The sequence below is a fragment of the Manis pentadactyla genome, chromosome 1, assembly GCF_030020395.1.
Source record: "Manis pentadactyla isolate mManPen7 chromosome 1, mManPen7.hap1, whole genome shotgun sequence".
NCBI classification, from domain to species: Eukaryota; Metazoa; Chordata; class Mammalia; order Pholidota; family Manidae; genus Manis; species Manis pentadactyla.
The window spans coordinates 70306465-70450643 of record NC_080019.1 but is presented as its reverse complement, the minus strand read 5'-3'; the positions used below and the strand labels follow the sequence as shown (position 1 = coordinate 70450643).

The following is a 144179-nucleotide window of genomic DNA, read 5'->3' as shown; positions in this document are numbered from 1 at the left end:
GATTTATGAATGGAAACATGTGAAGGCTACTCTGGCCAGCTCTGAAGCCCACACTTTCTTCCTGGACTATTTATAGAAAGTGTATGGCCATTGGAAAAGATCACGTTTATTTTTATTAGCCAGTCATGACATGACCAAAGAACTCACTTCCTTTCTCTGGAAGGTCATCCTCTTCACCTGAGGGTGTAGCTGAAGGACAGGGAAGAAAGGGCTTTTAGCCAACGAAATCAGCCTTACTCAACCTCAGAGACCAACCCACTGGGTGACAGACACTGAAGTTGTTTAAACACCCTGCTTTTCCAGGCATGACTCTATGATGCTGCTCCTTGAGATGTCATCTAGATCATGACTAACAAGTAAAAATAAACTGCATTACATAATATGCTTAAAAATTATACTGCCAAAATAGGTTTTATGGAGATAATGGAGTGCATTCTTGCTTGTCATTTGTTCTACGTTTCAAACAGCTGTAGAAACTGAATTGTAATGGATGTGGCAAATGGAGTGTGAAAAAATATTCCTAAAGATATTTTATTGTGATTGCCGTATTACCCTTGAAATATGTAATACACCTGGATAGTTCCATGCGAATGGAAACTCGGTAAATATTTCCTGATTCTTAAATTTGTCATCATTTATCTTGACAGAAATCTGATATAAATTAGCAAATAACATAGAGAGTCTAACAAATCATCCCTGGTCATAGTGTATATGGTACCCATTTGCAAGCATGGAGTGAAACCAAGCCATTGTTGTCAACTAGAATGCCCTTTTGTCAATGTTATATGTGGCATATAAAATCTCAGATGCAATGGGGAAGGGAAAGTGGAGGAAGGGAAAGGCAGGGGAAGGAAAGTGAGTCATTCTCTCTGGCACATACTGGGTGCTGAAACCTTTTAAGGGAAAAGTGTGTCATCTTATGGGGCTCATGCATCATAATCACTTGAAAATGATATGGGTATAATTTTATCCTTAAGTGGCCTCTGCTTAAGGACAAAGACAGGGCAAAAGAGAAGTCTGTTTGTAGACCCTGAAGATTGCCAACAAAAAATTGAAAATGAAAAATATGAGGCTTATTTCTTGTCCTTAAACTCATCAACTCTTTTCAGAAGTCTGTCTCTTGAAAGTTCCTTCTGAAAGGGGAGGCCCCATTTTACAAGAAAGGGACAAAATACTCCTTGTCTTGTTTCTCTAGCTTCTAAATCAACATTCTTTGGGGCTCTAAAAGAGACAACAATGACATGCAAATAAGTTTGCAGGTGGAAATACCCTGGTTTCCACAGTCATCCTTGAATACATGTACTGAATTAAGTTACAGTGAGAAATAACATCTGTGGTCAGCCTCTGTAACCGAACAGGGATCTCCTCACACATTGCAAAAGATGAGACACTGACACTCATCAGCAAATATGCCAAGCGTATTTACAATCCCACTAAGAGGTTCTAAATCAAATACGGACATATATAAAGTTAACTTCTGTGTGCAGGTTAACACACAAGCATACTGGCTCCTCTAGGGAATCCTGCAGAGACTCTGTTTACAAATACAGTAGTGATTAAAAGCATATACAAAAACAGCAATATTTTTAAGAGCTTCAGCCTACCAGTGCTGAGGTAAGTGTTCATCTACCTTATGTGCTTGATATAAATTGTACCATGAAGTCAAGACTCCCCATTCAATGGCTTATTTGGCTCTCAACCAAAAGGACTTGTCAGGAAGTGTGATACATATTTAAATAAGCCACATCAGTGGTTTGTGTTCATCTAGGGTGGCCATCTCAAATACAGGTTAGCATTTTTAAGAAATGTCTTAAATAACACTGGCTAATCAATGTGGTTGTTAGAAAGGATCTCATGAGCATGTTCACTAATTTTTGGACAATTTAGGGTGACTGCCACTCATTTCCATAGGCAAAGGGAATATTACTTAACTCAAAACTTTCAGTTTCAACTCAAGGAATATGCTCCTGACTTTCAAAACTGCCTCATTCATTACTGAATTTTGTGTTTTAAACTTTAAGCAAGGACAGATAGCATCAGCCTAGAAACTGTCCTCTCACCTTCCCTAACGGCTGCATTAGGAAGCACAGCTACATCATTGGTTGGCTCCTTCTCTTTGTAGAGAAGCCAGAGGCTCTGCATGGCCTGGTGAGTTACAGTGCTACCAAAAACTTACAACCAACACCCTCCTCCTTCTGTCCTGGTGCAATCTTAAGCCTTGATTTGCAGCTTACTCTTCCTGCTGTCCCCATCCAATAAACTATGTTTGAGGACCAGTCATTTGGGCGTTGATTCAAAAGGCACATTTATTCCAGTGGCAACTTAAAAAGTAGAAAGGAAAGAATCCAGATTAAAAACAAAACAAACAAAAAATAGGCTGGGTTTGGTGGAATACATTAAAGTAAATAGGAATCTGGGATCTTTACAAAGCACTGAGCTTCTCACCAGTAGTTTTACCTAGAGTTCCTAAGGTAGAATAATTCACAGTTGTATCGTGACATACATAGGCCTTCAGAAAACACTGTATAAAAAAGTAGTTGAGAACTTTCAAGCAGCTTGCCCTGATGTCCAGTTCAAGTGTATGCAATACAGAAGGGCTGCAAAATTCAAAACTACTTGACAAAATTCAGAGCATATCGCAGGCTTTGATAAATTATGAAAAACCATTGTATATATTATTATTTAAATAACATCTGAGAAACATTTTGAAGTAATTAACTTGTGTTCACATTCCATGCATTTTCTAGCAGATTAAGCCCTGGGTTTGTGTCTTTGTGCCCGTTTCCTACAAAGCTCGATTCTTTTGACAAATACAAGCATTCCTCTGACTGAAATGGAAGTACCCAGGCATTTTGTCTACTTACCCTCTTTACTGCATACCTGACCTCACAAGGGCTACTTTTGTTACCGCTGGCACCGAAGATGATTGGAAAATAGAACTGTTCGGGGTTTTATTTGGGATTTTATTCTCCGCCTTTGAAAAAATCCCCGGATGTCACAGACACCACCGAAATATTTCCCAGGGGCGAAAACCAGTGGCCCTCTCCCTCCTGCCTGGCCCACCTCCCTCTTCCGGAGCCCCAGGTGCACTGAGACCCCCACACCCCATTGCACTTTTTCTCTGTGGTTTTGCAGCACCTTCCTCGAGGAAACACAGCAAAACTTGAAGACAAACCAACAGCAGCAACAGAAACCCAGTAGACAGGTGGGCGAACCAACAGCCACGGCTAAGGTGAGGCTCACTTCTTACTACACAATTCGGAGCTGCTCAGAAACCTCTTGATGACCAGCGCCAGGCAGACCATCAGCAGCAGCATGTAGCCCACGGTGCCTGAGATGGTGGGCGCGGCCGGCGGCGCCTCGAGGAACTGGCGCAGGCCCTCTTCCACGTAGTACACCTGGTCATAGATGCTGAGGAATGTGAAGATGTGGAAGAGCTGGTGGCTGTGGCCGATGATGTCGAAGAGGCCTGGCTGGATGCGCTCGGGGATCTTGCTCACATTGAAGAAGGCGGCCACCACCAGCCAGAAATAGCGGCGGTAGAAGTGGACGAAGAGCGTGGGGTTCTCCCCGCGCAGGTCGAAGAGCCAGCTCTCGAGCATGATGGGGCAGGCCATGCTGAGAGGCATGACGAACACAAAGGTGCGCAGCGCGAACGGGTAAGAGCACCAGTCAGTGCGGCTCTTGCAGCAGGCCACAGTGCAGGCCACGGCCAGCACGAAGGCCACGGGCAGCACCAGCGCCCGGTAGGCGGCAATGAGGCGTGTGCAGTCCACTTGCCAGCCCAGGCGCTGCTGCACGTACGGGGTCATCACTCTGGCGTCCAACAAACTCAGGCCCGGCAGCAGGTAGTAATAGTAGGCCACCGTGCTGCCGAAGCCGTAGTAGCTGATGGAGGCGTAGTCCAGGTAAAAGAAGGCGGCCCGCAGGCGCAGCGATAGGCAGCTGAACACGTGCGCCGTGCAGCTCATGGCGAAGGTCAGCAGCACGCCCGACGCATAGCACCACAGCGGCAGCAGCCACGGGTGGTGGAAGGGCACGTCGTGGCCGCTCATGAAGAACAGGCGGCCGAACTTGCTCAGGAACAGCAGCAGCGGGATGAAGTGGGTCCAGAAGTTGAGCGTCTCGTTCGTAGGCTTCAGCACCGAGGCTAGGCACTCCTGCGCGGTGCAGGGCAGCCGCCGGTAGCCCGACAGGATGAAGCACTCCACGAAGTCGTCGGGCACCTCGTCCCAGCGCAGCAGCGGCTTGACCGACACTGGTGGGTCCCCGGAGGCGGGCGGGTGGGAGCGCAAGGCGACATCCGAAGCCGCCGCGGTCGTGGCAGGCGGGCCCTTTGTGCCCGCGCCCCGAGGCTGCAGGCGCCGCGGCATAGTTCCTGGGGCTTGGCTAGGGCGCGCACCGGCGACCTCTGGCGCCGGCTCCCGCGCACTCGGCAGTCCCCGCCGGCCGCCGTCGGAGCCTTTGTACACGCACCGGGGGCGTCGCTGCAGATTCAAGAGAAGACCCGGGCCTCTGAGCAGCCGGTCCTGAAACAAAATTAAATAATTAGATAAAAAATAATTTAAAGCCCTGCAGCGACTGGCAGGGGCGTGCGGGGCTTGGCGGCCCCTTCCAGGCGCCTGCTACCGGCTCGCGGCCGCCCGCGCTGCGGCAGCGGCGGTAGCGCGGCGGACTGCGGCGGCGGCGCTGCTGCGGTGACTGGGCATCGCGCGGTGCGGGCGCCGCCGCCGCCGCCCCCGGCGCGGGAGGCGGGGATGTGAGAGCGGAGGCGCAGCGAGGCGGGAGGGACGAGCGCACCGGAGAAGGGCGGGGGCCTCCCGGCTAGTGTTTCGCGGCCGCCTCGGCGGGTAGAGTTGTGCCCTGTCTCCAGTTCCGTACCATCCCCCTCCCTCCGGCCGCAGCAACCGTAAATGATTGATGCGGGGGCCAAAGGCTGCGCCAGTGAGTCGGCCGCGCGGCCGAGGGCGAGGGTCGGCCCCGGGGTTCGAACCCGACAGCCACGTGGGCGTTCGATAAGAACTGGAAAAGCGTTCGTGGGGGGCGGGGAGCCGCGGCGGCCGGGGGAGGAGAGGACGCCTGGCTCGGCGGAGCCCGCAGGGCCCAGAGGTGCGCTCCTTGCAATCTTCTGAGGAGGTGGGGAAGAGCACGCTCCGGCAATCTGGGGGCTTTGAGACAGTGTCTGGGTCAGGACAGTGTCATTGTCAGATACCTGGGACTGCTGCCGTGTGTGTGCGGGTTCGCGCCCGCGTGCGCCCGCGCAGGCGGTTCTCTCTGTGGCCACCATATCATTTATCTCCTGTAGTCTAGCGACTTACTCAGGTGCGTCACTAACCTTCCTTCTCCCTCGTCCAAGTCCTGCCTAAAGGAACCGTCCCTAAATTGGCCTCCAGTCGTGCGCACCAGCCCTTGCAAGCCGCAGCTCACCCATCCTGCTCTTGGGTCTTATTTGGAGCCCAAAGTCCAACAACTCAGGGCGGGCTACTTAAAGCCCACGTCTTAATGAAAAATTTCAGATGAAAATCAGGTGACTCAGAAAGCCTCTAGTGTTCTAAGGAATTTATTAAGGAGTTCCCAGGCAGAGCTGTGCCCGAATCAAGGGCTGATCAAAGTGAAGGGTAGTGTTGAGGGAGGACTTCAGCGAGGAGGCGCATTCTAGCTCAAACTGGAAAGAGGATGAAGAAGAGTTCGTAACGACTGGGCGGGGCTGGTTTGGAGAAAGTCTTTTCATAGTTAACCAGGAGTACCTGGCAGTCTATGTTGGGTTGCCGGAAGCCAGAAGAAAGGAAAACGGGAGAATCGAAAACGGTTGTGATGCACTGCCACAGGAAAATATGCCCTTGAACCTTGTAAAAGAGGGGCTAAAAAACTTGTCTGCTCTCAAGTGTTACCGTTTCACGGAAGTTTATTTCAGTGATGCCCCGCGGTCAGACTTTTATTCGTGACCTGCAGTACCGTGCCTTGGCAACAAGAGCTAACTTTTAAGGGAGCAAGCATTGTTCTAGGGGCATTACAATTTTAAGATCCTTCAGGTATTATTTTTTACATTTTGCAGACGACCATAAATAACATGCCTAATTGGTGGGAGGGGGATTTGAACCCAGGCAAGCTGCTTCTAGGTCTCATTGTACTTAAACCAAAACATCCAACGATCTGCTTTGCTCAAAGGAAGCTAGTGGGGAAGGCCAGTCTAACTTGAGGAAAGGCTTTCATTTTGAAAGGCTACCTTCATCAGTACAGTAAATCCTGTAAGTAGGTCAAGGAAGATTTACTTAGTAGTGGCTGAAGGAGACTTAAGTCAGAGATAAGAATTATTTATAACTAAGAAATCATTCAGTGTTGTAAATGTCTACAATTACTTGCAGGTATTAGAAACTGTCTCTCTAGGGTTTTCGGCCTTCTCTCCAAAAAATGTTTTCCACTGGGAAGTGACTTAGCAAACAATTACACAATTAGGCCAAAGGTACACTTTGGTCTTGTGCTATTGTGAACTATCACAAATTCCTGATTAATGAATTTTAAATTAAATAAATAAGATTTTGCTGTAGTTCTTTGAATAGTATTTTGTCTTAGTATTTTCTGTTTTTCCTCTGTCTATAGCCTTGTTGTTTTAAAGCAAAATCTAATATCCTTTAACATCTTGACTAAGGACTCTTGTTAATTTGTAAAAGAGATTAAGATTCAGGCATTTATAAATCAATTGTAGGAAAGATAAGTCTGAATCCAGGGAAGACAAGAAAAAAGATGTTCATATTCTCTTTGTTGCTCCATAAACAACCTGGGCATTAGCCTGTAAAAAATGTTGATTCTATAACAAGTCCCATATTTACCAACCTCTTAGTTGCATAATCAGCTCACTTATTCAGGGAAAATAAAAGTTCACGTAAAGTAAAACAATGGAATTGACTATAAGTGAACTTGGGCGAAAACTCTTGGTAGAGAAAAAAACATTTATCTTTATGACTAAGAATGGTGAGATTGGCCATAATAAAATATGGTGTCCTTTGAAACATTCAATATTTTATAAAGTAAAAAACATCTGTTGTAACATTCTTATAAGTCAGAATGTCTTTGTGATTTCTGCTTTTCTCCTTTCTCATCCATTTTCCACCCAACATGAGGCACAACTGAAGCCGTAGGGTGGTATTCATGAAAGCTCTCTGGCGCCAGGTTGGATAGCTGTCCTTGCTGTATCTCGATAACCCCCCCAAAAAAGAGCTAAGGAAACCGCAGTACTGACCAACTTACTAAAAAAACAAACCCAGAAATATGACTTTTCCTTAGTTATTACCAATCTATAGAATTAATTTTTCTTAAGTTTTCTGAGATATAAAAATGTGTTTTCCAAACCCTTCACAGGCTGGATTTGTAGTTTGTTCTAACTCCAGGAAATTAACTGCCTCTTGTTAGTAAGAAGCATGCTCACATCCCCTGGGCTTGGCTAAACAGATGGAAGCAGTGGGCTGGCTGCTGTTGAAGGCGCACAGGGAGATAGAGCATCTCTAAGGTGACCAGGACTCAAGCAGCAGAATCACCAGGTGTTACACTGGAGAGCCAGTGCTGGCATTTAGAGGCAGAAACCAGCTCATTTTCCCTTGTCAAACCAAGACCACAAATGTGGGTTTTGCAGTTCTGTGGGGGCTCTGCCCATTTATTTGGGTGCTGAGGGGTCTTGGCTGCAAAATGTAGTCACATGTAGGAACAGTAGTGAGCTGGACAAATGCTTTTCCCCATAGAGTTTGCTTTGGTAATGCTCTTACAGACCAACCATAGGTTTATTTGTGTTTCTCTCTCCATTAATAAGGTGAAGCATAAAAATTCTGCAGCATTTGATACTCTTTAATAGGGACAGTGAGCTATTTGTAAAGTCTGTAGAAAAAATGATGTGCTATGATATTTGCTAAAAATACACGTTTTCAAAGGAAATAAGTTTTTTTCCTAATCTCATTTTTTAGCCAAAACCAGCCAACCAGCCAAACAAATGAAACCTGCTGTGGACCCTGTGTTTAACTGCACCTAACACTGTATAAAAAGAAGTCTGTAAGATTCAGTCTGTGTCCTCAGAATATACAGTGTAAACACAAAGTGCTTCCCTTCCCCCTAATTGAAAACAGCCATAATGTTATCATCCAGACTCTTCCAGGTCAGATAAGGCTACTATCCAGATTATAAGGTCTGAGCTTCCACCTAATGGTGGAAACTTCTGGCAGTGGCATCTTCAGGGAAAAGTATAATCCAAAGGCCAGGTGGAGGGCTGAAATCTGGAGAGAGAGTACTGGGAGACTGAGTTCTTGGCTGGCACTATTCCTGCTCACTGACTGACGTGGGGAAAGAGTTCTCTTTTGAAGAAAAGCTCGGGGAGACTTGTTGAGGCTGGTTTTGCCTTTGAGGTTCTATGCAGGGAGGGACAAACTCCATACCTTCCTCTCTCCACAAGTGTACCTATTTTCTACCTGTGGTCTCCAAAGTGGAATGCACAAGAAGACCGATTCAGGTGAAGAATAAAATGTTACAACAACTTCTGTCTCCATAGATCTCATCCTTTTAAATGTCCATACTCTATGAAGGTTTTATAATACACTTAATGTGTAATACATGAGATAATATATAAGTAATATGTTGGAGCCTGCGAGAGGGTCAAAACACTTGGACTAATAAGGGTGCACCATCAGAACTGTGTGTTGACCTCTGCTCTACAGTCCATTCCTCTTGTTGGTCCAGCTATTTCCATCCCCTTTCCCAGGTCCAGGGTGGACTCCCCTTTCCTGCCTCTCAGGTTACTGGAAAGGGTGTTAGGAGGTCTCCATCTGCCATCCAACAGTCCTTAAGCTTTAACCAGACCTTCTTAACCCTTCAGCCCTTCTTGTAGCTTCCTTGAGCTAGGATGGCAATCACCATTCTGGGGTTATTTCTCTCTGATCTGCCCTTTCTGTTTCCTGCCTAGAACCTTATAGTGTCTTCCTACAAAGGCATTATGTTTACATGTTATATTCATTCTAATTCAGAATTACCATTTGGGAGGAGACTGTCATCAACTGTTGCTTGCTTTTAGTAGGAACTTTTAAGTAGCTTTCATTGATATAAATTTAGAAACAGTTATACAAGTGTGTATGGTAGATTATTGAATACCTGTTCCTCATTATTTATTGATAGTTTTCCTTGAAACAGTGCTTTGCACATGGTAAGTACTCAACGCTTTTTTGGGTTGTAAATTCTTTTCAGTACTGTTAGCCTTTAAAAGTAGAACTTAGAATTCTAGACTCTGAGAACAGGGATGTCACTTAATCCTTTAAGTCATCTAGACCAACTGTCTTCCAGTTTATGATAGTAGTTTCAATTTATTGATCATATACTGTTTTTAGATACTGTGATAGACACTTTACATGTGTTATCTCTAATTTGTGGAAAACTCTTTGCAAAGTAAATTCACTATCCCTGTTTTCAGACAAAACTGAGGCTCAGAGATGTTAAGCAGCTGGGTGGCAGTGCCAGAGCCAAACTTTATTAATTTCAAACTCCCCACTCTTTCCTTTTCAGGTCACCTACTCCTGAGACGTTATCATGTAGCCAGCTTGAAGTTCTCCTATAAAGGTACTTATCGCCTCACCTGGCCTCCCCTTCCATTAAAAATTTTTTCAATTGTTGGAAAATCTGGTAAATAATTAAATGAGCATAACTAATGAGAAAAAAAATATTGTTTAGTCTTGGCCCAAAGTTCAAATGTGTTATTGAATGTGGTCATCAATTGGATCTGGTTAGAAAGTCCCCAAAAAGAATGATTTAAAGTAAGGCCTGTGTGCCTGCACTATGGCAGCTGGATATTGATTAAGGATGGCTGGAAGGTACATTTCATATAAAAGCATTTTCCTCTAAACAGATAACATCTGCTGTTACCAGGGTATGCTTGTCATACCTTAGATCTTTTCAAAAAGGCAAATAGCAGATTCCATGATCTCATAGATGACACTTGCATTTAGCACAATCGTACTGGTTACGGTGGTTGATTAATACAGGAAGGGGAATATTCTGCAATTATATCATTGCATTCTTAACATCAAGGGGAAGGTATCTCAGTTACTGGGCTCTGTTTGGGCCTCAATTAAGCTCATTTGCCATTGGGTTCCTTTAAGTTTATTTTTCCTCTTTAAAAAGTTTTTTTAAAGATTTAGTTGAGGTGTAATTGACATACAACATAATATCAGTTTTAGGTGCACACAATTATTTGATATTTGTACATATTGAAAAATGACCACCACAATAATTCTGGTTAACATCCATCACCATACACACTCAGAAACATTTTTTTCTCTTGTGATGAGGCATTTTAAAATTTACTCTCTTAGCAACTTTCAAGTATGCAATAAGTGCTATTAACTATAGTCACCACTGTATGTTCCATCCCCTGACTTATTTATTTCGTAACTGGAGGTTTGTAACTTTTGACTCCCTTCACTCATTTTGCCCACCTCCACTGCTTGCTTCTGGCAACTGCCAATCTGTTCTCTGTATCTTGAACTTGTTTTTTTTTTTTAATTTAACAAATAAGTGAGATCAACAGTATTTGTCTTTGATTTACTTCACTTAGCACAATGCCCTCCAGGTCCATCGTTGTCAAAATGGCAAGATTTCATTTTTAGTTATGGCTGAATAATATTCAATTATATGTGTGTCTATACATATATATGTGTGTGTATATATATATATATATATATATATATATATATATATACCACATCTTCTTCATCTGTTCATCCATTGATGAACTCTTAGGTTGTTTCCATGTCTTAGCTATTGTAAATAATACTGTAATGAACATGGGTGTGCATATATCTTTTCGAGTTAGTGTTTTCATTTTCTTCAGGTAAATACCCAGAAGTGGAATTGCTGGATCACATGGTAGTTCTATTTTTAATATTTTGAGGAACCTCCATTTTGTTTTTCCATAGAGGCTGCATCAATTTACATTCTCATCAACAGTGCACAAGTGTTTCGTATTCTCTACATCTCCACCAACACTTTTATCTTGCCTTTCTGATAACAGCCATTCTAAGAGTTATGAGGTGACAACTCATTATGGTTCTGATTTGCATTTCCCTGATGGTTAGTGATGTTGAACATCTTTTCATGTATGCGTACATTTAGTTTTTTAATGTAATGATTTTGTTGCGATACAATACCTATTTGTTGAAAATATCTGTCAACATAATTACTGAGGTGCCACTCACTAAAATAATGGAAGGGCATCATACCTTACAGATACTGCTTTTTTAAAAGAGTGTGCTTTAGTGATCTTAGGTTCATCTTGTGCCCCTTTCACGTGAAAACCACAAGACTTTGGGGTTTACCAGTAAATCTTTTCAGCACACTTAATTCATTTCTACAAAGTGGACAGGAGCATTTTTTTCTAGGAAGTGTATTTATTCTCATGGTCAGCCATTGGCACATTTCCTTTGAGCCTGTGTTTTGAGAATTCTATGGTCAAAATGCATTAGGTTTGTTTTATTCTTGATCCCTACCCGCTCCTCCCATCAGTGGCAACTCTGGATACACCATTCTCATATGCACTTCACTCACTGTCTAGGGACACTCCCAGGACTGGGTGGAATTGTTGGAGTAACCTGCAGTCAGCATTCAGCAGGTGGGCGCCAGTTGTTTGTTTAACAAGCAGTAATAAATACCCCCTGTGTGCAAAGCTGGTACTAGACAGTGCATGGAAGAGCAGAGGAGCAAGTCGGAGCACAGGAAGAAGAAGTCAGAATCCTCTCTGTTCTCAGTTGAATGGGAAACAGAACCCGATGTTTTAATGCAACCATTTTGTGATTGCTTATTTAACATAGCCATTTTGAAACAAAGAGCATTTCAATGCTGTTTCAAACACCATTAAACTTTCAATGTTTTTACATCTAAGTAATGTGCTAAACAGATACCTGCACTCCACCCCTAACTTCCCAACCCGTGGAGATCAGGGCTGGACACCATCTGGCAAGCAAACCATGTAAAACTAAGAGTCGTGAGTCAGCCACAGTTGTTCATCTCAAATAGAATTGTCAGTCCAGGATTATTTGTTTGACCCTTGGTTTGCATCTCACATTCTCTGATTTTTTCTTTGCCATAACAATGTCCATGCTTACATACTTCTAATTGATAAATAGATTTGAATGCTGGAGAATGGAACTTATTTTGTTGTCCACTTTAAATTGCATCAACAGCCACTCCTGTCTTTTGGAGGCTTCCTGATTATACTAGCCTTATTTAATTGGGTCTGTGCTTAGAGGGAAGAGGAGTGGGAATGGAATGACTCTGCCAGCTATAATTCTGTCCCATACTCCCAGCTCCAGACTGCACTGGAAATCTTCAGTTAGCATTCTACCTCCTGTCATCAGACCCCTTTATAATAACCGCTTAAGAGAGAAAGCATAACCTGGTTCTCATAGGTGTCAACACAATACAACACAACAGTTTGTTTTCTCAAATTATTTTTAAAAATTAAAATGATACAGAGTAATCAGATGTGGGTTTGTCAAAGCAAGAGATTTGTAAAACATTTTAAACAATTCAGAAATAAAGTAAGAAATGAACATCTCCCATAAAGACGGGAATTAGAGATTGAAGAAGAATGAGGAAAGTCTATTATACTTGGGTTTGTAATTTTATTAGTGATTTTACACTTTTGCCAAGGCACTTTTGACTTGCTGTGCTTAATGTCTTATTTCAGGAGAGATAAACATGGTACAAATACAACAAAGGAAGGGATAAAAGAGGGAGGGAGGAGAGAATTTCTCTGCACAAGATGGGCATGGAAATAGCCAGCCTTAAGTTTCCAAATTGGAATGGTATTGTCATTAGTGCTGATGTGGTTCTTAAATTCTACTTCTGCCTCATGGTTGATGGTGGAAACTCATCGTCCCAGTGGGGGATGGAGGAGCCAGCAAAGAAGCTGCTCCTAAATCCTACCCCATGTGGCTGGTGGTGAGTTCACATAAGGAAATAATTTTTATTCTAAATCACTAGTGTTTTAGGACTGAGGTTGCTGGCTACCAGTCTCTCTCTTTTTATCTTCTCTCCACTCCAGCTGCTGCAGCCTTCCTGCTGTTCCTCTAAGTCCCAAGCATGTTTCACTAGGACAGGTTTAATGTGGCTCTGCACAGGCTGTCCTCTGCACAGTGGCCTGGCTGAGGGGCCAGAGAGGTCTGATACGCAGCCTGTAATCTGCCAGCCACCTTCTGAGCAGGCATCTGCCCAGAAGAAGCAGTGCCTTTTCCTGATCCACCGATGGGCAGACAGCTGCCCCTGGGCTTTTGCACTCACCACTTCTCACTGCCTCCCTCTGCCTCAAGTGCTTTCTACCTGACATCCTCCCTCCGTTGAATACTTGCTCAACATCACCACCTCTCAGAAAACCGTCACCCATCATATCTCAAAAGATGGCCCTGTCCCTCCTGTCACTCTCTGCCTCCTCATTCTGCTGTATTCGCTTCATGTTTCACTCTCTGACATTACATAATATACGGCATGGTTTACATGTATCCATTCTTTCTCTCCTACTGAAACACAGGCTCTGTGAGGGCAGGGGCTTTGCTGGCTGCACTAGCCCCAGAACCTGCTGGCACACAGTAGGCACTTAATAAAACATTTGTGGAGTATTTAAAAAAACATCCTGCCCACAAGGCTTTCTAGCCCAGAGTCAGGCTCATCTCAGAATATCTGTATTGACCCTGATCAGGCAGAATCTCTAATTAACTGACCTCTACAACTCAGAAAAGCTAAACCAAAAATAGAAAACACAAAGCTGTTGGCTGTGAACCTCAGTGACTAGGCAGTGATTTCTGCACTTCAGAATCAATCAGTTGGAGATCTGAACAGTAAAACAAAAATGAAAAATGATATGTGTCACCCCACCCCCACCCCATCCCCACTTGGCTAAGCCTTGGGCAACAGGCCTGTTGACTTGGTGGACTAGTAATTTATCTGATGTTATCATGTTACATGAAACAACATGTAACATGGGCTATTATGATGAGAGAGACTTAACCATGCTTTGATTTGAATTTTAAAGGTCAATTCTAACAAAGTAGTTGCTATCAAACAGAATTCCTCAAATCGCTTCTATTAATAGCATCATTTAGCACCCTTGCAGTTTAGCAGACTGTTTAGATTCTGTCTCACCATGGTTTCACCTTAACTCAGATACGGAGAAGCAAATGTTAATGCTGATATAGTGCCATAAAGGTATAAAAAATTTACACCTTCTTTGCCTATGGCCTGAGCTTTTAGAACTTAACAGATCCTCTTCCTGAAAGTCTGGTTTAAAAATACCGGGAACTTTGCACATAAATGTCATAAGAGCTTTTAAGCCGGCTGCACACTAATTTTTGGCCCTGTGAGAGCCAAACATGCAGCTGCAGAGAGAAACTCTGGTTTACACAGAGGCCGCATCCCAGGTCCCAGCACTAATATTTGGGGTGGCCCGTCTCACCGGCTTACACGCGGCCCCGAGGCCAACCCCACTGGAGAAAAATGGAGTGGCCCAGGCCCCCAGCAGCTTGGTTGAGGGCCATCTCTCCGTGTCCTCTCCTGACCTGGCAGTTAGTTCCTGTGGGTGCTGAGGGACCTGACAGCTTCCCATGGAGAGTGAGCCTGAAGGCAGAGTCCAGCCAGCACTGGCTGCAGAGACTCAGGAGGAAAACCATCCTGGGAAACATGGGTTCGTGAGAGGTGGAGGACAGCTTGAATTTGGCATCAGTAACTGATGGGTTGAAGCTGCACTCTAAATGCCTTCCAGTTTGTCTAAGGTTGGATTCAATTTCATCTAATTGCTTAAGAAACTCAGGATACTGAGAAAAGTATAGTCTTGTATTTTCAAGCGGAGTGATTGTCTGTGCATGATGACACAGGAAGGTCGCACCTAGTGGTAGTTTCTGGGAAAAGAACAATTTGTGCCATATTTCCTGATCTTTCTGGGGGCGCTGTGGGTGTTGTTCCAACTGTAATGCTTTCTCTTGTTTGCATTCTGCATGTCATCTTTGGTGACCGAGCCTGTGATGAGTCCTGCTTAGTCCTGCATGCAAAAACTGCATCTGGAAGTCTTTTCTCCCTCCAGCCCTTTCTGCAACCTCAGAGCCTGTCCCAAGAGGACCTCCTCACTGCTAATCCTGCACTCAGGGTGATGCCAGTCACATTTCCACCAGGCCTTTCTCCATGTCATCTGGAAGGGTATTTATATTCTTGGCTTAAATTGCTGGCTGAGAGCTCTCAATCAGAAAGGATTCTCTTTCCAAACGTGTCAGGAGTCCTGGGCTTGTTCTGCATGTGATAAGGAGGCCTTTCTCCTTTTCTCCCTAGTGAATAGAACCTGCCTGGAATCATGCCTCTGTGATGGCCTATCAGTGGTTCCTAGGGTGAAATGGGAAAGGACAGCCTTTCGAGACCCTTTGGTCATTTTCCTAGCCTCTTCTATTCCTTCCTAGTGGGCAGCTTTTTAAGTTCAGTTTCCTCATTTCACAGATGAGGAAACCAGAGCCCAGAGAAGTGACATCTTGTGCAAGGCCACACACAGCTGGGTTTCTGAGTCCCAGCCCTGTGTTTTCTCTGACACTACACACATGGGGTACACTGTGTGAGGTGGTTGAAAGGGCCCTGGCTCTTGAGTCGGATAGGCCTGGGCTTGAAGTCTGCCTTTGTTACATACCAACTGTGTGAGCTTGGGCAAGTCGTTTAACCTCTCTGTTTTGCAAAGGGAAACCATAATGCTTTCCTGGAGGGTTGTTGTGGGGATGGATGTATAAAAAGTGCTAGGCATAGACTAGGTATCAGTGAAAGGTAGCTGTTACTGTTATTTCTATGTCCCCCTTCCCCTTTACTCAAAGAACAGACCCAGCCATGATATTACAAAACCCTGGCTTAATATGGTACAACTTTCAAGGATGGTTATCTTTAGGTAGAGATCCTTAAAAATGAAAAGCCATTGGGGTATGAAATGATGCACTTTGGTAATGGAGAGACATCTGGGCCCAATCCAGCTCCGTGTAGTGGGATGGGTTAGGTGTTAGAGGGCTGGGAGGAAGCCTGTGTGAACAGAACATGAAGGGCGAGGACAGGTGGTGGCACTGCGGGCAGGCGGGCCATCTGAGGGAGGGAGCTGTATCCAGGTGATGCTAGCCAGCTGGACTGATGAGGGACAGAGCACAACACCCAGAAACCTGGAGGATTTGAGATGCATGCTTGGAGGCCCAAGTAGCTGACCTCAGGGTGACCTGTTCAGAGGTAGTGGGGCCTCAGAACCTGGTCTCATGGTCAGGACCTGGAATGGTTGGACTTGGGGCAGGCCGATGAACCTGACATGAAGACAACCGCTTCTGCTTCTCGGTTTTAGGTCTCACCTGAATAGCTTGTGTATGTTGGTATGTCAGTAGCCATTTATTCTTACGTGCATAAAAAGGTGGGTTTTTAAAAAGTAGAGAATTCTAGTGAAAAACTGATTAAATTTAAATCATGAGCAATATTCTAAATTCTCTTCTAATCTTTCTCAATATACCTGCAGATGTTTCACATAATTATAATCCATGTGTGAATTACATGTTCTGTTTTGTCCTAAATGTAGATATTTCTGTGAATTAACTTAGTACACATCCTTACATAATTATAATCCATGTGTGAATTCCATGTTCTGTTTTGTCCTAAATGTAGATATTTCTGTGAATTAACTTAGTACACATCCTTTCCATTTTTAATATTTCTGTAATGTTAAGTCCAGATTATATTATCGCTCTCCATTGGAAGTATTTGGGCTTCTAAGAATTGATCATGAATACTGATTGCACTATAACAAGAATATCTTTGGACATTCTTTTTCCTTTTGGGCTGTTTCCTTGTCATAAATTCCCCAGAATGGAATTATGAGACCAAAGATTTGAACAGTTTGGTGGCTCCTGTTACGATTCACAAATTTCTCCTGGAAAAAAACCCTGAGATGTTTCTTCTCCTCACTGTCCTGTCCACCCAAATCCCACACAGGTCTCACACCCCGTATTCCGCAGGGAGAGTCGTGGTGGATAAGCTGACTCATGCTGGCCTCAGCCCGAGGCTGCCCTTAGTCCCAGACAGAAGGCAGAGAGGAAACACCGCTGCTCTTCCTGCTTGAAAAGCATAGGCCTGCTGCTGTAGAGGGCAGCAGGATACAGAACTGAACTGGAGAAGGACTTCACAATGTGTAGTATTAGAATTTAGTATTTTAGTCTGTTACCAGTCTTTTCAGGGTAAAAGACCCTTTTGTTCAGATAGGTGTGGAGCTCTTCAATTCTTCATTCACCAGTTGCTCTCCATTTTCTCCTTCCAAAGGAAAATGATGAGTCAGTCGCAATTTCTGCTTAGCACCAACTAGTCCATAAGCTCCATGAGGGCGGGGGACCTGTCTGGCTGTTCTTCCTACACTCTATCCCCAACACCTGGTACACCTCCTAGCATGCAGTATTTGTATATTCATAAATGAATGAATATATTTCTAGAAATAGGAAAATTCCAATAAAAGAGACAGACAACCCAGTTCTTTTACTCAGGGGACTTTCTATCCAATCAATATCAAGAGTTTTTTTTTTAATGGTTAACAGTGACAACACAACTTTTAGCAGATTTAAAGTGGACGTCAGCCACGCTGACATAAAGAAAAATAAATTAATTCCATAAATTCTCTTGTGAAACTCAGTTTAATCAGTCATTTTCAGGGTTACTACAGGATTATTTCGAATTCGACTGGTGCCCTTGTCTGGTTAAGGGCATGAAGATGGATGAGTTAGTGATGTATCCAGGGCTCTATCTCCAAATGGTATTGCATGAATTAATCATTAGACAACACACAGGGCCCCACCCATACTTTCTTTCCATTTCCCAAATTATGTTTCACAAATCCCCTAATAATTTCTCTTCCAAAAATTCTATTAAAAGACATAACACTATGATATGAATAGGATTTTTTTTTTCCATTTTCAATTCTAACTGGTTGTTGTTAGTGTAAAGGAAAGCTGTTGATTTTCAATATTATTGATTTTTGACATCTAGCCATTTTTTCTTTTTTTACTGAAGTATAGTTGATGTACAATATTATATTGGTTTCAAGTATACAACACAGTGGTTTAACAGTTACCTGTATTATTAAATGCTTACCCTTAGTTCAGTTACTACCTGTCAACATAGGAAGATGTTATGGAATCATTGACTATATTCTCTATGCTGTACTTTTACCCCCATGAGCAACTTATATTATGATGGAGATTTTGCGCCTCTTTATCCCCTTCACCTATTTCACCCAATAGCCCCAACCCCTCCCCCACCGGAGCCACCAGTCACTTCCCAGTGTCTGTGAGTCTACTGCTGTTCTGCTTGTTTTTAGAGTTCACATATAAATGAAATCGTATGGTATTTGTCTTTTTCTACCTTCTAGCCATTTTTTCAAATTCTTTTACTCTAGTATCTTTTTGTTGTTGAATCTCTTAAGTCTTCTAATTATACTCTATCATTTGCTATCATTCTTTTAATGCACTGCTAGATTTACTTTGCTAGTGTTTTACTTAGACTTCTTCATAAGGGAAATTGTTCTACTTTTTGTGTTGTGTATTTTGTAATAGGTTTTGGTATTAAAGATATGGTAAAACATGCAGTGAACTGAAGTACTTTCTGTCTTTCTCCATGGTCTGGAGTGCTTTGAGAAGCATGAGAATATCATATAGTACTTATTCCAGAAATGTTAATATTTTAAGACATTAGGAAATATGTCAACATAATCTAGAATATTACCATATTAAAGGTTGAAAGGAAATACAAAGAATTATTAGAGAATACTATGAAAACCTATATGCTAACAAGCTGGGAAACCTAGGAGAAATGGACAACTTCCTAGAAAAATACAACCTTCCAAGATTGACCCAGGAAGAAACAGAAAATCTAAACAGACCAATTACCAGCAACGAAATTGAAGCGGTAATCAAAAAACTACCAAAGAACAAAACCCCCGGGCCAGATGGATTTACCTCGGAATTTTATCAGACATACAGGGAAGACATAATACCCATTCTCCTTAAAGTTTTCCAAAAAATAGAGGAGGAGGGGATACTCCCAAACTCATTCTATGAAGCTAACATCACCCTAATACCAAAACCAGGCAAAGACCCCACCAAAAAAGAAAACTACAGACCAATATCCCTGATGAACGTAGATGCAAAAATACTCAACAAAATATTAGCAAACTGAATTCAAAAATACATCAAAAGGATCATACACCATGACCAAGTGGGATTCATCCCAGGGATGCAAGGATGGTACATCATTCGAAAGTCCATCAACATCATCCACCACATCAACAAAAAGAAAGACAAAAACCACATGATCATCTCCATAGATGCTGAAAAAGCATTTGACAAAGTTCAACATCCATTCATGTTAAAAACTCTCAGCAAAATGGGAATAGAGGGCAAGTACCTCAACATAATAAAGGCCATCTATGATAAACCCACAGCCAACATCATATTGAACAGCGAGAAGCTGAAAGCATTTCCTCTGAGATCGGGAACTAGACAGGGATGCCCACTCTCTCCACTGTTATTTAACATAGTACTGGAGGTCTTAGCCACGGCAATCAGACAAAACAAAGAAATACAAGGAATCCAGATTGGTAAAGAAGAAGTTAAACAGTCACTATTTGCAGATGACATGACACCGTACATAAAAAACCCTAAAGACTCCACCCCAAAACTACTAGAACTGATATCGGAATACAGCAAAGTTGCAGGATACAAAATCAACACACAGAAATCTGTGGCTTTCCTATATACTAACAATGAACCAACAGAAAGAGAAATCAGGAAAACAACTCCATTCACAATTGCATCAAAAAAAATAAAATACCTAGGAATAAATCTAACCAAAGAAGTGAAAGACTTATACTCTGAAAACTACAAGTCACTCTTAAGAGAAATTAAAGAGGTCACTAACAGATGGAAACTCATCCCATGCTCGTGGCTAGGAAGAATTAATATCATCAAAATGGCCATCCTGCCCAAAGCAATATACAGATTTGATGCAATCCCTATGAAACTACCAGCAACATTCTTCAATGAACTGGAACAAATAATTCAAAAATTCATATGGAAACACCAAAGACCCCGAATAGCCAAAGCAATCCTGAGAAAGAAGAATAAAGTAGAGGGAATCTCACTCCCCAACTTCAAGCTCTACTATAAAGCCATAGTAATCAAGACAATTTGGTACTGGCACAAGAGCAGAGCCACAGACCAATGGAACAGACTAGAGAATCCAGACATTAACCCAGACATATATGGTCAATTAATATTTGATAAAGGAGCCATGGACATACAATGGCGAAATGACAGTCTCTTCAACAGGTGGTGCTGGCAAAACTGGACAGCTACATGTAGGAGAATGAAACTGGACCATTGTCTAACCTCATATACAAAAGTAAACTCAAAATGGATCAAAGACCTGAATGTAAGTCATGAAACCATTAAACTCTTGGAAGAAAACATAGGCAAAAACCTCTTAGACATAAACATGAGTGACCTCTTCTTGAACATATCTCCCCGGGCAAGGAAAAACAACAGCAAAAATGAGTAAGTGGGACTATATTAAGCTGAAAAGCTTCTGTACAGCAAAAGACACCATCAGTAGAACAAAAAGGATCCCTACAGTATGGGAGAATATATTTGAAAATGACACATCCGATAAAGGCTTGATGTCCAGAATATATAAAGAGCTCACATGCCTCAACAAACAAAAAACAAATAACCCAATTAAAAAATGGGCAGAGGAACTGAACAGACAGTTCTCCAAAAAAGAAATACAGAAGGGCCAACAGACACATGAAAAGATGCTCCATATCGCTAATTATCAGAGAAATGCAAATTAAAAGTACAATGAGGTATCACCTCACACCAGTAAGGATGGCTGCCATCCAAAAGACAAACAACAACAAATGTTGGCGAGGCTGTGGAGAAAGGGGAACCCTCCTACACTGCTGGTGGGAATGTAAGTTAGTTCAACCATTGTGGAAAGCAGTATGGAGGTACATCAAAATGCTCAAAACAGACTTAACCATTTGACCCAGGAATTCCACTCCAAGGAATTTACCCTAAGAATGCAGCAATCAAGTATGAGAAAGATCAGTGCACCCCTATGTTTATTGCAGCACTATTTACAATAGCCAAGAATTGGAAGCAACCTAAATGTCCATCGATAGATGAATGGATAAAGAAGATGTGGTACATATACACAATGGAATACTACTCAGCCATAAGAAAAGGGCAAATCCAATCATTTGCAGCAACATGGATGGAGCTGGAGGGTATTATGCTCAGTGAAACAAGCCAAGCGGAGAAAGAGAAATACCAAATGATTTCACTTATCTGTGGAATATAAGAACAAAGGAAAAACTGAAGGAACAAAACAGCACCAGAATCACAGAACTCAAGAATGGACTAACAGGTACCAAAGGGAAAGGGACTGGGGAGGATGGGTGGGTAGGGAGGGATAAGGGGTGGGGGAGAAGTAGGGGGTATTAAGATTAACATGCATGGGGGGGTAGGAGAAAAGGGAGGGCTGTACAACACAGAGAAGGCAAGTAGTGATTCTACAACATTTTGCTATGCTGATGGACAGTGACTGTAAAGGGGTTTATAGGGGAGACCTGGTATAGGGGAGAGCCTAGTAAACATAATATTCGTCATGTAAGTGTAGATTAGTGATACCAAAAACAAAAAAAAAAAGGGCAGTTCCTGTGTGGTAACCTCCAATGATTTCTACACAAGGGTATAAAGGGCATATAAAAGTGTAGGCAAAGGGTCTGTTTGCGTTTATGCAGAAGATCAAAGCCTAATTGGGCTACCCCGAAAATGAACTAAGATACGATATGAAAGAGAACTTCCAACATCAGCACTCTCTGGAAGACTCATGCCAGAAGATGATCATCAAAAAACCCCAACAAAGATCCACGCACTGCTACAGCTGTAGATGCACTCATCCCACCAGCTCCTGGACTTGCCATGGGAATGAAGGAGATACCTAAGCTGGCCTGTGCATACAGTAAAACAACAACTTTGGCTGGATCTATACTGTTGGGACTCAACCAAGAATTAGGAGAAGTGCAAATTGTAGCGCTCCAAAATCTTACAACTACAGACTATTTACTGTTAAAAGAACATAGGGATGTGAACATTCCCCAGGAATGGGTTGTTTTAATTTGTCTGATTTCTCTCAGACTGTTCAAGTTCAGTTGGACAATATCCACCATATCATAGATAAGTTTTCACAAATGCCTAAGGTGCCTAACTGGTTTTCTTGGTTTCACTGGAGATGGCTGGTAATTACAGGTATGCTTTGGTTATGTAACTATACTCCTATTATGTTAATGTGTGTGCGCAATTTAAGTAGTAGCTTAAAACCTATACATGCTGAAGTTACTGTACAAGAAGATATGTCAAAGAAATAATCAATCTTCCCAGGTTTTCTTCCGCCTGCTACTTCTATAGCTTTTCTTCTTCCTTCCTAATTACAACCCTTAAATAGAATTCGTGCCTCATATCAAATTTACCGAGTATCATAATTCTTCCAAGTGGTAAAGATACCTCAAGACAAATGCTGGGCATAGAAGCTACAGGGCATAAATATGCAAAGTAATAAAAAGCTAACCATTTCAAACAATAAGGCTTCTCTCTCACTTACCAACTTTACATTCCCCTGTATAGCCCCGGAAGATGACTGGTTAGCCAGAGATGGGTAAGATTCCTCAAGGGAGGAACAACCTAAGACAGGCACAGTCGCAGGGGGGTCATCAGGTGAGAAACTGGGGATCAACAGAGGTGAGGCTTAGAACCTCATCCCCCCGTTCTGAGAGAAATCTTCTGCATACGTGGATGTTTTATTGCCCTTGTCTAGCTTGGATTAACACATAGTCTACAGGCACACACCTGATCATCTACATTTGCTCTCTTACAACACTAAACTATGTTTTCTACCTTTATCTTGTATCTACCTACCACTTCAGCATTTTATTAAAAATAATAATAATAAAGAGAGAAATATGGTATCCACATATAAATCAAGTATAAAAACCAAATGAGTATTCATATTTGAACTGTTTATAGTTCATAATGCATGAGCAAAACCGAAAGTTTCTGTGATGACTGCTCTTGTACTGTTCTCTATGTAACTTATTCATTATGTAAGAATTTGTTCTCCATATAAGAACTTGTTTGTTATGCCTCAGAAGATTGGAGACTGACGAAAATTAGGCTTGGGGTGGATTAATGATTGTGCATTGAGCATTGAATCCCCTATACAGAATTTTATTGTCGTTAACAACCATTTGATCAATAAATATGAGAGATGCCCTCACAAAAAAAAAAAAAAAAAAGGACAGACTTCCAATGGTAAAATAAATAAGTAACCGGGATGTAAGTATAGCATAAGGAATATAGTCAAGATATTGTAGCAGCTTGGTAGGGTGATAGCTGGAACCTAGAATTATGTATATAAATGTTTTATCACTGTGTTGTACACTTGAAACCAATGTAATGTAATACTGTGCGTCAACTACCCTTCAATAAAAAATAATTATCTTAAAAAAAAAAAGGTTGAAAGGTATGTGATTATGGCAATTGATTTTTAAAAATTGATAAAGCAGGTTTTCTAATAAAAATTCCAAATATAATAGGAACAGAAGGAAACTACCTAAACCAGCTAAAGACTGTGAATTACAGTTGGCAACATCATATTATTGAGCAAAAAATGAAAGCTATCACTACTAAAATCAGGGACAATGCTGAGATGTCCACATTTGCTACTATTCAGTGTTTTTTTTTGGTATATTTTTTATTAAAGTATAGTTGATATACACACTATTCAATATTTTTTAAAAGTTTTAACTAATAAGATTCTTTCTCCATAAATTTAACAGGTAATATAATTAATGAAAAAGAGGATAAACTTTTTTACAGCCATGTGACTGTATACCTAGAAAATGTAAGACAATTAGAAAGCAATTCGAATGATTAGGGATTTTTAACTCAATTGCTGACTATCAGATAAATAAGCCCAAATCATTAATTTCTTCTGTATTAGCAATTGCCTGTTAGGTGTGGGGAAAAAATATCCCATTCACAATAGTAACAAAAATTATAAAATAACTTAGAACAGATTCAATGATAAAGGTACAAGAATTACATTTTTAAAAACTCAAATCCCAATTTTGTATTTTAGTAGCTGTGTAAACTTGGCTGTCTCTTTAAATTTGCTAATCCTTGATTTTCTTATCTATGTAAGTGTATAAAGTGCTTACAGAGTACCTGGCATATAAAAATATCTCAGTAAATGCTACCTCTTGTTACTCCTAGTATAATTGTTTCTCACATTATGTCATAATAAATCGCTGATTAAAGAGCTAAAATTAAAACATAAAACAATAAAAAACAGAAGGAAATACAAGAATATTTGTATAATCTCAGTTTGGGGGAGACAGCCTGGAGCAGAACAGGAAACCTAGCAGCTGTAAAGTAAAAATCTGATGAGTTCAACAACATAAAAATTAGAAACTTTTGCCTAGCAAATGATCGTAATCAAAGCCAATATAGGATAGACAAGAAATTAATATCTTTAAAATACAAAGAAGTACAATTTGATAAAATAGAAAAAGAAAAATGGGCAAAGGCTATGAATAACCAGTTCACAAATAAAGACCTTCATATAGCTGACAAGTGTATCCAAGGATGTGCTACTATACTAGGTTAGGAAATGCAAGTTACAATAGTAGCTGTCTTTTTAAAAATCCACTGGACTGACAATTTATAAAGTTATTGATTTATAAGACTGAATAACATCCAGCTCTGGCTGGACAGTAGAGTAATAGGTGATTCTTAGAATTGCTAAGCAAAACGCATCTGCTACAGTTCTTGAAAAAGTTCAATCAGTTGGTTAATCAATTAAAATTAAATGGACAGACCTTTGGCCCAGCAATCCCACTTTTCAAAGTCTGGCCTAAAGAAATACAAGTGCCCAATAATTAAAGGACAGGTGTATAAGGAAATTTGTTCACCGTTTTTTTTGTAGACCAACCCTGCAAAAAAACCAAAAAACCAAAAACAAACCCTGAAGATAATCTAAAGATTTCTTAAATAATAAAACTGACCTGCAGTAACAAAAGCAAGTTCCTGAATAATGACATAATAACTTACATTTATTGAGTACTTATGATATGCTAAGCCATTTAAATACCTTATCTTGATTAAACATTGTTGCCAGGGTTCTGTCTCCTTATAAGCTTACTACTATTGTAATTTGCATTTCCTGTCCTAGTATAGTTGAGCATCTTTTTATACATTTACCAGCTATATGAAGGCCCTCATGTGTGAACTGAGCATTCATATCCTTTGCCCATTTTTCTTTTTCTTATCAGTTCTCCCTCACCCTCCTTCCTGGTGTTTGGTGCATTTTGACTTTCCTCACTCTTTTTTATCAGACTTGTCTTCCAGAAATGATTGTCCATTGCTGATTTCCAACCCTGTTATCTTTGCCGTTTTAATTTTATTTCCCCTTGCCTCCTTAAAAATTATCTATAAAGTGATGGCTGTTAGGCTGGAGAAAGGAAAAACAAGGACATGATAACAGAACAGAGAGATGCCATAGGGGGAGAACAGACCAGACCCCAAAGTCCGTGCGGTATATGGAAAGGGGACAGCTCTCCCTGAATTCCATCCTGATGTGCCAACTAAGACCCGGATGTCAGCCTCCTCCCTCTTGGAAGGAAAAAAGTTTCTAGTTGTCTATTATGTCACCTTTAGTCAATCATACCACTCCACACCTCCTAGGATAGCTTGCTCACTCCCCCTCCTAATCCCTTATAAGCACCCCACCTCCCTAATTGGGTGTGAGTTCTCTGGCTTGTAGTACCCAGGCCGGAGAACATCACCTGGGAGTGGCATTCAAATAAATTACCTGGCCCTTTGTTGCCTCCTTTGCCTGCTTATTTCGGCTAAAATTTATCTTACTATGGCCTTTAGAACAACAGGAGGAAAATGTGAATGTTTGGTCTACTCTCTTGAAACAGAAGCCTTTAATTTCATGTTATTAAAGAAGAAATAGAGGAAAAATTGCCATACATGCGTGTACTGATATATGTAGACTTGTATGAGTCCAAAGGAAAGTATAAAGGGTACACATGAGAGTTAACATTTATTTTATTTGACACCTAAACAATCTATTTTCCTTGAGTGGAAGGCTCTAATAATTTTTTAAATAATATTATTTCACTTTAAAACTGTGGATATGACCTGAGTCAAGGTACCGTCTCTGTTACCATCATATTATTTGTCACTGTTAAATTATTTACTCACAAGGAAGGCAAAATCCTATAACAGCCTAAACAAATAATCTTAATTAAGGCCCCCAAGTCAAAGAAAGACTTTTAAAAGCCCAATAGCTGGGATTAACTCACATTGTTTCAGAATTTAAGGGCACCATTCCACAGATTTGTATTTTAAATTCAAAGGACATTTATAGACGAATAGTTATAGGTAAAAGGAAATTACATTTAAGAACACCTTGTGACATGTTCTGAGATTGTAAGGGGATTTTTTTAAAACTACCTCAGACTTCTTAACACATATACATTCGTAAAATTATTTTCTTTGCTTTTCCGCTAGTCAGAGTGGAGTACGCCTCATTAAAAGCAGATGGGCGGGTGGGGAAGGATCGCCGGCGAGATCCGCAGGCGAGAGAGAGCCGCAGGGGAAAGGGAGCCTCAGGCGAGATCCCAGGCGAGGCTCGCGGGCCCGCCCCCGCGCTGGCCCCCAGCGCCCCCCACGTTGTCCCGGCTCAGTACTACCAGCCGTGCAGTGGAAGATACACAACAGCAAATCATCAGGGAGACATTCCGTTTGGTATCTAAGAGAGATGAATATGTAATTTCCTAGAAGGAGGATTATTAATAGGAGGATCTGACAACAAACTGATACATAAACATTATGCAACACTGTATTTTGTCTTATGTGTGGATTCTTCAGAAAGTGAACTTGGCATTTTAGATCTAATTCAAGTATTTATGGGAACATAGGCAAGTGTTTTGAAAATGTCTGTGAACTGGATTTAATTTTTCGTGTAGACAAGGTTCATAATATTCTTGCAGAAATGGTGATGGGGGGAATGGTGTTGGAGAACAACATGAATGAGATTGTTACACAAATTGACGCACAAAATAAACTGGAGAAATCTGAGGCTGGCTTAGTGGGAGCTCCAGCCCGTGCTGTATCAGCTGTAAAGAATATGCATCTTCGTGAGATCCCAAGAAATATTAACATTGGTGACATCAGTATAAAAGTGCCAAACCTGCCCTCTTTTAAAAAAGGCCATTCCCAGATAAAATCCAGGGGGAATAGTCATTTAAGTTTACCATGCAGTTGTTTACCAAAAATAGAGGAAAAGAGTCTTAACTTTTGCTCTTGGGTTTAAGTCAAAGTACTATCAGAAGTTGTGTAAAATTAATGTGGAAGTTCAGTGTTGCTTTTCTTGCTCAGTGATTTTAAAGAAATAGTGTGATTTTCTTTCTTTTTTAAACTGCATTCCTGTGCTCACCTAAGGCATGCCTCTCTGTATTGGCTACTAAAGTGTTTCAAAAAGTGTTTGAGACATTTCTTTAAATTATTTACAACCCAAAATGTTGGTGTTTTGTATGGATCCACAAGTACAGCATTCCTTAATTCTTTGTTATTTGTCAGAATTGTTATTTAAGGAACCAAGTATGTATTGCATGAAAACATGACATTTTTCTTTTAGTTTAAACTCCAAGATAACTGGACTTCTAAAACACCTGTTTGCCTGATATCTACTTTAGCAATAATTTTTTTACAACGCTCTGACTCAACAAAGTAAATAAAAGTATATTTTATCACTGTCAAAAAAAGAAAAAGTCAGTGGAACAGCATGCTCCATTATCAGTGCACTAAACCACAGGATTAACGAATATTCTAGCAAAAGCAATCACATTTATTAATGTCCCTGCGGAGCTGTGGTCTAAAACAATAAACTTAACCATAATGATTTAGTATCCATTAATCAAATAACTTAACTCCCCCATCTACTGTTTCTAATATATTTAAAATTCCCTTGTAATAAAAAGGAGGAAAAGGGGGAAATATTTTATTTAAACCAGATAAGTTTGGAAAAAGAATAAACCCAGAGGAATGTAAACAATTTGCATTACTTGGCAACTCATGATTCTGGCAAAATCACATGCAGAGTTAATCAGCTGGATTGACTCTACTGGTTACCACATTCTGTAGTTGGAGGGGATAGCAGGGATTTAGAACCAAAATGATTGCCTGGAAAGACCATCAGGGGCAGGAGACAAATGGCAGAGAGGGGAATTTTTTTTCCATTCATTCACCAAACATAATTAAGTACCTCCTTTTTACCACTGTTAGGTGCTTTTCAAAAATGATCTCATTTAATCCTCTCACTAAGCTTTACAAATGAAGAACTCAGAAGAGAAGGAGACAGGAACTGGAACCAAGTAACTCAGCCAGTAAATGGGAGGGCAGTTTCCCAGAGTGATCAGACAAAGCCAGGACTCTTCTTTTCTATCGCACTGTGTGTGGACTATTGTCTACACCTGAAAGTATTTGTTTACTCTCCATACTCCTCCCTAGAGAGTAAGCTCCTTGAGGGCAGAAGCTGTATCACCCTTCTGGATCCTTCGTTGGATCCATATTTTAGGGATTCCTCTGTTGGAATCAGGGCACTTCCTGTTCTGTTTACTTCCCATTTGGTGCAACCTACTAAGAATTTATTCCTTTCACTTCAGCCAGGCCTCTGGTGCCTTTTCTTGCATTCTTTGATGCCTTTCCCTCAAAACCATTTTCCATGCAGTAGCCAAAGTGATCTTTTATAGTAGGTCAGATCATTCTGATCTTAGAATAAAATCCAAAACCTCACCAGTGGCCTCTGTGGCCCTGTTATGAGCTCTACCCACATCCGTCCTGAGCTCTCCAGCCTCACTCCTGCGCTCTGCTACTCCAAACTCTTCTCCCCTTTTCCTGTTACTCTAAGCTTGGCTCCACTTTGGAGCCTTTGCATAGTTGCTTCCTTTGCTGTTTTCTTAAATTCTTCTTGAGAAATATATGCACGAGGCAGTACCTATAAGGATGTTTGTTTCAGCATCGGTTTGTAATATAACAATTGAAAACAAGCTAACACCCCACATGTCTTGCCAATGGGTTTCAGCCCCGGGCAAGTTTGCTATGGATTCAATGTGACCAAAGAAATTGACAGCAAAACGTTCTTGGAGTGAAAGGGTTATACCCAACTTTATTTCTAGGTGGCAGGTCAGTCACTAAAATCCCATTTACTCAGAATGAGTCTGCATGCAGCAAGCCGGTCCCTGCCTCTGGGCCTCTCTGTCCACACAGCCGTCCCACACAGCCATCCCACACAGCCGTCCTCTGGGCCTCTGTCCTCGGTACTACCACCACTCCAGCCTCTGCTCTGCTCTCCTGCAGCCTTGCAGCCGTGCCACTGTGTCACCCAGAGCACTGGGCAGAGCTCTTTATATAGAGTCAACAGCTGTATATTGCCCACAGGTGTGCAGTGAGCTAGTCAAAGAGGGCCAGGTGAGAATCCTGGCCACAGGAACTCTCATTTTATCCACACCACATTAGTAGGAGGGGCCTATACACTATGGTGCATATCCTCTGTGCGTCAGAATATTGCGCAACAGTTAAAAACATTGAGATTTCACTGATGGGAGAATGAATTAGCACAGCACCCATGGGAGACAATTCAGCAATATCTATCAAAATTAGCAATTCATGTACTGTTCAGTATGCAATTTCCCTTTTGGGAATTCATCCTTCAGGCGTACTTCCACACATGGAAAGAGACAGGTAGACAGTTCTTTATTGTAGCCCTGATTTAAACAGGAAACACTGAAAATAACCTAAGACTCCACAAACAGGAGCCCGGTTAAGTTTGGTATAGCCATTCAAAGGAATAATACCACGGCTCGGAAAAAAAATGAAGATGGTTTTTATGTACTGATATCTCCAGATAGGGAGAGGCATTTCAGGGTGTAGAACCGTCTGTAAGATATACATAAAATGTGGATAAAATGAGAGGGAAATAACCTATATTCATATTTGCTTGAAACGCACAAAGAAAAACTAGCTGTAATAACTTATGAAACTGGTATGGGTGTAGTGTAGATGAGAGAAGAATGGGGAGGCAAACTTGTGACTGTACATCTTGTACTTTTTGGACTTTATGTGAATATACTCCCCTCCCCCAGCCCCATATACACACAGGAGGAAGAGGTGGAGCTACATATTCTGACATGAAAAGGTCTGCAAGACATTTTATCAAGAAAAACAAGCACTTTGCAGGACAACATGCACACACACATCCGGGTTTAGAAACACAAGGGAGGGGAGGTTGAGAAGAGGGTCCAGAGGGGCCTAAGATTAGGGGATGGGCTGGCCCTGGAGTACTTCTGCTTTAGCTGTATGGTTCAGTTTTTTTTTTCAAGAAAAATGTAGTATGTATTACTTGTTAATTAATTATAAATAAAGGAAAGAAAATGATTTCTGGGGTGGAGTAGTGCTGGGTGATGACAAGATGAAGGGCAGGTTCTGGAAGTAGGTGACTAAGATGTAGTCTAGGTGAGGTTGGAGTTGAGAAAGTACCAGAAATGTTCAGCCAGCTGTTAGAAAGCCTGTGTGAGGCTGGTAACTGGAGTGAGGAACCACGGGGCAGCTGCGAAGGCTCTGAAGAAGGAGGAAGAACCTCTAAAAGTCTTCATCGGGAGAGGCAGCTCCATGACTTCCAGGAGGCCATGGCTGGAGTTTCTAGAGCTGCATGACAGAGGAATCTAGGGAGAGAGGGTTTTATCTGATGGTGGGCAGGTCTAGGCCTGTGCTGACTAGTAGAGTAGCCACTAGCCACGTGTGGCTGCAGAGCACTTGAAACGTGGCTGGTGCCATGGAGGAAATGATTCTTTCATTTTGTTTTAATCAATTTAAATTTAAGTTGCCACATGTGTATCATATTGAACAGCACAGAAGTAGACTGAAGCTTGTGTGAGGAACTGGTTTTGAAGGTTTGTGGTGTCAAATGATAAGTGGTCTACACTAGAAATGGCCAAGGGTGGTGCAGCGACCTTAAGAGAGGGCCTGGACCCCACTGATGCAGAAGAAGAAAAAAATGCTCTGGGGAAAGACTGAGTATATAAAAAGGCAAAGAGTATTAATGTGAACAGAGATCTAACATTTTCATCATTGCAGCAAGTTCTGTTGGGCAATGAGAAAAGCCCTCTCTCTAGCCACATGCTGCTCTTGAGCCCCTAACATGTGGCTAATCCGAAATAAGATGTGCTGTGGGTATAAATACACACTGGATTGCAGACTAAGTCAAAAAGAAGAATGTAAGATATTAATGATTTCTAATATTGATTACATGTTGAAATGATAATAGTTTGGATATACTATGTTAAATAAAAATATTTAAAGTAATTACAACTGCTTCTACTTTTTAAAACAATGTAGCTCATAGACAGCTTTAAATTACTAGAGCTAAATATTTAGCTTTCATTATATTTCTATTGGACATAGTCGACCTAAAATATGCAGCAAAAAGGTTGAGAGTAGGATGAGGGTAGAGCAGGACTGAGGATTATGGGGATGAGAGGCATTTTGGAAGTAATGGCTTCACTCGGTTACATTTTGGTCCTGGATGGTGTCTGATCTTATCTCAGTTTGATGGGGAGGGCTGGGGTCCCAGGATGGTGTGAGCCTGAGTAGATGGGGTGAGGGGCGGTATCAAGGGCCTTGTTTATGGGGACAGTTCAGGACTTACCCAGATTCTCTTCCCCATTAAAATGTCTTCCCATCTGGTCTTAAGGTGGCTGATCATACCTCAATATTTGATCCCTTAATATAGTACAGTTTGCCCTGATTAAGACCAGTCCTACTCTTAAATATGTGAAAAGAGGCTCAATTCACTCATATTAAGGGAAACACAAAGCAAAACACAAGGATATACTATTTTTTCACCTAGCAGATTGGCCAGGATAATAAATAATTAAGTACAAACTGTATGAACAAGGTACAGAAAACAGGGTGGTGGGAATTTAATTAGTACACCTCCATAAAAGACAAATTGACAGTGTCTATCAGAACTTTAATGTGGATATCCTCTGACTTAATCCTAGTGTTTAGCTGACAGATATACACAGTGAAAAATGATGTATGTAAAAGAGTATTCATTGCAATAGTGTTTTATAAAAGAAAAAAATTGGAAATAACCTAAATGTCCATTAATAGAGAATGAATAAATGATGGCTATAATTTCAATAGAGTCATAAAATAGTGATGTAACTTCAATAGCAGACAGCCACTAAAAATACTAAGGCAGATCTATATATACAGAGAAGGATCTCCAAGATAATTGTTAAGCTACAAAAAAGAAAAGCATGGGGCTGTAATGTATAACATGGTGAACTCTTGTAAATAGACCATACTGCATATCTGGAAATAGCTGGGAGAGTAGATCTTCAAAATTCTCATCTTAAGAAAAAAAATGTGTAACTGTGTATGGTGAGGGGTGTTAACTGGACTTACTGCAGTGATCATTTTGCAATACATATAAAAATCAAAGCATTACATTGCACACCTGAAACTAATACAAATATTATGTCAATTGTACCTTAAAAACTGAAACAATAAATAATTTTTAGAAAGCAAAGTGATAACAGTTTTTTTTAGCACACTGCTATTTCTGTGGTGGAAAAACTCAATATATTTGCTCAGTTATTGTTTAGAAATGTACAGATACTTTTTGAGGGCTGTATAAGAAATTAGTAACAGTTGAGGCCTGCAAAGAAAGGAACTGAATTGTAGGGAGAAGGGAGACCTTACCTTTCACAGTACACTATTTTGTACCTTTAGAATTTTTATGATATAGCTATATTACCACTGAATAAAACTAAATGGAATATCTAACAGCTTCTATTTAAGTGTGGAATTTCTTCTGACCACAACGCCACAGAGCTGCTTCTGCCTACACTTCATAGTATAGCTCTCTCCTGGTGCTGTGACTCTCTTTTTGCTCCCTAGAGAGTCACAGTTACCCTCTTTCCACTTAAAAATGGAAGAGAAAATTTTATATGTTTGTTTATTTGATTAAGTACACAATCTGGATTTTCCAATTTTTACGTTTCAAGGATTTTGATTTTATTCCCAAGATTTTGTCCCGTTTTCATTTCAGTTTCTTAAAAAAGCATTTACACTGAAAAAGCAGAAGTCTCCTATTCTTTCTCTAATTTTTTTTGACATTTTCTTGAACTGTCCATTTAAGTTCAGAATTAGAAGAAAAAAAAATCAAAACATCTGATGCAATGTGCCCTCTATTGGTTAAAGAAAACACTCACACTATTCTTTCACCAGCCCATTTTCTTTTCTTTCTTGTTTTATTTTGATGTCTGATCTTACTTATTTGTTACTCAAAAAATATCTTGTTTTTGACCATATTTAGACTTAGATATAGAAGCTTTTAGAGATGACACCTCCGCCTCTTGGCAATCTGTTCCTGGCATTTTTCTTTGGCCTCCTTCATTCTCTTGGCCAAAAGTTTTGCATATCCTGCAGCCTCTTCCTTATTTTTCTGTCTGCTGCTTCTTCAGAGCAATACACCGAGGTCTGTGTTGCAGGACAGATGGAGTAACAGGATGCTGAATCTTAGGTTTTGGTCCTAGGTTTCTTACCTTCTTTGTTTAGGGACTTTCTCCCAACCTACTGGCAGAAATGATCTTCTTTAGAGAGACTGAAAAGTTGGTGAGTTCTGCTAGCTCTTTTGGGTCCCAGGAGATGAGGCACAGTAGTGTCAGTGAGTCCAGGAATATCCTTCTCCCCTTTATTCACAATGACCAAGTTGAGAACACTCAGACTGGCATCCACAATGCAATCCCAAACAGATCTGAGCTTGCTTTCTTCAGTCCTCCTTGGTCTGTAACAGAAATGCCCTTTCCTCAATAGAAGGTGGACACGGCCATAGGTCAAGACACCTTACTGCATGGGGAAACCTTGTTTGTCATTCTCACTACTGATTTGCGCCACATAACCCTCCCACTCTATCCAGAGCGTCAGCAGCGACCTCTGTGGCCACACTGCTTGTAAAAGGTATGAAGTTTGCATTCATCATCCACTGCAGTGAGTTCCTGACAACCAGCAGCTGGGAAAGAGATGTTCAGCTTCATCCTCAAGTCACCTACTGCCTCTGAGGCACCAAGAAAAAGAGCAGCCCTTCATTTTCTTAAAAATCAAGAACTCCTGTATTTAAAAAATCTGAGTGAGAACTCTTAAGTTTTAAAGTGAAAAACAGAAAGCCATGGGAAACATAAACATAGTAGGTGTCTGAGTCCATTCTGGCTGCTATCACAGAAAACACCACAGACAGGGTGGCTTAAACAAGAAGCTTTTCTTTCTTTCAGTTCTGGAGGTTGGGAAAGTCCGAGTTCAAGGAGCCAAAAGATTTGGTGTCTGGTGAACACTCACTTCCTAGTTCGTAAGTGGTTGTCTATTTGCTTGCTGTGTCCTCATATTGCAGAAAGAGTGAAGGAGGTCTCTCAGGTCTCTTTCTTTAAGGCCGCTAATCCCATTCATGAGGGCTCCATCCTTATGACCTAATCACCTCCCAAAGGCCCCACCTCCTGATAGCATCACACTGAGCATTAGGATTTCAACATACAAATTTTAGGGGGACACAAACATTCAGCCCATTAGAGCAGGTACATTTCTTAAATCAGAAACAAATGGTAACTAAAGAGGACAATGATCAAAAATGTATTTAATTTTCTTTGCTATCCAAGTTTCTGGAGCCAAATAGACTGATCAAATTCGACTTTCCAATGTCTAGATTTAATTATATGGATAACTTAATTGAATTGGAAGTGGAAAACTAAACTATAATTTTAATTTGCCCATGAAAGAAACAAAGCATGCATCATAAAGTAAACAGACATTGGGATTAGTTAATGAAAGAATGTTTGGTTTTAGTAAATGATATAAGAATAAAATTCATAGCAATTTTTCAAAATGTGTCACAGAATGTGATGGTCAAGATCTTTCATTTACAAAGTGTCCTTGGGCCTGGTCACAGTGAACTGGGGTCTCTCTGAAGAGGTCTGGAAGCCTCTGGTGAACTGGAATTTGGTCTTCTGAGAAGATCACTTTTTCCATCAGGACTGAAACTCTAGCTCAATGTAGGATGAGTTATGGCCATCTTGATAAAGTGACTGACAATTCCACCCAGGTCAGTGGTGAGAAAACAGAATAGGTGTGGACTGCTTTTCAGGGAATAACATCAAGTTCCCATGCCTGTTGCCTTTGGACTCTGGCAAAAAAGCACAGGATATTAACATGCCACATTTTCTTGGATTTACCACCTGTGAAAGAGGCCCTTACACAGAGATGTGACCCTTAAATATGACTTTGTCCCTGAGCTAGCCCTTTCCTTTCTTTGGCTCTAATTTTTTCTGAAGTTGACAGTTCTTTAATGTTTTATGATGCAAAGGAACTCTGGTGCAGGAAGAGATGGAAGAGATGAAGGAGCTAGCATATCTAACTTTTCCTTCCTGGACTCCAGATACAGAGGTTTCAAATAATAGCACTTTTCATTTCAGTGTACACTGTCAGTGTTGGTGGGCAAAGGGCTTCTTTCATCATTGATTTATTCATGAAATAATTTATTATCTCCTCTTCCCTTATCTGCTTCCCTTTAAGACTTCCCCCACAGGCAACGATTATAATGTGTTTAATGTGTATCTGTTTGTATGCTTCTTACAAAATGTATATTACTGTTTTGAGTGTACTTTTTAATTGAATGGGCTATATTATATAGCTTATTCTATCCCTTTTCTTCAGCATATGCCTTTGAGATCTCTTTATATTGTTATGTGTACTTTGAATCCATTGCTGTTAACTGTTGCATAATACTCCATGGTGTTTATCTATTACTTTAACAACTACTTGCAACTGATGGATATCCCTCCAATTGTCTCAGACTCCCTGCTACCACAAATAATGCTATCTCCTAATGAGAAAATATATTTGGGATATATATATTCAGGGACAGAATTGCTGCATCATAGAATATGAATGTATTTGACAATAGTACCAGTACCAGATGGTCCTCTAGAATGGATGAACTAATCTATACCTCCCATAGCAGATGGCAAAAAAAGTTCACAAATTCTTTGTAGCAATTCCCATCAAAAGGTAGGACCTATTTCCCTTCCCCTTGAATCTGATTTGACCTTGTGAATTGCTTTGTGGAACGTGGCAGAAAATACGATATTTGAATTCTGAGCCTGGACCTCAAGAGATCTTGCAACTCCTATAGTTGAGCTGGGAGCCCTTCCACCATCATGTCAACAAGGCCAGGCTAGCCTGCTGGTGGATGAAAACCATGTGGAGAGAGAACTCAGGTGCCTCAGCCACCTTAGCTGAGGCCCCAGATATGTAAGTGAGTAGAGAGCAGTCAGACCAGAAGATTGGGCTGCTCAGCACAGCCCAGTCCAAATTGCTAACCCACAGTATTGTAATTTAAATTAAATGGTTGGTATTTTAAGCCACTAAGTATTGGGTGTTTTAGTTAGACAGCAATAGATAAATGATCAGTAGTGCATGATATATCTTATATTCCCACCAACAGTTGGCATTATCCAGTTTTCTAATTTTTACCCATCTTCTAGATATAAAGTGTTATCTTATTTAATTTGAGTTTCTTTAGGGTTACAAGTGAAACTACTTTATATGCTTGGTGGACGTTAGGCTTCCTCTTTTTAAATTGCCTGTTCATATCCTTTGCCCATTTTTCCTGTGAATTTGTTGTATTTTTCTTGATGATGCGTAGTTCATGTATATTCTAGATATCAATACTTTTTCATTTTTAGACACTACAAATATCTTCTACTGTTGTGTAATCTATTACTTTTATCCCTGATGGCCTTTGTTGAATAAAACATCTTAATTTTTTATGGAATTAAATGTATCAACTTTTTGCCTTATGGTCTGTGCTTGAGAAATTTTAAGAAATGCTTCCCAATTCCTAGGGTCACAAAGATACCCTCTAACGATTTCTTCCATTAACTTTAGAGCTTTCCCTTAGACAATCAGATCCTTCATCTTGAAACCATCCCACTATTTTTGAAAGTGAAAAGGGATTTTTGTACCACAGACACATGACCCTGATCTGGTGCGTGGTGTGTTGGTAGAGACCAGCTTTTCTTTTTCCTCAGTGAGTCAGTTTTTCCAGTACCACCTATTGAGCAAAGTCATGCTTTCCACCATTGACCCATGGTGAAACCTTTGTTGTATATTAAGGTCCCTGGGCAAATGGGTCTATGTTGGAGATCTCTCATCTATTCCATTCACTAGTCTGTTCATTCTTATGCTTTAACACTGTTTTTGTTTGTTTGTTGTTTTGTTTATACTATGATAGGTTTGATATTTTACTCTCATGTTCTAGGTGTTTTGCTATGCACTTTTCCATTCCAGGTTTTCGCTGAATCCCCTTAGAAAACTGCAAGGTCTGTATTTTGATCTTTGTTGTACACATAAGAAAACAGGCCCAGAAAATGTAATGTCATTGCCTAAAATTAATGTGCTATTAAATGGTGGATCTAGGTGGTAAACAAAGTCAGTCTGGCCAGAGAGCCTGTGTTTCCTGTTCTACAACATGCCCAGCTGTTACTTCTCTGTCTTGTTTTCCTTAAGCTTGCTAAAGAGTCCTGACCAGTTGGGAAAAGGAAAAAGTCGTCAGACCTTATCACTACTTTCTCAAATAACAGGACTAGTGCTACCAATGTTTGAAAACCCATGTTCTGAGCTGTATTTAGGTCAGATGTGTTACAATTTTAAAAATACATCTCTAGGTGCTGGGAGTGATGTAGTGTTTTCTAATTATAGTATAAGCACTTTAATTCAACAGTAAAAAAAAAGGTCAGTGAGCCTAGGTCCTCACAGTATAGGAGACATTATTGTTGTTACCCACCTTCTTCCTTCTTTTTAGCAGAGCCCAAGTGATGTGCACCCTAGTCAGCCAGGTGCTCCATGTAGGCCAGCCATGCTCCTTTACTTCCCTTGCCGTCAGTGGGATGGGCATCAACCCATTTCTGGTCAATGAGACATGAAGGGAAAGTCCACTTGGGTGGCTTCTAGGGAATTTTTTTCTCAGTCTTTAGGAAGAAAGGAACACTTCTTCCTCTGGTGTGATGTTGGGAGCCGTCGTAGCTATTTTGTGAAAATAAGGGGGAATTAGCCCGTGGGGCAGACTGACCCACTGAACATGGTAGAGCAGAGATGGAAAGAACCTGAATCTTGATGAGACTGAGCTGCTAAATCACAAAATTCTGCAGCAGTCTTACCTATGAACTTCTTGATTGGTGAAATCATAAATTTCCTTATAGTTTAAACCATACAAGTGAGGACGCTTCTATCAATTGCAACTAAAGATATACTACATGTGCATTCTATGATGACGTGTTTATAAATCCTCAAATGTCTCTATGTAGAGAATGTAAGCAACCTCTATGTGGGCTAAATATATCTTCTCCCTGCCCTGGTTCAGAACATGCATGGGACATGTGGAAAAGAAAAGTGGATGTATACCACGGTTTCCATATTCCTATCTTCTGTCCTTCCCTTCTCATCTCCATGGAGCTTACTGTCTACTAGGGAAGATAGAAAAACAGCAGTATCATGAAGACTTACCTGGGACTGAGTATAAAAAGAGTGAGGGACCAACTTATCTGGGATGCAGAGTGAAGACAGAATTGCAGGATCAGGGGTACAGGGATGAAGGGGGTTGGGGCATTGGTAGTGGGCTGAGCATGTCAGAGGAAGCGCGGGGTTGGGTCTTATCTTGCATAGTCATGGGGGGAGGAGGGGTTCTGGGAGGAAACATGCACCAACTTGCCTGGAGGTGTGAGTTGGGGAGGGAGACTGGAATGGACAGGGCCCAGTTGGGGGAATGGGAACCTTGGTGTACCTGGAGCACAGGAAGTCAGAGCAGGAGAGGCAGACAGTGAGGCCAAAAGGGGGATACATTTCCTGTTCCCCCAAAAAGGTAAAAGGAAAGAGGGCATCTTTTTATTTGTGAACTGATGTGATGTAGTCCCAAGTTAAAGAAAGTATGATAAAACTCCTTTGTGACACATCAACAAAAAGAGGACAAAAACCACATGATCATCTCCCTGGATGCTAAAAAAGCATTCGACAAAATTCAACATCCATTCATGATAAAAACTCTCAACAAAATAGTTATAGAGGGCAAGTACCTCAACATAATAAAGGCCATATATGACAAACCCACAGCCAACATCATATTTAACAGCGAGAAGCTGAAAGCTTTTCCTCTAAGATCAGGAACAAGACAGCGATGCCCACTCTCCCCACTGTTATACAACATAGTACTGGAGGTCCTGGCCATGGCAATCAGACAAAACAAAGAAACACAAGGAATCCAGATTGGTAAAGAAGAAGTCAAACTGTCACTATTTGCAGATGACATGATATTGTACATAAAAAACCCTAAAGACTCCACTCCAAATCTACTAGAACTAATGCTGAAATTCAGCAAAGTTGCAGGATACAAAATTAATACACAGAAATCTGTGGCTTTCCTATACACTAACGATGAACTAGCAGAAAGAGAAATCAGGAAAACAATTCCATTCACAATTGCATCAAAAACAATAAAATACCTAGGAATAAACCTAACCAAGGAAGTGAAAGACCTATACCTTGAAAACTACAAGACACTCTTAAGAGAAATTAAAGAGGACACTAACAAAAAGGAAACTCATCCCATGCTCTTGGCTAGGAAGAATTAATATTGTCAAAATGGCCATCCTGCTTAAAGCAATCTACAGATTCGATGCAATCCCTATCAAAATACCAACAGCATGCTGATGGACAGTGACTGTAATTGGGTTTGTGGGGGGGACTTGGTGAAGGGGTGAGCCTAGTAAACATGATGTTCTTTATGTAATTGTAGATTAATGATAACAACAAAAAAATACCAACAGCATTCTTCAACAAACTGGAACAAATAGTTCTAAAATTCATATGGAACCACAAAAGATCCCAAATAGCCAAAGCAGTCCTGAGAAGGAAGAATAAAGCAGGGGGAATCTAGCTTCCCAACTTCAAGCTCTACTACAAAGCCTCAGTAATCCAGACAATTTGGTACTGGCACAAGAATAGACCCACAGACCAGTGAAACAGAATAGAGTCTCCAGACATTAACCCAAACATATATGGTCAATTAATATATGATAAAGGAGCCATGAACATACAATGGGGAAATGACAGCCTTTTCAACAGCTGGTGTTGGCAAAACTGGACAGTTACATGTAAGAGAATGAACCTGGATCATTGTCTAACCCCATACACAAAAGTAAATTCGAAATGGATCAAAGACCTGAATGTAAGTCATGAAACCATAAAACTCTTAGAAAAAAACATAGGCAAAAATCTCTTGGACATAAACATGGGTGACTTCTTCATGAACATATCCCCCAGGCAAGGGAAACAAAAGCTAAAATGAACAAGTGGGACTATGTCAAGATGAAAAGCTTCTGTACAGCAAAGGACACCATCAATAGAACAAAAAGGCATCCTACAGTATGGGAGAATATATTCATAAATGACAGATCCGATAAAGGTTGACATCCAAAATATATAAAGAGCTCAACTGACCCAGGAAATCCACTTCTAGGAATTGAACCTAAGAATGCAGCAGCCCAGTTTGAAAAAGACATATGTACCCCTATGTTTATCGCAGCATTGTTTACAATAACCAAGAAATGGAAACAACCTAAGTGTCCATTAGTAGGTGAATGGATAAAGATGTGGTACATATACACAATGGAATATTATGCAGCCATAAGAAGAAAACAAATCCTACCATTTGCAACAACATGGATGGAGCTAGAGGGTATTATGCTCAGTGTAATTAGCCAAGCGGAAAAAGACAAGTATCAAATGATTTCACTCATCTGTGGAGTATAAGAACAAAGAAAAAAACTGAAGGAACAAAACAACAGCAGACTCACAGAAACCAAAAATGGACTAACAGTTACCAAAGGGAAAGGGACTCGGGAGGATGGGTGGGAAGGAAAGGATAAGGGGATAAAAAGGGGCATTACGATTAGTACGCATAATGTAAGGGGGGGGCACAGGGAAGGCAGTACAACACAGAGAAGACAAGTAATGATTCTATAGCATCTTACTACACTGATGGACAGTGACTGTAATGGGGTAAGTGGGGGGGACTTGGTGATGGGGGGAGTCTAGTAAACAGAATGTTGCTCATGTAATTGTAGATTAATGTTACCAAAATGAAAATAAATAATAAAACAAAAAAACTCCTTTGTGAGTGAGTAGCTAAATGTACGTAGATATACAAAAAATTTTATATGAGAACTTAAGAAATGGGCCTTAGGGGATATTGTTTCCTGGAGGATATTAAAAATGTTATTGTCTCTTTATTCACTTGTTAAGTAAGTAATATATTCAAACAGAACAAAAGACGTAGAGTAAAAAGTAAGTGTGCTCTGATCCCAGAATCTTGTTTCCTTCCCGAGTGGCAAGCACAGTGGCCAGTTTTTAAATAAATGTATTGTGTATATGCATAAACAAACACCCCACCTGTTACTACTGCTGTATTGACACCAAACTTAGTGGCTTAAAATGACAAACATGTATTCATCTCACTTTTTCTGTGGTCCAAATCCAGAGGCCAGGTCGGAGCCATACCAAACTTAGTGGCTTAAAATGACAAACATGTATTCATCTCACTTTTTCTGTGGTCCAAATCCAGAGGCCAGGTCGGAGCCATCTGGCCCAGGGTCTTTCCCAAAGTTGCTGCTGAGCCATCAGCTGGGGCTGTGGTCATCTCAAGGCCCCCTTGGGAAGACCTGCTTTCAAGCGCACTCAGGGGACTGCTGGTGGGATTGGGCCCCTCACAGGCTGTGCGGCTGGTGGCCTCTCTTCTTCACTGGCTTCCCGTTGAGGCTCCCCTCAGTTTCCTGCCACACGGGCTCCGGCGTAGGGTGCATTCCGGCTCGGCGGCTGGCTTCCTCCAGCAAACAGGCAAGGAGAGCTAGAGACGTCGAGGAAGACAAGAAGCCAATTTTAACCAGGTCTCAGAGGGGACATCCTCTCGTGTTTGCTGTATTCGGTTCATTAGAAGCCCGTCACCAGGGTGAACCCACACTTGAGGGAGGGCCTTACATGGGCATGGTTGCCAAGGGTTGGAGATCAGTGGTGGTCATCTTAGAAGCTTCATACCATCTTTCTAGCTATAGATGCCTTTTTTTTAAGCACAAAGTTTCCTTCCTTGCTTTTGTCATGCCTCAGCGTATCTTGGAGCAACTTTCAAGTTAGTGCATACAGACCTCCCTGGTTCCTCCAGCAGTGCGTAGCATTTCTGTCCCGCCTCCACGCTGAGCAGTGTTTGGACTACATCACACAGTCCCTTATTGATGGGCAGTCAGGCTATCTTTTGCTGCACATATACTTTACTGGTGTAAGGATGCTTCTGGAAAGTAAATGCCTACAAGTCGAATTGCTGGGTTAAAGGGTATGTGCACGTCATATTTTGATAACTATGGCCAAATTGCCTTCCAAGGGAGGTTGTACCAATTTATTGTCCAAGCCCAAAGTATAAGAATTGTCTACTTTTCCACAGGTTCTTGAGGCATTTTTTTCACAAGTTTTATGAAAAAGGAAAAGAGAAATAACAGGAGAAAAACTAAAATCGAAGTGTAATAAATGGGACAAATTGGAGTCATTAATTTTTATTAACTAAATATGGAACAAGGCTCTGCTATTTGTTGGCTTCGATATGGATTTACTGGGGCATTTTCCTAGTGTAATATACAAACAAAACTCCTGGTTTGGGCCCCAGTGTCCCTGACTGATCAGTTTTGGCTCCTGTCAGTATAAACTTAGACAATGTCTCCCCCTGAGATTGTGTGGCTCTCTAAAAGCGCTCAGCAGTTAGTTTACAGGATTCCAACTTCATCTGGAGGACATAACACTGATAAATATCAAACCAAATGTATACTGAATAATTATTTACTTTGGAAACTTTCCAGTTTGGGTCATTTTTGTCTTTCCTACTGCTGTTTTAAGCATTGGAAAGACAGAGTGTTTCAGGAAAGGAAGTCTTAGAGACCAGACATAGCTCTCATCCACACAAACACCCCTCCAAATTCTGGAATCTTTTCAATAATCAGTCAGCTTTTGTCTGAATATTTTCACAGAGAAACACTTGTTTCATTAGGGTAGATAGTTCCATTGTTAAACAGTTCTAGAGGTTAGAAATTATACTGCACATTGAGTTGAGATCAGAAATCTGTTTCTCTATACCTCCATCCAATGAATGCTTCCTTATCTGCCTTGGGGAGCAACAAGGGAAAGGCTTTGTTCCTTGTAAACAGCTCCCGTAGCTTCCTCTTCTCTAGGCTGATGGGTTTCTTTTGCATCACTCCTTTTTCCCAGGAATTGATTTACCAACCCACTGATTCTACTCCCTTGAACATATTCCTGTTTTAAGATTCAAAAAGATGTCAAGCATGAGGACACTCAGCCCGTTTCTCTGCTGATCCCCACATGGTAGTAGCATACTTTTAGGATCATTGACTGAGGATATGCATGACAAAGAACTGGTGTGAATTCAGGTATGTTTTGACAATGTTCATGGCAGCCTAATTCCTAATAGTCAAAAGCTTGAAGCCATCCTAATGTCCATCGATGAATGAATGGATGAACAAACTGTGGTAGACACACACAATGAAAATAATTCAGCCTTAAGAGGGAAGGCTCTTCTGATGCATACCACATTACAGATTAACCTTGAAGATATTATGCTAGGTGAAATTAGCCAGACACAAAAGGCCCAATATTGTATGATTTCACTTACATGAAATATATAGAGCAGTCAAATTTATAGAGACATGAAGCAGAATGGTGTTTTCCAGAGGCTGAGGGGAAGGGAGGAATGGTAAGTTATTATTTAATGGGTATAGGGTTTCTGCTTGGGAAAATGAAAAATTTCTGGAGGTGGATGATGATGATGGTCATATAATAATGTGAATGTCCTTCATGCCGCTAACCTGCACACTTAAAAATGGTTAAAATGGCACATTTCATATTATGTATATTTTACTACGATAAAACAAATCATAATCTATCAATCACATCAGCATCTCTAAACATTTGAAAAATAATTGTATACGTATCTGAGACCTATTATCATACACTTTACAGTTAGTTTCGGCTCCCTGAAATCTTATCCCCCGGTAAGCCTCTGGGCACCATGTGTACTATGTGCCATTTGTACTGTTTCCAAGTTGATTAGATCGAGAATGAGCAGCTAACCTGAGCCGAACTCTTCAGACGCTCACGGCTGCAATGTTGGGATTTGGTTTCAGGAACTTCGTGTTAGCCTCTGTGTAGGGCTAAAACTGAGAGGCTATATGGTTGGACTCTCTGAGGCAGCCATCTTCCATGTTCATTCATTAATTTTTAAAATAATTTCTATATAATTTTCATGTAACACTGTTTACCTGTGTGCCAGGCACTGTTAAAGGTGCTGGGATTCCACCTGTCCCTGCCCCCTGGAGAAGCAGAGCAAGCCTGACTACAAAGATATTATTTCTAAAGTTGTCTCTAATATTTTTGTTACCTCTAGTATTTTGTGGACTCTTCTCTCCTAAATGCACTACACAGGATACCATGGTTTTAGTACATTTAACTTTCCCTTCTGAAACATTTTTTTTTAGTGCATTTTTCAGCACCCGCACCAGCACAATTGCTCATTGAGAGCTTGGTTGACTATGACAGGATATTAGAAAGATTTTACTTGTAACAATGACTGTGACAAGAGCACTGAGCTCGCTCACTCTCAGAAGTTCCGGGTTGTGTTCACCCACAAAGGATGGTGGGGTTTTGGTTTACCATCTGCAGGAGCACCGCCATGTGGCAAAATAGCAAATAATGTTTACAGTCCACTAAGTTGACCTGTGTAGAAAATACACTATTCTTAAAAAAGTATTTTTTTAATTGGGGATGAGAGGAGACTCACATTATTTCAAAATCTGTACATGAAGGGAGACTCTTAAGTCTGTTCAAAATTGGGAAAAATCCGCATTTTCTTAAAGTGAAACAACACTCTGCTAAGGTCTCCATCCTGCTCTCCGAGCAGCTTCAAGTAACTCCTGGGAATTAGCTCCGGAGGAGACTTGAAGGACAGACCACATCCTTCATGAGGTCTTCCCTGATTCCTCTCATGCAGTGCCAATTTTCTTTGTTCTCAAAAAACTACCTCTGATGTGGATTTCACAACATTAACAAATAAGCCTGCATGGTGCCTACTCTGTTCTAGGCACTGGAGATACAGATTGGACTAAAATTTTGGGCTTCACTTTTGCCCTCTTCTTGTGATACATCTGTCTCCTTTACTCACTGTCGGTCCTCTGATAATAGGGACCCTCTCATCCCAACTTTCCTGGAACCTCATTTTCCACCCATGGAATTCCCCAGTAATAATTTCAAAACTCACTTGATTCAAGATGACTGCATTTATTAGGACCACTGCTGTGTCAGTTTCCTGGTCAGATCAAAGCTGTGCCTGCCAACTGTGGACAAAATGACAGAAGTGGAAATTTCATTTTGCATCTGTGGTAGGCTGAGTAATAGCCCTCCAAAGATGTCCACATGCTATTCCCCAGAATCTTTGAATATATTAATTTACATGCAAATGGTTTGTGGATGTGATTAAGTTAAGGGTCTAGTGATGGTGAGATTATCTGGATTGTCATGGTGGGCCCAACATTATCGCAAAAGTCCTTATAAAAGGGAGGTAGTAGAGTTAGAGTTAGAAGATATAGGAACGGAAGCAGCAGTCAGAGAGGGGAGAAGCTGTTATGTGGCTGGCTTTGAAGATGGAGAAAGGGGCCATGAGCCAGGGAATGTAGCTGAACTCTAGAAGCTGGAAAAGGTGAGGAAGTGGAGTCACCTCTAGAGCCTCCCAAACAAATACAGGCCTGCAAGCACATTTTAGATTTCTGACCTGCAGAATTATTAGATAATACATTTGTGTTGCCATAAGCCACTACCTTCGTGGTAGTTTGTTACAGAAGCAACAGGAAACGAATATGGATTTCTGTTTTCCCTTTAATCCACCCTCCCCACTGCCTATTCTTCCTGGTGTACAGAGCAGGACATCTCTACTTTGTTCCCTTATTTTTCCAAGTCATTGAGATGTCCTGTTTTTTGTTAACACAAGCCTGCTAACAGTGTTTCTCTAACAATCTTGTCTGACCGTTGGCATTCTTTGGCGTATGCTCAGAGTCCCTGAGTTTTCTATGAGGATTTAAAATTACATATTTTCAGTTCCATGGTTAGGTAAAAAATTAATGCATATCAACTTATGACCCCAAAGTCAGCCTCATCCTCATAAGAACACTAAAAGCATTCTCATTAAAGTCAGGAACAAGACAAGGATATCCATTAGTGCCACTTTCAATGTTATTCTGGAAGTACTGGCTAATGTTATTTTACAAGAGAAAAACAAAAGGGGAAAAAGAGTGGGACCAGTGGAGGTAAACTTGTGATTATTTGCAAATGATATGAGTGTATACTTGAAAGCCCAAGAGAAAACAATGAAAAACTATACAAATAATAAAGCAATTCAGTTAAGTGGCTGGGCACAACATTAATGTATAGTCATCAGTTATAAACAATTATTTAGGACATATATAAATAATGGAAAAACATTCTATTTGCAGTAACAACAGAAATGATTAAGAATTAAGGTAACAAGAAATATGCAAAGCCGATGTGAAGGAAACAGACAAAACTTGAAAAAGAAGAAGGTATATTGTGTTCTTTGATAGAAAGATTTACCAAGACAGCAATGTCAAAATAAAGCCTTATGTGCTTAAGACCAATGCAGTGGGACTTCTGTTACTGGCAACCAAATGAGATTGATTAGTCTTGTTTCATTTTCTCTTCTCTTCCTAAGTTCATTCTCCATCCAGCGTCTATGTTGCCTTGTAGTGTCTCAAGAATTTCAGTCCTCATGGGGATTTGTCGACTCCTTACTGGTGGAAGGCAGGTCACAGGTTAAGTGAGGCCTGATCTCTGGGTAGAGAAGCCAAGCCCACCTTTGGGATGCCAAGGCATGGCAAGTGAGGACTCCCTGGGAGAAGTTGCCCTGTGCTACTTGTCCTGACTGGCCATGGCAACTTCAGTCCTCCTTTGTCTCTATCTCCCTCTCTTTCTCTCTCTCTCCCCACCCCCACCCCACACCCCAACACACACACACTCACTCACTAAGGAACACCCATTTCCACAATTCTCCATTTGGACCATCCTAGGTTTTATTATTTTGTTGATACAATGATTGCTACATAGTAAGGGTGATCTTCGCACCAGGATTATAGCTAAAATAGCAATTTTTATTATCTTTAACAGGTCATGAGCTTATTCTGGGGTTTGACACCTTGTTTATTTTTTTATTTTAGTATCATTAATCTACAATTACATAAGGAACATTATGTTTACTAGACTGCCCCCATCACCAAGTACCCCCAACAAACCCAATTAAAGACACTGTCCATCAGCATAGCAAGATGCTGTAGAATCACTACTTCTCTTCTCTGTGTTGCACAGCCCTCCCTGTGCTCCCCCTCCACATTATACATGCTAATCGTTATGTGCGCTTTCTTTTTCCCCACCCTTATCCCTCCCTTCCCACCCATCCTCCCCAGTCCCTTTCCCTTTGGTAACTGTTAGTCCATTCTTGGGTTCTGTGTTTCTGCTGCTGTTTTGTTCCTTCAGTTTTTTCTTTGTTCTTATACTCCACATACGAGAGAAATCATTTGGTACTTGTCTTTCTCTGCCTGGCTGATTTCACTGAGCATAATACCCTCTAGCTCCATCCATATTGCTGCAAATGGTAGGATTTGTTTTCTTCTTATGGCTGAATAATATTCCATTATGTATATATACCACATCTTCTTTATCCATTCATCTACTGATGAACACTTAGGTTGCTTCCATTTCTTGGCTATTGTAAATAGGGCTGTGATAAACATAGGGGTGCATCTGTCTTTTTCAAATGGGGTTGCTGCATTCTTAGGGTAAATTCCTAGGAGTAGAATTCCTGGGTCAAATGGTATTTCTATTTTGAGCTTTTTGAGGAACCTCCATACTACTTTCTACAATGGTTGAACAAATTTACGTTCCCACCAGCAGTGTAGGAGGGTTCCCCTTTCTCCACAACCTTGCCAACATTTGTTGTTGTTTGTCTTTTGCATGGTGGCGATCCTTACTGGGGTGAGGTGATATCTCATTGTGGTTTTAATTTGCATTTCTCTGATGACAAGCGATGTGGAGCATCTTTTCATGTGTCTGTTGGACATTTGAATTTCTTCTTTGGAGAACTGTCTGTTCAGCTCCTCTGCCCATTTTTTAATTGGATTATTTGCTTTTTGTTTGTTGAGGTGCATGAGCTCTTTATATATTTTGGATGTGAACCCTTTATCGGATCTGTCATTTATGAATGTGTTCTCCCATACTGTAGGGTGCCTTTTGTTCTGTTGATGGTGTCCTTTGCTGTACAGAAGCTTTTCAGCTTGATATAGTCCCACTTGTTCATTTTTGCTTTTGTTTCCCTTGCCCAGGGAGATATGTTCATGAAGAAGTTGCTTGTGTTTATGTCGAAGAGATTTTTGCCTATATTTTTTTCTAAGAGTTTTATGGTTTCATGACTTACATTCAGATCTTTGATCCATTTCTAATTTACTTTTGTGTATGGGGTTAGACAATGATCCTGTTTCATTCTCTTACATGTAGCTGTCCAATTTTGCCAACACCAGCTGTTGAAGAGGCTGTCATTTCCCCATTGTATGTCCATATATTAATTGACCATGTATGTTTGGGTTAATGTCTGGAGACTCTATTCTGTTCTCTGTGGCTCTATTTTTGTGCCAGTACCAAATTGTCTTGATTACTGAGGCTTTGTAGTAGAGCTTGAAATTGGGGAGCGAGATCCCCCTGCTTTTTTCTTTCTTCTCAGGATTGCTTTGGCTATTTGTGGTCTTTTGTGGTTCCATGTGAATTTTAGAACTATTTGTGCCAGTTCGTTGAAGATTGCTGTTGGTATTTTGATAGAGATTGCATTGAATCTGTACATTGCTTTAAGCAGGATGGCCATTTTGACAATATTAATTCTTCCTAGCCAAGAGCATGGGATGAGTTTCCTTTTGTTAGTGTCCTCTTTAATTTCTCTTAAGAGTGTTTTGTAGTTTTCAGGATATAGGTCTTTCACTTCCTTGGTTAGGTTTATTCCTAGGTATTTTATTGTTTTTGATGCAATTGTGAATGGAATTGTTTTCCCGATTTCTCTTTCTATTAGTTCATTGTTAGTGTATAGGAAAGCTACAGATTTCTGTGTGTTAATTTTGTATCCTGCAACTTTGCTGAATTCCAATATTAGTTCTAGTAGTTTTGGAGTGGAGTCTTTAGGGTTTTTTATGTACAATATCATGTCATCTGCAAATAGTGACAGTTTAACTTTTTCTTTACCAATTTGGATTCCTTGTATTTCTTTGTTTTGTCTAATTGCCGTGGCTAGGACCTCCAGTACTATGTTGAATAGAAGTGGAGAGGGTGGGCATCCCTGTTTTGTTCCTGATCTTAGAGGAAAAGCTTTCAGCTTCTTGCTGTTAAATATGATGTTGGCTGCGGGTTTGTCATATATGGCCTTTATTATGCTGAGGTACTTGCCCTCTATACCCATTTTGTTGAGAGTTTTTATCATGAATGGATGTTGAATTTTGTTGAATGCTTTTTCAGCGTCTATGGGGATGATTATGTGGTTTCTGTCCTTTTTCATGATGTGGTGGATGATGTTGATGGATTTTCGAATGTTGTACCATCTTTGCATCTCTGAGATGAATCCCACTTGGTCATGATGTATGATCCTTTTGATATATTTTTGAATTCAGCTTGCTAATATTTTGTTGAGTATTTTTGCATCTGTATTCATCAGGGATATTGGTCTGTAATTTTGTTTTTTGGTGGGGTCTTTGACTGGTTTTGGTATTAGGGTGATGCTGGTGTCATAGAATGAGTTTGGGAGTATTCCCTCCTCTTCTATTTTTTGGAAACTTTAAGGAGAATGGGTATTATGTCTTCTCTGTATTTCTGATAAAATTCTGAGGTAAATCCATCTGCCCCAGGGGTTTTGCTCTTGGGTAGTTTTTGATTAACGCTTCAATTTCGTTGGTGGTAATTGGTCTGTTCAGATTTTCTGTTTCTTCCTTGGTTAGTCTTGGAAGGTTGTATTTTTCTAGGAAGTTGTCCGTTTCTTCTAGGTTTTTCAGCTTGTTAGCATATAGGTTTTCATAGTATTCTCTAATAATTGTTTGTATTTCTGTGGGGTCCGTCATGATTTTTCCTTTCTTGTTTCTGATTTTGTTGATGTGTGTTGATTCTCTTTTTCACTTAATAAGTCTGGCTAGGGGCTTATCTATGTTGTTTATTTTCTCAAAGAACCAGCTCTTGGTTTCATTGTTTTTTTTCTATTGTTTTATTCTTCTCAATTTTATTTATTTCTTCTCTGATCTTTATTATGTCCCTCCTTCTACTGACTTTAGGCCTCATTTGTTCTTCTTTTTCCAATTTCAATAATTGTGATTTTAGACTATTCATTTGGCATTGTTCTTCCTTCTTTAAATATGCCTGGATTGCTATATACTTTCCTCTTAGTACTGCTTTTGCTGCATGCCACCAAAGTTGGGGCTTTGTGTTGGTCTTGTCATTTGTCTCCATATATTGCTGGATCTCCATTTTAATTTGGTTGTTAATCCATTGATTATTTAGGAGGATGTTGTTAAGCCTCCATGTGTTTGTGAGCCCTTTTGCTTTCTTTAAACAATTTATTTCTAGTTTTATCCCTTTGTGGTCTGAGAAGTTGGTTGGTAGAATTTCAATCTTTTTGAATTTACTGAGGCTCTTTTTGTGGCCTCGTATGTGGTCTATTCTGGAAAATGTTCCATGTGCACTTAAGAAGACTGTGTAAGCTGCTGTTTTTGGGTGTAGAGTTCTGTAGATGTCTATTAGGTCCATCCGTTCTAGTGTGTTGTTCAGTGCCTTTGGGTCCTTACTTATTTTCTGTCTGGTGGATCTGTCCTTTGTTGTGAGTGGTGTGTTGAAGTCTCCTAAAATGAATGCATTGCCTTCTATTTCCTCCTTTACTGCTGTTACTATTTGTTTCACATATGTTGGTGCACCTGTATTGGGTACATATATATTAATAATGATTATATCCTCTTGTTGGACTGACCCCTTTATCATTACGTCATGTCCTTCTTTATCTCTTGTAACTTTCTTTGTTTTGAAGTCTGTTTTGTGTGATACTAGTACTGCAACACCTGCTTTTTTCTCCCTGTTGTTTGCATGAAATATCTTTTTCCATCCCTTGACTTTTACTCTGTGTATGTATTTGGGTTTGAGGTGTGTCTCTTGTAAGGAGCTTATAGATGGGTCTTACTTTTTTTTTTATCCATTCTATTACTCTGTGTCTTTTAATTGGTGCATTCAGTCCATTTACATTTAGGCTGATTATTGAAAGATATGTAGTTATTGCCATTTCAGGCTTTAGATTCATGGTTACCAAAGGTTCAAGGTTAGCTTCTTTACTGTCTGTCTAACTTAACTCGCTTATTGAGCTATTATAAACACAGTCTGATGATTCTTTGTTTCTCTCCCTTCTTATTCCTCCTCCTCCATTCTTTATGTTAGGTGTTTTATTCTGTGCTCTTTTGTTTCCTTTGGCTGCTTTTGTGAGTCATTGATTTTATTTTTTGCCTTTAGTTAGTATTTGGTTGGTCTGCTTTCTTTGTTGTGATTTTATTTTCTCTGGTGACATCTATTTTGCCTTAGGAGTGCTTCCATCTAGAGCAGTCCCTTTAAAATATCCTGTAGAGGTGGTTTGTGGGAGGCAAATTCCCTCAACTTTTACTTGTCTTGGAATTGTTTAATCCCTCCTTCATATTTAAATGATAATCGTGCTGGATACAGTATTCTTGGTTCAAGGCCCTTCTGTTTCATTGCGTTAAATATATCATGCCATTCTCTTCTGGCCTGTAAGGTTTCTGTTGAGAAGTCTTATGTTAGCCTGATGGGTTTTCCTTTGTAGGTGACCTTTTTTCTCTCTCTGGCTGCCTTTAATACTCTGTCCTTTTTCTTGATCTTTGCCATTTTAATTACTATGTGTCTTGGTGTTGTCCTCCTTGGGTCCCTTGTGTTGGGAGTTCTGTGTGCTTCCATGTCTGAGAGAGTATTTCCTCCCCAGTTTGGGGAAGTTTTCAGCAATTATTTCTTCACATACACTTTCTATCCCATTTTCTCTCTCTTCTTCTTCTGGTACCCCTACAATGCGAATATTGTTCTGTTTGAATTGGTCACATGGTTCTCTTAGTGTTCTTTCATTCCTGGAGATCCTTTTATCTCTCTGTGCCTCAGTTTCTCTGTATTCTTGTTCTCTGATTTCTATTCCATTAATGGCCTCTTGCAGCTCATCCAGTCTGCTCTTATGTCTTTCCAGAGATTGTTTTATTTCTGTATTCTCCCTCCTAATTTGATCCTTTAGCTCTTGTATATTTCTCTGTAGGTCCATCAGCATGGTTATGACCTTTATTTTGAATTATTTTTCAGGAAGATTGGTTAACTCTATCTCCCCAGGCTCCCTCTCAGGGGTTGTCTGTGTGATTCTGGTCTGGATCAAATTCTTCTGCCTTTCACAGCGATGGAGGTAGTTGTGGGCAGTTGGCGCATGTGTTAGCTGGGAGAACAAAGTCCCTTCCTGCGTGCTGGTCACCTTGCAGGTCCTTGTAGCAGCGTCCAGTTTTATTTCCTGAGGTGCTGCGGGCGGGTCACCCGTCGGGTCTGCCCAGAGCCCTGCGGGGAGGGCCAGGTGCGCCGGGTGTGCTCTTCTGTGAGAACGGCGACCCTTGGAGCCCTGTCCCAGATTCCTCTGTCTTGACACCATTTTTAATATCCCTTACCTCATGGGCATTTGTATTTTAAAAAGATGCCACTACTGATTACTATTATCTGAGGAATTCTAGGTAACAACTGACAAATTGGGTGGAGTTATTTTTTCTTTGGTGGGGGAGGGGAGAAAAGGAAAAACTGCTCCTGCCACTGAAATATTACTTAAAAGGCCAGCATTGTAGGGTGGTGTGGGGCAAGTAATCAAATTCATCAGAAAGAATATTCCATTTCACACAAACCGTACCCTCCCTGAAGTTTGTTCCTTGACTATTCCTATAAGCGGCTAGGATATCTCTTAGCAGAAGAAGTAAGTCTGATTTTTAGCTGTCCCTTCCTCCCTCTTTATTTTTCTTCAGAGCCTGACATGTGCCAGAAATTCAGTAACTGCCAAATGAACAAATGGGTCAGATTGTGTTTTAATCAGCCTATGCCTTGAAGCCTAGAGAGCAGGGAGAAGCTGCTTTCAAATTCTCAAGAGTGGAAGTGCCAACAAGTACGAGCAGTCCATTGGCATAATAGGGGAGATTTTAGCTTTAGGGTTATCATGTTTAAGGCCTTGATCTCATTGTATATGTTGTTAAATGTGGCTTTTGTTTCAGCCTTTCCACTCCACCTTTCTCCCTCTTATTTTAAAAGAAATTAAAACATTTTGGGAAATCTCTGTAAGTACTGTGGGCCCTAGGCAGAGCCTCCTGTGCTTAATGGAAAAGTCATTTCTCCTTTGTGCCTGGGAGACTGAACGTTAAATGTCTTGATCATCACCCTTGATAGATGATGAAGAGAAAAGTCAAACGCCTACCAGCAGACCAAGTTGGGGGCTTATTTCCACTGTGTGTGTGGTGTAGGCCTGGTGAACTAGAGTGCATAGCTCCCTTCCTCAGAGGTCACTGTGGCTCACCTCCGTTTGATTTTTCCAGATCCTCTCATTTTTCAAGAAAAGCTGGAAATCCTGAAAAAAAAAAAAAAGTAAAATCTCCCAATTTAAAATGCTAGCTCAAATTTCCCAGACAAAACAATCTTCCTGCCTGAGCACATAGAACACCTCTTCAGATGGCATCTGGCACTACTTTGTAATCTCCGCTGAACACAGTAGCAGGGAGAAAGCTTAAGATCAGATGTCAGAGCAATCTACAGATTCAGTGCAATCCCTATCAAAATATCAACAGCATTCTTCAATGAACTGGAACAAATAGTTCTAAAATTCATATGGAACCACAAAAGACCCTGAATAGCCAAAGCAATCCTGAGAAGGAAGAATAAAGCAGGGGTGATCTCGCTCCTCAACTTCAAGCTCTACTATAAAGCCACAGTAATCAAGACAATTTTGTACTGGCACAAGAACAGAGCCATAGACCAATGGAACAGACTAGAGAGTCCAGACATAAACCCAAACATATATGGTCATTTAATATACAATAAAGGAGCCATGGACATACAATGGGGAAATGACAGCCTCTTCAACAGTTGGTGCTGTCAAAACTGGACAGCTACATGTAAAAGAATGAAACTGGATCACTGTCTAACCCCATACACAAAAGTAAATTCGAAATGGATCAAAGACGTGAATGTAAGTCATGAAACCATAAAACTCTTAGAAAAAAACATAGGCAAAAATCTCTTGGACATAAACATGAGCAACTTCTTCATGAACATATCTCCCTGGGCAAGGGAAACAAAAGCAAAAATGAACAAGTGGGACTATATCAAGCTGAAAAGCTTCTGTACAGCAAAGGACACCACCAATACAACAAAAAGGCACCCTACAGTATGGGAGAACATATTCAGAAATGACAGATCCGATAAAGGGTTGACATCTAAAATATATAAAGAGCTTATGCACCTCAACAAACAAAAAGCAAATAATCCAATAAAAAAATGGGCAGAGGAGCTGAACAGACAGTTCTCCAAAGAAGAAATTCAGATGGCCAACAGGCACATAAAAAATGCTCTACATCACTAATCATCAATGAAATGCAAATTAAAACCACTATGAGATATCACCTCACACCAATAAGGATCGCCACCATCCAAAAAACAAACCACAGCAAATGTTCGTGAGGATGTGGAGAAAGGGGAACCCTCCTACACTGCTGGTGGGAATGTAAACTAGTTCAACCATTGTGGAAAGTAGTATGGAGGTTCCTCAAAAAACTCAAAATAGAAATACCATTTGACCCAGGAATTCCACTCCTAGGAATTTACCCTAAGAATAGAGCAGCCCAGTTTGAAAAAGACATATGCACCCATATGTTTATCGCAGAACTATTTACAAAAGCCAAGAAATGGAAGCAACCTAAGTGTTCACCAGTAGATTAATGGATAAAGAAGGTGTGGTACATATACACAGTGGAATATTATTCAGCCATAAGAGGAAAACAAATCCTACCATTTGCAACAACGTGGATGGAGCTAGAGGGTATTATGCTCAGTGAAATAAACCAGGCGGAAAAAGACAAGTACCAAATGATTTCACTCATCTGTGGAGCATAAGAACAAAGAAAAAAACTGAAGGAACAAAACAGCAGCAGACTCACCAGAACCCAAGAATGGACTAACAGTTACCAAAGGGAAAGGGACTGGGGAGGATGGGTGGGAAGGGAGGGATAAGGGGAAAAGGGGCATTATGATTTGCACACATAATGTAGGAGGGGCCCGGGGAGGGCTGTACAACACAGAGAAGACAAGTAATGATTCTATAGCATCTTACTACACTGATGGACAGTCACTGTAATGGAGTATGTGGTGGGACTTGGTGATGGGGGGAGTCTAGTAAACATAATGTTCCTCATGTAATTGTAGTTTTATGATACCAAAAAAGAAAAGAAAAACCACACTGTATTTTGCCTATTTGGGGCAGTATTTACAAAAGGTTTAATGGAACATCACTCTAACACATGCTCCGAAATACCAAGGACTGCTGTTTCAAAAAAGCTTCAAACTTAATTGTCACAGCATCATCACAAAATAAAGGATCACCATTGAAAAAACAGAACAAAACTAAACAGATGACAGGTGTGGGACTACTAGAGGGAACTATCAGAGGAGAAAAATGGCATGGTTTCAGTAATGATGGTCAAAAAGTAGTACTAATTGCAGTAAATCATAATAATTTCCTTCATATTTATGTGTAGTCCCTTGGCAATAGTAATTGTGAATCTAATTAAAAATTTCAGATTCTGTAAAATTGCACTTATATGATATTCATGCTATCTTATCTTCCTTCTTAATTTGCTGTTTGAGTAATAGCCAAGATTTCATGACTTACAGGTATCACAGAGAATTCTGCTCATAATCGTGGTTGTGAGTTTTTTTTTAACAGCTTTATTGAAGTGTAACTGACATACAAAGAATTGCACATATTTAATGTGTATACAATTTAATGAGTATGGACATAAACATCACTTTTTTTAAATCAAGCTTCCTTTATTTAACATGTTTTTTAAATGTGTTGAGAGTACTTTATCCTTTTAAATTTTTGTATTGAAATATAGCTGATATATATTGGTTTCAAGAAGACAACATAGTGATTTTTCTTAAATTATATAGAAAACAAAAGTGGAGTTACACATCATTGTAATACTGACTTTTATATCAGTATTTTATGAGGCTTTTATTTCTTCCTGCAACTTTAAGTTACTATCTAGTATGTTTTCCTTTCAACCTGCAGGCCTCCCTTCAGCATTTCTTGGAGGGGAGATATAGTGGTAATGACGTTCCTCAGCTTCTCTTTACCAGAAAATGTCTTAATTTCTGTCTTGAAGGACAGCTTTGCTGAAGATAGTTTTCTTGATTGGTGGTTTTTCTTTTAGCACCTTAAACATATCACAATACCCTTGAGTGTTCAAAGTTTCTAATGAGAAATCTGTTGATTATTTAATTGAGCAACCCTTGTTAAGTGATGAATTGCTTTTGTCTTGTTATTTGCAAAAGAATTCTCTTTTTTCTGTGTCTTTCAATTGTGAATGTTTAAATTCCTTTCTCATTTTTCTTATGTATATTTTTCAGCTATTTTTTGTGATTACCATGAGAAGTACATAATATTCTAACTTGAATTTTGTGTACAATTTGATTATAGTATGTCTTGGTGTGAGTATGAGTTCATCCTACTTGGAGGCATTGAGTGTTTGGGATGTTTATTTTCATGTCTTTCATCAAATCTGGTAAGTTTTCAGCCATTATTTCTTCAAATATTCTTTCTACCTTTTCTCTCTCTCTTCTGGGACTCTCACAATGGTTATGTTGGTCGATTTGATGACATCTCACAAGTCCTCTTGGCTGTGTCCACTTTTACTCAGTCTTTTTTCTGTCTGTTTCTCAGACTTGTTCATTTCCTTGTTTTTTTTTTATACCATTAATGTACAGTTACTTGAACATTATAGTTACTAGACTCCCCCTATTATCAAGTCCCCCCCACATACCTCATTACAGTCACTATCCATTAGCATAGTAAGATGCTGTAGAATCACTACTTGTCTTCTCTGCTTTGTACTGCCTTCCCCATGCCGCCCCCTACATTATGTGTACTATTCATAATGCCCCTTTTTCCCCCTTATACCTCCCTTCCCACCCATCCTTCCTAGTCCCTTTCCCTTTGGTAACTGTTAGTCCATTCTTGGGTTCTGTGAGTCTGCTGCTGTTTTGTTCCTTCAGTTTGATTGTGAGTTTTTGAAGTGTATTTAATTAGGCCTTAATAAAAGGCAATCTGTTACTTCTTGCCAGGCAGGTCATAGGTGTCTGACTTCCTTTGGGGCTTTGCTGTATGATAAAGGAAAAAGGGAAGAAGTCTACTTTCCTTTATTTTTAACTCTTTAGGGGTAAACATTTAGTGCAAATTATTTTTATGAAAAGTAGGACTTTAGGATTTGAATGAAAACCATATATTGCCTTTCTAGTGACAAAGTCAACCCACAGCATTGTCAGAACATAAGTGGGCACAGCCAATCGCACGTTCGTCCTCTCAGCTGATGGTTTCACTTTCTAATCCTAGATTGTAAACAGACCATTAAGATCTAGTGTGATGAGCATCTTGAGTGGGAAAGTATAGGTTCCTGTGGAAACAGAAGGAGAGTCTCTTTCCATCAGGCTTGTTACGGGGTGGGTGAGGGGTCTATAAGTTTTTGTGGAAGAAGTGACATTTTCAGTAAAAGTAGAAATTGATTAGTCTTCAGTTAGAGACCAGGGCCAGAATGGGAGAAGCAGCCCAGAACTGAAAAAGTGTGCAGCCCAGAACTGAGAAAGTGCGGCAGGATCTGAGATTTTAAATAAACTCTTTGGTCTGCAGGTTGCAAAATATCATTCCATTTTGATTTCAATGTACAGCTCTTGTTACTTTCTGATTATTTATTATTTGCTTATTTATTGTCTGTTTTCCTACCCCCAGCCCCTCACTCCGAACAGGAGCATTAGCCTGTTTCCTCAGCACCTGGCACATATGACTGTCGTCCTGTCCTGAGGGTCTGCCATGTGTCAGATCCTGTTCTCTTCCTTCACCACCACCCCTTCACCACCCAACCTCCCCACTCTCTTCCCCCAACACCATCCAAAACACACAAGATTCAGCTTCTTTTTTAATGGAGGCTCAAATGCTTCCTCCTCTGTGAAACCTCCCCGGCCTCCTTACCCCACCCCTACCCTCAGAGTTAATTACTTCTTTGAGAGTTCTCAGAACTATTGATCCACCCTTTAAGCATCAAGTTAATTCTGCATAGTTAGTTTCTTGTTCCCTTGTTTCTCTCCCCCACTTCTCATTGTTTTAAATCATATTAAGTATTTTTGTCTCTGGAAGCCTCTCAACACTTTGGGCAGAGTTTTATAAATATATCAGGGCTCAAAAATAATTTGAATAAATGAAATAGGGAGAGAAGGTCATGAACTCTTCTTCCTCTCTCCCCCAGTCCTCAGAGCAGTCTTTGAAAATCTGACTATATCACAGCCCTACTTACCCTGTTGAAGGCCACTCTTCTTTTTCAGAAAGAATTCTAACTACTATGTCCACTGGCTATGTCAGGACCCTGTGTGAATTTGCTTCCATCTATCTTTGCAGCCATGTCCCTCCCTACACCCGATCTAGTAAAACTTGGCTGCTTATGGTGACGGTACAACGAAAAACGCCCTGTAGTTAATACTACCAGGCTTCAGCTACTCCGTCTGTCTGGAATGTCCTTTCCATTTTCCTTGCCTGGCTCAGGTTCTGGCTTGACCTTCTCAAGCAGGCTTTCCTTCTTTGAATACAGGTCGTATTAAGAACTTAAAAAAATACTAAGTCCAGAAAAGTTTATGGTGCTCACCTCCATTTATGTGATTAAAAATGAAAACATGCTAAACTGTAAAATATAATTCTTAAATGACACACAGCTCCTATGTATGCTAGATTCAGAATACCGTCAATTTATGATTTTCTCTCATTCATATTCTCTGCATGTACCCAATTGTGGACGCCCTAAGCAGTCGGTTGGTTCAAACTCTCTTTCTCGGTAACTTGAACAGATTGCCAGGTCTGCCTTTTGCACTTGGGTGTGAACCCCCAAGGTGGCGCGAACTCCATCTTTGCCCGTGGAGCGCCGGACACACAATCGGCTCCAGACTTATTTTCTGAGTTGCAGTAAAATCTCCTCCCTTGCTGACCAGTAATTTCTTCTTTAAGGAGCCTTTCCTTCCTTGCCCAGGAAATACAACTGGCTCGCACCTATCAAGGGCTGGGAAAAGAGTGAAATAACCTTTGGCCGTGAAAGTTAGGACAAGTAGAGTCTAAATTATCTGGCTGAATGATACGATCAGCAGCTGAGACATCTCCCAAAAACCAGTGCGGTAGGCGGGGCCGGGGAGATTACTGACGCCGGAAGTCCTGTGGAGCACCTCCTCTTTAAGCCCCTCCCTCGGCAGTCGTCTAACTCAGCCTTGCAAGCTTCCCTGGCGGGCTCGGCTGAGATCTGCTCTTTCGGCGCTCGACTCGCTCGTGCTGCAACCGCCCTCGAAGGAGGGGCAAGGCTCAAGATGGCGGACAAAACGCCAGGCGGATCTCAGAAGACCAGTTCAAAGGTAATTTCTTACAGGACTTCGTAAGTCAGTGAGTCTATTACTGTTGTCTGGGACCTGCAGACGCTTCTGGCCAGTAGGAGGAGGTTTGGGTGGGAGTCCGCGTTCCGGTGGCGATGTAGGCCGGGGCGCCGACGCACCGTGGTGCGCAGGTTGAGAGGCCTGCAGTCTTCCCTTAGTCCCGGTCTGGATTGGGCTCGAGACTGGCGGGACCTGGGGTGGTGGCGCGAGTAGTTTGGCTCGCGCTTGGCACTGGAGTGAAATCAGGGAATTTTGGTTGAGGTCCCAAGCCGAAAGAACGCGCCTCGTACACCTGGCTTGTTGCGCTCTGAAGCCGCCGGACAGCCCCTTGGAGAGGCGGGAATCGTTTCCCCGTACTTCAGTGTCTGCCTCTTTCCGTGGTTTTTGTATCTCACGCGCTTCCGCCCTTCTATAGTTTCCCTCGTGCCCTCCAGGGAATAAATAACCTTTAGGGCCGCAAGTTGTGAGAGGCGGACCAGTAGTGGAGGACACAGGGTGCGAAGTGCAGAGGCGGGAGCGGCTCTGCTTTACGGGGCTCCATATCCAAGGTTAATGCTACGCTCTCCCTACACGTGGTCTTACCTCACTTAAGAGGAAGTGCAAAATCGCGTCTTTTGAGGGTTCATTTTCCAGGACTCGGTGTCTCCTGTATCTCCATGTTGCGTGTGCCACTGAAAAGAGAACTTCCGTAGACTTGGAAGCCACGTAAGATTAGTATATATCTTTGGAGTGAATTATAGGGAGCCGTGTGTACCTATTGTGAAACCACTGAACTGTAGAAGTAGGTTTAGCACTAGGTAGGTTGTGGTTAGCATCAGTTCTTCATTGCCATCTTGGGTGAGGTTTTTTCTTTGAATTTCTCATCTCGAACACGATATGACAAATAATAGGTACTACCCAAAGTAATTGTTAAGTTTTTGTTGCTGATGCAAGAAGTGTAAAAATTAAAGGTTCTAGGGACTGTTGTGTCTTAAGGAATATATAAGATTGTAAGTCGGATATTAGGAAATGAAGTTTACGGTAGACGGGGCGAGCTTTGCGTTTACAGTTCTGAGAAGCAACCCATTTTATACTGGTTTTCTCAACTTACAATAAATCTTAATCTTATGCCTTTTGGTGAGTGGTGCTCACAATTTTAGTTCGCTTTTAGGAATGGCTTTCCCAGACATCCTTTAGTTATATGGAAACTATGGTACAGGGCCAATTTTAGCTGGATGTACAGCATGTTTGCTGCTTCACTCCTTGATAATTTCTCTCCCCTGTACATTTCCCCTTGGCGAGGAGGGGAATAGTTGGATACATCCTTCTGCCCAGTTTCTCAGTAGACTTATAATAAAAACAGCTCTGTTTACTATTAGTAGTTTTTACTAAAGCTAGCTATATTCATAAACAATTCATGCATAAGCTTCACAATTTTTGTTTCTTATCAAAGTAATATTTTAAGTATCTCCTATATGAGGCCTTGGATACATTGAAAACATTTTGAGGTATATGCTCAGGCTTCCTTCTGTGATAGCACTTCTCATGGCTTGTGAGTGTGTAGTTGGGTGTTCCCTAGAAGTAAATTGTTGAATCTTCCAGTAAACTTTTTCTTTTCTGTTTGAAATATATATATATATATATATATATATATATATATATATATATATATATATTTTTAAAGGTATGATTGATATACACTCTTATGAAGGTTTCACATGAAAAAACAATGTGGTTACTACATTTACCCGTATTTTCAAGTCCCCACCCATACCCCAATGCAGTCACTGTCCATCAGTGTAGTAAGATGCCATAGATCCTCTATGTGCCTTCTCTGTGCTGCACATCTTCCAGTAATCTTTAAAGTTTATTTTGCTTTAGATTACCATTCGTTGATTCTGTTAAGCGATTTCCTTCTGATGTCTGTAAAAGGAATCAGAGTATCTCAGGACTCGTGATATTGACCTGATTTTCTCCACTAATATGGAGGCTGCATGATCTAGTGGGAAGATTACAGATTTTGATAAAAGAGATTTATATTCAGATCCTGACTTGGTATTTAATTATATTTGCGATGTTAGGGTGAATTGCTTAAACTCTCAGGCATCAATTTTTTTGTTTGAAATATGGATATAATCCCTTTTTCAAAGGGTTGATGTAAGGATTAAATGAGTTACTAAGGACATAATCAAACTAAGTTCCTTTCCCTCCTACTTTTTGTTCTTCAAGGAAATAAAAAGATCTTACTTTAAAAAATGTCAGGATAAATTCTAATCCTGAGATTAAGAATCCAAGTAATCACCTGTCATGATAATTGCCTAGATTGCTGTTTTTATTTCTAACGCAACTCCAGAATTTATTGAAGGGAGTATAAGATTTTAGCTAATACTACAGAATTTGGAATCTAGTCTTTGATATTTGTGGTTTGATTTCCCTTCCTCTGGGGGAGAGCGGATGAGTGACATTCTACAATACAGATGGAGTTGACAGATTGTTCTCTTTCATGCTCATTCTCTTCCTCTTTCGTAGTTAAATTCCTATTGATAGGAGTAGGGATGCTTGTTAGTCATGTTTCTAGATATTAAGGAAAATGTACAAGAGGTTGTAATGTACAGCATGGTGATTATAGTTAACTAGTACTGCATTGCATATTTGAAAGTTGCTAAGAGATCTTAAAAGTTCTCATCACAAGAAAAAAATTCTGTAATTCTGTAACTATGGTGATGGATGTTAACTAGATTCATTTTGGTGCTCATTTCATAATATACAAATATTGAATCATGTTGTTATAATCTGAAAGTAATATACTGTTGTATGTCAATTATACCTAAGTAATAATAAATTTAAAAATACACAATACACAGGATTTCTGCTATGGACAATGGCAGAATTAACTGATGTATTTTAATATGCAACAAATTAAATTAATCAACATCTATAGTCTTCTAGCTTTAAAAATTACATTGTATAGTCAAATGACTTAACCTTCATGTGTAGTTGTCCCCTATTGAAGAGACCCCATGTCCTGTGACTTTCTTTGTAATCTTGCTGTAATTTTCATTTTAAAGACTGGCAAGTGTAGAAATAAGTAAACGTTTTAGGAATGAACTAAATTTTCCAGTGCATTTATTCCTATTTATCACCAGACTAAAATATTGCTCTGAGAAAGGGATGTTGGGGCCATGTGGTAGCTTTGATTTTGGGAGGAGATCCAGTAATTGTTTGCTAAACATATTTCCTTAGAAGTTAATTTATAAAAAGTTACTGTTTTGATTTTTAAGAGTTGTTTTGTTTGCTTGTTCAGCAAAGTGAGGATATGAAAAGAATGTGGTATTTTCTTTCCTTCTGCATCTCCTGGTGGTGATGCTGCTCATGTAATGGAATTGTGTGCCATTATTTCACTCTGTGACAGTGCTTATTTTTGCCATGTTGTCAAAAACTGGGTTAGAGAGGTAAATTAACAAGATAGAAAATAGTGCTGGCTTCCTTGGACGTCCATTGTGTTAAATTGGTTTGGGAAGTATTTTGATTGCTGATTAATGTAAGTATTTCACTTGTAAGAAATGACGTAAATGAGGATCCAGTCAAGGCTTGTGATCCTTAGGCATGTACTGCCTATATACACTTTTCTAGTGGTACCTGAAGATATGCAAGATTTAAATACATTAAAAAACTCCAAACGAAACAGACCTTGAAAACTAGGTTCTTCATGGTTTGCCGGTTTTATTTCAAACTGAATATTTATTATGATGTGGTTTTAGCCTTAGAGTACAAGGCGGTTAGTTTTATTGGGTGGAAGGTTTTGGTTTTGGTGGAGAGTGGAGTTAAGAACTTAAGTTTTGATTGGTGCTGTTTGGAAACGAGTATTTGCAGCACTGGTGCTTGAATAGACTGTTGATACGGTTTTAAAAAATTCTTACCATATTGGAGTGAATTGATCTCTGAAAAAAATCCAGTTTTTATTTTCTTTTGGTTTTTATTCCGGAAGCTTTGTTTCTCCTGGAACGTAAACCTATGAAAGATACCTGTTTGCCTTACTGGCAGATGAGAGGAGGGCTCATTTGGCATGTGTGTTGAAGACTCCTGCCTCTCTACCCCCTTAAGAGCACCATTTTTGAAATAAAAATAAAACTTGCTACAGGACACTAAAGTTGAAAGCATCAGTATTACAAATAATTTGCCTCTTACACCATTATTAAATAGCTTTTAACATTTTATTTCAGACCAGACATATGCTGAAACAAATTTTTTAAAAGCAAGATGCATTTGCCAGTAGCACTTGAGGCTATTTGGTACTGTTAGATAACTCTTCCTTGAAGAGTTAGAGATTTCATTAGGCCCTTCCCCAGTTTAGAGAAACTAACTACAGGACATTAAAAATGTATTTAAAACTCTTTATAGGTAGTCTTTTGGATGTACTTTTAAAGATTTTCAGGTTTGTTATTTTATTATACATAGTACATGTCTCAGTGATCTTAAATTTTTATTTTGAGAGGTCAACTTTGGCTTTTCTTGGAAAGTGGTGTTAAGCTAGGTAGCAGCTACTTGTTAGTGAGTAGACAGCATGGTATATTAACAATGTGGAGTGCTTATTATTTTGGGTAGGTACTTGTTTCAGTAGGTTCAGTCAACAAGTATATTGAGACTGTTACTTGCCAGATCTTGTGCTTGACTTTGAAGAAGAAAACATTAAAATAAGACCATACTCACTTTTGGAGAGCATGCTATCTAGTGGAAGAAGAGAGTCAACATGTAACAGTACAAAGGCAGAGTTAATCAGAAATATCTAATATCTCTATAGAGAAAGAAATGACAGTTGATTGGAGCGTGGGAAGGGGAGGCTTCAAGAACAGAGGATTTGAATCCTTTCGAACAATGAGCAGTTTTGAAGGGTAGTGAAAGGGATATAAAAAAGAGATAGGTGCAGTATAGCACAGCGAAGACAAGTAGTGATTCTATAGCATCTTGTTACACTGATGGACAGTGACTGTAATGGGGTATGTGGTGGGCACTTGATAATGGGGGAATCTAGTAACCACAATGTTGCTCATGTAATTGTATATTAATGATACCAAAAAAAAAGAGGTGGGTGAATTAAAGAAAAATGAATTGCTGGAAGTGGATTGATAAATGTCCTGGTTTAGCTAGTGCATTGGATGCTTGCATAGGGAGTAAAAGGAGCTGAGATGGAAAGATAAGTTTGGGCTAAATTGTGTAGTAAATGAATGCTATAGAATAAAATTAGAGAGCCATGAAAATTTGAGGCAGGGAAGTCCTTTAGGAAACTACAGATGAAGGAACTAGGCCCAAGGTTAAAAGCCTGCGAAGTGCTAAAACCAGGAAATCTGCTACCAGAACCTGTGCTCTTAACGGTTCACTACCTACAGATTATGAGTGATTGAGTTAGGATCTAGGGTCAGAAATAAGGTCAAGAGAAGAAGCTAGTTTGGGAGGAATTGTTAGATATATTAGATTTGAGGCGCTTGCAGACATTCAGGTGACGATGTCCTGGGGGTAGTTTGAGAACATTGGAAACCAGGAGAAGGGACCAAGGTTGAATATAAAGAATTGGGAGTCATAACAAAAGTGTTAGGCTTCCTGTGGGAATTTGAAGAGTCAGGTGTGGGGTCTTTGAAATAAAGTAGGGACAGCCAGGAAAAAAAAGTTTTTAGTCTCAGCCACCAAGGGCCATACGGTATAGTGTTGGCTTTACCTGTATCTCAGCAGCCATCAGAATGATCCTTTTTCCTTTTGCATTTCCTTACTGTCCTTCCACACATCTGTACTATCTGCTTTTTTCTACCTTGAGATAAATTTTTCTGTTTCTGCAGCTTTATTGCCTCAAACCTTCCATATTCTGCCCTTTCATTTTTTTCTTTTGGGTCTTCTCATTTGGATGAGGGATTATGGTGTAGACTTCAGAAGATCTTTTGGCATCATTAGTTTGTTCTTCAGTTGAAAAGCAAAATGCCCAAACCCAAGTCAGGTAGTATGGTTAAGTTCCAGATTAAGAAGCAGTAGAGGCTCAGCTTCTGAAGTAGTGTTATAGTCACTATTTACTTGTACCACTAGCGTTAGAAGTTGGTTATTCTGAAATTTTATTTACTATTTGCATTTTTCTAACTGTTCTTAAGCCTAATAAAGTTCCATTCTGAAGACTGTATAGCCTCATAGCTGTGTATCAATGTAAACTGTCTCGTTTCCCATCTTAGGTTAATTGAAGTCAGCTGATACATCTTCCTAGCCATGCTGTTATTTTTAATTCCTGGAGATGATGATTGGGATGTGGTGGCATCGAAGATTAAAAAACGATAGGCTAGCACTTGCTTAGCTGCTCTTGTATGCTTATTCTTCTTGGTGAACTTTAGATTTTTTGGCAGTCTCCTTTCCCCACTTGCAAAGATTTCTCTTTGGGATTTTTACCTGTTGAATGAAACTGCATTAAGCATGTAAATAAATTTGAGTATAGTTGACATTGTCTTAAAAAATGATTTTTCCTATCCAAGAACATGATGAGTCTTTTCAAAAGGCAACATGACTAACTAAATACATCTATAAAATTTGTGTTTTTCTTCACACAGGTTGTGTACATTTCTTTAGTTTCTAGATGTCTTATTATATATTTTTGTTGCAATTATGATTAGGATATTAGGTTTGTTAACCTAGCTGATTAATAGTGGTATATTGGAAGGCATTTGAGTTTTTTTCCCAGTCCATTCAGCCTCTTGACTGAACTTAGCTTTATTTTCTAAGAAGATTTATTTATTCTCTTTGGACTTTCTAATTTCTGTTTGCAAATGGTCATATTTCAAATTATGTTTCAAAGTCTGTTTCAGAGTTAAATTTAAGGACTAAAAAATTTCTTGCAAACCACCTTATCTTTTAAGAAAGGTTAGCTGGGACAAGAAAGTGATTGAGGAGGGACACAGTAAAAGTTGGGGACAGAAAAAGATGGATAGAAAGAATGGAGGTAAGAGATATCTCAGTGCTTGTTTGTCCTGGGGTAATTTTGCCTAGTGCCCAGTATAGTGGAGTTGAGAGGAATAAATTGATTCCGTTTAAAAATCAGATCAGCTAGTCTTTTAGCCTTATGTTTAGATAAGATGAGTAAAGAATACCTTGTGGACCCATGTGAATCAATCTTAACTATATTTCTTTTCTGTATCATTTAATTCTTCAATTTTCTCTTAAAAATATAGCATCTTCTGCATTTTATTTGAAATCTAGAACTGGGAACAAGAGTTGGTGAGATATTTGATCTCAGGATTCTTAATTTCACTTTTAACACTTAAATATAAGTAAAAATAAGGAAAATCTCATAATACCTTGAAAAGTGAAAACGACCCAGTGACAGTTAAATTTGGGGGCTCCAACTAGATATTTCAGAAAGATATCACATATTATTTAATTAATAGCCTTGCAAATTGACTTGTCTTTAGATGCATAGTGGAAAACCAAATATATTGTTGTCTGTGTAAGTTGACATTGTTGAAATGTACCATTATTTGAAGACTGAACTCTTCTTTGTGCAACAGTCACAGCAGTTAGCATGCTGAAGTAGAAGCAGCCTTCTTAAAACAAGTGGCAAATGGTGGCCAACTGGGGAGTTGATAATAGGATTTTCTTGAACTATTTCTGCAGTAGAGTTTGTACCTTTTAGTAGACATCAAGGCTTTATATAGATTTTCTTGCTGTTAGAATCTGCTTCCTATATGACTGGGTTAGGTTAGGAGAAAGGAGGGGAAGTTTTCTTTGCTGTGTAGCAAGAGATTGCTGCTGTGTCAGTGTTGTGGTAGTAAACAATGTATCATTTCACAAGAAGTCTTATAAAAATAGTGGTTAGGTTTCCAGTCTACAGTATAAAAAGATAACTATGCCTCAGATATATCCCACTGTTATTTGTGTCATATTTAGAGACTATGCATTCTGACTTTGTGAGAATTGATTTGCACATTTGTTTTGGATCACGTTTTTGTAAGTCAGAGATTGCCTGTGTTTGGTTTTATTAGCTAAAAAGAAACTGCTACAAGTTTGGAAAGATTAAGCCTATGTAACAGGAGAAACACTTGTTAGAGTAGTAAATTTTCTGATCTTTTATATTGAGTTTTATTTTTAATACTTGCAGACCAGATCATCAGATGTTCATTCATCTGGATCATCAGATGCACATGTGAGTAAAAAGGCAGTCTTTGTCTTTTTTCCTTAAAATTTAATTTATCTTTGTATATATCCCTAGACTTAGGATTTTGCTTGATAAAATAATATAATTATATTGTATTATATTGTATGTACTTATTTTCTTTCATCTTTTTTGCCAGGTGCCTTCCCCCCCCTTTTTTTTTTCTCTTTGTATAAATTGGTTCCCTCAGACCATGTTAGAAACCTAGTATGTATAGTCCTTATTTTTTTATTGTGCTTATAAAGTTATGTACATACATAGATTGTGCATTGACTGGTTTCTCACTGCACACTACACCCATTGGAAATCCCTGCAAATCAACAGACACAGCTCTAGTCTAGTCTTTTTAATGGCATCATAATGTTCCATAGGGGGGAGGTTCATTTATTTATTGAGCTGTTTCTCTTTGATGGGCATATATCTTCTGTTTAAAGCTTTTTGACATTGTGAATGGTATTGCTTTACATATGTTATTATAGCAGTGCTCAAAGTGTGATCCTCAGACCCTTGAGGATTTCTAGAATCTTTCAGGGATCTGTGAGTTCAGAACTACTTTGTAATAATACCAGGACATCATTTGCCTTTTTCACTGTGTTGACATTTGTACTAATGGTGCAGAAACAATTGATAGGTAAACTGTTAGCACCTTAGCATGAATCAAGACCAAAGTGCTCTGGTCCTTGTATTCCTCCCTATTAGACACAATGAAAATATGCTATTTTCCCTTAGGAATGTTCCTGATGAAGCAGTAAAAATTATTTGTATTAAATCTTGTCCTGTGGATAGGTCTTTTTATTATTCTACGGAATGAAATGGGAAATATAAATCACTTAGTGCTTACCTAAGTGTAATGTTTGTCTTAAGGAAAAGGACTTGTGGGATTATTTAAATTGAGAAATGAAACTGGTCTTTTTTTCATGGAAAATCATTTTTACTTGGAACAACTGCAGACAAATATGTTTAATCAGACTTGGGTGTTTGGCAGATATTTTCTTGAAAATGAAGGAAATGAACTTGTTACATCAAGGAAAACAACTATTTGTTTACCCACATAAAAATTGAGCTGAATTCAAGTGCAAGTTAGAATTTTTGTAATGTTTCTCTGTACTTAAGGACTTTTCTGATGAAATCAGTGATGATATTAAGGGATGAGAGTTTTGATAGTGTATAGTGGAATTTGTCAGTATTTGCACATTTGGGTTATTCAGTACTACATATGTGATTTTTAAAAACTTGTTTTACTTCTCCTGAAGATGGATGCATCTGGACCCTCAGATAGTGATATACCAAGTCGGACACGACCTAAGAGCCCAAGAAAACATAATTATAGGAATGAGAGTGCCCGGGAAAGCCTTTGTGATTCTCCTCATCAGAATCTCTCAAGAGTAAGTACTGATAAAGATAAGTAAGGGTAGTTAATGATTTTAGTCTGTCCTTCATTGAATTTGGTGGTTGAATATCTTGGTTTTGTATTTGTTTCATCTTGTACTAGTTGAAAATAACATTTAAAAAATTATATTTAGGTTAATGATAAACTCAAATGCATCAAGAAAATGTTTTTTAGCTCATATGTAAGATATACTTCAGCACAAATTTTTAATTTTACAAAAACAAGCAGTGTTTTGAATGTAAAATAGTTAATGGTCAGATTTATCATTCCTCACTTACGCCAAGTTTTTACTGAACTGAGTACCAAATGCTAGTCACTGGAAATACACAGATGAGTAAAATACAGTTCTTGCTCTCAGCACTCAGTCTTGACCTCGGAGGCAAACGAGCAGGTGCTGTTCATTCTGGTTAGTGCAGTGCCCAGGGCAGTGTGAGAACCCAGCGAAGGAACTGCTTTACTGCATGTGTCTGCAAAGTGTTCTTATGTCTTTTAGTCTTTTATCTCAAATAATGTTTTCTTTTGATTAAATTTGGAAAATGTAACAGTTATCACCAGCCAGTATTAACGTTGATAATACTATTTTTTATGTTTAATATTTTCAAGCATAAGTACATTTTTACTTTGCTGAGATCCATTTTATAGGAACACAAAAATACTGTTTTCAGTTCTAATTTTTCTATTTTTGGCAAAAAATTCTATAAACTTTTTAATGGGTGATTGTATTTTTTTGAGTTAGCATTTCATAAGTTTCTTAATCATTTCTCTCATGTGTCTAAGTTTACCTCTTAGGGTATAAATAAAATTTGAGCAGAAAAGTTTTATGAAATTATGTTTTTCATTGAACTTATATGTAATTTTACCATTTACTTAAATTTTTGAAGTTTAAACCAAAGATGCTGAGTGATACAAAATACAATTTTCTTTCTATTTTGGGAAAAAAAAATTTACTTGGACTGCATTCCTGAAATCCAGTGTTGACTTCTGGGTTATAAACTGCTTTACTTTTTCAAAGGAAATTTAATGTAACTTTAAAAGAGTTCACATCAATATTACTTTTCCATCCTGCATCTCTCAAGGGCAAATAACCAGGGGGTTGATAAAGTCTGATTTTGTAATTGGTTAACTTCTTATTTTGGTAGGCAAGAGAGAAACCTTCAGATTTCAATTGCAGAGTAATATTTGAGGATGTATTTAATAAACATTAGTCTTTTAAGTTTATGAATCAAAATCTAATATTCAAATGCAACAACTACAGGTCTACAGATGATTTATTCAAGCCGTATTTCACCCAGAAATTGCTTCTAAGATACATAAATGAAAACTTCTTTAAAATACTATTTTCTCATATATAAAATTGACTTTTGTATTTTACTTCTGCTGAAACCTAAAATACTGTATTCCCAGCAAAGAAAATAAGATTATTATTTTCATAGACATCAGCATTGTTTATGAAGAAAGAGGTAAATAGAAAGTGATGAGATTTGTGGTACCTGGAATGGGAGATCTAGATGCTATTTAAATCCCTGCTATTGAACCGTGGAAATGGATGTTTTCTTCTTCTGGTTTGAATGTTTTCTATAACTGCTTTTGCTCAGAACCGTCTGTACTTTCTCTCTTCAAGGGCTTTTATTCTTGCTGCCAACAAGTAGGTTGAAAGAGTTTTAAGCCTTCACATCTCTTTATTTTCACCCTTTGTAAAAAAAAAAAAAAAAAGGCTTTTGTTATGTTATTGTCCTTGAGCTAGCAAATGGTGACATTCTTTAAGGAGTATTTCAGAATCAAGCCCAGGGTAAGCCACCCGATGCTTAATGTAGCCTCAGCTTTTCTTTACAGTGAAATTAAAAAAATATATCATCTGTTGTGAAGACTTGTTTACTAGTTGAGTGTATCAGTTGAGTTGTAGACAGCATAAGAATATGTATGTTAAGGTGTGCTTTTCTTTCTTTTCATAGCCTTTTCTAGAAAACAAACTTAAAGCATTCAGTATTGGAAAAATGAGTACAGCTAAGCGAACTTTAAGTAAGAAAGAGCAAGAAGAATTAAAGAAAAAGGTAATGTTAAAAATGTATTTTGAGTAATCTTTGAAAATTAATGTGTCTAAGAGGGCAGTTAAGTGTATGGGTAGAAGAGAAATGTTTTTCCAAGGTTTTGACCTCCAGGGTATTCTCAGTTCTCACCCCCACAATCAAGTCTATAACACAGGTATCTTCAGAGGAGTTCAGTTTTTATCTCTGTCCCTTCCACCATTTTGTCTCTTCTGTGTAGCAACTTTGGTTATTTTCTGGTCTGTTCTTTTGTATATGTAGATATGTGCAAATATATATTGTACCCATTCCGTTACGGTAGATAAACAATAACATGCTACATAGTACACTTTCTCTCTACCTTGCCTTTTTTCACTTAAGGTTATATCTCAGAGATTACTGCTAATACACACCTTGTTTTTCTTCAAAAATTTTTTTTTCAGTCCTGCATAGATACACAATAATTTATTTACTAAAATCCTATTGAGGGCATTTGTGATTTGGTCTTTTGCCCATTACAAATAATTCTGTTATGGATAGTATTTTGCATATAGTTTTTTTAGTGTACCTTTGAGGTATAGTCCTATAAGTGAGATTACTGGGTTGAATGGTAAATGCGTAAATGAAGCTCTGCCAGATACAAATTGCTCTCTCTTAAGGGCAGAGCCATTTTGCATCCCTCTCAGCAATGTGTGAAAATTTGTTTTCCCAATAGCCTTGCCAACAGAGAATGTTGCCCAAATTTCGCCAGTCTGCTAGGGGAAAATGGTATCTCAGTGTAAATTTGCATTTCTCTTACTTACAAGATTGAACAGCTTTTCTTGTGTTTGTTTCTGTGAGCTGTCTGCTCATATTGAAACCAACCTTTGTATAAATTAGTAGGTTATCTCTTATTTTTAGAAACTTTATATATTAAGTATGTTAATACTTTGTGACACAAGGTGCAGTGTTTTCTCCCAGTTCTCCAATTGTCTTTAGAATGCTTCTGGTGTTTTTTCCCATGCAGAAACTATTTATTGTTATGTAATCAGATTTATCAGTTTTTGATTTCTGGTTTTTCAGTCAAGTTTTTCCCACTTACAGCTTATAAAAGAAACTCCTCATGTTTTCTCTAATCCTTACATAGTTTCAATTTTTTTTTAATTAAATGAATCATTTATAATTTTTCCTGGTATATGATGTAAAGAATTGGTTCATTTTTATCTTTTTTTCCAAATAGCTACCAAGTTATCTCAATATCACTCATTGAAAAGTCCATCTGTTCAGTGTTTGAGATGCTCCTTTTATTGAACACTAAATTTTCACATATAAATGGATTTTTTTCTGTTCCATTGGCATTTCTATCCGTAAGTGTTTTGGAGACATTTAGAATCATTATAATTGAAATTATCAAGGTTCTTCTGAGCTTTTTTCCTGTAAAGCCATCTGTCTGGAGACAATGCTCCTTCAACATCTAATACTGATGTCTTTGGTGATTTGTAAGGGAAATCTTTTTTATTTTTTCTAATTTTTTATTAAGGTATTATATACACTCTTATGAAGGTTTCACTAAGGGAAATCTTTATATCCACTGAATTAAATCATTATGCCCTGGAAATATCATAAAATAGACTAATGTATTTTTTATACAGTTGTCATACAGCTTGACCCTTGCATTTTTGACCCTAAACAAATTTACTTAGTGGGTCCTTTTCTGTTTCCACAAATTGCCAGTAGAGCAGAGTTCCTAGTTAGGATTACATATTACTACCTATTCAAGCTACTTAACCTGTTTTCCTCAGTGAAGGGAGATGTTTCATTTATATTATTCCTTGGTGAGTTTCACCCTATGTACAACAACTTTTATATTAAGTGATATTAACATTTTCATGTGTATTTAGGAGGATGAAAAGGCAGCTGCTGAGATTTATGAGGAATTTCTTGCTGCTTTTGAAGGAAGTGATGGTAATAAAGTGAAAACATTTGTGCGTGGAGGTGTTGTTAATGCAGCTAAGGGTAAGTGTGAATATTATAGTCCTTGAACAAGTCTTGGTTAAGTGACTGCAGATAATTATCAAAGAAATTTGGTTACTGTTGAATTTCATGTTTTCTTTCTATCAGCACCCTCTAGTGGTGATATCAATTAGCAAAATAAATGGCCATGTGAATTAATGAAAAATTGGAGGCAGATAAGTTTGAAAAATATTTAATTCAAGTTTTTAAGACAGCAGAGCATTTTGCAAAAATTTTAATATATTGCATAGTTCTATAAATGATTAAATTCATGTTTTTGAAAGAAGGGCATTAATACTTTGAATTTAACCCCATATTTTGTCAGTAGTGATAAATCTTAGTACCAAAACCATTTTACTAATTTTTGTTTGTTTTTAAGTAAAAATAATGAGTAAAGAAAACCCAAGTAATGTAAAATTAGTTTTAAAATTGAGTATTTTAAATTTCAGAAGAACACGAAACAGATGAAAAAAGAGGTAAAATCTATAAGCCATCTTCAAGATTTGCGGATCAAAAAAATCCTCCAAATCAGTCATCCAATGAAAGACCACCATCTCTTCTTGTGATAGAAACCAAAAAACCAGTAAGTCATACTTAAATTAGTGACCATTTATGTTCAGAGATGATGCTGCCAATGATACTTAGAGTAGTTAATCAGGGATAAGTAAAGTAATTTTAAGAGTAGACGTTGAGTTTTGATGCTTCATCTTAAATGAGAGATATTAAATTAGGTGAGACTTGTAGATGATACTCCTTTTGTGTTCTTTGAGCAGTGAACATACACTTGTTGCTATACTCATAACATCGCAAGTAAAAAGTTGACTATTTAAGATGTAAATGTAAAGTAATGAATTCTCTTTTAAACAATTCCGAACTGAGGTATTTAAATTGTACCAGCAACTATAGTCTTGTTACCTTGAAAGACTGTATGTACTCAGCAAAGTGTCTGTGAACTACAACATTTTTCGAATTTATTTGGAGTTGCCATTCAGAATTAGTGAAACTTTTAAATACTCTCTATGTTAGAAAATTTTTATTTTTGGAATGTTGGGGTTTAAATGGGAGGTGGTAAATGTGGTTCATGTCATTTGGAGCCAGATTTGGTGGAGAAACATGACTGCATTGAATGAAACTGACATTTCTTGTGTGACTTTAAAAATAGCTCAGAAAGCAATTAAAAAAGTTTTATTGAGATACACTGTAACATTCACCCTTTGAAAGGTTACAATTAAGTGGTGTTTTTGGGGGCTGGGGGTGAGGGGGTGTCTATTACAATTGTGCAACAATCACTAATCTCTAATTTCAGAACATTTTTATTACCCTGAAAGAAACTTATACCTGTTATTGGTCATCCACCAACCCGTGACAACCTCTTATCTACTTTCTATTTCTTTGGATTTGCCTGCTCTGGACATTGTGTGCATATGAAATCATACATGTGTCCTTTGTATCTGGCTTTTTACTGTTTCAGAGTTCATCTGTGCTGTGGCACATACCAGTACCACATTCCTTTTTATGGTTGAATAATAATCCATTTTCTCGGTATACCACTTTACTGTTTACCCATTTGTGTCTTGATGGACATTTGGGTTTTTTCCACCTTTTGGCTGTTACACAAGTAATGCTGCTGTAAACATTCTTTTTTTTCTTTTGGTATCGTTAATGTACAATTACTTGAACAACATTATGGTTACTAGACTCCCCCTATTATCAAGTCCCCACCACATAGCCCATTACAGTCACTGTCCATCGGTGTAGTAAGATGGTATAGAGTCACTACTTGTCTTCTCTGTGCTATACTGCCTTCCCCGTGTCCCTCAGTGGTACATTGTGTGTACTAATCATAATGCCCCCTTTTCCCCCTTCTCCCTCCCTTCCCACCCATCATCCTAGTCCCTTTCCCTTTGGTAACTCTTAGTCCATTCTTGGGTTCTATGAGTCTGCTGCTGTTTTGTTCCTTCAGTTTTTTCTTTGTTACCACAAATGAGTGAAATCATTTGGTACTTGTCTTTCTCCACCTGGCTTATTTCAATGACATCCCCTCTGGCTCCATCCATGTTGTTACAAGTGGTAGAATTTGTTTTCTGCTTATGGCTGAATAATATTCCATTGTGTATATGTACCACATCTTTATCCATTCGTCTACTGATGGACACTTAGGTTGCTTCCATTTCTTGGCTGTTGTATATAGTGCTGCGATAAGCATAGGGGTACATATGTCTTTTTCAAACTGGATTTCTGCATTCTTAGGGTAAATTTCTAGGAGTGGAATTCCTGGGTCAAATGGTATTTCTATTTTGAGTTCCTTGAGGAACCTCCATACTGCTTTCCACAGTGGTTGAACTAATTTACATTCCCACCAGCAGTGTAGGAGGGTTCCCCTTTCTCCACATCCTTGCCACCATTTGTTGTTGTTTGTCTTTTGGATAGTGGTGATCCTTACTGGTGTGAGGTGATAGATATCTCATTGTGGTTTTAATTTGCATTTCTTTGATGATTAGCCATGTGGAGCATCTTTTCATATGCCTGTTGGCCATCTAAATTTCTTTGGAGAAGTGGCTGTTTAGATCGTCTGCCCATTTTTTAATTGGCTTATTTGCTTTTTGTTTGTTGAGGTGTGTGAGCTCTTTATATATTTTGGATGTCAACTGTTTATCGGATATGTCATTTATGAGTATATTCTCCCATACAGTAGGATGTCTTTTTGTTCTGCTGATGTTGTCCTTTGCTGTACAGAAGCTTTTTAGTTTGATATAGTTACACTTGTTCATTTTTGCTTTTGTTTCCTTTGCCTGGGGAGATATGTTCTTGAAGAAGTTGCTAATGTTTATGTCCAGGAGATTTTTGGCTATGTTTTTTTCTAAGAGTTTTATGGTTTCATGACTTACATTCAGGTCTTTGATCCATTTTGAATTTACTTTTGTGTATGGGGTTAGACAATAATCCAGTTTTATTCTTACTTGTGGCTGTCCAGTTTTGCCAGCACCAGCTGTTGAAGAGGCTGTCATTTCCCCATTGTATATCCATGGCTCCTTTTTCATATAATAATTCACCATGTGTTCTTGGGTTTATATCTGGGCTCTCTGTTCTGTTCCACTGGTCTGTGGGTCTGTTCTTGTGCCAGTACCAATTGTCTTGATTACTATGGCTTTGTAGTAGAGCTTGAAATCAGGGAGTGTAATTCCACCTGCTTTATTTTTCGTTCTCAGGACTGCTTTGGCTATTCGGGGTCTTTTGTGGTTCCATATGAATTTTGGAACTATTTACTCTAGTTCATTGAAGAATACTGTTGGTATTTTGATAGGGATTGCATTGAGTCTGTAGATTGCTTTAGGCAGGATGGCCATTTTGACAATATTAATTCTACCTATCCATGAGCACAGGATGTGTTTCCATTTATTGGTTTCTTCTTTAATTCCTCTCATGAGTGTCTTGTAGTTTTCAGAGTATAGGTCTTTCACCTCCTTGGTTAGGTTTATTCCTAGATATTTTATTCTTTTTGATGCAACTGTGAATGGAATTGTTTTCCTGATTTCTCTTTCTGCTAGTTCAGTGTTAGTATATAGGAATTCCACAGATTTCTGCGTATTGATTTTGAATCCTGCAACTTTGCTGAATTCAGATATTAGATCTAGTATTTTTGGAGTGGATTCTTTAGGGTTTTTTTTTTTTTTTTTTTTTTTTTTAGTGTGTCTATTTAGGGTTTTTTATGTACACTTATCATGTCATCTGCAAACAAGGACAGTTCGACTTCTTCCTTGCGAATCTGGATGCCTTTTATTTCTTTGTGTTGTCTGGTTGCTGTGGCTACGACCTCCAGAACTATGTTGAATAAAAGTGGGGAGTATGGGCATCCTTGTTTTGTTCCCAATCTTAAAGGAAAAGCTTTCAGCTTTTTGCTGTTAAGTATAATGTTGGCTGTGGGTTTGTCATATATGGCCTTTATTATGTTGAGGTACGTGCCCTCTATACCCATTTTGTTGGGAGTTTTTAATCATGAATTGGATGCTGAATTTTTTTGAATGCTTTTTCACCATCTATGGAGATGATCATGTGGTTTTTGTCCTTCTTTTGTTGATGTGGTGGATGATGTTGATGGATTTTCAAATGTTGTTCCCTCCTTGCATCCCTGGCATGAATTCCACTTGACCATAATGGATGATCTTTTTGATGTATTTTTTAATTTGGTTTGCTAATATTTTGTTGAGTGTGTTTGCATCTATGTTCATCAGAGATACGGGTCTGTAATTTTCTTTTTTTGTGGTGTCTTTGCCTGGTTTTTGTATTAGAGTGATGCTGGCCTCATAGAATGAGTTTGGAAGTATTCCCTCCTCTTTTCCATTTTGGAAAACTTTGAGGAGGATGGGTATTTGGTCTTCACTAAATGTTTGATAAAATTCAGCAGTGAAAGCCATCTGGTGCAAGGGTTTTATTCTTAGGTAGTTTTTTGATTACCAATTCAATTTCTTTGGTCTATTCATATTTTCTGCCTTTTCTGAGTCAGCCTTGGAAGGTTATATTTTTCTAGAAAGTTGTCCATTTCTTCTAGATTATCCAGATTGTTACCATATAATTTTTCATAGTGTTCTCTCATAATTCTTTGTATTTCTGTGATGTCCGTAGTGATTTTTCCTTTCTCATTTCTGATTCTGTTTATGTGTGTAGACTCTCTTTTTTTCTTGATAAATCTGGCTAGGGGTTTATCTATTTTGTTTATTTTCTTGAAGACTCATCTCCTGCTTTCATTGATTCTTTCTATTGTTTTATTCTTCTCAATTTTATTTATTTCTGCTTTAATCTTTATTATGTTCCTCCTTCTACTGACTTTGGGTCCCATTTGTTCTTCCTTTCCTAGTTTCGTTAATTGTGAGTTGAAACTGTTCATGTGGGATTGTTCTTCTTTCCTGAGGTAGGCGTGTATTGCAGTATATTTCCCTCTTAGCTCGGCCTTTGCTGCTTCCCACAGATTTTGTCGTATTGAATTATTGTTGTCCATATATTGTTTGATCTCTGTTTTTATTTGGTTATTGATCCATTGATTATATAGGAGCATGTCATTAAGCCTCCATGTGTTTGGGGTTTTTTTGTTTTCTTTGTGTAATTTATTTCTAGTTTCATACCTTTGTGATCTCAGAAGCTGGTTGGTACAATTTCAGTCTTTTTGAATTTACTGGGGCTGTTTTTGTGGCCTAACATATGATATATTCTTGAAAGTGTTTCATGTGTACTTGAGAAGAATGTATATCCTTTTGCGTTTGGATGGAATGTTCTGTAGATGTCCGTTAGGTCCGTCTGTTCTAATAAGTTGTTCAGTGCCTCTGTCTCTTTACTTATTTTCTGTCTGGTTAATCTGTCCTTTGGAGTGAGTGGTGTTTTGAAGTCTCCTAAAATGAATGCATTGCATTCTATTTCCCCTTTTAATTCTGTTAGTATTTGTTTCACATATGTAGGTGATCCTGTATTGGGTACATAGATATTTATAATAGTTATATCCTCTTGTTGGACTGACCCTTTTATCATTATGTAATGTCCTTCTTTGTCTCTTGTTACTTTCTTTGTTTAGAAGTCTATTTTGTCTGATAACAAGTACTACAACTCCTGCTTTTTTTCCCTATTAGTTACATGAAATAAGTTTTTCCATCCTTTTACTTTCAGTCTGTGTATGTCTTTGGGTTTGAAGTGAGTTTCTTGTAGGCAGCATATAGATGCGTCCTGTTTTTTTATCCATTCAGTGACTGTATCTTTTGATTGGTATATTCAGACCATTTCCATTTGGGGTGATTACCGATAGGTATGTACTTATTGCCATTGGAGGCTTTAGATTCATCGTTACCAAAGTTTCAGGGGTAATTCCCTTACTATCTAACAGTCTAATTTAACTCACTTCGTATGCTATTAAAACACAACCTAAAGGTTATTATTTTTTTCTTCCTCCTCCTTTCTTTATATGTTAGGTATCATTTTCTGTATGCTTTATATATCCCCTTATTGACTTCGGGAGTAGTTGATTTGATACTGCATTTGCTTAGAAATTAATTGTTCTACTTTGTTGTGGTTTTATTTACCCTGGTGACATCTATTTAGCCTTACAAATACTTCTATCTATAGCAGTCCCTCCAAAATGCACTGTAGAGGTGGTTTGTGGGAGGTAAATTCTCTCAGATTTTGCTTATCTGAAAATTGTTTAATTCTTCCTTCAAATTTAAATGATAACCTTGCCAGGTAGAGTATTCTTGGTTCAAGGCCCCTCTGCTTCATTGCATTAAATACATCATGCCACTCCTTTCTGGCCTGTAAGGTTTCTGTTGAGAAGTCTGATGATAGCCTGATGGGTTTTCCTTTGTATGTGATCTTTTTTCTCTCTCCAGCTGCTTTTAACAGTCTGTCTTTATCCTTGATCTTTGCCATTTTAATTATTATATGTCTTGATGTTGTCTTCCTTGGGTGCCTTGTGTTGGGAGATCTGTGCACCTCCATGGCTTGAGAGACTGTCTCCTTCCTGGATTGGGGAAGTTTTCAGCAATTACCTCCTCAAAGACACTTTCTATCCCTTTTTTTCTCTCCTTGTGGTACCCCTATAATGCAAATATTGTTCCTTTTGGATTGATCACACAGTTCTCTCAATATTCTTCCATTCTTAGAGATTCTCTTTTTTCTCTGTGCCTCAGCTTCTTTGTATTCCTCTTTTCTAATTTCACTTCCATTTACCATCTCTTCTACTACATCTAATCTGCTTTTAAATCCCTCCACTGTATGTTTCATTTCAGATACGGAATTTCTTAATGATTGAATCTCCATCTTAAATTCATTCCTGAGTTCTTGAATATTTTTTTGTACCTCCATGAGCATGTTTATGATTTTTATTTTGAACTCTCTTTCAGGCAGATTGGTGAGTTCAGCTTTATTTGGCTCTTTTTCTGGGGTTTGTGAGATTTTGGTCTGAACCAGGTTCTTTTGACGTTTCATATTTCTATGTGGTGCCCAGAGGCTCCAGTCTCTAGAGGTGCTCAGCCCCTAGAGTGAGGTTGGGGGTCGTAGGGGAGCAGAGCTGATACCTGTGGGGAGGAAAGATCTGTTTCCTGATTCCCATGTGCGGTGCCTGTCTCCAGTATCAGAGCCAGTGGGCCAAGTATACAGGTGTAACTCTCTGCGCTTTGCATCTCTAGCTTTTGTAGGTGGGGCTTCTGTCTGACTGGTATCATGCCAGCGCAGTGACTGCCGGTTTGAGAGCTGGTGCTGTCAGGCCAGGAGGAAGGTACAGCAGGCTGCATGTCACAGTGGGGGGCCTTGGAGCTGAGTAGGCAGCCAGGGGGATGGAGTGCCTGAAGGTCCTCAAATTTCCCAACCCGCTGGGCAGAGCGCGCCCGGACAACCATGTCCAGCTCTCCCCTCTCCTGTGCAGCAAGCTCTGTGCAAACCCCACCCCTTCAACAGCCCTCTCGCTGCTATGAAGCTTCTCATACCGCCTGCTTTTCTCTTGTCCCAGAGCAGCCGTCTGTGGATCCTGTTGTCCACAAACGGCCGGAATCTCAGTCTCTCAAGCACTCAGCCTGTCCCAGCTCCCCATCCTCCAGAGCAGCACACAATGTAGGTTTCTGCTCGCAAAGCAGACCTCCAGGGCTGGGTGTTCAGCAGCCCCAGGCTTCCACACCCTCCCCTGCTCCATTTCTCTTTCTCCCGCCTGTGAGCTGGGGTGGGGGAAGGGCTTGGGTCCTGCTGGATCAAGGCTTTGGTACATTACCCTGTTTTGTGAGGTCTGCTCTGTTTGCCAGGTCTGTATGCATTCTGGTTCAGCCTTCTTTCCTGTTGCTGTTTTAGGGTTAGTTGTATTAATTAACTATATTTTTGTACTATTTGTGGTTTTGGGAGGAATTCTCTGTCTCACCTCTCATGCCACCATCTTGAATCTCTCGCTGCTGTAAACATTCTTGCGTAGGCTTTTGTGTGGACTCTTAAATATACCTAAGAATGGAGTTGCTGGGTCATAATATATTAACTATTGATTTAGCTTTTGAAAAACTACCAAACTCTTTTCCAGAGTATCTGTACCAGTTTACAGGCCCATCAAGCAGTGTATGAGGAGCAGTTTTTCCACATCTTCATCAATACTTGTTAAAAATTATCTGTTTTTAAAGTTAATTATAGTTATCTCAGTGGGTATGAAGTAGTACCTAATTGTGGTTTTATCTTTCCTAATGATTTTGAGCATATTTTTATGTGTTTATCATCCATTTATAGTTTTCCATGGAGAAATGTCTCTTCAGATCCTTGGCCCAGTTTTTAACTTTTTTTTTTTCTTTTATTGACTTGTGTGACACCTTCTGGAGTCAAGTCGCTTATCAGCTATATGATTTGTAAATGTTTTCTCCCATTCTGTGGAGTGTCTTTGTACTTGATTGTGTCCTTTGAAGCACAAAAAGGTTCAGTGAAGTTCGGTTTATCGTTTTCTCCTTTTGTTGCTTGTGTTTTTGATGTCATATCTAAGAAACTATGTCTAATTCGTAGTCATGAAGATTTATTCCTGTTTTTCTCTTTTATATTTTTAGTTCTTAATATTTAGGTCTATGAGCCATTTGAGTTAAGTTTTGTGTATGATACGAAGTGGAAGTCCCAACTTTACTTTTTCTTCTATGTGTGGATATTCAGTTGTCCTAGCACCATTTGTTTAAAAGACTATTCTCTTCCCCATTGAATTATTTTGGTGCTTTTGAGGAGGGAGTCCAATAGCAGTTTTGAAGCAGTTTTTAAACAGGAATTCCAAAGGTGGTACTGTTTCAGTAATTCGTATCTTCCTAAAGTGATTGTTTTGAATAGTGCTTATTTTTGGTAGTTGTTCATGGCAGTTAGTGTACATGGCAATTCAGTGACTTTATGTCCATTAATTTGGCTCCCTGTTCTCTTCCAACAATATTCAGGCCTAAGTTCACAGGCTTTTGGAGGATAAAGTTAGTGGCTCCTTTAAGACTACCTCTTGTCATTTTATTTAATTGATGTAATAATTTAATTGTTAAACTCCTAGTTTGAGAGAACAAGAAGGGAAGTTCATTATAACAAACATTCTTTTTAATTTAAATAATCAGAACACAATAGGCACTAAAATAAAAATTACTTAATATGATCTGATTATTGAACCATTAGTTTTGTTTAACCTTGTTTTGTTTGAAGTATAACTTGTCATATCCTTTACAGCCACTTAAGAAAGGAGAGAAAGAAAAGAAAAAAAGCAATTTGGAACTCTTCAAAGAAGAATTGAAACAGTAAGTTTTATAGTGCTGAGAGTGGCTATCCTAAAGGGTACTGAGATGATAGTTCCAGATGCAGGTGTGCAGAATGTAGTGTACCAATAAGTTATTACTAACTGGTTTACCAGGTTGTTTTAGATATTACAGTATTTTGTGGGGTATGTTTGAAGATGAATTAGCCATTTCATCTAGCATCTAGGTTGCTTGCATTATATGGATGCAGTTCAGTTTGGAGTCTTGTTTGCAGTGGAAACAGTATAGTCACTGAGGTAGGGGTGAGGAGTAGTGGAACTTAGCCAGTGAAGTCACTGGTTTTAATGCTGAATTTCCTCCTCACATTAAAAGTGGGCTTTGTATTCCATTGCTTGTATAGTATATCAGAAATTTGCTCACGACTCTATTATAGCTGAAAGACTCTAATCTTGGTTGTCAGTATTGGTATTCAGTTACTCATAAATATTTCAAGTTATTTGAAGATGGTACCTGGATAAGTTTTATTAGTAACAAATTTTGGCTTATTATTAGTGATTGTAAATATTTTCAACAGAATTCAAGAAGAGCGTGATGAGAGACATAAAACAAAAGGCAGGTTAAGTCGATTTGAGCCGCCTCAGTCAGATTCTGATGGTCAGCGTCGTTCTAGTAAGTGACATTTATTTTAATGTTTTTGTTTGTGATTAACTATTCCAAAGACTAAAAATTGTTTTCTTTTCTCCCTTTTAAAGTGGATGCGCCTTCAAGAAGAAATAGATCATCTGGTGGTAATACAGTTTTTTGCTCTTTTTAATTAATAGAAACTATACAATTTTGCAGGTTATAATTTTTTTTCTTGTCTTAGTTCTTGATGATTATGCACCTGGCTCACATGATGTTGGAGATCCAAGTACTACTAATTTATACCTTGGAAACATAAACCCACAGGTATTGTAAATAAAGTAAGATGAAATTTGGCTCATAATGCTTCATACTTTTGGAAGAAAACTGCTTTCTCAATAAAAATAAAAAGTCAAAGATCTGATGTAAGTTAACTGGATGGAACTAGGTAGTCTCTAAAATTATCTTGTGAAGTTGAGCCTTACTGGTAAGGGTCGAATCTTATTAGAATTTTTAAGATCCTGTCTCTGCTTTCTGTCTGGACTATACTCTGAATTTGGAATGTATTATTAGGTGCTGATTTTACGATTTTTCAAATCAGGACATGACCAGTGCTGGGCAATTGGCTTTTGAGATTACCCCTTTCCAATGCATAGCTTGCTTCCTTATGGATCTTCTTTTTTTTTTCCCCTCTTCATAAGAGCAAACCAGTGCTGTGATTTTTGTCTTTTATATTTTAATTCTTTTCCCTGTTTCAGTGTTAATTTGTGTTATAGGGAAGGTAGTGGTTATACATAATGCACTTTTTAAAACAATTATATTTACGACTTCATTGCATATTTACTATTTTTTTCTCTATTCTTGATTATTCTCTATTTTCTCTATTCTGAGTGCTAGAAAAAGAAAAGGTTATTAGATCCTTTTTTTTTTATTGTCAACAAATATTTCCTCCTTTCCCTAAATGTGATAATCACTGATGCCTGAAAAATATTGCTAAATGCCTGAACAAACCATAGAACAGCTTATTTTAGATGTAGGATCTCAGAAGAAAGAAGAAGGAGGTTAAAAGTATACTTATGATTCTCTAGCCACCCACCCTCTTCACCCTGGTCACTTGTTTATGTAAAACAGAATGTTGCTGGTGTGAAAAGATTGGTGAATGCCCCCTGAGGATAAGATTTTAACCTTTGTTAGAAGTCATAGTACTTAAATGGAAGTTGTAGCATTAATATATTTATATTTTGCAAAAATTACTTTGCTTTTTGTTGCATAGAATTCTTTTTCCTATCTTTTTTACATACCAAAAAACTCATGTCTTTTAATAGATGAATGAAGAAATGCTGTGCCAAGAATTTGGAAGATTTGGACCATTAGCCAGTGTGAAAATTATGTGGCCGAGAACTGATGAAGAAAGAGCAAGAGAGAGAAATTGTGGCTTTGTGGCCTTTATGAATAGAAGAGATGCTGAAAGAGCTTTAAAAAATTTAAATGGTAAAAAAGTTCAGGTGGTTCTGAAAAGCATTATAAAAACTAGGGAAAATAGAAATGTTTAAAATGAAAATTGATTCAAATCCCAGAAATCATTTATTTATTTCTTGAGAGTTACCAAAGTGACCTTTCTTTTTTTTTTTTCGTAGGAAAGATGATTATGTCTTTTGAAATGAAGTTAGGTTGGGGTAAAGCTGTGCCTATTCCTCCACATCCAATATACATTCCACCTTCAATGATGGAACATACACTTCCCCCTCCTCCGTCAGGACTGCCTTTTAATGCGCAGCCTAGAGAGCGGTTAAAAAACCCCAATGCTCCCATGTTACCGCCACCTAAAAACAAGGAGGATTTTGAGAAGGTAATTAAAAAAGTGTACATAGGGCCGCATCTAATTTGTAAATACTAAATCTGTGGTAGTATTTCTTTTCAACAATTTTATAGAAAATGTGTGTGTAGTTCTGTTTGGAAACTCTTAAAGAATTAAGTAGATGTGTTCCCTGCCTTAGCCCATGGAAATCCTATATTGAAATACTAGGTCATATTTTTACTTGTGGCTACCATTCCTTTCTGATCACTTATTAAGTTTTTTTTCCCCCTTTGTCCACTGTTGTACCCAGGTTTGCTTAAGTGCAGTATCTACAAATACTTTGATGTGAGAAAGTGATACTTTGTATTTGGTTAAGTGACTTTTCAATTTAGAAAGATCTCCTAAATAAACTGTTTGGATGGCAGCTAGCTTAGTTCTCAGGATCTGAGGTTTTGTAATATTTGAGAGCATGTATGGTTTTTAAAAAACAGTTAACTACTCTAGTAAAGCAAAGGGTGAGTATTTTCTTTTTATTAAACATAAAACCAACTTAATTTCCAGTTAAAAGAATTTGTTGGTTCTATTATGAAATATTTACACTTAAAATGACAGGGCTGGTTTTAAAGGCTTGGGAACAAAGTAGAAAATGTATGGTCAGAGGCAAACAGTTAATTATTTCACAAATTAAAATCTTTATCTGATAATTCTCAGTGTAGTACCTATTTCAGTGCATTGATGTGCATTCTGGCAGGAATGTTCTGATTCTTTGCATTTAGTGAACATTATTGTTCACTGAACACATCCATTTGCATTTATGTAATTGCTTAGTGTTTAATTACTTCAAATGCAGTGATTGCCTGCAAAACTTGTGATTAGATGTGTAGTATTTTCAATGCATATGTATATTTTTGCTTGTTACTTGTTAACAATACTCACATATTCTATGTTTATTATCTGATGTGACTTCATATACAGACTCTGTCGCAAGCCATAGTCAAAGTGGTTATCCCAACAGAAAGGTACATGTTTTTCTTTATTATTACTGATCTAAATATAGACAATATCCCCTTCTGAATTAAAAAAAAGTGGTGTTGAGGAAAAGGTAGTATCTTGACTGAGCAATGGTTCCTTCCCAGTATTTTTTTGGGGGGATATGTGAAACTTAACTAACCTTAGTATACTTTACAATTTTATGTCATCTTTTTTCATTTTTGCTTGTTACCCAGTGTAGGGAATTTTATAGATATAATAGTTAGAATGTGTTTAATAGATTTAATCTGGAGTTGTTAGTCTGATACGTAATGTTAAGACTGTTGTGATAAAAAATAGGTGTATTAAATGTATCTTAAATGTTAAATAATGTTACAATTTGACCCAATCTGTTATTTTTTTCCCTTGTTTTCTGAGTTATCTATGTTTATTAACATGCAATCTTAGTTTGAGGTCTCCTTACTGAAGGCATAGCTTTTTTTTCTAACTGATTTTAAGAAGGAATTTCTATTATTTTCACGAAGACCAATACATACCAGAAACTTTTTTCCATAATAAAAAAGGTGTTTAGAATTCTTTTATTTTCCTTTCTTCCTTTTTTTTCTTTTTCAACATAATGGTAAAGCAGAAGAACTCATGCCCTAGGTACGCTCTTGCTCAGTCAAGCTAAGCCTTTTCCCAAACACAGGAACACAACACTGGTTGAATAATAAATGAACACAAAATACCAAATTCTCTTTGACATTGGCCTTGGTGAGCAACACCAGCTGAACTGTCTGCGGCAGCGGGGGACCAGGAAACATCATAGGATGGATTGGGAAAGTATACAGGTTTTGACCAGACATTGGTACGATCGACTCCAGTAAATGTGGTTTTATTGTAACTGAGAGACAATTTTTTTATTGTTATTGTTGCCCAGAATAAGATAATTTGCATTTTAAAATAAAATAATGCACTTTAAAATATATCATGTTTTTGTACTACACTGTTTCATTGTAATAGAAAAGTCACCCACAATACTTAAGGAAAGAGAGTGTGATTACTTACAGATTCTTTACTAATCTTGAATTCAAGTTAGCTACAACTAATTGTCAGATTTTGATTTTAAATGATCTATGAAACATTTTAAAACTTCTTTTAAACTTAAAATTTTCTAAAATTAGATCTGTCAGTTACAAGCCTGTTTAAAACTATAGCGGGTTTTTCCACTGATAAAGCATTCATAGGAAGGTATTTTTTGTAGCATTCAAAAAGCATATATCCAGTAGTAGCTTTACATTTGGCTCAGGTTATTTAACAGAATTTTAAGAATACACTTTGCTGAAGTCTTGATTCACCATTACAATGAATTGTTTGTTTTAAATTTGCTAAACCATTTTTCATCTATCTTTAATACTCAAGTCAAGTTGCTTTTGACTTAATTCATACGAGTTTCTGGATGTATATATCATTTGTCCACCTACTAATTAATTTTATATATTATATACTTAACTTAAAATTTCCCTTTAATTTGACACATTATCAGTGGCACTTTTGAAACAGAATCATAACTTTATACTATCTCCCTTCCTTCAAATAATGTCATTATCTGAGATGCTGAGAATACATTCTCATTTGGATATCAAGTACAAGGACTGCATATTTGCAGAGTAATACTTTTGTGAAAAAAATTATTTTCAGATTTATAATTAAGTGATTTTTTTGTTTTTTTAACAATTTGAGGTTGAATTAATACTTTTTAAATGTATAGTTTCCCCTTTGTTAAAGATGTAAATCTTCATTTTTCTCACTATGTAGAGATTTTAGTGTTCACTTAAGTAGTTTGTTTGGAAAATGTGAGAAAATTATAAGGACCACAAAGTAAATTATTTTACTGTTCATGTGCTCTGAAGCAGAGCATTATAGAGTCAAAAAAATTTGTCTTATTTGGTAATTATATATTTATTTATATTCTAGCAATGATATAAACTTAGTTTGAGCTGGGAATGCTAAAGGTGTAATATAGTGTGTGCCTTGTACAAAGAGTCAATATCCTTTTGCTCTTCCCAACTGTTATTTGCCAACTCTGTTATGCTGGAGGACTGGTGAAATGAGAAATCAAAAGCAGCTTATAATAAGCTGAGTCATTTTTGCTTTACACTGTATACAGTGACTAAAACTGTGTTTGGAATCTGCTAAGGTATCACATGACTTTAGGAGCCAGCTTCAGACTTTAAAAATGAATGCTTTTTTATGAGCCCAACCAATAAAACGATTATACTAAAAAGTTAATTCACATATTTTATTTTTGGCTTAAATATTGGAACGTAGTTGTTAGGAAAAATGGGGAGGGCATTTCACCATGTCCCTAATTTTGGAATATTTTAGAAAGAGGATTCCACTCATTTAAGGCTTTGACAATATAGTTGCTTCATTGATTCATAATTCACAGGTAGAATTATACATGTCATGAGTTGGGTGAACTAGTTTGAAGTGTGGTCCAAAGGGATGTTGCCTCATTAAAGGTCAGATTCAATAAAAACTCCATCTGCTATATCTGTACCAGAAAAGCACAGCAGTTGGATGGATTTTTTTTATTAAATCAGGCCTTAAACTTGTTAAGTAGTTTTGCATTTTTATAAATTACCGTCATGTATATAACATTCAATACCATCACAAAAGTGCTTGGTTTAGAATATTTTCTTTTAAAACTGAGTTAGTATGTAAGATTTTAGATGACTGTGGTAACATGTAAGCTTCAAGTTACTGATTTTATACATTTGCAGCTTTCCAGTTAGTTGTGACTCATAATTTAATGTTTTGTATTTGGAAAATAAGATTAAGTGTCATTTAGAAAATTAAATCTTTATTACCGTGAAGCTGTGTTATGGTTTCCCACCTCCCTTCACCTTTCCTGCCCCACCACTTCCCTGTCCCCATTGCCCCACTCCCTCTTAATGCATATGCCATTAACATGCTCCAGGTTACATTTTTGGTATAAAATTCTGTATTAGCAGAATAATCTTCTTCTGCACAACTATAGTAACTTAGGTCAAGTGTAGTTTTATATAGTGGTAGGTCTGAATCCATTTTCTTTAACTGTGTTGTTGTTGTAGGAATTTACTCGCCCTGATACATCGGATGATAGAGTTTGTTGTACGTGAAGGGCCAATGTTTGAAGCTATGATTATGAACAGAGAAATCAATAATCCTATGTTCAGGTGTGCATTTTTTTATTATTAAATGTACATATAAAATTGACCATTCTTACCATTTTTACATGTACAGTTCAGTGGCATTAAGTACATTCTCATTGTCATGCAGCCATCACCGCTGTTCATCTACAGAAGTTCTCTCATCTTCCATAACTGAACCTTTGTACACTTTAAACAAAAACTCCCTATTCCATTGGTCCCCCAGGCTTTGGCAACCACTATTCTACTTTCTGTCTCTCTTAATTTGATTACTCTAGGTACCTCATATAGGTGGAGTCAAAATATTTGTACTTTTAAGACTGGCTTATTTCACTTAGCATTTTGTCTTCAAGGTTCATGTTGTGGCATGTGGCAGATTTTCAGTATCTTTTAAGGCTGAATAATATTTTATTGCACATATATACCGTATTGTTTATCCTCAGGTGTGCGTTTTAAAAATGCTTTTAACTTATTTTTTGGAATTACAAATATTTCCAGGAATAAAGTTCTAAAAGTATATGGGGCTACTTTTGCAATGGGATGAGAAGAAAGTTTTAGTAAGTTGCACAGAGTGTATGTGGGTCACTTTTCCAACTAATTTTGATTTAATTAACATTCCCTAGGAGGAAAATACTTTATGCTTTTCAGTGAAAGAGTCTGTCATAAGTAACATATAGAACAAATGAGGTTTATAGGAAATTGCATATCTTCTGAATAGCTTTGGTATCTAAGACATTCATTTAGCATTCTTAAGCCATTTAAAAGCCACTGCTTTTGAAATTATATCTTGGGAAAACTTCTCCATTGCCAGACACAGTATCAGATAGATAGAGTTCAGTAAAGTTGATATTAATACTCAGCATAGTGCATACCTAAATTCAGAAATTAATGTCCGTCCCCAAAAACAGTTGTTGGCTGTGGTGAGGAAGAGAATAAACGGCAGTTGGCACTGGGTGAGGATTTCTCTTCAGGGGTCTTTGCTTCTGGTTTTATTTACAACTAAATGGGCAGATAATATTTCTCGTTTCTTTATATTTACTTGAAGATAATTCTTCATTAAAGAATATGGTGCTTAATTTTTGTTTTCTTTTGTTTTAGATTCTTATTTGAAAACCAGACACCAGCCCATGTTTACTATAGGTGGAAGCTTTATTCTATTCTGCAGGCAAGTAAAATCAATTGCTTTGTTAATTTTGACTCTGAAGTACTAGGTCTGTGTAATAACATTCTGGACATTGATTAGGGAGATTCTCCAACTAAGTGGCGGACAGAAGATTTTCGCATGTTCAAAAATGGATCTTTTTGGAGGCCACCACCATTAAATCCATACTTGCATGGGATGTCAGAAGAGCAAGAAACAGAAGCTTTTGTAGAGGAGCCTAGTAAAAAGGGAGCACTTAAGGAAGAGTAAGATTTTTTCCTTTCTGCTGTATATTCAGAAGAGTTGCTTTAATGATTGCTATAATTAGTGGTCTAACTAGATGTTAACCATAAAAGAAATTTTTTATTTTTTACTTGTGAATGTTTAAAATAATGTAACATCTCTTATCATATGCTTTGGAATTTTAAACATTTTGGCAAGTATAAATGTGTGTCCTGTTGACCTTGACCTCTTCCTACTATTAAAAACTAGCGATGATCTCTTTGTGAAGTGGTGATTCTCTAGCCTTGGAATACTTGTGATTCTTATAGAAATTAGCTTAGGACTTAACATTCTAGCTCTTTGAATGCAACATGAAGAGGAAGAATTATTGTATGAATTAGTAGGTCAGATGGTCACCTTCACAAAGCCTCTCCACAGTTGGCAGTGTGTGGCTAGCACAGAAGCCTGTGTTATTTGTTAGTCTCAGTCAGCACCAATATAGTGCAGTTAGCCTGGTTTAAGAAGCAGAAATAAATTTAACTATTAAATGTTTAGAATAAGTTCTTTATACCTCATGGGAAAAAACTGGCTAAAGGAATTTTTCACATATCAGATTATATACTTCACTGCATAGTCTGTAAACCTTAATACTAGTTATTGTTGTTTGTGAGAGCATTTGCTAATGAAGAATTACAGTATTTGAGAGTATATTTGCCTCAAGACATGTTGATTTTTACTTTTGTCCAGGGATCCACAGACTCAGCCCATAGACTAAATCTGGCTGCCTCCTGTTTTTGTAAATAAAGTTCTAATGGAACATGATCATGCCTATTCCTTTACATGCTGTCTGTGACTGTTTTGGTGTCATTGCAGCAGTGTCGAGTAGCTGATAGAAACCATTATGACCTCAAAGCCTCAAATATTTACTGTCTGATTCTTAACAGAAAAGGTTTGTCTCTCTCTGCTTTAGTCTGTTCTAAGCAGAAGTGCTAAAATAATATTTCCTTTGAAGGAGAATAAAGAACTTAAAAGTTCTTTTTCACTGTAATAGGATAATAGGACTGGGGCACTCTCAAGACTCTTGAAAAAAATGCCCATAATTTTAAATTTACTTCATTTGTAAACAGAAATCACTGCAGTTTATTAGTCCCCAGAAGAGTGTTATTTCCCCATAGCTCTTCAAAAAGAAAAGTAACATGTTTTGGGAACTTAGCACAAATCAAACTTAACAGAATTTAGTCTTCACAATTTTATCTGAGTGGGTTTTAAAGTAATTAGCTTACATGCAGAAACTATAATGCCATTTGAAATTTGTATTTATAAATTCTTAAAAGTTAAAAAATTGTATTCAGACAGAGGGACAAATTAGAAGAAATCCTGCGGGGGTTAACTCCAAGGAAAAATGATATTGGGGATGCAATGGTTTTCTGTCTTAATAATGCTGAAGCTGCTGAAGAAATAGTGGATTGCATTACTGAGTCATTGTCCATCTTAAAGACTCCCCTTCCCAAAAAGGTATGAGAATGATTTCTCTTTATGGAAATTTAAGTAAACGGGAGTAATAGTTGATTTCTTTTTGGATTGAAATTGGTTTTCTTTTGCATGAAGAACTTGACTGAAGAAAATCTTTCCCAGTGCAGTCTTATTTTCTTTCTGCCTGGGAAACTTTACTTGACACAGAAGTTATCATCAGTTTGAAATGTAAATGAGGAATAACAGATTTTATCCCTGCCAAAGTCATAGTTATGGGGATGTTGAATTTCTTTAGATCTTTTAATTAGTTATTATTAAATTATAGCTGAGTATTAGCCTTATGCCACTGATTCCAAAGAATTTCAATATGGAATTTTTTCTAGATACATTAGTTGCTGTTAGTTTTTGTATTTATTCAGTTCCATGTTATCTTTTGGTGTCCTAGATTGCCAGATTGTATTTGGTTTCTGATGTTTTGTACAACTCTTCAGCCAAAGTTGCCAATGCTTCATATTATAGAAAATTGTAAGTATGGTGTAAGCTGATACTCCTGAAATAAAATATAAGGGTAAGGATTTCAGAAAAGAGGATTGTTTTGATAATTAATACCCTCAATAGTAAGAAATAATTTGAATTCCTTCACACCATGTAAAATATTCTAAAAAATTTGGATTGCATTCATTGAACTAAAGCACCTGGAGCTAAATTACCAGTTTTTTTGAAAATTGTTGTCAGTTTCTTTATTAACTGTTGATAATACAGCATATAGGAAGAGTTAAAAAAATCTTTATTTTTATTGCATATTTAGCCACTTGTATAATAAGCTGAAACAATAGAAGTTATGGCAAACAAAAGAAGAAAACAAAGACTGCATTATTTAAAGGATCTGTGTTCTCTTCTGATCATCACTGTATTAGTTATAGTTCACTGAATGTTTTCTTACATAACAGGAAATTATGTTGCTGTACTGTAGTTAATATATAACTGTTCTTCAGTTCCCTACAATTCCTTTTATTTTTATTTATTTATTTATTTTTCCTTTCTTTGTGGCTATTTATTTATTTTTTTGTTTATTGTTATCATTAATCTACAATTACATGAAGAACATTATGTTTACTAGGCTCTCCCCTACCCTAAGTCCCCCCCACAAACCCCATTACAGTCACTGTCCATCAGCATAGTAAGATGTTGTAGAATCACTACTTGTCTTCCTGTGTTGCACAGCCCTCCCCATGCCACCCCCACATTATACATGCTAATCATAATGCCTCCTTTCATCTTCCCCGCCCTTATCCCTCCCTACCCTCCCATTCTCCCCCAGTCTCTTTCCCTTTGGTAATTGTTAGTCCATTCTTGGGTTCTGTGATTCTGCTGCTGTTTTGCTCCTTCGGTTTTTCCTTTGTTCTTATACTCCACAGATGAGTGAAATCATTTGGTATTTCTCTTTCTCCATTTGGCTTATTTCACTGAGCATAATACCCTCTAGCTCCATCCATGTTGTTGCAAATTGTAGGATTTGTTTTCTTCTTATGGCTGAGTAATATTCCGTTGTGAATACGTACCACATCTTTATCCATTCATCTACGGATGGACACTTAGGTTGCTTCCATTTCTTGGCTATTGTAAATAGTGCTGCAATATACATAGGCATCTGTCTTTTTCAAACGGCAGAGCTGCATTCTTAGGGTAAATTCCTAGAAGTGGAATTCCTGGGTCAACTGGTAAGTCTATTTTGAGCATTTTGAGGAACCTCCAAACTGCTTTCCAGAGTGGTTGAACTAATTTACATTCCCACCAGCAGTGTAGGAGGGTTCCCCTTTCTCCACAACCTCGCCAACATTTGTTGTTTGTCTTTTGGATGGTAGCGATCCTTACCGGTGTGAGGTGATAATCTCATTGTGGTTTTAATTTGCATTTATCTGATGACAAGCGATGTGGAGCATCTTTTCATATGTCTGTTGGCAATCTGAATTTCTTCTTTGGAGAACTGTCTGTTCAGCTCCTCTGCCCATTTTTTAATTGGATTATTTGCTTTTTGTTTGTGGAGTGTGAGCTCTTTATATATTTTGGATGTCAAGCCTTTATCGGATCTGTCATTTACAAATATATTCTCCCATACTGTAGGGTACCTTTTTGTTCTATTGATGGTGTCCTTTGCTGTACAGAAGCTTTTTAGCTTGATATAGTCCCACTTGTTCATTTTTGCTTTTGTTTTCCTTGCCCTGGGAGATATATTCATGAAGAAGTTGTTAATGTTCACATCCAAGATATTTTTGCCTATGTTTTTTTCTAAGAGTTTTATGGTTTCATGACTTACATTCAGGTCTTTGATCCATTTTGAGTTTACTTTTGTGTATGGGGTTAGACAGTGATCCAGTTTCATTCTCTTACATGTAGCTGTCCAGTTTTGACAGCACCATCTGTTGAAGAGACTGTCATTTCCCCATTGCATGTCCATGGCTCCTTTATCAAATATTAATTGGCCATATATGTTTGGGTTAATGTCTGGAGTCTCTAGTCTGTTCCACTGGTCTGTGGCTCTGTTCTTGTGCCAGTACCAAATTTTCCTGATTACTATGGCTTTATAGTAGAGCTTGAAGTTTGGGAGTGAGATCCCCCCCACTTTATTCTTCTTTCTCAGGATTGCTTTGGCTATTTGGGGTCTTGGTGTTTCCATATGAATTTTAGAACTATTTGTTCCAGTTTGTTGAAGAATGTTGTTGGTAATTTGGTAGGGATTGCATCAAATCTGTATATTGCTTTGGGCAGGATGGCCATTTTGACTATATTAATTCTTTCTAGCCAAGAGCATGGGATGAGTTTCCATTTGTTAGTGTCCTCTTTAATTTCTCTTAAGAGTGTCTTATAGTTTTCAGGGTATAGGTCTTTCACTTCTTTGGTTAGGTTTATTCCTAGGTATTGTATTCTTTTTTTTTTTTGAGAGGGCATCTCTCATATTTATTGATCAAATGGTTGTTAACAACATTAAAATTCTGTATAGGGGGGGTCAATGCTCAATGCACAATCATTAATCCACCCCAAGCCTAATTCTCGTCAGTCTCCAATCTTCTGAAGCATAACGAACAAGTTCTTACATGGTGAACAGTACAAGGGCAGTCATCACAGAAACTTTCGGTTTTGATCACGCATTATGAACTATAAACAATCAGGTCAAATATGAATATTCGTTTGATTTTTATACTTGATTTATATGTAGATCCCACATTTCTCCCTTTATTATTATTATTATTATTATTTTTAATAAAATGCTGAAGTGGTAGGTAGATGTAAGATAAAGGTAGAAAACTTAGTTTAGTGTTGTAAGAGAGCAAATGTAGATGATCAGGTGTGTGCCTGTAGACTATGTGTTAATCCAAGTTAGACAAGGGCAATAAAACATCCACGTTGCAGAAGATTTCTCTCAGAACAGTGGGGGTGAGGTTCTAAGCCTCACCTCTGTTGATCCCCAATTTCTCACCTGATGGCCCCCCTGTGACTGTGCCTGTCTTAGGTTGTTCCTCCCTTGAGGAATCTTACCCGTCTCTGGCTAACCAGTCATCTTCCGGGGCCATACAGGGAAATGTAAAGTTGGTAAGTGAGAGAGAAGCCATATTGTTTGAAAAGATTAGCTTTTTACTTCTTTGCAGATTATGCCCTGTGGCTTCTATGCCCAGCATTTGTCTTGAGGTATCTTTACCACTTGGAGGAATTATGATACTCGGTAAATTCGATATGAAGCACGAATTCTATTTAAGGGTTGTAATTAGGAAGGAAGAAGAAAAGCTATAGAGGTAGCAGATGGAAGAAAACATGGGAAGATTGATTATTTCTTTGACATATCTTCTTCTAGAGTAACTTAAGCATGTATAGGTTTTAAACTAATTAAATTGCGCACACACATTAACATAATAGGAATACATTTACATAACCAAAGCAGATCTATAATTACGAGCCATCTCCAGTGAAGCCAAGAAAACCAGTTAGGCACCCTAGGCATTTGTGAAAATTTGTCTATGATATGATGGATATTGTCCAACTGTAGTTGAACAGTCTGAGAGAAATCAGACAAAACAGCCCATTCGTGGGAACTGTTCACATCCCATATGTTCTTTTAACAGTAAATAGTCTGTAGTTGTAAGATTTTGGAGCGATACAACTTGCACTTCTCCTAATTCTTGGTTGAATTCCAACAGTGTAGATCCAGTCAAATTTGTGGTTTTACTGTATGCACAGGCCAGCTTAGATATCTCCTTCCTCATTCCCATGGCAAGTCCAGGAACCAGTGGGATGAATGCAGCTACAACTGCAGCATCGCCTGGATCTTTGTTGAGGCTTTTTGATGATCATCTTCTGGTATGACTCTTCCAGAGAGTGCTGATGTTGGAAGTTCTTCTTCATATCGTATCTTAGTTCATTTTCGGGGTACCCAATTAGGCTTTGATCCTCTGTATAAACACAAACAGACCCTTTGCCCACACTTTGATATGCCCTTTATACCATTGTGTAGAACTCATTGGAGGTCACCACAGAGGAACTCCTTTTTTTTTTTTTTTTTTTTTTTTTAAAGAGAAAGGAATATTATCAGAAAAGTGTACCTCCATAGCCGATCATCTGACACCCTTTACGTGATCAAAATTAAGGATATTTAAAGCATGCATTAATCGTTGATTTACAGTTAGTTTTATCCTATCATGGAGTAATCCCTCTTTTCTTTCTTTTTGTTTTTTGTTTTTTGTTTTTTTGTTATCTTTAATCTACACTTACATGAAGAATATTATGTTTACTGGGCTCTCCCCTATACCAGTTCCCCGCTATAAACCCCTTTACAGTCACTGTCCATTAGCATAACTAAATGCTGTAGAATCACTACCCGTCCTCTCCATGTTGCACAGCCCTCCCCATTCTCCCACCCCCCCATGCATGCTCATCTTAATTATCCCCTTCTTCCTGCCCCCCCTTATCCCTCCCTACCCACCCATCCTCCCCAGTCCCTTTCCCTTTGGTACCTGTTAGTCCATTCTTGGGTTCTGTGATTCCGCTGCTGTTTTGTTCCTTCAGTTTTTCCTTTGTTCTTATACTCCACAGATGAGTGAAATCATTTGGTATTTCTCTTTCTCCGCTTGGCTTATTTCACTGAGCATAATACCCTCCAGCTCCATCCATGTTGCTGCAAATGGTAGGATTTGCCCTCTTCTTATGGCTGAGTAGTATTCCATTGTGTATATGTACCACATCTTCTTTATCCATTCATCTACCGATGGACATTTAGGTTGTTTCCAATTCTTGGCTATTGTAAATAGTGCTGCGATAAACATAGGGGTGCATCTGTCTTTCTCAAACTTGATTGCTGCATTCATAGGGTAAATTCCTAGAAGTGCAATTCCTGGGTCAAATGGTAAGTCTGTTTTGAGCATTTTGATGAACCTCCATACTGCTTTCCACAATGGTTGAACTAGTTTACATTCCCACCAGCAGTGTAGGAGGGTTCCTCTTTCTCCACAGCCTCGCCAACATTTGTTGTTGTTTGTCTTTTGGATGGCAGCCATCCTTACTGGTGTATGGCGATAACTCATTGTAGTTTTAATTTGCATTTCTCTGATAATTAGTGATGTGGAGCATCTTTTCATGTGTCTGTTGGCCATCTGTATTTCTTTTTTGGAGAACTGTCTGTTCAGTTCCTCTGCCCATTTTTTAATTGGGTTATTTGATTTTTGTTTGTTGAGGCGTGTGAGCTCTTTATATATTTTGGACATCAAGCCTTTATCGGATCTGTCATTTACAAATATATTCTCCCATACTGTAGGGTTCCTTTTTGTTCTATTGATGGTGTCTTTTGGTGTACAGAAGCTTTTCAGCTTAATATAGTCCCACTTGTTCATTTTTTGCTATTGTTTTCCTTGCCCAGGGAGATATGTTCAAGAAGAGGTCACTCATGTTTATGTCTAAGAGGTTTTTGCCTATGTTTTTTTTCCACGAGTTTAATGGTTTCATGACTTACATTCAGGTCTTTGATCCATTTTGAATTTACTTTTGTATATGGGGTTAGACAATGGTCCAGTTTCATTCTCCTACATGTAGCTGTCCAGTTTTGCCAGCACCATCTGTTGAAGAGACTGTCATTTCTCCATTGTATGTCCATGGCTCCTTTATCAAATATTAATTGACCATATATGTTTGGGTTAATGTCTGGAGTCTCTAGTCTGTTCCACTGGTCTGTGGCTCTGTTCTTGTGCCAGTACCAAATTTTCTTGATTACTCTGGCTTTGTAGTAGAGCTTGAAGTTTGAGAGTGAGATCCCCCCACTTTATTCTTCTTTCTCAGGATTGCTTTGGCTATTTGGGGTCTTGGTGTTTCCATATGAATTTTTGAACTATTTGTTCCAGTTCATTGAAGAATGTTGCTGGTAGTTTCATAGGGATTGCATCAAATCTGTATATTGCTTTGGGCAGGATGGCCATTTTGACAATATTAATTCTTTCTAGCCAAGAGCATGGGAAGAGTTTCCATTTGTTAGTGTCCTCTTTAATTTCTCTTAAGAGTGTCTTATAGTTTTCAGGGTATAGGTCTTTCACTTCTTTGGTTAGGTTTATTCCTAGATATTTTATTCTTTTTCATGCCATTGTGAATGGAATTGTTTTCCTGATTTCTCTTTCTATTGGTTCATTGTTAGTGTATAGGAAAGCCACCGATTTCTATGTGTTAATTTTGTATCCTGCAACTTTGCTATATTCTGATATCAGTTCTAGTAGTTTTGGAGTGGAGTCTTTAGGGTTTTTTATGTACAATATCATGTCATCTGCAAATAGTGACAGTTTAACTTCTTCTTTACCAATCTGGATTCCTTGCATTTCTTTGTTTTGTCTAATTGCTGTGACTAGGACCTGCAGTACTATGTTGAATAACAGTGGGGAGAGTGGGCATCCCTGTCTTTTTTCCGAGATCTCAGAGGAAAAGCTTTCAGCTTCTCGCTGTTCAGTATGATGTTGGCTGTGGGTTTATCATATATGGCCTTTATTATGTTGAGGTACTTGCCCTCTGTACCCATTTTGCTGAGAGTTTTTATCATGAATAGATGTTGAATTTTTTCATATGCTTTTTCAGCATGTATGGAGATGATCATGTGGTTTTTGTCTTTCTTTTTGTTTATGTGGTGGATGATGTTGATGGATTTTCGAATGTAGTACCATCTTTGCATCCCTGGGATGAATCGCACTTGGTCGTGGTGTATGATGCTTTTGATATATTTTTGAATTCTGTTTGCTAATATTTTATTGAGTATTTTTGCATCTACGTTCATCAGGGATATTGGTCTGCAATTTTCTTTTTTGTTGGGGTCTTTGCCTGGTTTTGATATTAGGGTGATGTTGGCTACATAGAATGAGTTTGGGAGTATTCCCTCCTCTTCTATTTTTTGGAAAATTTCAAGGAGAATGGGCATTATATGTTCTCTGTTTGTCTGATAAAATTCCGAGGTAAATCCATCTGGCCTGGGGTTTTTTTTCTTGGGTAGTTTTTTGATTACTGCTTCAGTTTTGCTGGTAATTGGTTTGTTTAGATTTTGTGTTTTTTCCTTGGTCAATCTTGGAAGGTTGTATTTCTCTAGGAAGTTGTCCACTTCTTCTAGGTTTTCCAGCTTCTTGGCATATAGGTTTTCATAGTAGTCTCTAATAATTCTTCGTATTTCTGTTGGGTCTGTCGTGATGTTTCCTTTCTCGTTTCTGATTCTGTTGATGTGTGTTGATTCTCTTTTTGTCTTAATAAGTCTGGCTAGAGGCTTATCTATTTTGTTTATTTTCTGAAAGAACCAGCTCTTGGTTTCATTGATTTTTTTTCTATTGTTTTATTTTTCTTAGTTTTGTTTATTTCTTCTCTGATCTTTATTATGTCCCTCCTTCTGCTGACTTTAGTCCTCATTTGTTCCCTTGTTTTTCCAGTTTTGATAATTGTGACGTTGGACTATTCATTTGGGTTTGTTCTTCTTTCTTTATATATGCCTGGAGTGCTATATACTTTACTCTTAAGACTGCTTTCGCTGCGTCCCACAGAAGTTGGGGGTTTGTGTTATTGTTGTCATTTATTTCCATATATTGCTGAATCTCCATTTTAATTTGGTCATTGATCCATTGACTATTTAGAAGTGTGTTGTTAAGTCTCCATGTGTTTGTGAGCCTTTTTGCTTTCTTTGTACAGTTTAGTTCTAGTTTTATATCTTTGTGGTCTGAAAAGTTGGTTGGTAGGATTCCAATATTTTTGAATTTACTGAGGCTCTTTTTGTGGTCTATTCTGGAGAATGTTCCATGTGCACTTGAGAAGAATGTGTATCCTGTTGCTTTTGGGTATAGAGTTCTATAGATGTCTGTTAGGTTCATCTGTTCTAGTGTGTTGTTCAGTGCCTCTGTGTCCTTACTTATTTTCTGTCAGGTGGATCTGTCCGTTGGAGTGAATGGTGTGTTGAAGTCTCCCAAAATAAATGCATTGCATTCTATTTCCTCCTTTAGTTCTGTTAGTATTTGTTTCACATATCCTGGTGCTCCTGTGTTGGGTGCATATATATTTATAATGGTTATATCCTCTTGTTGGACTGACCCCTTTATCATTATGTGATGTCCTTCTTTATCTCTTGTTACTTTCTTTGTTTTGAAGTCTATTTTGTCTGATACTAGTACTGCAACACCTGCTTTTTTATCCCTGTTATTTGTATAAAATATCTTATTCCATCCCTTGACTTTTAGTCTGTGCATGTCTTTGGGTTTGAGGTGAGTCTCTTGTAAGCAGCACATGGATGGGTCTTGCTTTTTTATCCATTCTATTACTCTGCGTCTTTTGATAGGTGCATTCAGTTCATTTACATTTAGGATGATTATTGAAAGGTATGTACTTACTGCCATTTCGGGCTTTAGATTCGTGGTTACCAAAGGTTCCAGGTTACCTTCCTTACTATCTAGGAGTCTAACTTAACTAACTTAGTATGCTGCTACAGACACAATCTAAAGGTTCTTTTCTATTTCTCCTCCTTTTTCTTCCTCCTTCATTCTTTATATATTAGGTATCAAATTCTGTACTTTTTGTCTATCCCTTGATTGACTTTGGGGATAGTCAATTTAATTTTGCATTTGTCTAGCAATCAGCTTCTCCACCCTCCCAACCGTGATTTTACTACCTCTGGTGACAGCTATCCAGACCTCAGAACACTTCTATCTATAGCAGTCCCTCCAAAATAGACTGCAGAGATGGTTTGTAGGAGGTAAACTCTCTCATCTTTTGCTTATCTGGAAATTGTTTAATCCCTCCTTCAAATTTAAATGATAATCTCGCCAGATAAAGTAATCTTGGTTCCAGACCCTTCTGCTTCATGGCATTAAATACATCATGCCACTCCCTTCTGGCCTGTAAGGTTTCTGCTGAGAAGTCTGATGTTAGCCTGATGGGCTTTCCTTTGTATGTGATCTTATTTCTGCCTCTGGCTGCTTTTACCAGTCTGTCCTTATCCTTGGTCTATCCCATTTTAATTAGTATGTGTCTTGGTGTTGTCTTCCTTGAGTCCCATGTGTTGGGAGATCTGTGGATCTCCATGGCCCGAGAGACTATCTCCTTCCCCATATTGGGGAAGTTTTCAGCAATTACCTCCTCAAGGACACTTTCTATCCCTTTCTCTCTCTTCTTCTTCTTCTGGTATCCGTATAATGCGAATATTGTTCCGCTTGGATTGGTCACACAGTTGTGTCAATATTCTTTCATTTTTAGAGATCCTTTTTTCTCTCTGTGCCTCAGCTTCTTTGTATTCCTCTTCTCTAGTTTCTATTTCATTTATTATCTCCTCCACCATATCCAACCTGCTTTTAATACACTCCATCTTGCTCTTCAACGATTGGATCTCCGACCTGAATTCATTCCTGACTTCTTGGATGTCTTTCCAAAGCTCCATTAGAATGTTGATGATTTTTATTTTGAACTCCCTTTCAGGAAGAGTCACGAGGTCCATATCATTTAAATATTTCTCAGGAGTTGTATTAATAATTTTACTGTGGACAAGGTTCCTTTGGCGTTTCATGTTTGTATATGGCGCCCTGTAGTGTCCAGAAGCTCTATTCTGGAGATGCTCAGCCCCTGCAGCAATGTCGGGGTTTGCACGGGAGCGGTACTGTGCCTGGAGGGAGGAAAGAGCAGTTCCCCGCCTCCTGGCTCCTGTGCCTGTCTCCACTGCCTGAGCCAGTGGGCCGGTCACACAGGTATGTTTTTGTCCCAGAGCATCTGGATATGGATCCCTGCTTTCCACAAGCAGCCAGAATCCCAGTCTTCCCAGGAACTCTGCCTGTATTAACTTTCCAACCTGGTAGTCCTGCGAGTCTCATGAAAGCACCATGAAATGTAGGTTTGTGCTCCCAGAGCAGATCTCCGGAGCTAGGTATTCAGCAGTCCCAAGCCTTCCACTCCCTCCCTGCTCCGTTTCTCTTCCTCCGGCCAGTGAGCTGGGTTGGGGAAAGGGCTTGGGTCCCACGGAGCCACAGCTCTGGTATGTTACCCCCTTCGGTGAGGTCTGCTCTTGTCTCCAGGTGTGTGCATCTGACGCCATCCTCTTTCCTGTTGCTCTCTCAGGGTTAGTTGTGCCAATTAAATTTTCTAATTTTATCCAGTTTTAGGAGGAAGCCTCTGACTCTCTTCTCACAGCGCCATCTTTAATCCCATCTCCTTCTTTGTAGTCTTCAATTCCTTTTAGGTGTTTATCTTATGAATCGGAAGTTTTTCTCCAGGAACTGCTTCTGAGAGGAAATTTGGAGGTGTGGGTCCTAATCTTGGCTCTGTTATTACTTTTTTGGTTTGGACAAGTTGCTCAGTTTTTCAATTTCCTATTTTATAAGAATAAAGAGATCATTCTAGGTAGCTAAGATATTCTAGATGTTGAAGTTCCTTGATAGTCAAGGAAACTGGTTCTTGAGAGACACTTTTGCGGATTTTACAGGAGAAAACAAATTCAGAATTAAAAGAATTTGAAGCAGTTCAGTTACAGCTTTAGAGGTGAAACACCAAGTTACTGATTTTAAAGAATTACTTGGTTAATTTATTTATAAGGTTTTTTTAAGTCCAGGAAGGGTTTTCATTGCTAAATTATTGAAGTGGATGGGGATTTTTAAACAAATTCTATTGTAAAAAATATATTATTTGAATTTCAGTTTTGAAACAAAGTTATGTCAGATATTTTCAGACCTCAATGCTACCTATCGTACAATTCAAGGCCATTTACAGTCTGAAAACTTTAAGGTATGTTGGTGGTTTTATTACTTTTGCCCTAGTATTTTGAATGGGGGTTGGGTATAGGAATCATATAAAGTACATGAGACAGGTATAAGACATAACTTGGATATTTCAGAAATTATTTTAAAATTACTGCCATTTTTACTCTTAGTGTAAAAAAATTTTTTTTAATATCTGCTGTTGCTTTGTTGGGTGTCTGTTTTAGTTTTAAGTGTTTTATTTAAATATTACCATTCTTGTCACAAAACACATTCAGAAGATCACTCATTTTATAATGGTGTACATAATTTGGGTGGATTAGGAACACTGATTTTTAGTTGGTCATGTTTAGGAAGTATATTGTTACCAATTTTTATAACCTCTTAAGCTGTAGACCAATGTTAAGAAAAGTCAAAGAAAATACCTTACTTATAATTGAATAAGTAGATATATTTTCATGGGAAGAAGAACTTTTATTAAGGAAATTTTTTACCTTGGAAAATGCCCAATGACCCCATTTAGGGGATTCAGAGAGAGAACTCCAGTTAAGTCAAAAATTTTTTACCTAATTTTTATTGTCAGTCAGATCATCTGTAAGGTTAGGGACAGGACAGAGAAAAGTGTTAGCCAGAATCAGGAAGTACTTCATCAGACCATAAAGGAACTTGGGTCAAAACTTCATGACCTTCATATTCAGCCTTCATAAATTTCTAAGCTAGTGTTTGCCAGAATGTGGCCTTTGTACTGCCTGTGGTATGGGACATTAGGTGATCAAGAGCAAATAGTTACTGTTTCTTTTTCAGTATATATATTTTTAATTTTTTCCTTTCAATTAGAAGGTGACACTGATTTTTTAATGTATTGTAATAATAGTTATTATCTTTAAGTTTTAAAAAAGAATGTCAGTTTAAGGAAAATGAAATCATGATGGTCATTCTCATGGAATGAAGTTTGAGACATATTGCCAAAAATAGTAATGCATTGTTTTTTTCCTCTCTATTTAGCAACGGGTAATGACCTGCTTTAGAGCATGGGAAGATTGGGCAATTTATCCAGAACCATTTTTGATCAAATTACAAAATATTTTCTTAGGCCTTGTAAATATTATTGAAGAAAAGGAAACAGAGGTAGGTGTTCAGTGTATTTGTCTGATTATTTTAAAATTTATTTCTGGAGATGCTGTGAAAGTGTGATATGTTATTGATGGGAATAACATTTCTTTGGGAAAAATACCTGATGTTTACTACCCCTAAGTCTTGGGTTTTTGTTGCTGAAATTGCTGGAGCCCAGGATTTGAAATTATGTCTAACAGGAATTCTCTGTGGTGTGTTCTTATGTGAAAATTGGTGACTGGTTTTTTATTTGATGATCTGAAAAGATGTATAATATGTTGGAGAAAAAAAATCAAATAATAGAGCAATATATATAGCATGATTTCATTTTGTTAAAGATAATTATATAAATAAATATGTACACAGAAGGATGCACCGCAATGGTAGTAAATTCCATTCATCACTGTCCTGTTGCTTTTTATCTTCCTAATAGTCCTTAAATCCCCCTTTATTTCTACCATCTTAGTCCAGCTCTCCTCTTCACTTTCACTCCTACAAGATCCTCCTAATAGCATCCCCTGCTGCAACCACATTGTCCTTGTTTCGGTTTTCCGAATGTCCAGTGTTTCCTCCTAACATAGATCTTTGTACTTGTTCCCTCTTTTTTAAATGTCTCCTCTTTACCCAAGATAGTTTAAGCATAAGTCCAGACCTCTTTAGGTGAAATCTGCTTATTATATCCTTTAATAATAATATGATAGACCTCTTTGTTATCACAGTCATCATAGTTGCAGTTATATGTATAGTTCTGATTATCTAATTTCCTGGCTCCTTTCTTCCCACCTCACTCTCACAAAAGAAAAATTCCAAGCTCAATGACAGGATGGGCAAGCGACCAAGCTCATTTGTACTAGTTATTGTATCTCCTATGCCTCACAGGTACCTGGCATCAGTAAACACTGAGTAAATATTTGATAAATTAAGAATGAACGGCTGCTTCTTTGTCAGACTGGATGATAAAATATATTCTTAATATGTCCTTACATTGTACGAAGGAATGTGGGGGTATCCACGTGGTTGGTTTGTTCTGGATTCCAAATTAACCTTGTAGCAGTATGACTTTGAGAATGTCCCAGTAGAATGTGTGTTTTCGTAGGATGTACCAGAAGACCTTGATGGTGCCCCCATTGAGGAAGAGCTTGATGGTGCACCTCTAGAAGATGTGGATGGAATTCCTATTGATGCTACTCCTATTGATGATCTTGATGGAGTTCCTATAAAGAGTCTTGATGATGATCTTGATGGAGTGCCTTGTGAGTACAAATTTCAAACTGATTAAACCTAGTTAGTAAATTTGATTACAAAACTCTCTATGAAATTTCCACACATGCTGATATGGAAAAAGGTTGTAATTTTTGATTCAGGTGTTCAGTCAGTAGGTATTTTCTGTCACTTATTTCTGACTTTCAAAGTTCAGATCCCAGTGATGCATTTGTGCCAAGAAAAAGGTTTTCTTTCTGGTCACATTTCATTTTGGGGATAGTCAGCTTCTTGTATGATCAAGTTTCTCTTTTTTTGTCTGGTCAGGAGACTGTAGGCAAAATCTTGTGAATTGTATTTATAACCCTAGGTGCCTAGTTTTATCAGTTCCATTTTTATTATTAGTTTTCCTAAGTTACAGCTTAGTTTTTCCTAGCTGCCTAAAATAATTTTTGGAAATAGGAAGTGTACACCATCTGCAGTACATTTGATATATGTTAAACAATTCAACAATATAAAAGTTCTGTAATTTAAACAGTAATGAGATAAAGGTATTAAAGATTTTTCTAGTGCTTCAACTTCTCCATTTTCTTGACATAATAACTTTCTGAGTTGCTACATATACTATTAAAATTTGGACCTCAGGTGCAGAGACCTGGATTAGGCGTAATCCTCTACTTGACACTAGTATTATTAGTCCATATGTGGCCTTATTTTGTCTTAACTGCTTAACGATGTAGTGAATGCCTATGAACTCTTTGATTTAGGTCATCCTCTAGTAGTTAGGGTTAATGGTTCATCTTTCCTCAACAGTGGATGCAAGTGAAGACTCAAAGAAGAATGAGCCTATATTTAAAGTTGCCCCATCAAAGTGGGAAGCTGTGGATGAATCTGAATTGGAAGCACAGGGTGAGTACAAGTACAATAAATATTAGGCTTTAAAAAGTTAACTAATTAAATTTAATCATTGGAGTGTATGCATGCTTTTATATTTTATAATATGTTTCTGTCTTAAGACCTAGTGTTATCATGTTTTATGTCTAGTGGCTGCATTTTCATTGTGGTGGTTGCTATTAGAATTTTCTTACATCCTTCAGTTTGGATGCTTTGTGAGGAATGAGAGAAATCACTTAAAACCTTTCAGGGTAAGGCATTTCAATAGAAAATGTAGACCGGAAGCTGTACCTATTTAGAAATCTACTGAGAAATTAGTTTCAGAGAAACCCAGCTTTGACCCTCCTGTAATGCTTGACTTATTAGAAGCAGTTTAGACCTTCCTTTCCTATTTTACTTGGACATGTATCCTAGTGTTTATAATCTGTAATTGTTAATATTTGTAGATTGTAATGAAATGAATCTTACCATCTATAACCAAACTAAGGACGATTATTTGTCACTTCATGAATTTGAATAAAATTAGAGTGTAGATGTGAGGAAAGAAATAAATTTAGCACAGAAATGGCTATTCAAAGAATAGGTAAAGTAGATAACTTCTGTAATAGGAACTTTTAATTCGAAAGCTGGGCTTCTACTCTGCTACTGCAAAAAGCTGATTTACCTTATGGAATTATGTCCTTTTTTCCCCTTCCATTCAGCTGTAACAACTTCTAAATGGGAGTTATTTGATCAGCATGAAGAATCAGAAGAAGAAGAAAATCAAAAGTAAGAATCTAAGTTTCAAGTATACTCAAGTTTCTTATTGCATATATACTGCCTTTTTCATAAAGTGGTGTGCTTGAAATAATAACAGGAAAACTTCACTCTTAAAAGAACTTGTTAAGAGGATTATTTTTTAGTTCACCATTGTTTTTCCAGTGAACAAGGAGCTTTTGGTTTCTGGTCTTGATCCATCTGGTTTCACTTCACTTTTGAGTTTATTTCTACACTAATTTATATATTCTCACTTTGTAGTTACTGAATAGTCAACTGCATTTATTCAAATCTTTGTCATCAAATATTGTTTTGGCTCCACAAAAAGTGATTTTTAAAATGTGAATGGGAAGGTTATGTTCCCTTTCTTTTGGATTGTGTGTTGTTAAGAAAAATATTGCGTTAGTTATTCAAATGTAAACTCAGAAGAAATAAGAATAAATAAATAAAAACCCCTTGCCTTTAATAATATGGAAAAATCATAATTTTGAATTTTGCTCTTTGGTAATCATCCCAAAATTGTTTTTGCATTTAACACTGAATGTGATTATAGGCATTCTTACCCCCAAATTCTCCAGCAAGTTTATATTGATAGTTTTTGGTAGAACTGCACACCTTTTAAAAATTAATTGCAAAGGAACTTAATTTTTTTTATTAAAGCATCATTGATACACAATCCTCTGATGGTTTCAAATATACAACACAGTGGTTCCAACATTCACCCATATTATCAAGTCCTCAGCCCCTTCATTGCATTCACTGTGAACATAGGAAGATGTTACAGAGTCATTAATGGTATTCTCTGTGCTGTTCTACCATCCCTGTGACCTGGCTATACTATGATTGTGAATTAGGAATTTAATTTTTTAAAATAGGACCAGAGATGGCAGCAAGAACACAAAGCAGAGGTTTTTATTATTGAAAAAAGGTCTTCATTCATTAATTGTTCTCAGATGTAAGAGTGTGAACAGAGGGGAAAAGTACCTTTGTGTCCCAGCACACCTTAGCATTTGTATAGATTCAATAATTGGGTATTAGTAGCATTTAGATTGCTAAGGAAATGTGATAGATCAGCACTTGTGGAAACCACAGTGTGATAAGATGAGAGAAACTTGGCAACAGTGATGTCTTTCCAGAAACATTTGTTTGATCAGAACAAGTTAGCAATGAATATGACAAAATTTTTACAAAATGTACATGTGGTTTGCTTATGGAAATACCTATCTGAGGCTTTGTACTGAAATTCAGTTTGCTTTAAAACTTTCTTTAACCTTTTTTATGTCTAAATTCCATCATTAGTAATGTCTCTCACCATTAGAATCACTGCTTTAAAGTGAGGATGCACACTCATAATTTAGGGGAATGGAAAGGTAGAGAAGCCATTGCAAAACTCAAATACTGTGCAACAGTTTTGTTTCTAGAAGGTTTTAAAAAAAATAAATTTCATATTTATGTTAATGTTTGTAATGTGAATACACTTTAGTGTTGGTACAATAATTATTCATATAGTAAAGCATAGATCACTGGAAATGTGTTAGGTTAGGTGTTTTTATTGTAGGTTGTGGTGAGAAGCTGAATATTTGATCCTGTTACTTTTTTCATTTGTTGCTTACTCAGCTTTGGTCCTCTCTTCATCTGGAACTTTTCAGTGGCCTAATTGCAATTCAGTGATATTCTCAGCTGTGCTTCAAAGTTAAAAGGAATGATAGAGTTAATATATTCCTTTTTGGTTTCCTTTCCTTTTCTTTTGTTTTCTTTTGAGTTTGTGTTGATCATTATTGTTGTTTTAATTAAAAAGAAAATTGAAGTATAGTTGATATACCTATAATTTACTTCTTAAATTTTTTTCTTAGCTCTAAATAAATTGTGATTACATAAAAATAACTTAATGAAAGTACAAATCAAGTTAAAAATACTTTTTCCCCACAAAACTTTCTGTTCCTTGAAATTTTCTTATGCCTCGCTACTGCTGTCTAGGCTGAATTCAAAATGCCTTTTTACTGAGGAGCAGCTTTTTGAGACTAGTAATTATTGTATTAGTGATAGAAATGTGGTTTAAAAGTTCATAACATTACTAATGCTTTGTAGAAAAGTTCCAAATATTAATTTCATGTCATTTGTAGTGTATTCTGTATAGGTCTAGTCTTAAAAGTTTCAATTTCCTTTAAAAGAACTAAATGAAATAGATGATACCTGAACTTAGAGCTGATAACTAAGAGTTAAAGTCAAAACCAATTAGAACAAACTGCTCAGGACTTGCAAAAATTAAAATAGCAGCTGCAAAATATGTATACGTCTTAAATTGTCAAAATGTAGTATAGCACATTTTAACAGTCTTAACATGGTTAATGTTTAGCGTCTAGCTGTCCAGATTCTTTCTCTGTATATATAAGAACATATCTATTTGAAAAATATTGTACATATGTCCTCTGACTCATGTTGTTCACTCAGGTGTCATGGGAGTTATTTCCTATAAATCCATATATTTTCTGCTCCGTGTTCATCTGTAGTTGAAAGCAAGCATTCAGATCAGTGTACAATGATGCTTACCAAGGAATATTGAAATTACAAAAAAAATTTTTTTATAATTGTACCTAACAGGCTGGATTGGTTAAGTAATTTTCATTGCAGATACTGCAATTTACTGTGTTGTATTTTTGATTGACCCTTTCCAGAATAATCCTTCAGTGAACATCTGTATTTACACACACACACACACACACACACACACACACACAGTTTAACCATTAAAAAGCATTTCAAGCACTTGTAAAAGTTTTGTGTACCATAAAAGAAGAAATTCTTGTGTTTTAAAAAATTAACTAAAGCCTGCATTTAGGAAGTTTCTGACAAATTTAATTTGAGAAACATTAAGTAAAAGGTTTATTTCCAAAAAGAGTCTATTGTCTTTTTTTTAAAGGTTGGATTTTACTTTTCTCTTCATTACCTAAGTATTATATTGAGTCGTATGTACCTTTGTATAATACTAATGATTTGCAGGGCTCAGAGAGTGTTTGTAAAGCATTTTAGTAATGTCCTGAAAAAGACCTTTGGATGAGAAATTTAAAAGCTATTTGCATAGTCTTCTCTTAGTACCTTGTTATTTCTGATTCTCAATTGCCAGTACTTTATCTGCCTTCCTTAAATTTCTCTCATTCTGTGTGTGTCTTATTTAAGTCAGATTTAAAATTTTTTAAATTTTTATTTGGAAAGGATTTGGTTTTAACATAATTATGAGTAGTTTTAAATATGTACTACAAGGACTCATCCTACTTATGACGGTAGAATGTATTTAGTACCCAAATAGCAACACATAAGGGCTTATCATGTTCAAATATTAAAGAGAATATATTTTCTAGTATGTCATTAATCAGTGTTGTTTATAAGGAATTTTGTTTGTTGAACATTCTGAGTTCATTTTACATGGATAACATGCTTTACCCAGAACTTAACATCACAGAGCTTAGTCTCAGAAGGTATAACTATTTTTTTTAAGCCCCTTCATTTGTTCTTCAATATATTGTTAATCTTATCCTAGCATTGGTGACCAGCTTTACACACACAGTTGCCTGCCAATCTGTTTTTCACTGCATTGATTCTGGAAGGACAGGAAAATTTTCCTTCTTTGTATCATTACCCATGATAGTCAGTTTTTCATTTACTTCTTATCTGACATGGTACGGATAAGTAGAGCTTCCAGTATGAACTATGGACGTGAGTACTAATGTGTGCTAATAAGTGAAATTTATATGTTGCTTTATTCCCAGGTTTATGTGTTAGTAAGTCAATCTTTATGTGCTGCACTGATTGTTTCATAGTAGGTCTGTATGACACAATTTAAAAATTGTGTCATAAAAACTCATGTTTTTTCTAGTTCATAGGCTCTGTTGAAGGACAGACAGGTAAATATTTGGTTTGTTTAGCATTAAGCTTCATGGAATCACTATGAACTGTGAAGTATGTAGAAACCACTGATTGATCATTCATCTAACTGCTGTGAGGAAAGTTTGTTGCAGAATTAAGGGCACACAGATAACATTAACATGAACAGAATTTTGTAAAGTATGGTTATGTTGAAACTCAAAATTTTTGTGTGTAGAAAACATAAGAGTTTTATAATTGTCCATATTATTTGAACAAATACTTTGTGAAAGATGTTTCAGTGATGAATTATCCTCCTAAGTTTTGTTAAAACACTATCTAAAGGCAGTGAAAGTGAAAAGGCCAGATTATAAGATAACATTTTTTTGCTGCTTTGACATACAATGTATTCTGCTTATTTCCAAAGTCAAGAAGAAGAAAGTGAAGATGAAGAAGATACTCAGAGTTCCAAATCTGAAGAACACCATTTGTACTCTAATCCAATTAAAGAAGAAATGACTGAGTCCAAGTTCTCGAAGTACTCTGAAATGAGTGAGGAAAAGCGAGCTAAACTTCGTGAAATTGAGGTCAGTATGCCGTGAAGTTTGAACTCTGCTCTACTGGTCTCCTTTCACTTTTTCCAGCAAACTAGGCCCCCTCTTGGCATCATACCTTGGTCCATACTCTTCCTTGTCTGCCTGGAAACTTTTCATACCAGCTGACTTCCTTTAGGCCTCTTAGTTCATGCATCTCTTCTCTTCCATTGTCATTGTCTTACTTGCTGGATTTGCTTGCTTCTCCCTGTATATATGTTTTGATTTTACATGTATTGTGTGTATATCATGTTTGTTTCCCTGGCTTGCTTGTTTGTTATTAATGTCGGTATTGCCCACTGGGCTGGAGTTTCCATGAGGGGAAAGGGCCATGTCTGTGGTCTTTTCATCATTGTATCTCCAGTGCCTGGCACAGAGGTTATCCTCTGAAGATACTGATTTGAATGAGTAGATTATACCTGGTATTATGAAATCCTGTTACATTTTGAATGTACATAATATGTAACAAGGAAAAATGAGATATATTCTGGCATGTTCAAATAATCAGTATATTTTATTACAGTAGGCTCATTTTAGGTGTCTGTACTCTTTAGTGACAGGGAGAGAGCAGACATTAATTGAGGCTTACCAAACACTTAGGAGAGAGTCCATACTATATTTAGCAGACTTTTCCCTCCCTTTTTCCCCTCATTTTCTAATGCCTCTTTTTCTTACTAAAGGAATTCAGAAATGTCAGAGAGGGAGGGATTTTATAATCGGAACCTTTCTTGTTCCTTGCTCCAAGGTGATGAAACATTCCCAGTAAATGTTAGCAGTGGAGTAGCACTAAGTGGGGGTGAGTGAATTTTAATACTTTGTCCATTCATTTAACAGTATATCTAATGCCTACAGTGTGTTAGCACTCTTCTTACTGACTTATGATATCTACATTAGTTACGTTATTTCCACTTTTCCAGCTACTAGCTGTCGGGCTGGTGCAAGTTTTTGCCCACCTCTTTCTCAGATGTCAACAAGCCAAAAAGTTAACAGGGAAAGTATTTTATTTTAACCTAGCACAGAATCAGTCTGGTGTCAATCAGTAGGGAGGAGAAATTTTCAGAGTTAATAAGTTGATTGATTTTTCCTGAGATGTATCCATACACATTCTTTATAAAATTTTCAGAGGAGGAAGATACTGTGTATCAGTGAATGCTTATACCTGTGGATCTTTTTCGAGCTGCACATGTACCTTGTTAATCATCAGAACTCTTCTCAACCTTACTGAACTCTGCCTTACTGGCCTGATGGAACTATTGGAGTAGAAACAAAGACTGAATTCAATAAAAATATAGTTTCTTGATAACTGAAGTTACCACCTTATAAATGCCAAAACATACTGATCATTCCTAAATCTACCTCCTTAATGATTTACAGAGAAGAAAATGGCTCGTTTTTATGAACATGATTATTTCCCCACCGTATGTGTATGTACATATGTGGTAGACTGCACACACATGCATACACCTTAATACACACATTCCCATACTTTCTGTGCACTTTGATAATCTGTCCATTCCCTTCTTTGTTAGACACAGATGTACATTGTTTTGTGGCTCTTTGCAGGTATTTGTTAATAAATTGAAGGTTTGTGGCAACCCTGTGCCGAGCAAGTATGTTGGTGCTTATGCTCACTTCATGTCTCTGTGTCACATTTTTGCAGTTGTTACTTCAAAATTTTTTATTGTTATATTTATTCTGGTGATCTGTGATCAGAGATCTTTGATGTTACTACTCTAATTATTTTGGGGCACCACAAATAGCTCCAAGATAAGATTAAACAGTCTTTAAATGTTGTGTGTACTCTGACTGCTCTGCTGACAGGCCAGTCCCTCATGTGTCCCTCTCCTGGGACCTCTCTATTCCCTGAGACAAAATACCGAGATTGTAAATAACCTTACAGTGGCCTCGAAGTGTTCAAGTGGTAGGAAGAAGTCACATTTCTCTCACTTTAAATCAAAAGCTAGAAATGATTAAGCTTAGTGAGGAAGGCATGTCAAAAGCAGAGATAGGCTGAAAGCTAGGCCTCCTGCACCACTTAACCAAGTTGTGAGTGCCAAGGAAAAGTTTATGAAGGAAATTAAAAGTGCTACTCCAGTGAAGACATGGATGAGAAAGGGCAACAGCCTTACTGCTGATACAGAGAAAGTTTGGGTGGTCTGCATAGAAAATAAAACTAGCCACAGCTTTCCCTTAAGCTGAAGCCTAATGCAGAGCAAGGCCCTATAACTCTTTTCCATTCTGTGAAGGCTGCGAGGGCTGAGGAAGCTCCAGAAGAAAAGTTTGAAGCTAGCAGAGGTTGGTTGTACAAGTTGGTTCATGAGGTTTCAGGAAAGAAGCTATTTCTATAATAGTACAAGGTGAAGCAACAAGGGGTGTTGTAGAAGCTGCAGCAAGTTATAAAGAATGTGTGGCTAAGATAATTAACGAAGATGGCTACACTCAACAACAGATTTTTCAATGTAGGTGAAACAACCTTCTGTTGTAAGAAGATGCCATCTAGGACTTCCATAGTTAGGAGAAGTCATTGCCTGGCTTCACAGCTTCAAAGGATAGACTCATTCTTGTTAGGGGCTAATGCACTGGTGACTTTAAGTTGAAGCCAGCGCTCATGCTTCATTCTGAAAATCCTAGAATGCTTAAGAATCGTGCTGTATCTCTGCCTGTGCTCTATAAATGGAACAACAAAGCCTGGATGATAGCACATCTGTGTACAGTATGGTTTGCTGAATATTCTAAGCCCACTGTTGACTATTGCTCACAAAAAGATTCTTTTCAAAATATTGCTACTCTGGTCACCCAAGAGCTCTGATGGGAATGTACCATGAAATGAATGTTGTTTTCTTTGAGCCTGCCAAAAGCATCCCATTCTGTAGCCAATGGATCATTTTGACTTTCAAGTCTTATTATTTAAAAAATACTTTGTAAGCTGTAGCTGCCATAGATTGTGATTTCTCTGATGGATCTGGGCAAAGTAAACTGAAAATATATTGGAAAGGATTCACTGTTCTAGATGCTATTAACATTTGTGATTCATGTGAAGAGGTCAAAATAACAACATTCACAGGAATTCTGTAGAAGTTGATTCCAGCCCTCATGGCTGATTTTGAGGGTTCAAGACTTAAGTGGAGGAAGTACCAAGAATGTGGAGGAAATAACAAAGAGAACCTAGTATAGGATGTGGAGCCTAAAAATGCAGCGGAGTTGCTACAATATCATGATAGAACTTGAACAATATGATAAAACTTGAATGGATGAGGAGTTGCTTCTTATAGATGAGCAAAGAAAGTGGTTTCTTGGGATGGATTTAGTGAAGATGCTGTGAAGATGGTTGAATGATAAAGGATTTAGAATATGATAGAAACTTTGATAAAGCTGCAGCGGGGTTTGAGAGGATTGTCTACAAGCTTGAAAGAAGTTCTGCTGAGGGTAAAGAGCTTATGGAACAGCATCATGCTATGAGAAATTGTGAAAAGAGGAGTCAATTGATGTGGCCAATTTCATTGTTGTCTTTATTTTAAGAAATTGCCACAGTCACTTACTCCAGGCTTCAGCAACCATCACTGTGGTCAGTCAGCAGCCATCAGCACAAAAGCAAGACCTTCCCCCAGCAAGCAAAAAGATGATTGTTCACTGAAAGCACAGATGACTGTTAGCATTTTTTAGCAATAAAGTATTCTTAACTAATGTAAGTGTATTGTTTTTTTAGATATAATGTTAATTGCACACTTACTAGATTACAGTATAGTGTACATATAACTTTTATATGCACTGGGAAGCCAAAACATTGATTTGACCTTACTGTGAAATTCCCTTTATTGTGGTGGGCACTAGACCCACCGTATCTGTGAGGTATCCCTGTACTCAGCGATCGCTTCTCCTGTTCCCATAGTGCTTACCTCTCACAGCTTACTTACCTTTTTGTGATTTGGACTGCAAGCCAAATCCTAATTTTAAGATTTAGTTGTTGACTTTATGTTAGAATTATCTGATTCTTCTCCCTTATTTACTCTGAGATTTAGTCACTTGGAGTCAAGGTCTACAACTTGGCAAATTTGGACTAGAAATCAGAGCTCATGAGTTTTATTCCTGTGCTCTTTTTTTTCTTTTCCTAAATTCAAATGTCAGTTTCTTGATTTGAAATCCAGTGAGTACCCTTTTATTGGAGAACCCTTAAAAAAGAATAAATTTATAATTAGTTTCATTATATTTTATACTACATACGTGTGTGTGTATGTGTGTATATATGTATGTGTATAATTGTATGTGTATATGTATAGTCATGTAGGCTGTGGTGTTGCTCTTCCCTAAATATGCCATAGTAAAAGATGTCTATAGCTGAACATTTTTTAGCATGGGATTAATAAAAACCAAAGGATTTATGTTATAAAATATTGACATTCTCTGCAAAGCAATTTGAAAACACGTGACAGTGTTTAATTGTATTAAAGCATGGACTGGAAACAGGTTCTCAGTCTTTCATATACTGCTTAGAGCAGTGCCTAGGCTGGAGTTGTCTTTTACTATTCTACTGTAAGTCCCAGTTCTGCCAGCAAGGGTTGGAGGCGTGGAACACTAGGTGGGGAGCCAGGTGAAGGGTTTTCTGTTTTTGTTGGAGAAGAAGGATCCCTTTTCTGCCCTGATTCCTGAAGAAAGAGTGAGTGGTTGAGCAAGTAGTTGTCTGAGGGCAACAAGGAGAGGGATGGCTAACAAGCCATTGCATGGACTGCTCTTTTTTGAGTTGGGACCTTTTGTCACCTGTGTTCTGGGTGCCTTGGACTTGTGCTTGTGCCTGAGTTAGAGCACCTAAGCAGGAACTATAGGGATTTTACATATATATATATATGTGTGTGTATATATATATATATATATATATATATCATACCATATGTATTTTTAAAGGTTTTCTAAGAATGCCTTTCTTTCCCCAAAGTAACATTCAGGCCTGCTGTTTGACTCTTGGGTGCTTATCTCTTAAAACAATTGACCAAAAGTACATTCGATAGAGAAGAGTCACTTTGGTGGCTTCACACAGTGATGAACTTAGACATTTACATTTTCCCCCTTCCTTCTCTCTTACCCTTACATCTTAACTATCTTTTAAGATGTAATCATAATTAAAACAAGAAAAAAATGCAAAAAACTTCTTTTAAAGAATTTTGAAAGAAGAGGAGGAGAGAACCTCAAAGGTTTGATTGTAAATGGTCCTGATTATAGAAGTGGATGTAGGTAGAAAAAGGGTAAACATCAGAGAACTTACTAGAAATGTTCATGAAGTCAGAAAGAGTGAAAATACCACTTGAAATGGAAAAAACGTTTTGTAGCTTGTCTCCATTTCATTGTCCTCATTTGTAGCGAGAGGAGGAAAAAAGCCTGAAACAAGTGAGGTCTTGTTTTTTAAAAATACATAAAATATTATAGTAGCATTTAGTCCATTTAAGGGACCTACCAGTTCTGAATAAAACAGGGTAAGATGTTTGCATGTTTAGTAATTCTGTTGGACAAGCATTTCCTCCACCTGTCTTCAATTGAAACAGTATTGGGCAGGTTTGAAACTGCAGCCTGGTGGTACCATCCAGGATCCATGTGCTTTTCATCCTTGCCTCCGACATCTCTTAAGCCCTCATGCTTTTCACCTTATTTGTCCTCCCGTAGTTCAATAAGGAGGTTTGTATTTTATGTATATATAATATACATAATCAGCCATTAATCTCTTGAAAACTATAGATGGTCTGCATTCTTTCCCAAACAATGCTGTTTTATCAGTATATACTCTTACTGTCTTAAAAAGTACATTCCAAATATGATTTATTCTTTTCTTCATGTCTTGCTGTCCAGTGACCGTGCTGTACTGTAACTAGAATGAACCCTTCACACTGCAGCTCTGTGCTTGCTCCCACATGAACTGTAACCAGATGTCACTTTTTTTTTTATGTTCATCTTTTTGTGTTCTGACTGTCATATCTTGCTGGAAGTATGCTTTTCTTTAGCAATCTTGCCTTTCTATTTGGGGAACCAGATACCAAATTCATTGTCATTGTGTTAAGTCATTTCTTAAGGGCATGAACCACACACAGTTCATGGTTTTCAAGTCATCTCATCTGGCTGTGTAGAGAGCATGTGGGCTCATGCCTGCTTACTTAATTCTGCATAATTGGGCTTGTTTGACGAGTTGCCTTCATTCTGATAAGGGAGTTTATGTTATTTTGACTTGAGTGTGAATCAGTTACTACTTTGCTATTTTAATGTTTCTTCTTTTTTATACTTGTTTCAAAGAAAAGAATTCTTAAAGAGCAAAGCAGTGCTTGAGAAGCTATAGTGATGAAAAGATTTATTTTAAAAATCTTTTACTTCACAGCTCAAAGTCATGAAGTTTCAGGATGAATTGGAATCTGGGAAAAGACCTAAAAAGCCAGGCCAGAGCTTTCAGGAGCAAATAGAACACTACAGAGATAAACTTCTTCAACGAGTAAGGAATAAGTATAATTCACTAATATGCATTTTCTAAAAATATTTGTTTGACTACCTATAATACTGGTATATTGATACACTTAAGGAGAAGTAATTGTGTCCTTTGATGTATAAATCCTGATAATTAGGAACATTTGAAATTTGATGTTACACAATTGTTTCAACTTGGAAAAGGCTCTTATGGTAAAAGCATACGATTTTATTCTGGATACTACCTGAGGACTAGAAAATCCTGCTAAGAGCATGCTTTCAAAACTAGTAGGAGACCCTATAGGGAGTCGTATTTGTGACAGTGACACACCAACAACCCTGAGAAGTAGCACTGAGACAGAGTTTGGGAAGTTCATCGAGGACTCCTTTCCCATTAGTTTGAGGGAGGGACAGCATGTGGTAGAATATACCTCATCAGTGAATTCTGAGCTTTTTGAGGGACCTCATATATTGTATATTTAAAAAAATGTAGGGCAGAGAAATTTTAGAGCAAGGAGGCCCACATGATAATTGTTGAAAATACTCAGGAGTTTTATTGGGACTGCTATTAATATTTACCTATAATCTTGACTTTACAAAAATTATATAGAAAAAATTAAGAAAAAGCTGGCAGGGAGCTTACATTCACTGTGAAGTTATTAATGGTGTAGAATTGCTGGTAGGGCAACAGTGTGATAACACAACTCTGGGGTTGTGCACACCTGTGCAGTTTGGGTGCCACTCTCCACTGTGCACTCCTAGGCAAGTTACTGGGGACCTGCTTTTCTCTCTGAAACTGTGTTGTAAGTCCCAATTCTGTAGGATTGTGAGTTAGATAATAGTTACTGTACTCTTTATTTTTGAATTAAACTGTTTAAAATATTTTAAGTGTAGTTTGATTCCTGGAGAATTATCAATCAGGATAATATATCCTACAGATCAACAGAAGAAATCAGTCTTCTCAGTACCACTTTTAAAATTTGTGCTCTGTATGTTGTATTTGGAAAGGAGATAGATGAGGTTTTTAAAAAGATGCCATGTATATGTACCCAACAAGTCTCTTTGCAGCTGGTGGCAGGTGTTTAATCTGTATGAAAGACTACACCTTGAGCTGCTCGCTGGTCCTGATGGTACTAATAATGCATGTGTTATCATTTTAGTCTCCTTGCACTCCATGATTGTAATTGGAAAGAAGGATGTTTTTTGAAGGTGTATACCAGGAATCAGCAGATTGTGGCCATCACCTCATTTTTGTCAGTAAATTTATTGGAACACAGCCATGACCCTTCACTTACGTATTACCTATGGTAGCTTTTGGATTACAGTGGCAGAATTGAATACTTGTGACAGAGACTGTGTGTGGGCCATAAAGCAGAAAATATTTACAGTCTGGCTCTTTACAGAAAACGTTTGCCAAAATCATATATAGGCTTTTTATCTTCTGTCAGATAGTTTTCTTGATGACTGTCAATGATAGAGAAATTAAATTCCTGTTGGTGAGATACAGTTGACTTTGTGCATTCATTTCCTGAAGCCATTCCTTAAATATTATTAACAAAAATCACAATTTCAAGTGAGAAGTGGAAATTGTAGTAGCTTGGGATAAGAATTGTTATTTTTCTGTTTTATATAATTGTATGTCTCATAGTCAGTTCGTATTTTTATAAATTAGGATTTAAAATTTCCTATACAATTGGTAGTTGTTTCTCACTAATAATTTCTGATAGATGATTATTGAGACTAGCTATTTCTCTTTTGCAGCCTGTTACTTTGCTAAGAGCTCGCTTTTGATTAAATCCATTTGCTGCACAGTTAGAATCACTACTGACTGTTTTATATAAGGTAGTAGTTACAAGCCCTGATTTTAAAGTTAGGGCTCAAATGCTTAACTATCTTGTGTGACCATGAACATTAGTACTTGACCTTTCTGAGTCTCATTTTTCATTTCAAGAATGAGGGTGATAGTACTATTCCTAAGGGTAATTTGAAGGAGTACATGAAATGGTGTATGGAAAGTTGTTTAGTAATTGCTTGGCTTATGCTGAGCTCTCAGTAAATGCTTAGCTACTATTGCTGGTATCACTACTATTAGTATAAGTAGAAGACATGATTTTTTCTGGAAGAGTAGGTGTTTTTTAAAAAGTGGTATTATACATTTAATAGTGATTTTAAAAATAGTTAACTGGAAGAGATAATATTGTTACATGAATGAGATTGACCCAGATTGGTATTTCTTAACGACTAAATATTCTTTCTTGAAAAAAAAAAAAGGAGAAAGAGAAAGAATTAGAAAGAGAAAGAGAAAGAGATAAGAAGGATAAAGAAAAATTGGAATCTCGATCCAAAGACAAGAAGGAAAAAGATGAATGTACCCCGACGAGGAAAGAAAGGTAAAACATTTCTCATTTAATGCCTATTCTAGTTTCAAAATTTAGAATGTTTCATTTTGTAATATTTTCATCTCTGATGCCAGCAAACTGGAAAAGTATTTTTTCATGATAAACATGTTTGTCTACTGCCTGCAGGAGGCAAAATTAGTTGGGAAATGGGGCTGTTAGTTGGCACTTGGCTTACTTAACTGTGACATCATCCCTTAACATGGTTCATGTGGTACCTTAGCCTTAGTTTAGTGCAAGAATGAAGTTACCATATTAGGTATCAAAAGTGTTAAATAACTAACAGCTCACTAAATCTTCCTTGTTGCCTGCAATGTAAGCGTTTCTTCTGTGTTGAGGCTGCTACCTATAAACGAGTCTCCCAGTCCTGTCTTGAAAGGATATTGTGTACAGAGGCCTAGCGACTTGCTCCTAACTTTAAGTCTTCATTCTCATCAAAATTCATTTCTCTCTTAGTCTTTATTTCTTCTTTTCACACTTCCTAAATCTCTGACTTAGTAGAGAAAATTGCTTCAGTTAACAGAACTGAGGTTTTCCTAATAAAAACTAAGCGAATGCAAAGAAATATTCTGGCTTAGTCAATATAAAGGTAGTTACAGATAGCATAGTTATATTAATCCGTTAAATAATAAATCTATCACTTTATTGTCTTTTACTACTTTTTTGATATAATTTCAGATTCGTAGAGAAGTTGCAAGAGAAGAATAGTATAAAGAATTCCCAAATGTCCTTCACCCACATTCCCCAAATGTTTATATATATTTTTGCTATTTTCTTACCCTTCCCAACCATTTAAGAGAAGTTTGCCAACATAATGCATTATTTTCTTGCATAACCACAGTAAAAGTTTCAAGAGGAGGAAATGAACATTAAAACATTTACAATCTAGTCGGATGCCTTGAGGAAATTTTGTCCTGTCCTAGTTATCTCTCTTATAACAAAAGAAAATCCGATTTCGTTGAACTCAGTTTTTGTCTTGATCAACTTATCTTTAAGATCTATTTGTTCTTGGCATAAAGGGCTTTGGATGTTGTTGGAAAATAACATTAATTAAAGGTTAGTGAAACTAACGTTAGTGTAAACTAATAGGAATTAATAACTAATTTAGTAGAAGGAAAACGAATACCTGATCCTTTGCTCACTTGTGGAATGTTTTGGGGGCTTTGTTCCATAGGAAAAGGCGACACAGTACATCCCCAAGCCCGTCTCGCAGTAGCAGTGGTAGACGAGTGAAATCCCCATCACCAAAATCGGAGCGGTCAGAGCGTTCAGAAAGATCTCATAAAGAGAGCTCACGGTCCAGGTCATCTCACAAAGATTCTCCTAGAGATGTTAGCAAAAAGGCCAAAAGGTAAATGCAAGTCCTTTTTTGTAATATTTCAAATGCCAGTCTCCTTGTCATTCTACCAGCTTTTGGAAATAATTTGGTTGGTAGCCATTTTTTAGAGGATTTTAGAAAAACTAAGAGTTACTTCATTTTACATTATTCCCTCCCACCTCCCCATCCAAGTCTCCTTATGACTAAAGCACGAGAAGACTCCCAACAAGTAAAGGCCAGCCAAGAATTTTAAACATATCATACTCACTGTTTCCTACGGAATTAGGGGCAGCTGCTTTACTCTTCATTGTGTTCTTGTTTCTATAGAATATTCTTCGATTTTTGTCAAGGCTGAAAGAAAAATACATTACCCCCACGCCCAGCAATGTTATTAGAAGGTTCTTGGCTAGAGACTTGTGGAAATATATACCATAAATACCATTTCTTCAGTGTGGAATTTAGTGTGTGACGTACTTTCTTCTGGTTCCAGAAAAGTGGTTCTGAAACGTTTTATTCATCTGGTGTTGCATAAAGGAATTTTCCTGAGAGCTTAAACTGCTTTATATCCTAAAACTTAATTAGTGTAACCATTTTTAGTAAAATCTTTATAAAATGGGAAACTTTTTCCTTCTCTAAATGGTACTTGTACGTCTACATGTGTATATGTGTTGGTGATCTTCCTAAACAGCACTTACAAAGTCACACCGTCCTAAATGATTTCCCTGAATGTTGTTGCTGTGGATGGTGCTTCTCTCCCTCAAAAAGATAGGCTGTCAACCTGCTGTGTTTTTTAGGTTTTATGAATTATCTTATTTTGAGCTTTATCTGGTAGATTTAGAGGTTCAGACTTCGTGGTATATCAGTATCGTGGGGAGCTTGCTAAAAATGCAAATCCCCAGTCCCTTCCTCTTGAGAGTGTGATTCAGTAGAGTAGTGGTAAGGTTCCAGATCTATCTTAAGCAAGTAAGTACACTGTTGATGATCACTTATAGAATGCATAGGAAGTACAAAATCCGTGTGTGTGTACAGTTGGCAAAGTATAGGTTTGGGAAGTTTTCATTTTTTATTTCAGTTTCTTTCATTGTGCTTTGTTAAAGATCACTTTAGATAATTTGAAGATAGGTTTGATTACATGAGTATTTTGATAAATCCTTTTTGTTTGTTTTCTTAGATCACCATCTGGCTCAAGGACACCTAAGAGATCTAGGCGATCACGGTCTAGATCCCCTAAAAAATCAGGGAAGAAATCCAGATCCCAGTCCCGATCTCCACACAGGTCTCATAAAAAGTCAAAGAAAAACAAACACTGATGTAAATTTTTAAGATGCTGTCACGTATTGGAAATGCAATTTTGTTTTGTGCCTGAATGGTCTGTTAAAAAAAAAAAAAAAACTAATGAAAGAGCATTCCTGGGGTTTTTGTTTGTTTGTTTGTGAATGCATGTGTAAACTCATGAGTAACTGCATCTGTAGACCTGTCATTGTTTTATATTGTAAAAATTACTTCTGTTGTGGCTGTTTCTCAAGATGAAATTTTTATTGTGCTAATGAGTTTTGTTAGAAATGTGTATAATGGATCTGCTGGCAGTAGTGGTATTTTGTTTTAGGATGTTGTGACTTAGCAAAAATAATACAGATGTCTTTCCCCTTTTTGTAGCTTTGACAGTTTGAATTAGATTTCAAATAAAATCTGAACAGAAAACTATAATGTTGTTTTTTTGCCCTATTGGTGACATCAAGTCCCTTAAAGTCCTACTAAGTGAGTTTAGCTCTTTGTGTTTCTTAGACCCAATGCACTTTACAAGCTTTGTTGTTTGAATAGCTAAAGTTTTATATTTACTAAGATGTCTATCAAAATTAAGGGACCTGAGACTCCTATTTGGTAGGTTTGCCAACCAATTTCTTTGATAAGGTTCTCTTGGATAGTACTAGTAGTACCCAGAGATCAAAAGACCATGTAAATGTGGCATGGTCTTTTGTTAATGGGATGCCTGGCTAAAGTATTTTTTTCTGTTTTCAAAGAAGCAATATAATTTCAATACACTCAGCCTATGTCCTGAGCAACTACTTGTTTTTAGGGAGAAATTGCATCTCCATCTTTTGATTTCATCTTCAATCACAAAAGGTGTTTATTTATAAAAGAACTTTTCTAGCAAGAGTTGGCTATAGAATTTTCGTATGACATTTATAGCCCTATAGCCCTCTGTAGGCAATTTTTCTAATACTGGTATCAGTCTATTTCTACAAGGTTCTGTTTAAAGCACCTTTGTGGGGGCTTTTTGTTTTTTTTTTAAACTTACATTTGGCTTTACATAAAATTTAAAGTAGTTTTCAGGCAATTTAACATGCAATAGTTTGTAAATTCAAAGTGCAAAAAGTTGATTTAAACAATTTTGCAGAGGTGGAATTGTTATATAATGGGAATAATACTGCTACAGTATGAGGAAGAAATAAGCCTTGTGTAATATGGATCATAATAGTGCTATAAATATAATGTAATAAAGGGTTATGTAGACGTGAACTGACACTACTACTATTTGTGAATCTTGCTTTTCAGTTTTTCATTTAGGCACTTTATATAGTCGTTTGATGAGTGTGTTTCCCCCTTAATAGAGTAGAAAACTATTCTAATAATGGATTATTTTGACTTAGCTTGCTTTTTAAAAATATCTTTTCAGTTTGTTTTACTTAATCTTGCCTAGTCACAACAGAATAAGCTGTACCCATGACTTGGGACGTAGGTGAAGAATGCTATTTACAAACTGGACAAACCTCCAATAGCTTTAGAAATGAGCCAGTCAGATTATTTTATGTAGTAGTTCTTATCACCATGCATTACTCGTTTACTCTTTTGTTTGTCCATATTGTTAGGAAATGTTAATTCCTAAATGTTGCTGAGAGTAATTAAACTTGAACATTTGGTGCTGGTTTTTAAAAATTACAAATACAGCCATTTTTAAAGTAATATTCTTCTCTCCTGTTCATTGCCTGGGAGAATAAAATTTGTATAATTGCATTTCTTTGCAAAGACAACAATGTTGAGTTGCTAGTGATTCGGTCATTCCATCATTTGTTGGTATCCAGTGTAGGCTTAGAAATAATTGGCCAGGTAATGGTTTTGCCAGTCAAGTTGTAAGGAATATTTATTTCTCTCTTAAAAATGTATCGTGACGAAGCAGGAGTGAGCAGAAATTTTTAGGTCTGTTTTGGATGTTTATTTGCAGAATTTTTCCGATGGCAGTTTTTAATCAGGATCCAGATGCAACAAACATTGTTTAAGTGAGTAAGACTGGCTTACTTCTGTGTGGGTGAGCGGGGATTGTTTGGTTTGATTGGGTATCTGTTCTGTGAAGTTTGTTTTTGTGTGTATTAGATTGTACTGGATTTTTTTTCCCCGGAATTGCAAATGGTATCGTTAGGTTGTTTCCAGTTTTACTTAACAAGAAAATATTAGCCTGTTTTACTCTTCATGGATTCTGTGAAAGTTGAACCAAATCAAAAATTGGTGAATTGTAAGGGGGGAGATATTTTACCATATTAAAAAAATATATTTAGTATTATTCATCTGTTTCCTATCTAAATAACACTTTTAATTAGATAGTAAAATTTTTACAGGTTGACTGAAATGTTTGTAGGCATGGCCTTCTAGTTACAGGAAAAACCCTGTTCAGCTCTGTAATCGAAAGTTATCCTCTATCATAGTTACATGTAGAGGAAGTCCTTTGTTGTCTGCTCTTCTTATGCAGGGTGTGGCTTAAACTCTACTCTCTAACCTCACATTTGTACACAGGGATTCATAACCAGGTTAATACCATTTAACCTCCCTCTCTTCTACAGGTGAGAGAAAGTAAATAAATGGTGGTCTATTTCTTACCAGAGAGATACCTATGATTGAAAAGGGTCATGTTTGTGAATCTTTCGTTTGACATTGTAGTTTCTTATTACTGTTAGTAGCTCACATTTAGAAATGTGAGCATTTCTAAACTATAACGCTCTCAGAATTTAGAGATTAAACAACTAAAACAACAAAAAGCCCTGACCTGAAAGAATGCTTTTATGTAGCTCAGAATGTTTTTTGCGTTTCTGCTGAAGTTGCAGAAATTATACATACACTGACCTAATTTTTCTTTATTGCAGACTATCCCTGTGGGCTTGCCCTGGGACTTTTATCCCAATTAAAGAATCTTGGAGGAAATACTTGCTTACATGACTTCAATATTTTTTCCCCCAAACTTTAATATTCGTAAGCACTTGAAAATATTTTTAAGAAATTCCAGTCATGATCTAATTTACGTTTCTTAGAAATATTTTCTACACATTTGCCTCTGGTGGTGTAAATTATAAAATATTACACAGTCATGGTAACAGTTTATGATTATTAAAAATGAGAGCAAATAATCTCTGTATTGCCAAAGTGACTTAACCTATTCTGATTACCACAACAGTGTAATCTGTAAAACATTTCTTTAGCAGAGAAAGTTCTTAAAAATAAATAGTACTGCTTTCTAAGACTGTACATTTAAGAAATGAGAGCTTTTCTCTTTATTTTCTTCTTCTATTACATTTTAATGGAAAAATTAACAGAAAATTCAGTGCATATAGTAATGAAATCAAGTAAGTTAAAAGACGTGACTGTAAAAACTCACAAAGTGCTTGGTTTCTTCACGTGCATGTTTTAGAATAGATTTAAGGGGGTATTTAATTAATTTCCTCCTGGCCTTTTTCTTTATTTTTGTTACCACCTTCCTAGGACTTAGATAATAATACACAAATACAAATCCCAGAGGAAGTGTTGTTATGACAGAGTGTAAGGTGGGAATGTGCAGAAGGTGGGAAGTACCACCTCATGGAGCTTCAGTGTAAATGGATTGTGTGTGTAATTGGTTATTTATGTAGTTTTGTAGATCCGTAGAAAATTGCCCTCAGTCGTTTTCACATGTAATTGTGCTCAAAGTATTTGTGTTTTATCCTTTTACTCAGCAGGCGCTTGTACATCATATCCCTGGTGATTTGAAATATCAGGAAAGACAGTTTTTCAGAAGTGAGAATGATATAGTTGAAATCTGCTCACCTGAAATACTCTATAGCAAGTCAGTTTCTTTTGGGTGAGCTGATTCCTTATTTTAGTTCCTCTTGATGTAAAGATTACGTTTATTGTGGAGCTGCTTTCCAGATTGTCACTATAGTTTTTCTACATAAAGATTATATAGTTGCAAACAAAGGTTGTGGAATTTCCCTTTTATTGTTGTTTTCTGACTTGTAATTATTTTAATAAAAATATATTGTTTTCAAAGCAAACTTTAGACAGTTCATGTAATTACCTCCATATAGCTTTTCTAATGCAAGCCCAGTAACCATACCTAGTTGGTAGCAGCTTTCTCCCGCATGAAAAGTAATGTTACATTTATCAGTTGTAGCTAAAGTGTTAACAAATTGTCTTGATTACTGTGGCTTTGTAGTAGAGCTTGAAGTTGGGGAGCATAATCCTCCCAGCTTTATTCTTCCTTCTCAGGATTGCTTTGGCTATTTGGGGTCTTTTGTGGTTCCATATAAATTTTATAACTATTTTCTCTAGTTTGTTGAAGAAGGCTGTTGGTATTTTGATAGGGATTGCATTGAGTCTGTAGATTGCTTTAGGCAGGATAGCCATTTTGACAATATTAATTCTTCCTATCCATGGGCACGGGATGTGTTTCCATTTATTGGTATCTTCTTTAATTTCTCTCAAGAGTGTCTTGTAGTTTTCAGAGTATAGGTCTTTCACTTCATTGGTTAGGTTTATTCCTAGGTATTTTCTTTTTGATGCAACTGTGAATGGAATTGTTTTCCTGATTTCTCTTTCTGCTAGTTCATTGTTACTATATAGAAATTCCACAGATTTCTGCATATTGATTTTGAATCCTGCAACTTTGCTGAATTCAGATATTAGATCTAGTAGTTTTGGAGTGGATTCTTTAGGGTTTTTTATGTACACTATCATGTCATCTGCAAACAAGGACATTTTAACTTCTTCCTTGCCAGTGTGGATGCCTTTTATTTCTTGGTGTTGTCTGATTGATGTGGCTAGGAGCTCCAGTACTATGTTGAATAGAAGTGGGGAGAGTTGGCATCCTTGTCGTGTTCCAGATTTTAAAGGAAAAGCTTTCAGCTTCTCTCTGTTGAGTATAATGTTGGCTGTGGGTTTGCCATATATGGCCTTTATTATGTTGAGGTACATGCCCTCTATACCCATTTTGTTGAGAGTTTTTGTCATGAATGGATGTTGAATTTTGTCAAGTGCTTTTTCAGCATCTATGAAGATGATCATGTGGTTTTTGTCCTTCTTTTTGTTGATGTGGATGATGATGATGGATTTTCAAATGTTGTACCATCCTTGCATCCCTAGAATAAATCCTACTTGATCATGATGGATGATTTTTTTAATGTATTTTTGAATTCTGTTTGCTAATATTTTGTTGAGTATTTTTGCATCTATGTTCATCAGGGATATTGGTCTGTAATTTTCTTTTTTATTATACTGTCTCTGCCTGGTTTTGGTATTGGAGTGATGCTGGCCTCATAGAGTGAGTTTGGAAGTATTCCCTCTTCTTCTACTCTATGGAAAACTTTAAGGAAGATGGGTATTAGGTCTTCACTAAATATTTGATAAAATTTAGCGGTAAAGCAATCTGGTCCAGGTGTTCTTAGGAAAGGGCTTTTGTTCTTAGGTAGATTTTTTTATTACTAATTCAATTTTGTTGCTGGTAATTGGTCTGTTCATATTTTCTGTTTCTTGCTGAGTCAGCCTTGGAAGGTTGTATTTTTCTAGAAAGTTGTCCATTTCTTCTAGGTTACCCAGTTAGCATATAATTTTTCATAGTATTCTCTAATAATTCTTTGTATTTCTATGGTATCGGTCGTGATTTTTTCCTTTCTCATTTCTGATTCTGTTAATGTGCATAGACTCCCTTTTTTTCTTGATAAGTCTGGCTAAGGGTTTATCTATTTTGTTTATTTTCTCAAACAGCTCTTGCTTTCATTGATTCTTTCTATTGTTTTATTCTTCTCGATTTTATTTATTTATACTCTAATCTTTATTATGTCCCTCCTTCTACTGACTTGGGGCCTCATTTGTTCTTCTTTGTCTAGTTTTGTTAATTGTGAGTTTAGACTGTTCATGTGGGATTGTTCTTCTTTCCTGAGGTGGGCCTGTATTGCAATATACTTTCCTCCTAGCACGGCCTTGGCTGCATCCCACAGATTTTTCTGGTGTTGAATTATTGTTGTCATTTCTCTCCATATATTGCTTAATCTCTGTTTTTATTTGGTCATTGATCCATTGGTTATTTAGGAGCATGTTGTGAAGCCTCCATGTGTTTATGGGGTTTTTCATTTTCTTTCTGTGATTTATTTCTAGTTTCCTACCTTTGTGGTCTGAGCAAGTGGTTGGTACAATTTCAATCTTTTTGAATTTACCGAGGCTCTTTTTGTGGCCGAGTATATGATCTATTCTTGAAAATGTTCCATGTGCACTTGAGAAGAATGTGTATCCTGCTGCTTTTGGGTGTAGAGTTCTGTAGATGTCTGTTAGGTCCATGTGTTCTAATGTGTTGTTCAGTGCCTCTGTGTCCTTACTTATTTCTGTGTGGTTGATCTGTCCTTTGGAGTGAGTGGAGTGTTGAAGTCTCCTAGAATAAATGCATTGCATTCTATTTCCCCTTTTAATTCTGTTAGTATTTGTTTCACATACATAGGTGCTCCTGTGTTGGGAGCGTAGATATTTATAATGGTTGTATCTTTTTGTTGGATTGACCCCTTTATCATTATGTAATGCCCTTCTTTGTCTCTTGTAACTTTCTTTGTTTTGAAGTCTGTTTTTTCTGATACAAGTACTGCAGCTCCTGCTTTTTACTCCCTGTTAGTTGCTTGAAATATCTTTTTCCATCCCTTGACTTTTAGTCTGTGTATGTCTTTGGATTTAAAGTGAGTCTCTTGTAGGCAGCACATAGATGTGCCTTGTTTTTTTATCCACTCATTAATGGAAGAACATGTTTTACCTAAAAGATTAACACTACCATTCCACTGCATTGGTATCTTTGAAAGATATTTTCTTGTACTTGATTTGTATTTAGTTAACAGGTTTTATAAACTGACACTTGGGGACATAGTGATTTATTGGACACTGAATATTAATCAGTTCATAATCTGCTATCCCAGTCTTATACATGACATTTAATTTTTAATCTACCTTTAGAAAAACCTTTTTGTTAACTAGATTTTTAAAAATACTTTAATTGTTTGTGTGGAATTAATGGGATTAATACATAAATCAAGTAGAATAGAAATCAAATGTACAAATATGTATGACTTGACTATTTTCCTACAACTCTTGAAGTGTGATCAAAAACAGAATGATTAGAGCCAAAATAACTCCTGTGACATGACCACCCTCACATGGTTTCAGTGTCCTTGAGGAGCATCACACCCTAGGGCTACACTCAAGGTCGGATAATGATTGTGTGCTGAACTTATGTTGAACCCCCTACACAGAATCTTTAGATGTTTAAGTTCACTTGCTCAATAAATATGAGGAGAGGCTTTCGGCATTACTCTTGTGCTGCAATGCCTTGAGTCTCCTGGCCGGTCCATTTAGATCTTCAGCATTATGTCGCGTTCCCCCCATATCTATGAGTCAGAAGCAGGAGGATGCTGGCAAGTGACGCCCGAACAGGGACCTGAAGCTCAGAGCGGGGAAGCTCCTGAAGGTCGTCGATCCGGTAAGACTCCCCAGAAAGCATACGTATGGACAGGATCGAGACGTCAGGGACACGCTAATAGACCAAAATGTAACTAAAGCAGATAAACCAGAACGTTCCTTAAAATTACTCTATGCCCTCCTAAAAACATCATGAGTGAAAATTTCTAAGAAAGATTTTGCTCAACTTTACAAATATATTGAAAAACACTGTTACTGGTTGCCCCCACAAGAAACCCTCAGACAGACTGATTGGAGCAATGTATTAAGAGATTTCAAAAAGGCGCACAGACAGGGAAACGTCATCCCTCTTCCTATTTGGGTGGATCAGTGGCCCCTCAATAAAGAAAAACTGGCAGCGTTACACACATTAGTTCAAGAACAGCTATAGTTGAATAGATTAGAATTCTCCATGAGCCCGTGAAATTCCCCTGTATCTGTTATAAAAAGAAGTCTGGAAAATGGAGACTCTTATATAAATTAAGACAAATTAATGCAGTCCTTAAACCTACAGGACCTTTACAACAAGACCTCCCTTCTCCGGCTATGATTCCGAAAGATTGGGACATGGCTACTATTGCTCTTAAAGATTGTTTTGTTTTTTTTTTACAATTCCTCTAGCTTTGGCAGATAGGGAAAAGTTTGCTTTTACTGTACCCTCAAATTTACAAGCTCCTTCAGAAAGATTCCAATGGAAAGTACTTCCTCAAGGAATGTTAAAAAGCCCTACTATTTGTCAAAATTACATGCACTGGGCTCTCTTGTCCCCTCCTGGTGTGAGCCAGGAGCTCTGTCTGTCCTCTCACTTTTTCTCTAAATAATAGCCTCCCCTTAGGTCTCCTACCTTGACTGTTTGCAAAGTTCATTCTTCTACTCTGCAAACAAGAACCCCCAGCATCATTTCTGGGGGCTTGTCCGGGATAACTTCAGTGGTGAGTATCGGCATCCAAGCCTGCCTTTTCTTTCACTGTCCTTATGGAAGGGAGCCGTCTATGGCACACAACATCGGGCGCTCGTCAGCCACTTAAATGGGACTAGCCCAGCTGCCGTTCTCAAAGTCTCGAGCAACAGGTACCCTGTGTGTCCCTCAGTTGATCCCCTGTCTCCCTTGGGAGCCGGGAATGTCACCTGAGTGGAGGCCAGGATTCCCTTTCAGAGGCATCTCCTTGGATGCGAGGGACTGAGGAAGGCCGTGGGCACCTGCGAGAGTCTAGGCTGAGGCCACACTTCAGCGGCTTCTCAAAGGGCCGCATGTCTGGAATCAGACCCCGACAGCCCGACTGGGTGTCCATGAGGAGTGACTCTCTCTGTCTCACTGGCTTCCAGCCTGCTTCTTCAGGCCGCCCTGGCCTCCGAGTGAGGCAGGGGACATTCCTGTCTTCTCACTTCATCAGTTTCACGGATCTGATGCCCAACACCGCAAGGTAGGAGATCCACGCTTTGCTCTTATTCCTGACTAAATGCTGTACTCTGTATCTCATACAATGTGTCTGGGCACTCGTTAGCCACTTAAAAGACAATTAGCATCAGTTACCAGTCTTAAGTCTGATTAGAAAGGCTTGGCCCCTGAGAGAAGTATACAATATAATAAGGTTATGCAGCTAAATATATTTTGGTGCAAAGAAGGGAAATGGTAAAAAATCCCGTAGACTACAATATGGAACTGGTTTTCTAAAATTTTTTGGTCAAAATCTATTCTACTTATTGGGTTCATCATGATCTTCATAAATTGGGAAGCTTTTAAACTAGACTTCCTGAAATGGAAGAAATTTATGTTCTGCAGTACAGCTTGGCTTTAAATAACTGGTGCTAGAATTGTACTTGCATTTCATTTCCAGCCCCCTGGACACACACAGTCCCTATCAGTAGAGAGCCTTCATCGGCCCTGTTCATCTGGGGCCGTCTAAACCTTTACCCAGTTATATAAACTCATCGCCCTTAGAGTGTATTCTTGAAAACTGAGTCACTCTTCATCAAATAAGCTAAAAAGAAAGAAGGCAATTGAGTATCAGTAACTCAAATTTTTGTATCAGTTTATCTGTCTGTGTTTATGTTCTTTTATGAAAAGTTGCTAACTGTAGTCATTATGTCTCAATCTGTTTGTGTGTTTATGTGTGTAAATGAAGAATATTTTTCTACCTCCAGATGGTATTAATAAGAATTAATTGCTGTAAAAACAAGCGCTTGTAAAAATTGGGCATTCTAAAACTTTCAGAAAATTTTGATTGAAGATATTAAGCATTAATGCTAATTTAAGTTGAACTAAAAACAGACATGTCCTTATGGTTATCAGCTACCTAAGTTTACCTAGTCATTTAAGTTGTTAGCAAAACTTTAAGTAATCTAGCATAGTTGTTAGGAATGAGTAAACTAAGTAAGTGTAGCAAGTGAACACCTTAATAATTGTGTGTTACAGTGTGTATACCTACAAACAGCCTGAGAATCTCTGTGGTAACCTAAAATCTTAAAGTTTTGCTAAGTTAAGTAGACTTATTTTGTGAATAGTGAGAGATTGTGCTGTAAAGCACACGATTCCAGGAATTATAAAATGTGTTCATAAATTTGTCAATCTAAAGAATGCTAGTGTAAGTTTACAGGAGCCTACTTCTCAGTGTTCACTGAAAATTAAAGTTCCTAATGGTTTTAAGTTCTAATTAAAGCTACTTAAAATAATAAGTAAAACATTTCTTTCTGCATGCTAAAGAATGTGTCTTTTGATAAAAGAAAGTAACTTAGTTCTAAAGTACAGGTTTTTATTTAAAGAGGAAGAACTCTAAATGTAAAAAAAATTGTAGAAACTTTGTGGAAGAATTGATATGGTCATGCTATGTAAAATTAAAAGCAAATGAGTCTCGATATCAAGTACACAGCAAATTAGAATTTTGTTTTCAGTTAAAAGGACAAAGTTTTCTTAAACTGTTAGTCTGCTCTCTTAATGTTGAAAAATTGCAAAAGGTTTTCTAATTGTTTTATCAAAGCAGTTTCTCATGCTTAAAAGTCTCCAAGAGTTGTCTGAGTATTTAAGAAAATGAGATCTTAATATTAAAAGGACCAAAAGCTAAACTTTGCTAACAACTGTGTAACCTTCCGTATTTACCTTTGAGGTGTTTTGTTGTCATTCTGGTTAAATGGATAAATAATTGCTTCATGGCAACCTGTACTCATTTAAGCAAGTGTCAGAGAAACTTTCTTCTGACAGCTTCCCAAAATCAAATTCAAAAAAGTGCTTTTACCTCTAGTTTACTGTGATATTTTCCAGAGGGCCCCTTCAACATGTCAGAGGAATTGTTTCTCATTGGGGAGAATATTTGGCTAATTTGGCTTTTTTATCTGATACATAAATTACCTGCTTAATTACCTGGAAAGCTCCGTCAAAGAAAATGATGCTATACTTTCTAACTAAATGTTTTGTGTTACAGAAATATCCAAATTTCCTTATGTCAAGTGTCTTTTTTTTTAAGTATTATTGATTTACACTCTTATGAAGGTTTCACATGAAAAATCAATGTGGTCACTACATTTACCCACATTATCAAGTCCCCACCCTTACCCCATTGCAGTCACTGTCCATCAGTGTAGTAAGATGCCACAGATTCACTATTTGCCTTCTCTGTGCTACACTGTTTTCCCTGTGACCCCCGCACACCATGTGTACTAAACATAATACCCCTCAATCCCCTTCTCCCTCTCTACCCAACCACCCTCCCACACCCCTCCACTTTGGTAATCACTAGTCCCTTCTTGGAGTCTGTGAGTCTCCTGCTATTTTGTTCCTTCTATTTTGTTATACTCCACAAATGAGGGAAATCATTTGGCACTTGTCTTTCTCTGCCTGGCTTATTTCACTGAGCATAATACCTTCCAGCTACATCCATGTTGTTGCAAATGGTAGGATTTGCTTCTTTCTTATGGCTGAATAGTATTCCATTGTATATATGTACCACATCTTCTTTATCAATTCATCTACTGATGGACACATAGGTCACTTCCCTATCTTGGCTATTTTAAATAGTGATGCAGTAAACATAGGGGTGCGTATGTCTTTTTGAATCTGAGAAGTTGTATTCTTTGGGTAAATTCCATGGAGTGAGATTCCCGGGTTTAATGGTATTTCTGTTTTTAGTTTTTTGAGGAACCTCCATAATGCTTCCCTCAGTAGTTGAACTAGCTTACATTCCCACCAGCAGTGTAGGAGGGTTCCTCTTTCTCTGCATCGTTGCCAGCATTTGTTGTTCTTAGTCTTTTCGATGCTGGCCATCCTTAGTGGTGTGAGGTGTTGTCTCATTGTGGTTTTAATTTGCATTTCCCTTATGATTAGTGATGTGGAGCATCTTTTCATGTGTCTGTCAGCCATCTGAATTTCTTCTTTGGAGAACTGTCTCTCCACATCCTCCTCCCATTTTTTAGTAGGGTTATTTGCTCTTTGGGTGTTGAGGCGTGTGAGTTCTTCATATATTTTGGATGTTAACACCTTGTCGGATACGTCATTTACAAACATATTCTCCCATACTGTAGGATGCCTTTTTGTTCTGTTGATGGTGTCCTTTGCCATACAGCAACGTTTTAGTTTGATATCGTCCGAAGTGTTTATTTTTGCTTTTGTTACCCTTGCTCGAGGAGAATGCATTCAGGAAGAAGTTGCTCATGCTTATGTTCAGATTTTTGCCTATGTTGTCTTCTAAGAGTTATCTGGGTTCACCAACTGCTTTCATTTGCCCCATTTTTTAATTGCTTCCCCCTTCCATCTGTATGTGTGTGTGTGTGTGTGTGTGTGTGTGTGTGTGTGTGTGTGTGTGTGTGTGTGTGGTCATATACATGACTGTGTGGACACATGCATTCATTTCTCTCCGGTAGCCTTGTAAGATTGAAATTGCTGGGTCATGTGGTAAGTTGCTGTTAAGGTTTTTATCTTGATGAACTATTTTCAAAGTAACACATCTCTAGCCACCAATGTGTGAGGGTTCCAGTTTTTCCACATCTTCTACTGTACTTACTGTCTTTCTGATGAGGCCATGCTAGTGGGTATGAAATAGTATCTCATTGTGGATTTAATTTAAATTTCTCTAGTACTAGTGATATTGAGCATGCCCTTCTATGCTATTGGCCATTTGTATGTCTTTGGGAGAAATGTTGTTCACGTATTTTGCAGGAGCATGCACCCGTTTGGGGTCATCTTGTCTTATGTGTTGTAAGAGGTCAGATACTATGAATGCAAGAGTTTTATCAGATGGATCTTGCTTTTTTCATCCAGCCTGACAATGCCTGTTATTTGAGTAGAAGTGTTTAGTCACACTTTCTTATTTCTTTGCTTTGTAATCTTGTGGAATTTCAGGTGCTTAGCAATTATGGATTCTGATTTTCCTCCCCCACCAGGTTCTTGTTTAGTAATATGCATCCAGTAAATTTGTGACGTCTGTCTCTACTGGGGTGTGCAGTCATTGATGTCTGTGCTCATTAAAATTTTAAATCTTTACCTTCTGTTGCTTCTGTCTGTGTTACTTAATAGCATTTAGCCAAAGAGTGGACAGAGATTGTGTTCAAACCCTGTCACTCAGGCCTTCCACTCTGCTGATGGATCTTTGTGTGGGCCACCAAGTTATCTTCAGTGTTCAGTCATTTTCAACTCTGCCCTAGTTTTTGCTAATATTCTTTTTTGCTTCTCCTTTTGCATATGTGGAGGCTTGGGCAGGGGTGGGTGTGTGGGTGGCTTGGACAAGCTTCAGGTTCTAGTCTGCATGCCTCTGGTAAATGTGGAGTGTTTAAAGCCCTTATCAAAGCCCGATAGCTGTCTTAACCTCCACAGCTTCCAGTTAAGTACGAGCTGCTCTCTCCCTCTTGTTTGCCCCGAACAGGACTGCAGGCTCAGACTCTGCTTGTTTCCCCCTGAGATTATCACTTTAACTTAAAATGCATCAAGTCAAGTGGGTCTTTCTGTCAATGGCAACAAGCCCAGACACAGGATATGGAAGCACACCACCACAGGCTCACAGTGTTCTTAACAGAACTTCAGTGGTTTTCATAGTTTTTCTTAGTTATGGACATCATTTGATTTCAGAGTGCCAAAAAAGTTTTTTTTTTTTTTTTTTATTGAAGGGTAGTTGACAACAGTATTGCATTACATTAGTTTCAGGTGTACAACACAGTGATTCAACATTTTATACATGATAATTCTAGGTACCAGGTATCACCATACCAAGTTGTTACAATATTTTGACTATATTTCTTATGCTATACATTACATCCCGGTTACTTATTTATTTTACAATTGGAAGTGTGTTTATATATATATATATATATATATATATGTATATATATATATATATTTTGTGAGGGCATCGCTCATATTTATTGATCAAATAGTTGTTAACCACAATAAATTTCTGTATAGGGGGGTCAATACTCAATGCACAATCATTAATCCACCCCAAGCCTAATTTTCGTCAGTCTCCAATCTTCTGATGCATAACGAACAAATTCTTACATGGAGTACAAATTCTTACATAGTGAATAAGTTACATGGTGAACAGTGCAAGGGCAGTCATCACAGAAGCTTTCGGTTTTGTTCATGCATTATGAACTATACACAGTCAGTTCAAATATGAATATTCATTTGATTTTTAAACTTGATTTATATGTGGATACCACATTTCTCTATTATTATTATTTTTAATAAAATGCTGAAGTGGTAGGTAGATATGAGATAAAGGTAGAAAACAGAGTTTAGTGTTGTAAGAGAGCAAATGTAGATGATCAGGTGTGTGCCTGTAGACTATGTGTTAATCCGAGCTAGACGAGGGCAATAAACATCCATGTATGCAGAAGATTTCTCTCAGAACATGAGGGAGGAGGTTCTAAGCCTCACCTCTGCTGCTCCCCATTTTCTCACCAGATGGCCCCCTGCGACTGTGCCTGTCTTAGGTTGTTCCTCCCTTGAGGAATCTTACCCGTCTCTGGCTAACCAGTCATCTTCCGGGGCCATACAGGGAAATGTTAAGTTGGTAAGTGAGAGAGAAGCCTTATTGTTTGAAAAGGTTAGCTTTTTACTTCTTTGCATATTTATGTCCTGTGGCTTCTATGCCCAGCATTTGTCTTGAGGTGTCTTTACCACTTGGAAGAATTATGATACTCGGTAAATTCGACATGTGGCACGAGTTCTATTTAAAGGTTGTGATTAGGTAGGAAGAAGAAAAGCTATAGAAGTAGCAGGCAGAAGAAAACCTGGGAAGATTGATTATTTCTTTGACATATCTTCTTGTAGAGTAACTTCAGCATGGATAGGTTTTAAACTACTAATTAAATTGTGCACACACATTAACATAATAGGAATATAGTTACCTAACCAAAGCATACCTGTAATTACCAGCCATCTCCAGTGAAACCAAGAAAACCAGTTAGGCACCTTAGGCATTTGTGAAAACTTATCTATGATATGGTGGATATTGTCCGACTGAACTTAAACAGTCTGAGAGAATTCAGATAAACTAGAACAACCCATTCCTGGGGACTGTTCATATCCCATATGTTCTTTTAACGATAAATAGTCTGTGGTTGTAAGATTTTGGAGTGCTACAATTTGCACTTCTCCTAATTCTTGGTTGAGTTCCAACAGTATAGATCCAGTCCAATTTTTGTTTTACTGTATGCTCAGGCCAGCTTAGATATCTCCTTCATTCCCATGGCAAGTCCACGAACTGGTGGGATGAGTGCATCTACATCTGTGACAGTGCATGGATCTTTGTTGGAGTTTTTTTTTGCTGATCATCTTCTGTCATGAGTCTTCCAGAGAGTGCTGATGTTGGAAGTTCTTTTTCATATCGTATCTTAGTTCATTTTCGGGGTAGCCAAATTAGGCTTTGATCCTCTGTATAAACACAAACAGACCCTTTGCCTACACTTTTATATGCCCTTTATATCATTGTGTAGAACTCATTAGAGGTCACCACATAGGAACTGCTTTTTTTTTTTTTTTAATCATTAATCTACACTTACATGACGAATACTTTGTTTACTAGGCTCTCCCCTATACCAGGTCCCCCCATATACTCCTTTACAGTCACTGTCTATCAGCGTAGCAAACTGTTGTAGAATCACTACTTGTCTTCTCTGTGTTGTACAGCCCTCCCCTTTCTCCCACCCCGCTATGGATGCTAATCTTAATACCCCTTTTTTCTGCCCCCCCTTATCCCTCCCTACCCACCCATCCTCCCCAGTCCCTTTCCCTTTGGTACCTGTTAGTCCATTCTTGAGTTCTGTGATTCTGTTGCTGTTTTGTTCCTTCAATTTTTCCTTTGTTCTTATATTCCACAGATGAGTGAAATCATTTGGTATTTCTCTTTCTCTGCTTGGCTTGTTTCACTGAGCATAATACCCTCCAGCTCCATCCATGTTGCTGCAAATGGTTGGATTTGCCCTTTTCTTATGGCTGAGTAGTATTCCATTGTGTATATGTACCACATCTTCTTTATCCATTCATCTATCGATGGACATTTAGGTTGCTTCCAATTCTTGGCTATTGTAAATAGTGCTGCGATAAACATAGGGGTACATTGGTCTTTCTCATACTTGATTGCTGCATTCTTAGGGTAAATTCCTAGGAGTGGAATTCCTGGGTCAAATGGTAAGTCTGTTTTGAGCATTTTGATGTACCTCCATACTGCTTTCCACAATGGTTGAACAAGTTTACATTCCCACCAGCAGTATAGGAGGGTTCCCCTTTCTCCACAGCCTCGCCAACATTTGTTGTTGTTTGTCTTTTGGATGGCAGCCATCCTTACTGGTGTGAGGTGATACCTCATTGTAGTTTTAATTTGCATTTCTCTGATAATTAGCGATGTGGAGCATCTTTTCATGTGTCTGTTGGCCATCTGTATTTCTTTTTTGGAGAACCGTCTGTTCAGTTCCTTTGCCCATTTTTTAATTGGGTTATTTGTTTTTTGTTTGTTGAGGCGTGTGAACTCTTTATATATTCTGGACGTCAAGCCTTTATCGGATGTGTCATTTTCAAAGATATTCTCCCATACTGTAGGGTTCCTTTTTGTTCTATTGATGGTGTCTTTTGCTGTACAGAAGCTTTTCAGCTTAATATAGTCCCACTTGTTCATTTTTGCTGTTGTTTTCCTTGCCCAGGGAGATATGTTCAAGAAGAGGTCACTCATGTTTATGTCTAAGAGGTTTGTGCCTATGTTTTCTTCCAAGAGTTTAATGGTTTCGTGACTTACATTCAGGTCTTTGATCCATTTTGAGTTTACTTTTGTATATGGGGTTAGACAATGGTCCAGTTTCGTTCTCCTACATGTAGCTGTCCAGTTTTGCCAGCACCATCTGTTGAAGAGACTGTCATTTCGCCATTGTATGTCCATGGCTCCTTTATCAAATATTAATTGACCATATATGTCTGGGTTAATGTCTGGATTCTCTAGTCTGTTCCATTGGTCTGTGGCTCTGTTCTTGTGCCAGTACCAAATTGTCTTGATTACTATGGCTTTATAATAGAGCTTGAAGTTGGGGAGTGAGATCCCCCCTACTTTATTCTTCTTTCTCAGGATTGCTTTGGCTATTCGGGGTCTTTGGTGGTTCCATATGAATTTTTGAATTATTTGTTCCAGTTCATTGAAGAATGTTGCTGGTAGTTTCATAGGGATTGCATCAAATCTGTATATTGCTTTGGGCAGGATGGCCATTTTGACGATATTAATTCTTCCTAGCCATGAGCATGGGATGCGTTTCCATCTGTTAGTGTCCCCTTTAATTTCTTTTAAGAGTGACTTGTAGTTTTCAGAATATAAGTCTTTCACTTCTTTGGTTAGGTTTATTCCTAGGTATTTTATTTTTTTTGATGCAATTGTGAATGGAGTTGTTTTCCTGATTTCTCTTTCTGTTGGTTCATTGTTGGTATATAGGAAAGCCACAGATTTCTGTGTGTTGATTTTGTATCCTGCAACTTTGCTGTATTCCGATATCAGTTCTAGTAGTTCTGGGGTGGAGTCTTTAGGGTTTTTTATGTACAGTATCATGTCATCTGCAAATAGTGACAGTTTGACTTCTTCTTTGCCAATCTGGATTCCTTGTATTTTTTTGTTTTGTCTGATTGCCGTGGCTAGGACCTCCAGTACTATGTTAAATAACAGTGGGGAGAGTGGGCATCCCTGTCTAGTTCCCGATCTCAGCGGAAATGCTTTCAGCTTCTCGCTGTTCAATATAATGTTGGCTGTGGGTTTTTCATAGATGGCCTTTATTATGTTGAGGTACTTGCCCTCTATTCCCATTTTGCTGAGAGTTTTTATCATGAATGGATGTTGAACTTTGTCAAATGCTTTTTCAGCATCTATGGAGATGATCATGTGGTTTTTGTCTTTCTTTTTGTTGATGTGGTGGATGATATTGATGGACTTTCGAATGTTGTGCCATCCTTGCATCCCTGGGATGAATCCCACTTGGTCATGGTGTACGATGGTTTTGATGTATTTTTGAATTCGGTTTGCTAAAATTTTGTTGAGTATTTTTGCGTCTACATTCATCAGGGATATTGGTCTGTAGTTTTCTTTTTTGGTGGGGTCTTTGCCTGGTTTTGGTATTAGGGTGATGTTAGCTTCATAGAATGAGTTTGGGAGTATCCCCTCCTCTTCTATTTCTTGGAAAACTTTAAGGAGAATGGGTATTATGTCTTCCCTGTATGTCTGATAAAATTCTGAGGTAAATCCATCTGGCCCGGGGGTTTTGTTCTTTGGTAGTTTTTTGATTACCGCTTCAATTTCATTGCTGGTAATTGGTCTGTTTAGATTTTCTGTTTCTTTTTGGGTCAGTCTTGGAAGGTTGTATTTTTCTAGGAAGTTGTCCATTTCTCCTAGGTTTCCCAGCTTGTTAGCATATAGGTTTTCATAGTAGTCTCTAATAATTCTTTGTATTTCTGCGGGGTCCGTCGTGATTTTTCCTTTCTCATTTCTGATACTGTTGATTTGTGTTGACTCTCTTTTCCTCTTAATAAGTCTGGCTAGAGCCTTATCTATTTTGTTTATTTTCTCGAAGAACCAGCTCTTGGTTTCATTGATTTTTGCTATTGTTTTATTCTTCTCAATTTTATTTATTTCTTCTCTGATCTTTATTATGTCCCTCCTTCTGCTGACCTTAGGCCTCATTTGTTCTTCTTTTTCCAATTTCGATAGTTGTGACATTAGACCGTTCATTTGGGATTGCTCTTCCTTTTTTTAAATATGCTTGGATTGCTATATACTTTCCTCTTAAGACTGCTTTTGCTGTGTCCCACAGAAGTTGGGGCTTAGTGTTGTTTTTGTCATTTGTTTCCATATATTGCTGGATCTCCATTTTGATTTGGTCATTGATCCATTGATTATTTAGGAGCGTGTTGTTTAGCCTCCATGTGTTTGTGAGCCTTTTTGCTTTCTTTGAACAGTTTATTTCTAGTTTAATGCCTTTGTGGTCTGAAAAGTTGGTTGGTAGGGTTTCAGTCTTTTGGAATTTACTGAGGGTCTTTTTGTGTCCTAGTATGTGGTCTATTCTGGAGAATGTTCCATGTGCACTTGAGAAGAATGTGTATCCTGTTGCTTTTGGATGTAGAGTTCTGTAGATGTCTATTAGGTCCATCTGTTCTAGTGTGTTGTTCAGTGCCTCTGTGTCCTTACTTATTTTCTGTCTGGTGGATCTGTCCTTTGCAGTGAGTGGTGTGTTGAAGTCTCCTAGAATGAATGCATTGCATTCTATTTCCTCCTTTAATTCTATTAATATTTGTTTCAGGTATATTGGTGCTCCTGTATTGGGTGCATATATATTTATAATGGTTATATCCTCTTGATGGACTGAGCCCTTTATCATTATGTAATGTCCTTCTTTGTCTTTTGTTACTTTCTTTATTTTGAAGTCTGTTTTATCTGATACCAGAATTGCAACACCTGCTTTCTTCTCTCTGTTGTTTGCTTGAAATATCTTTTTCCATCCCTTGACTTTAAGTCTGTGCGCGTCTTTGGGTTTGAGGTGAGTCTCTTGTAAGCAGCATATGGATGGATCTTGCTTTTTTATCCATTCTATTACTCTGTGTCTTTTGATTGGTGCATTCAGTCCATTTACATTTAGGGTGATTATTGAAAGGTATGAATTTATTGCCATTGCAGGCTTTAAGTTTGTGGTTTCCAAAGGTTTAGGGTTAGCTTCTTTACTATCTTACTGTCTAACTTAACTCACTTGTTGAGCTACTATAAACACGGTCTGATGATTCTTTATTTCTCTCCCTTCTTATTCCTCCTCCTCCCTTCTTCATATGTTGGGTGTTTTGTTGTGTGCTCTTTTTAGGAGTGCTCCCATCTAGAGCAGTCCCTGTAGGATGCCCTGTAGAGGTGGTTTGTGGGAGGCAAATTCCCTCAACTTTTGCTTGTCTGGGAATTGTTTAATCCCTCCTTCATATTTAAATGATATTCGTGCTGGATACAGTAGTCTTGGTTCGAGGCCCTTCTGTTTCATTGCATTAAGTATATCATGCCATTCTCTTCTGGCCTGTAGGGTTTCTGTTGAGAAGTCTGATGATAGCCTGATGTCTTTTCCTTTGTAGGTAACCTTTTTTTTCTCTCTGGCTGCCTGTAATACTTTGTCCTTGTCTTTGATCTTTGCCATTTTAATTATTATGTGTCTTGGTGTTGCCCTCCTTGGATCCCTTGTCATGGGAGTTCTGTGTACCTCTGTGGTCTGAGAGGCCATTTCTTCCCCTAGTTTGGGGAAATTTTCAGCAATTATTTCTTCAAAGACATTTTCTATCCCCTTTTCTCTCTCTACTTCTTCTGGAATACCTATGATTCTTATATTGTTCCTTTTCGTTTGGTCACTCAGCTCTCTTAAAATTCTTTCATTCCTGGAGATCCTTTTATCTCTCTCTGCATCAGCTTCTCTGCGTTCCTGTTCTCTGTTTTCTAGTCCATTAATGGTCTCTTGCATCTCGTCCATTCTGTTTTGAAGTCCTTCCAGAGCTTGTTTTATTTCTGAATTCTCCTTCCTTAGTTCTTGCATATTTCTCTGCAAGTCCATCAGCATGGTTATGACTTTTGTTTTGAATTCTTTTTCAGGAAGACTGGCTAAATCTATCTCCCCAGATTCCTTCTCAGGGGAAGATGTAGCAGATGCCAAAGCTGTCTGGGTTAGTCTTGTCTGGATCATATTTTTTTGCCTTTTCATGTTGACAGGTGCTATTGACTGTCAGCTGGGAGGGCCAAAATTT

The 144179-nt window shown here is 38.0% G+C and overlaps 2 protein-coding genes, 1 long non-coding RNA gene and 2 pseudogenes across 5 annotated transcripts; 3 read left to right on the top strand and 2 right to left on the bottom strand.

The window, feature by feature from the left end:
- Window positions 1–2942: 2942 nt before the first annotated feature.
- On the bottom strand, window positions 2943–4405 carry PAQR9 (progestin and adipoQ receptor family member 9). The gene has a single exon (XM_036877308.2). It carries the CDS (start codon window positions 4371–4373, stop codon window positions 3240–3242), a length of 1134 nt encoding a protein of 377 aa, XP_036733203.2. The 5' UTR covers window positions 4374–4405; the 3' UTR covers window positions 2943–3239.
- A 5131-nt stretch (window positions 4406–9536) lies between these two features.
- On the top strand, window positions 9537–26727 carry LOC130682917 (uncharacterized). Its single transcript, XR_008996371.1, has 3 exons — window positions 9537–9591; window positions 10862–10976; window positions 26700–26727. It is a non-coding gene; the product is annotated as an uncharacterized LOC130682917 (long non-coding RNA).
- Window positions 26728–26729: 2 nt separating this feature from the next.
- Window positions 26730–27504, top strand: LOC118908204 (AP-3 complex subunit sigma-1-like; annotated as a pseudogene).
- A 6037-nt stretch (window positions 27505–33541) lies between these two features.
- LOC118908203 (40S ribosomal protein S6-like) lies at window positions 33542–34294 on the bottom strand (annotated as a pseudogene).
- Window positions 34295–60069: 25775 nt separating this feature from the next.
- On the top strand, window positions 60070–126126 carry U2SURP (U2 snRNP associated SURP domain containing). Of its 3 annotated transcripts, none has more exons than XM_036877306.2 (28): window positions 60070–60212; window positions 68335–68379; window positions 69642–69773; window positions 71731–71829; window positions 73683–73797; window positions 74244–74377; window positions 82984–83051; window positions 83584–83678; window positions 83762–83794; window positions 83875–83957; window positions 84956–85121; window positions 85268–85479; window positions 86404–86447; window positions 89514–89618; window positions 90690–90756; window positions 90835–90998; window positions 92307–92469; window positions 92873–92952; window positions 103599–103686; window positions 104664–104786; window positions 105868–106024; window positions 106785–106880; window positions 107567–107633; window positions 111910–112069; window positions 118431–118541; window positions 120785–120903; window positions 122084–122260; window positions 123399–126126. In XM_036877306.2, the coding sequence occupies exons 1-28, from the start codon at window positions 60168–60170 to the stop codon at window positions 123535–123537; spliced, it is 3087 nt and encodes a 1028-aa protein (XP_036733201.2). In that variant the 5' UTR covers window positions 60070–60167; the 3' UTR covers window positions 123538–126126. The 3 variants fall into 3 exon arrangements, with proteins under 3 accessions (XP_036733201.2, XP_036733200.2, XP_036733202.1); XM_036877305.2 differs by having other exon boundaries at window positions 83762–83797; XM_036877307.2 differs by lacking the exons at window positions 60070–60212; window positions 68335–68379; window positions 69642–69773; ... (6 more) ...; window positions 83875–83957; window positions 86404–86447 and having other exon boundaries at window positions 84977–85121.
- Window positions 126127–144179: the final 18053 nt, after the last annotated feature.

What these genes read in the sequence shown, in the direction of transcription:
- U2SURP (XM_036877305.2), top strand. Translation starts at nt 60,168, where the DNA reads ATGGCGGACAAAACGCCAGGCGGATCTCAGAAGACCAGTTCAAAG. An exon ending in TTCAAAGAAGAATTGAAACA is followed by an intron (nt 83,052 to 83,583) that starts GTAAGTTTTATA and finishes TATTTTCAACAG; the next exon opens with AATTCAAGAAGAGCGTGATG. An exon ending in TTGGAAACATAAACCCACAG is followed by an intron (nt 83,958 to 84,955) that starts GTATTGTAAATA and finishes GTCTTTTAATAG; the next exon opens with ATGAATGAAGAAATGCTGTG.
- PAQR9 (XM_036877308.2), bottom strand. Translation starts at nt 4,373, where the DNA reads ATGCCGCGGCGCCTGCAGCCTCGGGGCGCGGGCACAAAGGGCCCGCCT.